Source organism: Triticum dicoccoides, chromosome 4B, assembly GCF_002162155.2.
Source record: "Triticum dicoccoides isolate Atlit2015 ecotype Zavitan chromosome 4B, WEW_v2.0, whole genome shotgun sequence".
Classification (NCBI taxonomy): domain Eukaryota; kingdom Viridiplantae; phylum Streptophyta; class Magnoliopsida; order Poales; family Poaceae; genus Triticum; species Triticum dicoccoides.
This window is the reverse complement of record NC_041387.1, coordinates 40,052,627-40,196,805: the sequence shown is the minus strand read 5'-3', so window position 1 is coordinate 40,196,805 and position 144,179 is coordinate 40,052,627.

The window sequence follows — 144,179 nt, the reverse complement described above, 5'->3', positions numbered from 1 at the left end:
CTTGGGGATGCTGATACGTCTCCAACGTATCTATAATTTATGAAGCATTCATGCTATTTTATTATCTGTTTTGAATGATTACGGGCTTTATTATACACTTTTATATTACTTTTGGGACTAACCTATTAACCGGAGGCCCAGCCCATATTGCTGTTTTATTGCCTGTTTCAGTATTTCAAAGAAAAGGAATATCAAACGGAGTCCAAACGGAATGAAACCTTCGGGAACGTGATTTTTAGGAAGAATATGATCCGGAAGACTTGGAGTTCACGTCAGAAGATCCTCGAGGAGGCCACAAGATAGGGGGGCGCACCCACCCCCCTAGGTGCGCCCTACCCTCTCGTGGGCCCCTCGAGGCTCCCCCGACTGACTTCTTTCGCCTATATAAGCCTACGTACCCTAAAAACATCGACGTAGAAGATAGATCTGGAATTCCGCCGCTGCAAGCCTCTGTAGCCACCAAAAACCTCTCAGGAGCCCGTTCCGGCACCCTGCCAGAGGGGGGATCCCTCACCGGTGGCCATCTTCATCATCCTGGCGCTCTCCATGACGAGGATGGAGTAGTTCACTGTCGGTGTCAAAACCGTCGGATCTCGGGTAGGGGGTCCCGAACTGTGCGTCTAGGCGGATGGTAACAGGAGACAAGGGACACGATGTTTTACCCAGGTTCGGGTCCTCTTGATGGAGGTAAAATCCTACGTCCTGCTTGATTAATATTGATGATGTGTGTTACAAGAGTGGATCTACCACGAGATCAAGGAGGCTAAACCCTAGATGCTAGCATATGGTACGATTGTTCTTCATCCTATGGACTAAAGCCATCCGGTTTATATAGACACCGGAGAGGGCTAGGGTTACACAGAGTCGGTTACAATGGTAGGAGATCTACATATCCGTATCGCTAAGCTTGCCTTCCACGCCAAGGAAAGTCCCATCCGGACACGGGACGAAGTCTTCAATCTTGTATCTTCATAGTCTTGGAGTCCGGCCGATGATGATAGTTTGGCTATCCGGACACCCCCTAGTCCGGAACTCCCTCAGTTACCCCTGAACCAAGCTTCAATGACGACGAGTCCGGCGCGCATGTTGTCTTCGGCATTGCAAGGCGGGTTCTTCCTCCGAATAATTTATAGAAGATTGTGAACACCAGGATAGTGTTCGGCTCTGCAAAAATAAATTCCACGTACCCCCGTAGAGAGAATAATTTTACACAAGTTCAATCTGCTGACGTGTTTTGCGGCGTAACATCACACCACTACCAAGCCCTCAAATTGTTTTTATTGTTCCACCTCGGCGCATTTAGCGAGGCGGTTTCCTTGGCACGTCTTGTCGAAGCAGAGATCGTGTTCCCCTTATTCCGGGATTCCCATCAATACAGACGTGGGTAACCCAACCACGCCATTGATTGTGACGCTTGGGAGATAAGCGAGTTTTACCAGGCCGGTGGGGACACATGTTTTCGTCCGCCCATATAAGGGGATAAAGATCCAACCCTTTTACCCGCGCCTTCTTCCTCCTTGGCTTATCCATCTCCGCGAACTCGAGCTCCAGCGCCCAAGTCCGCACATCTCACCTCAACCTTCTCCAAATATGTCCGGAGCGGGAGGCAAGTGGATGGCCTCCTCCGTCATGGAGGGGCATATCCAGAAGCTGCGCAGCGTCGGATACTTGTCCAGCGACATCGCGCATCGGCTCCCCGACGAGGGAGAGCTCATCCCCACCCCCAGGCCCCATGAGAGGGTAGTATTCCTTCCCCATTTCCTCCGCGGACTGGGCTTCCCACTTCATCCCTTTGTCCAGGGGCTCATGTTCTACTACGGCCTAGATTTCCATGATCTGGCCCCGAATTTTATCCTCAACATCTCGGCGTTTATCGTCGTGTGCGAGGCCTTCCTCTGCATCCAGCCCCACTTCGGCTTGTGGCTTAAGACCTTCAGTGTCAAGCCGAAGGTTGTGAAGGGCAGCCAAGCGGAGTGCGGAGGCGCCATGGTGGGCAGGATGTCCCATGTTACGTGGATGGAGGGCACCTTCGTGGAAACCATTAAGGGGTGGCAATCGGGGTGGTTCTACATCACCGAGCCGCGCGACCCTGATTGGGCAGCGGCCCCCGAATTTAGATCCGGCATCCCCACACGGCTCACCTCCTGGAAAGAGAGCGGCCGGATCTGGGGGGATTTGGAGGAGCTGACCGGACTCCAGGCCTGTATCCAGAAGCTGGTGGACAAGAAGCTCAAGCTTGTCAACGTAGTCCAGGTCATGCTCACCCGCCGGATCCTCCCGTGCCAACGACGGGGCTTCGACATGTGGGAGTTTGATCCGGCGTAGCACCAGACTTTGAGTGGGCTCTTCGACACTACGTATGAAGATGTCTGGAAGGTGATGTTCAAGGGCATCGAGGCTGCCGCATCCGCTACCGAAGATCGCGGATTCAGCTCGCAGTGTCCAGCTGATGAGGTAAGTGATTTTGTCCTTTACGGGACGCTTGTTATCCATAGTTTGACTCTATGCGGGATCTAAACTCCCTTTCCTTTGACAGGACTGGCTGGCGAAGGCCGAACAGACTATCTGTCCGGCCCCCTTGCCAGAGGACCCAGCGGACGCCCGTTTAACGGGGCTGCTGGCTCCGGCGCCCCATGTGGTGCCGGAGAAGAAGGCCAAGAAGAAGGCCACGGGGACTCGAAGGAGTTCCCATTTTCAGGTGCTATCGGATGATGAATCCGAGGCCGACTCCTCCCACCAAGGCGAGGAGGAGAAGAAGAAAGCCTCTCCCCCAGCGGGGGGAGGGAAGAAAAGGAAGGCCTCTCCTACAAGGGAGGCCGAAGGGTCCAAGAAGGGAAAAACTGACTGCTCCGCCAGCGCCAGTGACGACGACGAGGACTGGCCTCCAAGGGCCAAGCCTTAGGCGAGATCGTAAGTATCCGGACTCCCGAATAACTCCAAGGTTTATATTTTTCGCCACATAATGTCTTTCTAATGCCGCATACAACCCTGTAGTCCGCCTAAGGATGATCTTTCCGCTTCATCGAGCGGGTCCTTAGGGGCGTCAGATATGGATTCTCTTCCGACTGCCTCCACCCCCCGTGATGCGGACGAAGCCGAGGTGGGATCCCAGGAAGGGACCCACCAGGAGGAGAGGGCCCCGGAGGTGTTGTAGGACAACCTCCCAGACTTTGCACCGGACTCGGCCCCGGAACCCACAGTGGCTCCGGAGTCCGGCGGGCGACCCCTTCGCAAGAAGGGCAAGACCGTGACACCGGCTGCCTCCGTCCAACTGGAGGTGCCGGATAACTTGCTGGAGGCGCTCAACAGCGCCTCCATCAAAGAGGAACACCGTACTGTTATGAGTGCGGTGATTCAAAAGGTGCAGCTCGCCAAGAGCGGGCTGACCGAAGCCTGTAGCAGCCTTCTAACAGGCTTTGAGGTAAGAATTTCAATATGTATAAAATGGTACCGCATAGACAGTAGCCCCTGATGCTCGGTTCGGTGTTCGGAAAGAAAAGCCGGACTAAGGATCTAAAAAGATAAACGCACGAGCCATAATAAATATGTCAATATGGGATTGCAGGCTGCGCTGCTGACCTCTGCCGCACTGACTGCGGAGGTCAATACTTTGAAGGAGAACCTCGAGCGGTCCGAGAACGAGCTCGGCCGTGCCAAGAAGCAGCTCGAGGACAAGGAAGGTGAGTGATACCTTATTAAAATTTTACCTTACAGAAAAGGATTTTGGTTGCAAAAAAATGACAAGGATAACATGGGTATTGCAGGGGCCACTAACGAGGTGGCGACCTTGAAAGAGGCGGTGGCCGCGGCCGAATGCACTGCGGCCGTGGAGCACACCGAGCGAGAGAGGCAGGAGGCGCGGGTGGTGGAGGTACAGCAAGAGCTCCAGGATCTCGTGAAAAAACATGAGAGCCTGGAGCGTGACTCGAAGACTCGAGAGTCTGAGCTTGCAACGGCTCGTGAGAGTGCCAAAGCCGCTAAGGCCGAAGCCTACAAGGCCCTCCAGGAGATTGAGGCGGTGAAGAAAATAGCGGCGGGTAAGGCATTTTTCATGCAAAGTAAGCATGTGAGTGTTAATTACCTGTTGCTTACCCGTATTCGGAGCTCTCCAGGGGCGTTCGCGGATCTTCCTCGTAGCGTGTCCGACGCTGCCGCATTCTACCGGGCCGAGGAGGGGAGTTCGACGGAGAAGGTCTTTTGGTCTCAGTATGCTGAGGCCGAACATCTGGTGTCCCTTAGCGACCAGCTGAAGCAGCTGGTCGAGCTCCACAAGGCGGCCGAATAGGCCATGAAGGGCCTCATAGTTCGGCTGTGGCCTAAGGAGGCCATGCCTAGGAGCTACTTCGGCCTGGTGCGGCGGCTGGTGGATGCGTGCCTGTGGGTTGAAGTCATCAAGCACTCCGCCTGTATTGAGGGTGCCCGTCGGGCCCTTGCCCGCGCAAAGGTGCACTGGGGCAAGATGGTTGCCTAGAAGCTTGTGACAGACCCACCACCAGAGGGCAAGGAGCATCGCACGCCCGAGATGTATTATAAGAGTGTGCTGAAGGGCGCCCGCACTATTGCGGGGGAGTGCTCCAAGGATGTAATTTTTTAGTAGACTCGCATTTTGTTATCCTGTGCGCTGAAAACTTAGTTCATATGCGCTAAGCAACGCTTGCTAATTTAAAATATTACCTTCTGTGCGGCTGTTTATCAAATATGAGAGATGGCAAGTCGTCGGCTTCAGCCCCCATGCCACGAGTGCTGGGGTGTTCGGGATAAACTTGAGCACTCTTGTTCCCATTTTTGGGTCCATCTAGGGAGGCGCTCAACACAGCGAACAAGGAAACCAGACTTATAATGCTTGAACACTCTCACTTAGCCATAGAATTCTATAATTTTAAATTTTGGCAAAGCCCCTAGTCTTCGGAAGGCCGAATTTGGGGCGCTATCCACGCCTGGGCCGGACAGGATCCGACTCCTCGCTCTAAGCGGCATAAGTCTTTAAGGACTCGCAAAAAACCTCTCCGAACAGCGACCGACTCTCGCCTCATCATGACGGTCAGTTTTAGCTTTCTCCACTGAGGCGTTAACCCAGCTCAACTGGGGTGCAATCGCAGTGGTTCTCCCAGTGCTACCTTAGCCGATACAACGAAACGTAAGGTACCAAAACATGGGAGCCGGGCAAACCCAACTATTGACCCAAGACATGATTCGGAGCCGATGCATATAGTGCTATAAGTTCGGGGTGCCGCACTTGTGAAAGTGTTCGGACTTATCACACCATGATGCGGGAAGCATAAGCCCCTGGTGTATTGTAGCCGTACCAAAGTGTATGGATGCGACATGCCATAAATGAACATATGTATAAAAAGAAAATGCAATTATAAGCAAAAGGGTGCCGCATTGTTTTATTCAATAAGTGTTGCTATGAATGCAGAATGATACAAATAGTGCGATGAGCAAGGGATGGGACTGTTAAACATGTCCCCCTCCAGGGTTGGCCGCGGATTGGTGTATAAAAATGCTCGTAATGGAGATCACCTGTATTTTCGTTGTAGCTTTTATCCTTCCCTGGCTGTTGCATCGTGAGTTCGGCAGGTCTACTACTGGACAAGGCCTCTGACGAACGGAGTCCTATGGGTAAAAAAGAAAAGGTAAAAAAAAGAACGACACACTTGAGAGCCCCTGGTGTGGTTGAGCCGTAGTCTGGGCTTATCGTGGTCGTGCCCCTCTCCCCATGCCCATGGTATCTTCAGAGCGTAGTGATGTACGCGAAGGACTTGCTTTGACGTTTTGCAGGGGCTGGGGTTGGGGCCGCACTGCTACGCGTGCTCGGAACGTGCCAGGTGGTCTTGTTGTAGGTTACTCCGGGCGCGCTTAGCTGTGTCCGGCCGTTTAGCGGCCGGACTCGAGAATTGCCGTAAGAGGCTGCTTTGTACTTCTGCCGCGAGAGCCGCTGTATGTTCCTTCGTTCGGAGAGAACGTTCGGTGTTTCCATTGACCGTGATGACTCCTCGAGGGCCTGGCATATTGAGCTTGAGGTATGCGTAGTGCGGCACCGCGTTGAACTTTGCAAACGCGGTACGTCCGAGCAAAGCATGATAGCCGCTGCGAAACGGGACTATGTCGAAGATTAACTCCTCGCTTCGGAAGTTATCCGGGGATCCGAAGACCACTTCCAGTGTAACGGAGCCTGTACAATTGGCTTCTACACCTGGTATGACGCCTTTAAAGGTCGTCTTGGTAGGTTTGATCCTTGAGGGGTCTATGCCCATTTTGCGCACTGTATCCTGATAAAGCAGGTTCAGGCTGCTGCCGCCGTCCATCAGGACTCTGGTGAGGTGAAATCCATCGACGACTGGGTCTAAGACCAATGCGGCGAATCTGCCGTGGCGGATGCTGGTGGGGTGGTCCCTTCGGTCGAAAGTGATCGGGCAGGAGGACCATGGGTTGAACTTCGGGGCGACTGGCTCCCTCGCATATACATCCCTGAGTGCACGCTTCCGCTCCCTTTTGGGTATGTGTGTTGCGTATATCATGTTCACCGTCCGCACCTGTGGGGGGAAACCTTTCTGTCCTCTATTGTTCGGCGGTCGGGTCTCTTCCTCGTCGTCGCTATGCAGCCCCTTGTCATTGTTTTCGGCAATTAACTTGCCCGCCTGCTTGAATACCCAACAGTCCCTATTGGTGTGGTTAGCTGGCTTTTCGGGGGTGCCGTGTATCTGGCACAAGCGGTCGAGTATTCGGTCCAAATTGGACGGACCCGGAGTAGTTCTTTTGAATGCCTTTTTCCGCTGACCGGGTTTAGAGCCTATGAATCCGGCATTGACTGCCGTATCCTCAGTATTGTCGCCGTTGATGCGGCGCTTGTTTTTGTTACGACGCGACCTGCCATTTCGGTCCTTGAAATCCGGACTGCCAGAGTGTTTGCTGAGGTTGTTGCTGCGTGCTAGCCAGCTATCCTCACCCGCGCAAAAGCGGGTCATCAGAGATGTGAGGGCTGCCATGGATTTCGGCTTTTCCTGTTCCAGGTGCCGGGCAAGCCACTCATCGCGGATGTTATGCTTGAAGGCCGCGATGGCCTCCGCATCCGGACAGTCAACGATTTGGTTTTTCTTGATTAAGAACCGTGTCCAGAATTGTCTGGCCGATTCGTCTGGCTGCTGAATTATGTGGCTTAGGTCGTTAGCGTCTGGTGGTCGCACATACGTCCCTTGGAAGTTATCGAGGAATGCGGCTTCCAAGTCTTCCCAACTCCCAATTGACTCTGCTGGCAAGCTGTTAAGCCAATGCCGGGCTGGTCCTTTAAGGTTGAGGGGGATATATTTTATGGCATGAAGATCGTCACCGCTGGCCATGTGGATGTGAAGATAGTCTTCGATCCAAACCGCGAGGTCTGTTGTGCCATCGTAAGATTCGTTATTCACGGGTTTAAACCCTTCGGGGATTTGATGATCCATTACTTCATCTGTGAAGCATAGTGGGTGTGCGGCGCCTCTGTACTGGGCAATATCATGACGGAGCTCAGAAGAACTTTGCCTGTTTTGTTCGACCCAGCCGGACTTACTGTGTCCGGCGCGACGGCTGTCGTCACGTACCGTGGGGCGCCCACGCGATCCATAGATCGATCTTGATTGTCTTGCCTTATCCTCCAATATATCTCGCAAGTCCGGAGCGTTCCCCTGTGGCCTTGCGCTTTTCGAGCGATGCTGGGGTACGGGTCTGGTGAAGGGCCTAAAGGCCTCTCTGTCTCGACCACGGGGTGGTCAGTCAGCCGTATTGTCTCCTGGTGATGCGGGTTCATATGCTTCCTCCTCTAATCGGGGGAGCAACTTGCGCTTAGGGTAGCTTTTGGAGGGGCGTTCGAGCTCATGCTCTTCGGCCGCGAGGACTTCAGTCCATCTGTCGGCTAGCAGGTCTTGATCAGCTCTAAGCTGTTGCTGCTTTTTCTTGAGGCTGTCCGCCGTGGCCATAAGCCTGCATTTAAAATGCTCTTGTTCGACGGGATCCTCAGGCACGACAAATTCATCGTCGTCGAGGCTTGCCTCGTCTCCGGAGGGAGGCATATATTTCTCTACCTCCTCTTCTGCCGCTCTCTCATGAGGGCTGGCGTCTCCGTCCTCCTGCGCTGCATCTTGCTGGAGTGGGTTATCTTCGGCACTGTCCGGTGTATTATTATCTCCAGTGCCAGAGTCTTCATTCTTGCTGTGGCGAGATTTAGAGCAGCGCTGCTGACGCTGGTGCTTGGGCTGCTTCTTGGAGGGGTCATCCCCCGCTGTTTCTTCGCCGTTCCCATCCTTTGGGATATCCACCATGTATATGTCATATGATGAGGTGGCTTTCCAGTGCCCAGTAGGCGCTGGTTCTTGGTCGTCTCCGACATCTTCGTCCATACCGTCGATGTCTTCGGAGTCGTAGTCTATCATGTCGGTTAGATCGTCGACAGCGGCTAGGAGGTGGGTGGTGGGTGGGCTTTGAATTTCTTCGTCGTCCGCATCCCAACCGTCCTGACCGTAGTCCGGCCAGGGCTCTCCTGATAACGAGAGATACTTTAGCGAACTCAAGATGTCGCCAAAAGGTGAGTGTTGAAAGATGTCCGCTGCGGTGAACTCCATGATTGGCGCCCAATCGGATTCGACCGGAGGGGGTGCGGGAGGTTCGGAGTCCGGCAAGGAGTCCGGCACCTCGGAGTCACAAACTTCATGAGGGACAAGGTCACTGTTCGGCTCTATCGCCGTAGAGGTTGCGGTTCTCGAGGCGGTGTCTACCCATCCATCCTCAGCCTGCGCAGCCGGCCCCGAACTGAAGATCGGAGCGGGTTCGAGTGCGGCCTCCAGGGTACTGTCCGGCTGCAGAGCTAAATCATGCTCGCCGTGATAGTGTGGCACGCTCGGTTGTGGCTCCAATCCATTGAAGATCAAGTCCCCGCGGATGTCCGCCGTGAAGTTTAAACTTCCAAATCTAACCTGACGACCAGGGGCGTAGCTTTCGATCTGCTCCAGATGGCCAAGCGAATTGGCCCGCAGTGCAAAGCCGCCGAATACGAAGATCTGTCCGGGGAGAAAAGTCTCACCCTGGACTGCGTCGTTGATGACGATCGAAGAAGCCATCGAGCCTATCGGTAACGACACAGAGGAACTCTCAATGAAAGCACCAATGTCGGTGTCAAAACCGGCGGATCTCGGGTAGGGGGTCCCGAACTGTGCGTCTAGGCGGATGGTAACAGGAGACAAGGGACACGATGTTTTACCCGGTTCGGGCCCTCTTGATGGAGGTAAAACCCTACGTCCTGCTTGATTAATATTGATGATGTGTGTGACAAGAGTGGATCTACCACGAGATCAAGGAGGCTAAACCCTAGAAGCTAGCCTATGGTATGATTGTTCTTCGTCCTATGGACTAAAGCCATCCGGTTTATATAGACACCGGAGAGGGCTAGGGTTACACAGAGTCTGTTACAATGGTAGGAGATCTACATATCCGTATCGCCAAGCTTGCCTTCCACGCCAAGGAAAGTCCCATCCGGACACGGGACAAAGTCTTCAATCTTGTATCTTCATAGTCTTGGAGTCCGGCCGATGATGATAGTTCGGCTATCCGGACACCCCCTAGTCCGGAACTCCCCCATTCACCCTCGGGGCTGAGGGTATGTACCAGTAGCTATGTGTTTGATCTCTCTCTCTCTCTCTCTCTCGTGTTCTCTCTATGGCACGATCTTGATGTATCGTGAGCTTTGCTATTATAGTTGGATCTTATGATGTTTCTCCCCCTCTACTCTCTTGTAATGGATTGATTTTTCCCTTCGAAGTTATCTTATCGGATTGAGTCTTAAAGGATTTGAGAACACTTGATGTATGTCTTGCCGTGCTTATCTATGGTGACAATGGGATATCATGTGCCACTTGATGTATGTTTTGGTGACCAATTTGCGGGTTCCGCCCACGAACCTATGCATAGGGGTTGGCACACGTTTTCGTCTTGACTCTCCGGTAGAAACTTTGGGGCACTCTTTGAAATACTTTGTGTTGGTTGAATAGATGAATCTAAGATTGTGTGATGCATATCGTATAATCATGCCCACGGATACTTGAGGTGACAATGGAGTATCTAGGTGACATTAGGGTTTTGGTTGATTTGTGTCTTAAGGTGTTATTCTAGTATGAACTATATGATAGATTGAGCGAAAAGAATAGCTTTATATTATTTTACTACGAACTCTTGAATATATAGAACAGAAAGGATAACTTTGAGGTGGTTTCGTACCCTACAGTAGTCTCTTCGTTTGTTCTCTGCTATTAGTGGCTTTGGAGTGACTCTTTGTTGCATGTTGAGGGATTGTTATATGATCTATTTATGTTATTATTGTTGAGAGAACTTGCACTAGTGAAACTATGAACCTTAGGCCTTGTTTCCTATCATTGCAAAACCGTTTACGCTCAGTTTTATCACTAGTTACCTTGCTGTTTTTATAATTTCAGATTACAAATACCTTTATCTACCATCCATATTGCACTTGTATCACTATCTCTTCGCCGAACTAGTGCACCTATACAATTTACCATTGTATTGGGTGTGTTGGGGACACAAGAGACTTTTTGTTATTTGGTTGCTGGGTTGTTTGAGAGAGACCATCTTCATCCTACGCCTCCCACGGATTGATAAACGTTAGGTCATCCACTTGAGGGAAATTTGCTACTGTCCTACAAACCTGTGCACTTGCAGGCCCAACAACGTCTACAAGAAGAAGGTTGTGTAGTAGACATCAATACGCCTAGTTGATGTGAGACTATCTTCTCCTTTTTTGTCTTCTCCACAACCACCATTCTATTCCACATATAGTGCTATGTCCATGGCTCACGCTCATGTATTGCGTGAAAGTTGAAAAAGTTTGAGATTACTAAAGTATGAAACAATTGCTTGGCTTGTCATCGGGGTTGTGCATGATTAAATACTTTGTGTGATGAAGATAGAGCAACAGCCAGACTATATGATTTTGTAGGGATAACTTTCTTTAGCTATGTTATTTTGAGAATACATGATTGCTTGATTAGTATGAACTTTTATTCGGAATCATTTGGATCTGAACATTCATGACACAATAAAGAAAATTACATTGAGAATTATGCTAGGTAGCATTTCACATCAAAAAATCTGTTTTTATCATTTACCTACTCGAGGACGAGCAGGAATTAAGCTTGGGGATGCTTGATACGTCTCCAACGTATCTATAGTTTTTGATTGTTACATTGTCGGAGTAATTGGACACGGATACCCCGAAGACGGCAAGACGATATTCCAAGACATCGGGGCTAGCAAAGCCCCTCAGTCCGACTCCCCGGCCGCCCAGGCCGACTGCAGGCTATGGACTGCACCACCAGGCCGACTCCGGGCTGCCGACTGCACCACCAGGACGACTACTGGCTGCCGACTCCCTGGCGGCCCAGGCCGACTGCTGGCTGCCGACTCCCCGGCCGCCCAGGCCGACTGCTGGCTGCCGACTCCCCGGCCGCCTAGGCCGACTGCGGGCTGCCGACTGCACCACGAGGCCGACTGCTGGCTGCCGACTCCCCGGCCGCCCAGGCCGACTGCCGGCTGCCGACTCCCCGGCCGCCCAGGCCGACTCCAGGCTGCCGACTGCACCACCAGGCCGACTGTTGGCTGCCGACTGCTCCACCAAGCCGACTGCTGGTTGCGGACTACGCCAACCAGCCGACTGCCGACTGCAGCCCGACGCGACCCCGACGTGACGACCGTACCCGGCACTATTCATGGGACACCCCAGCCATCATGTATAGTGTCACTTGTCCCCTGGCACTATTTATGAAGTGACCCAGGGGACAAGGATGACACCCCACCATGCCTACCTAGCTTACTTCCTAAGCTACCCACATAGCTTACATATCCAGCTAGCCATGCCTATATAAGCTAGCTCCATCCATCCATCAGGAGGGGAACTCACGCATGAGCACCCACATGCATGCTCACGGCCATGAGCATGGCCAGCCACTAGCATGCCACATATGAGGCATATACGATGCCAGATGCCTATGGCACTAACCTCAGATACAGCTCCAGGAGCACTCTCTACCAGATATAGCAGATATACGCAGACATGCAGGAGTAGGGGTGTTATCTCTCCGGAGAGCCCCGAACCTGGGTAAACTAGCGCGTGCTACTCACATACCCGTCCCTGGATATTCCGGCAGCAGTCTTGCCCTCACACGAAGCCACCTTGTGGCATATGTCGTCTTGCACCCCCCCGTGAGAATACCACGACATTTGGCGCCCACCTTGGGGCATGCTTTGTTAAGGCTCGTATAATCAATGCACATCCGCCACTGCTTGTTCTTCTTCAGCACCAGTACCGGGTTTGCCAGCCACTCTGGGAAAAACACTTCCATGATGAAGCCGGCCGCCAGGAGCCGGGCTATTTCTTCTCCAACAACTCTTCTTTTTTTCTTCTGACAGGCGGCGCAAGGGCTACCTGACGGGCTTCATATCAGATCGGACATGTAACTTGTGCTCGGCGAATTCCATCGGGACACCAGGCATGTCCTTGGGGGACCATGCGAAGATGTCACGATTCTCACAGAGGAAATCGACGAGCTCGCCTTCCTATTTGCTGTCAAGGCCAGTGCCTATGACAGCGTACCTCTCTGGGTGCTCTGGGTCCAACGGTATCTTCTTTGTTTCCTTGGCTGGCTTGAATGATCCTTCTGCTTCCGACTCCTTGGTGTCGGGCGATAACTCGGTGCTGCTTGCCGGCCATCGCCACGACCCGATCAAGAAGCCGTTTCTCAGCTGCGATCACCAAGGACTTGGCCAGCCGACTACTTTCGGCCGCGCAAGCGGACGACTTCCTGTAGTCGCCGGACACGGTTAGGATTCCCTTGGAACTCGGCATCTTCATTTTGAGGTAGGCGTAGTGGGGTACCGCCATGAACTTGGCCAGAGCGGGTCAGCCAAGCAATGCGTGATATGGGCTTTCAAGGTCCACCACCTCAAACCAAATTGGCTCTCGGCGGAAATGATCCTTGTCTCCGAAGAGGACATCTATCAGGATCTTGCCAATTGGCGAGCAGGAACGGCCGGGGACGATTCCGTGAAACACAGTCCGGCTGCTTTGAAGCTGTCTTCGCTTGATTCCTAGTTTCTCCATCGTATCCTTGTACAGGATGTTGATGCTGCTGCCTCCGTCTATCAGTACTCGCGAGAAGCGAGCGGCCCGCCTATCTGTGGCAAGTGTGGCGCCTAAGACCAGGGCGTAGGAGCCTGGACTCGGCATCACCTCTGGGTGATCAGCTCTGCTCCAACTGATAGGCTTTTCGGACCAATGCATGAACTCTGGAGTGCTTGATGCAACTGCATTTACTTCTTGCTGCTGTTGGCGCCTGCTGCGCCGGTCATCCGCTACACTGGTGAACACCACATAGGCTCCGTGCTCGTCCGGGAACTCGTCTTGTATCGCGCCGACTGGCCTGACGGCCGGCTGCTAGGGCGGCTGCGGAGGAGGCGGCCCAGCAGGAGGGGGAGGGGGCAGGCCGCCCCCCTTGGCGATTCTGGTCAGCCAGTGACATTTCTTGGTGGTATGGTTGGACGGCTTCGCGCCGCTGTGGAACTTGCAGGGACCATCCAGAGTCTGCTCGTAGGAGAAAGCCAGCAACCAGTTGGACTTGCCGCCCTTCTGCCGCTTCGCCGGAGGCGGTCCCTCCAATTGCTGGTCCTCTGCCGTTGCCACTTGCCGACTGCTGGAAGTCGGTAGCGGGGCTTTGCGCTTCTGGTCATTCTGCTGCTGCCGCCGACTGGTGTCTCCAGCCGGAGTTCTTGGAGCCTAAGGGGCGACTTTGCCAGTTGCGCTGACCCGAATCTCCGCCTTCATGGAGGAGTCGGACGTGGCGTACTTGTCCGCCGTGATCAGCAGCTCGTCGAGGGTCTCCGGCTCGTCGCAGAGGAGCTTATGCTTGAGGAGGGTGCCTTCTCTGCACCCGGCAGTAAAGTACTCGATGGCCTGCACCTCATGCACGCCCTCGCAGGAGTTCCGGAGTTCGCCCCAGCGCGTGAGGTAGTCGCGAGTAGACTCGTCAGGGCCTTGCACGCACAAGGAGAGCTGGCGTGGCTTGGGAGGTCGCTTGTACGTGCTCGTGAAGTTGCGGATGAAAGCCTCAGTGAAGTCAACCCAACTTTTGATGCTGCGAGGCTTCAGACTGTTTAACCACGTCCGGGCCGAGCCCTGGAGGATGAGCGGGACGTATCTTACGGCAACACACTTGTTGCTGTTCGCTATGTTGACAGCCGTGGAGTAGTCGATCAGCCAATCTTCCGGCTTCACGGTGCCGGTATATTTGGGCGTGTCTCGGGGGAGCGTGAACCCTTTGGGAAAGGGCTCGTCTCGGATGCGGGGTCCAAAGTAGGGGGGACCCAACTCGTCTTCTTCTTCCAGCGCCAGGGATCGGCGGAGTCGGTCGATCCGGTGGCGGGCGTCATTCTCTCCGACTCCCTCTCGGCGGCCAAGGCGCTCGCCGAGAGTCGGATGTTCCACGGGTGGCGGGGAGACTCGCCTTTCTCCGCGAGGAGGGGGAGGCTGGTAGTCGTCCCGCCTTTCCACCGCTCTGGGGCGGCCGTCTTGGTCGCGCTCGATGGTGATGTGAGACCGGCTGTGGCTGACAGCCGGCTCCTTGTCCTTCTTCCCACGGGCCCCGCCAGTCGGCGTCCGAGATGTTGCACCATGGTCTCGGCGAGGCGGTGGGTCGTCATTTTGGCGCTGCGGCGCCTCGGTGCGGCAGCCGGCACCATTCTGGGCGGCGGCTGCGTCGAGGAGCTGCTGAACTCGCTCCGTCATTATGCGGCGCTCTTCGCCTTCGAAGTTGTCGAGCTCGTCTGCCGCCGCCTGGGCGGCACGGATATTCTCTGCGGGCGTGGCATACACAGGGCGATCAGCCCCGAAGAGGTTGGCGATTGCCGCGCCGCGCTGTCGGACCGCGCCTAGGCGGCTAGGCCCAGTTGGAGCCGGCGAACTGCCTATGGCGCGATCCATCTCTCGTTGGTAAGCTTCTGACAAGCGCCTCATGCTTGCCAGCTTCTTCGCGCCCTCGATGAGCTGGAGGCGGAGCGCCTCCAGCGTCCCGGCGTCGGCGTCTTCCGGAATCGGTGCTGCAAGGTCTCGTAGGGCCACGTCAAATGGGTCATGCGCTCCTTCGTCGGAGCGCTCACCGTGTTCGAGGACGAGGACCTCGGTGACGGTGCTTCCGCCGCTCCCCGCGTATGAGAGCGGCTCGTCGTAGACCACCACGTTGGTGGGGAACGCGTCGAGCGACGCGGTGTCGGAGTCGACCAGCATCGGGTCGGTGGATCCTATGGACTCCAGGTCCGCGGCAGGCTTGCTGGCGATGTGGAGTTGGTCGAGGAGGCCCGCGAGGAGGCTCTCAGGGGCACTCGTGCCTGCGTCGGATGCAGGCTCATCGGAGAGGCGAACCTCACCGATAAGATCGGCGAGGCAGTTGGCCGCACAGGCGATCTCCGCGCCGTGCAGTGCGTCAGCACAGACGCCATCCAGCGTGCCGGGCTGGCTGCGCTCGCCGGGAAGGAACAGGGTTCCCGTCCAGAGCAGATCTCCGGACGACGGTGCACCTCGCCCCATGGTGGGCGCCAAATGTCGTGGTATTCTCACGGGGGGGGGGGGGTGCAAGACGACATATGCCACAAGGTGGCTTCGTGTGAGGGCAAGACTGCTGCCGGAATATCCAGGGACGGGTATGCGAGTAGCACGCGCTAGTTTACCCAGGTTCGGGGCTCTCCGGAGAGATAACACCCCTACTCCTGCATGTCTGAGTATATCTACTATATCTGGTACAGAGTGCTCTTGGAGCTGTATCTGAGGTCAGTGCCATAGGCATCTGGCATCGTATATGCCTCATATGTGGCATGCTAGTGGCTGGCCATGCTCATGGCCGTGAGCATGCATGTGGGTGCTCATGCATGAGTTCCCCTCCTGATGGATGGATGGAGCTAGCTTATATAGGCATGGCTAGCTTGATATGTAAGCTATGTGGGTAGCTTAGGAAGTAAGCTAGGTAGGCATGGTGGGGTGTCATCCTTGTCCCCTGGGTCACTTCATAAATAGTGCCAGGGGACAAGTGACACTGTACATGATGGCTGGGGTGTCCCATGAACAGTGCCGGGTACGGTCGTCACGTCGGGGTCGCGTCGGGCTGCAGTCGGCAGTCGGCTGGTTGGCGTAGTCGACAGCCAGCAGTCGGCCTGGTGGAGCAGTCGGCAGCCAACAGTCGGCCTGATGGTGCAGTCGGCAGCCCGGAGTCGGCCTGGGTGGCCGGGGAGTCGGCAGCCAGCAGTCGGCCTGGGCGGCCGGGGAGTCGGCAGCCAGCAGTCGGCCTGGGCGGCCGGGGAGTCGGCAGCCAGCAGTTGGCCTGGTGGTGCAGTCGGCAGCCCGCAGTCGGCCTGGGCGGTCGGGGAGTCGGCAGCCAGCAGTCGGCCTGGGCGGCCGGGGAGTCGGCAGCCAGCAGTCGGCCTGGGCGGCCGGGGAGTCGGTAGCCAGCAGTCGGCCTGGTGGTGCAGTCGGCAGCCCGGAGTCGGCCTGGTGGTGCAGTCCGCAGCCTGCAGTCGGCCTGGGCGGCCGGGGAGTCGGACTGAGGGGCTTTGCTAGCCCCGATGTCTTGGAATATCTTCTTGCCGTCTTCGGGGTATCCGTGTCCAATTACTCCGACATACATGCTATTATATTACCCGTTTTGGATGTTTATGGGCTTTACTTTACACATTTATATCGTTTTTGGGACTAACCTACTAACCGGAGGCCCGGCTCGTATTACTGTTTTTTTTTGCCTATTTCAGTATTTCGAAGAAAAGGAATATCAAACACAGTCCAAATGCAATGAAACCTTCGGGAGCGTGATTTTTGGAATGAACATGATCTAGAGGACTCGGAGTGCAAGTCAAGAAGCAGCTGAGGTGGCCACGAGGGTGGAGGGCGCGCCCACCCCTATAGGGCGCGCCCCTATCTTGTGGGCCCCTCGGGCAGACACCGACCTACTTCTTCCTCCTATATATACCCACGTACCCTGAGAACATCAGAACAAGCCACGAAAACCTAGTTCCACCGCCGTAACCTTCTGTATCCACGAGATCCCATCTTGGAGCCTTCGCTGACGCTCCGCCGGAGGGGGAATCGACCATGGAGGGCTTCTACATCAACACCATAGCCCCTCCGATGAGTTGTGAGTAGTTTACCACAGACCTTCGGGTCCATAGTTATTAGCTAGATGGCTTCTTATCTCTTTTTGGATCTCAATACCATGTTCTCCTCGATCTTCTTGGAGATCTATTCGATGTAACTCTTTTTGCGGCGTGTTTGTCGAGATCCGATGAATTGTGGGTGAGGGAGTCCTGTACTAGGGGGTGTCCAGATAGCCGGACTATCATCATCGGCCGGACTCCAAGACTATGAAGATACAAGATTGAAGACTTCGTCCCGTGTCCGGATGGGACTTTCCTTGGCATGGAAGGCAAGCTTGGTGATATGGATATGTAGATCTCCTACCATTGTAACCGAGTCTATGTAACCCTAGCCCTCTCCGGTGTCTATATAAACCGGATGGCTTTAGTCCGTAGGACGAACAACAATCATACCATAGGCTAGCTTCTAGGGTTTAGCCTCCGTGATCTCGTGGTAGATCTACTCTTGTAACACACATCATCAATATTAATCAAGCAGGACGTAGGGTTTTACCTCCATCAAGAGGGCCCGAACCTGGGTAAAACATCGTGTCCCTTGTCTCCTGTTACCATCCGCCTAGACGCACAGTTCGGGACCCCCTACCCGAGATCCGCCGGTTTTGACACCGACATTGGTGCTTTCATTGAGAGTTCCTCTGTGCCGTCACAATCAGGAAGGATGCCTTTTCCGTCTTTAAAGACGGCGCCGTCATCAAGGGAGCTTTGGCCGCCGGCCAAACTATCCAGCTAGGTGGTTTTCTTATGACCGCCTATTCGACCACCGCTCCGACGATGACGTCTGAGGTCATCAAAAGCGATCTTCACGTCATCTCGGAATTCGCCGAGCAGCTAGATCGGATTGAGATCTCCTCCATAAACGAGCTCTTGGATCACATCGCCGCCCTGGGAGTCGCTACAGACTATGACCAGATTGGTCTTAAAATCGATCTGAGAGAAATTAACTCTCCCCAAGCTACCCACCACGTTGTTGTGGTAGAGGAACAATGCGGCGACTCTTCTTCTATGTTAAAAACCAACTATGTCCGGATTCCCGATCCCTCCATGCCGGATTTCCGTGGAGGGACGGACGTCAATCAAATACTGAACCTAAAGTCAGGCATCGGACCAGATTTGTTGGAAGGCATCCAACAAACCAAGCTTCCAAATCCGGAAACTTCTTGGCCTTTGAGCCTCAGATCGGGCGGGGTTCCGAACTTAATTCCACTTGCCCACCCAAACATAAGCGATCTATCTCAAATACGGCAAGAGCCCGATGAAACAATACATCATTACTGGGCCAGATTCCTCCTGGTTATGAATAGGATAAAGGACTGCCGTGAAGAAAGCGCGATTTCAATTTTTTGCAACAATTACACGGACAAGGGAATCATAAACGCCATAAGTCGTCGCGAAGTTACACGCCTTGCCGACCTAGCGACCATTGTACAAAAATACTATGCGATGGAGAGTGCCTAGAAAACCGAAACTAGGTTTTGGGACATTCCGGCCCTGAATACAACCCCAGTCCAAAATAAAAGGGTGCGTCATACTCAAGCACCTGGATTAAAAACCAAAAAGCAAAAACCCCCTAAAGGGCATGGAACCGTACTGGAGGGATGGCTCAACGGACCCTGCAAAATCCACAGCACGAAGGGCGCCACTCCAACACATAACCTTCGAGCATGTTGGATACTACGGCAGGTGGCCAAAAGTGGCGAAGGCTTTCTAGCCCCGGACAACCAGCCCAACAGTACCAGTACGGTATTAACAGTCTTCGAGACTTTCGCATCAAATAACATGCGGAAGCGAACAATCCGCAGCCTCGCCGAAGTCTACCAAGTAGCAACAACGAATCCATGGAGCGACACAGCTATCACCTTCAACGCCAGCGATGAACCTAAATTCCGAACAGCTCGAGCACCAGCCGCATTGGTCCTCAGTCCGATAGTGGACGGCTTTCGTCTTACCAAGGTACTCATGGATGGCGGCAGCGGATTAAACCTCATTTATGAGGAAACTCTTCAAAAAATGGAAATTGACTGGAGCCGCATTAAGCGAAGCAGCACAACCTTCAGGGGAATAATCCCTAGTCGAGAAGTACGTTGCACAGGAAAAATCACACTAGACGTAGTGTTCGGCTCGCCGAACAATTACAGGTCCGAAGAGGTCACGTTCCAAGTGGCCCCATTCGGCAGCGGATACCACGCCTTGTTAGGGCGAGAGGCATTCACAATCTTCCAAGCTATACCCCATTACGGGTACATGAAGCTCAAAATGCCCGGGCCCAATGGAATAATCACTCTCGTCAGTGATCCAGATATAGCACTCCGCGCTGAAAATAAGACAGCCGCACTGGCCCTAGAGGCATTATCCGAAGCCCTAGCGGCAGAGGAACTCATTGCGCTGCACTCCATGGTGGATAGGGACGATGTGATACTCGATAAGAGGTCTAAGTCCACCTCTTTTAAACCAGCAGACGAAATAGTCAAATTCCAGGTCCATCCAACGGACCCCACATTCCCACAAAGACGGCTTCCATTGGGGCACAATTAAATCCTGATGTAGAAGCCGCACTACGAGAATTCCTTCGGGAAAATTGGGACATTTTCGCCTGGCACCCTTCAGACATGCCAGGAATCCCACGCAGGCTGGCAGAGCACAGCCTAAATATCCTAAAAGGATTCAAGCCAGTCAAACAGGCTCTTCAACAATTTTCCGAATCCAAAAGACAGGCAATGGGAGAGGAACTAGCCAAACTCTTAGAAGCCGGATTCATCAGGGATATCAAACATCCGGACTGGCTAGCCAACCTGGTAATGGTACCAAAAAAGGACAAATCCTGGCGCCTTTTTGTTGATTTCAAAGACCTTAACAAGGCCTATCCAAAGGACCCTTTCCCTCTCCCTCGCATCGACCAAATCATCGATGCTACCGCAAGGCATGATTCATTGTGCTTCCTCGACGCATACTCCGGATACCATCAAATCAAGATGGCGGAAAAAGACCAGGCCGCAACGGCATTTATTACTCCATACGGACCATTCTGCTTCAACACAATGCCCTTCGGACTCAAAAACGCCGGCGCAACATATCAGCGCATGATTCAGACATGCATGGCCACCCAGATAGGCAAAACAGTAGAGGCATATGTAGACGATGTGGTCGTCAAGACCAAACACGTCGAAACTCTAGTAGACGACTTGCGGGTGACATTCGACAACCTCCGAGCATATGACATTAAGCTCAACCCGGAAAAATGTGTTTTCGGCGTACCAGCCGGAAAGCTCTTGGGCTTCATTGTATCCGGTAGAGGAATTGAAGCAAACCCAGCCAAGATCCGAGCTCTGTCACAATTGGATATCCCAAAAGACCTCAAGCAAATATAAAAACTAAGTGGATGCGTGGTGGCTCTTAGCCGCTTCATCTCCCATTTGGGAGAGAAGGCACTGCCCCTCTATCGCCTCCTCCAGCGCACCGAACATTTCGAATGGACGGATGCTGCCATGGCCGGACTCGAAGAAATTAAGGCCGTATTGGCAACAAATCTAGTCCTGGCCGCGCCCAACCTGGGCGAACCGATGTTGTTATATATCGCAGCAACACATCAAATTGTCAGCGCGGTACTCGTCGTCGAACGAGAAACAGAAGGGCACAAATTCCCTCTTCAAAAACCAGTGTACTACGTATCCACTGTCTTAACTCCATGCAAGTCCCGGTACCCACACTATCAAAAGATAGCGTATGCGGTGTTCATGGCATCCCGGAAGCTGTGACACTACTTTCAAGAGTGTTCCATAACGGTCGCCTCCGAAGTACCTCTCAACGACATTATAAACAATCGCGAGACGGGCAGGATTGCAAAATGGGCCATTGAGCTCTTACCATTTGATATAACCTACAAACCACGGCGAGCTATCAAGTCGCAAGTTCTGGCTGACTTCATCGCTGAATGGACCGAAGCCGAACTCCCTAAAGAGTACGGCACATACTCCAATTGGATCATGCATTTCGACGGCTCCAAAATGTTGGCTGGCTTGGGGGCTGGCGTCGTCTTGACGTCGCCAACCAGAGACACAGTCCAATACGTGCTTCAAATAATGTACACGGACTCCAACAATGCAGCCGAATACGAGGCCCTTCTACATGGCCTCCGAATGGCAATCTCCATGGGTATTCAACGCCTAGAGGTGCGTGGGGATTCAAACCTCGCAATATCCCAAGTAAATGGAGACTTCAACGCCAAGGATCTGAAAATGGCAGCCTACCGTAAGGCTGTCCTAAAAATGTCAGCCCGGTTCGAAGGACTCGAATTCCACCATGTAGCCCAGGATAATAACCAGGCAGCAGACGTGTTGGCACGCATCGGCGCAAAATGCGACGCCGTCCCTCCAAACATCTTCCTGGAGCGGCTCTTTAAGCCATCCGTATTATGGGAAGAGGAGTCCGGAAATAACAATCCGGAATCAACTGCATCACCTAACGCAGAACATTCTGACACAATCGGTGGCTCAGCCAATGAAATAACAGATTCAGCCCACGAAATACTAGCAGTAATTGCCCCGTGGACGGAACCATTCCTAGCTTACTTAATCAGGCAGGAACTTCCCAAAGACCAAAATGAGGCCCGCTGCATAGTTCGGCGATCTAAAGCCTACAAGGTCCATGAGGGAGAACTTTATAAGAAAAGCACAACCGGAGTCCTTCAAAGGTGTATCTCCGAAGAGGAAGGGTGAAATCTCCTGGCTGAAATTCACGCCGGACTCGGCGGGCACCACGCCGCCGCCCGGGCCCTTGTAGGTAAGGCATTCCGTACAGGATTTTATTGGCCGACCGCCTGGGCAGATGCTCAGGACTTAGTCCAACGATGCGTCGGTTGCCAGCTCTTTGCTAATCAGAGCCACATGCCACCCACCGCCCTCAAAACTATACCCATTACTTGGCCGTTCGCGGTCTGGGGGCTTGACATGGTCGGCCCCTCAAAGGGGGAACCCACAAGCACAAATACTTATTGGTCATGGTGGACAAATTCACCAAATGGATAGAGGCCAAGCCGGTTAAAACCACAGAATCCGGACCTGTGATAAACTTCATATCCGGGGTAGTACATCGTTTTGGCGTCCCCCACAGCATCATCACTGATAACGACACGAATTTCACGGCCGACGAGGTTAAACTCTGGTGCAAAAACATGGGCATTAAGCTCGACTACGCTTCAGTCTACCACCCTCAAACTAATGGTCAAGTGGAACGAGCAAATGGTCTAATCATGAGCGGCATCAAACCCAGATTAGTGCGGTCCCTCACGGAATCTAACACGCACTGGGTAGAGGAGCTCGACTCCGTACTCTGGGGGCTGCGGACCACGCCAAACCGCACAACCGAATTCACACCAATTTTATGGTATACGGCGCCGAGGCAGTTTTGCCTTGCGATATAATTCATGACTCACCTCGCGTGCGCATGTACGAGAAAAGAGAAGCCGAGTTGGATCGGCAGGACAGTTTGGACGCTTTAGAGGAGGAGCGCGACGTGGCAAAATCCCGTTCCGCATTCTATCAACAGCAGGCTCGAAGATATCAAAGCAGAGAAGTACGGGCCAAAACTTACAATATTGGCGAGCTAGTTCTACGCCTGCCGGACAAGAAAAAGGACAAACTTAAGCCCAAATGGGAAGGTCCCTTCATCATCGACCAAGTCCTTACCGGCGGTGCATACCGTCTACGCAACGCATCTGACAACTGACTCGAGCCAAACCCATGGAACGCAGCCCGTCTCCGAAGATTTTACGCCTAGCGCCGGACTCAGGGTTCGTCTCCTTCCTCCGTCCACCTTTCATGTTTTTCGCTGTCATTGTTTTCCCTCCTTTTTCCTCCCTCTTTCAGTACAAACCTCTTGAGGGCTAATCTGCGCTTTGTTCGCACTCACTCGACGTGCTACTCGCACTCGTTATACCTGGGGGCTTCTTTAACAGAAGCTTATTTATATGGGCTTCATGCCCACCACATGTGTCACACTTCCGCATGTACCTTTTGATCACCATTATATGCATCAATATGACTTAAGTTTTGGCCAAGCCGGGTTGCCTGGCTCCTGTGCTTACCCCTACGTTCCCGATTGTTCGGCTAGGAGTGAGGGAGTTCCGGACTAGGGGGTGTCCGGATAGCCGAACTATCATCATCAGCCGGACTCCAAGATTATGAAGATACAAGATTGAAGACTTCGTCCCGTGTCCGGATGGGACTTTCCTTGGAGTGGAAGGCAAGCTTGGCGATACGATATGAAGATCTCCTCCCATTGTAACCGACTCTGTGTAACCCTAGCCCTCTCCGGTGTCTATATAAACCGGAGAGTTTTAGTCCATAGGACGAACAACAATCATACCATAGGCTAGCTTCTAGGTTTAGCCTCTCTGATCTCGTGGTAGATCCACTCTTGTACTACCCATGCCATCGATATTAATCAAGCAGGAGTTGGGTTTTACCTCCATTAAGAGGGCCCGAACCTGGGTAAAAACATCGTGTCCCTTGTCTCCTGTTACCATCCGCCTAGACGCATAGTTCGGGACCCCCTACCCGATATCCGCCGGTTTTGACACCGACATTGGTGCTTTCATTGAGAGTTCCTCTGTGTCGTCACCTTTAGGCCCGATGGCTTCTTCGATCGTCAACCACGACGCGGTCCAGGGTGAGACTTTTCTCCCCGGACAGACCTTCATATTCGGCGGCTTTGCACTGCGGGCCAATTCGCTTGGCCAACTAGAGCAGATCGAAAGCTACGCCCCTGGCCGTCAGGTCAGATTTGGAAGTTTGAACTTCACGGCTGACATCCACGAGGACTTGATCCTCGATGGGTTCGAGCCACAGCCGAGCGTGCCGCACTGTCGCGGCGAGCATGATTTAGCTCCGCGGCCGAACAGTACCTTGTAGGCCGCACTCAAAACCGCTCCGATCTTCAATTCGGAGCCAGCTCCGCAGATCGAGGATGGATGCCTAGACACCGCCTCGGGGGCTGCAACCTCTACGGCGATAGAGCCGAACACTGACTTTGTCCCTCATAAAGCTCGCGACTCCGAGGTGCCGGACTCCTCGCCGGACTCCGAACCTCCCGCGCCCGCCCTGATCGAATCCGATTGGGCGCCGATCATGGAGTTCACCGCAGCGGACGTCTTTCAACACTCACCTTTCGGCGACATCTTGAGTTCGCTAAAATATCTCTCATTATCAGGAGAGCCCTGGCCGGACTGCGGCCAGGATGGTTGGGATGCGGATGACGAAGAAATTCAAACCCCACCCACCGCCCACTTGATAGCCACTGTCGATGATCTAACCGACATGCTAGACTACGACTCCGAAGACATCGACGGTATGGACGACGATGCCAGAGATGACCAAGAACCAGCGCCTACTGGGCACTGGAAAGCCACCCCAACTCACGATGTATACATTGTGGATACACCAAAAGGAAGCGATAATGAGGAAAAATGGGACGTGGCGAAGGACAACTTCCCCAACAAACAAACAAAACAGCGACGCAAGCGCCGCCCGAGGACCGGCCTCGATAAAAACGGCACCCATACGGACCCGGCCTTAGAGCAGGGCGAAGCAGTGGACGACGCACATGCCACCAAGCAGCCATCCAAACATGATGAACCGAACAGGCAACCCATCCCTGGCGAAGATGATCTCACATCACCAGAGCATATGAATCTTCATAAAAGGCTCGTCGCCACGACAAGGAGTTTGAAGAAGCAAAAGCGGAGGCTCAGAACAGCGGAGGACGCACTCAGAATGAGATGGAGCAAAGTACTCAACATCGCAGATAAACATGGCGCCAGTCACCAGACAAAGAGCTACCCGAAGTGCAAGCTGTTGCCCGAATTTGACGAGGAGGACTTAGAGCCCCCGCTGCCAAAAGAGAAAGAAGCCGCCTGGCCGGATAGACGACCAGATGACAGGCCAAGAGCAACAAGGGGCGCCGCACACAAACCGACACACGATCAGCATAAAGATCCTCGGAAGAAGGACGATCCAGTCAGATCTATTTATGGGCCAAAAAAGAAGAGTCCAGGAAGTAACACAACCAGCCGAGCATTTGAAGACAACGGCACACCCAAATACAGGGGCGCCGCACACCCACTATGTTTTTCCGACGAGGTACTGGATCATGGATTTCCAGCGGGATTTAAACCCATAAACATAGAGGCATACGACGGAACAACAGACCCCGGTGTCTGGATTGAGGATTATATCCTACACATACACATGGCGAGAGGAGACGATCTCCATGCCATAAAATACCTACCCCTCAAGCTCAAAGGGCCGGCTCGGCATTGGCTTAAAAGCCTCCCAGAAAATACGATTGGAAGTTGGGAAGAGCTTGAGGATGCGTTTCGAGCAAATTTCCAGGGGACTTATGTCCGGCCTCCGGATGCAGATGATTTAAGTCACATAACTCAACAGCCCGGAGAATCAGCACGCAAATTCTGGAACAGGTTCCTCACTAAAAAGAACCAAATAGTCGACTGTCCGGACGCTGAAGCCTTAGCAGCCTTTAAGCACAACGTCCGAGACGAATGGCTCGCCAGACACCTCGGCCAGGAAAAACCAAGAACAATGGCCGCACTAACAAGTCTCATGACCCGCTTTTGTGCGGGGGAAGACAGCTGGTTGGCTAGATGCAGCACCAGCGACCCGAGTACATCCGAAATCAGGGATGGAAATGGGAAATCATGACGCAAAAAAGATCAGCGCCGGAATAAGGAAAATGGCCCAAATAGTACGACGGTCAATGCCGGATTCAAAAGTTCTCGGCCGAACAACAAAACACTGCCCCTAAAGGATAACAGTGACGAGCTACCCAACCTAAACAAGATTCTAGATAGACTGTGTCAAATACACGGTACCTCCGGGAAGCCTGCAAACCATACCCACAGAGATTGTTGGGTCTTCAAGCAGTCCGACCGACTTAACGCCGAACACAAAGGGCTTGACACACCAAGTGAAAGTGACGAAACCCAAAAGCAGTGCTCCGGAAACCAAAAGACTTTCCCATTAGAAGTCAAAACGGTGAACTCACTTCACGTGATAACACGCAGCGCGGCCCCTGCTATACCAGGACACCGTCCGCAGACTAGGGATAGAAGCCACCAAAATTCGCTATAGCAGCACTTCCTTCAAAGGAGTGACACCAGGCCTTCTTAGCCAATTTTACAGGCTCTGTACCACTAGAGGTCGTGTTCGGTTCATTCGACAACCTCCGTCGCGAAAAGCTCACTTTCCATCGCCCCATTTAGCAGTAGCCCTTAAGCACTACTGGGGCGTGCAGCTTTCGCCCGCTTTAATGCAATACCACATTACGCGTCTCTTACGCTTAAAAATGCCCGGTCCATGTGGCATATTCTTAAAACTCCAGGTGTCTCTCGACCACGGAGAATGTGCAGCTGCCTCGACAGCCACACATTATTCCGACCTTGCAGGTCAAAGCCCCTAAAAATAGACCTCGGACATGGTTAGACGAGTCCGGCGTAACTTAACAAGGGGCTTCCCAGCCGCATACCCCTTTTTTTAGGGGGCCGCGCGCATAAATGATGACAGCCAATAAAGCTCAACTTTCTTTATCTTCCAAATTATACTTTATTTTGATACACTTTTTGCACGATATTTCTTAGAAACTAAGTCCTTCTCTTTTACAGATGAAGCACGTGCTACACCCGTCCAGGATACAGCACAACGGAGACACAGGCGCAGACGTGCAGTAGGGACCCGTTGCAAGGATTCTTTTCAGATTAAGACCCTGCGTAAACCTTTCTCACTGTCTCTTGTTGATACACATCCCCCAGTTTCCTACCAGAGCCGAGGAGGAGGCTGGCGTTTTGGCATCGGCCGCGTCAGAAGTTCCCGCCTGTACCTGGACACTAGGGGCTTAAGGCTTTATTCTGCCCGATATCATAAAGACCGAACACCTCAGGGAGTGTTCGGCGTCTCGAGTTAGGCCTTATATGCATCAGCTCCGAATCATGTCTTTGGTCAAATGTTGGGTTTGCCCGGCTCCTGTGTTTTGCTGCCTTATGTTCCGTATCATCGGCTAACGCGGCACCAGGAGAACTACTGCGATTGTGCCCCGGTTCGGCCGGGAGAGCACCTCAGTAGAGAAAGCCGAAAATTGACTGTCATGATATAGCGAGAGACTGGTCAACCACTCGATCGACCATTGGAATGTTTAGAATTCCTCCGCTTTGACGAAGGACCGCTTCCCGGTCAGGCACATACGCGCCTCGAGTTCGGAGAAGCGCGGTGCCATCAGGGGCTATATAGTAGCCGCACATTCGAGCTCCTATGGCTAAGTGAAAGTGATAAAGCATTATAGTCCGCTTGCCTAGTTTGCTATGCTATCACCTCCTTAAAAGGACCAAGACGTTGGATTAAGTATGAAAAAGCGTTTTTCTTTTTGCAAACACCCCCGCACCATGTGCGTGGGGGCTGAAGCCAAAGACTGCCATCTTTCAGATTATACATACATGTACGGCCGCACAGGAGATAGTTCAATACTTGAACACACAAGTATAAAAAGTCATTGCATTATAAACATGATCTTAGAAATCATACATGTCATTCAAACATAACATCTTTCGAGCATTGCGACTCTATTATACGAGCGCCCTGCAGGACTTCCTCAAAGTAATGCTCGGTGGGGAATCGACTTTTGTCCGAACCCCGGGATGCAACAGCGGTGGCATGCATCTCCGCCCAGTATGGTTTACCACGGGCGAGAGCCATCCGCACCTTCTATGCATGCCGACTGCTTCATCGCCTTAATATGCGGCACTGCCCCAAGGAATTGCTGCAACAAGCGAAAATAACTCTTCGGCTTGGGCCTTTTCGGCTACAGATGAGTGACCACATCCGTCATGGCCAGTCCGGACAATCTATTTAGCTCATCCCACTCAACCAGCCGATCACTCAATGGAAGTGGACGCTCCGGACTATGGAATTGAGACCAGAAAAGCTCTTCCATTTCATGATCCTCCTGGCTTCGAAAGTGCACGACAGCGTCAGCCGCACTCGCCGCCAAGTCCAGATAAGGATCCTCCGCACCGTACAATCAGCCCAGCTGAGCATACATCGGATCCGTGAACTTCCTACGCAGCATAAAGGGCTTTCCAGCCACAATGTCTCCGACCTGACGCAGTTCCTCCTTCATAGCCCGCATCGCACTACGGGCATCCTTGGCCTCGGCATCGGCCTTCTTCAGGTCCTCTTGCTCCGCTCGGCGTTCTCCTTCAAGAACCTCCAGGCGGTCGGTAGCAACTCTTAATTTCATGGCCATTCCAGCCATCTCCTCCCTGCTTCGGCAGTGAGCAGCCTTCTCGGCTTCTAGCCCTTCCGCTGCCTTCAAGACAGCCGCCTCGCTTTTTCTGGCTTGCTCCTTGGCCCGAGCAAGTTCTGCTCGAAGGTCTTCCACAGCAGCAACACCATCTGCATCTAAGCATACAATTTGTAAGGAATGGGCGTCAACTACCTTACTAACCAACCGCGGGGCAACCACATGTTGGAAATATGCCCTAGAGGCAATAATAAATTGATTATTATTATATTTCCTTGTTCATGATAATCGTTTATTATCCATGCTAGAATTGTATTGATAGGAAACTCAGATACATGTGTGGATACATAGACAACACCATGTCCCTAGTAAGCCTCTAGTTGACTAGCTCGTTAATCAATAGATGGTTACGGTTTCCTGACCATGGACATTGGATGTCGTTGATAACGGGATCACATCATTAGGAGAATGATGTGATGGACAAGACCCAATCCTAAGCCTAGCACAAGATCATGTAGTTCGTATGCTAAAGCTTTTCTTATGTCAAGTATCATTTCCTTAGACCATGAGATTGTGCAACTCCCGGATACCGTAGGAGTGCTTTGGGTGTGCCAAACGTCACAACGTAACTGGGTGGCTATAAAGGTACACTACGGGTATCTCTGAAAGTGTCTGTTGGGTTGGCACGAATCGAGATTGGGATTTTGTCACTCCGTGTAAACGGAGAGGTATCTCTGGGCCCACTCGGTAGGACATCATCATAATGTGCACAATGTGACCAAGGGGTTGATCACGGGATGATGTGTTATGGAACGAGTAAAGAGACTTGCCGGTAACGAGATTGAACAAGGTATCGGTATACCGACGATCGAATCTCGGGCAAGTACCATACCGCTAGACAAAGGGAATTGTATACGGGATTGATTGAGTCCTTGACATCGTGGTTCATCCAATGAGATCATCGTGGAACATGTGGGATCCAACATGGGTATCCAGATCCCGCTGTTGGTTATTGACCGGAGAACATCTCGGTCATGACTACATGTCTCTCGAACCCGTAGGGTCTACACACTTAAGGTTCGATGACGCTAGGGTTATAAAGGAAGTTTGTATGTGGTTACCGAATGTTGTTCGGAGTCCCGGATGAGATCCCGGACGTCACGAGGAGTTCCGGAATGGTTCGGAGGTAAAGATTTATATATAGGAAGTCCTGTTTCGGCCATCGGGACAAGTTTCGGGGTCATCGGTATTGTACCGGGACCACCGGAAGGGTCCCGGGGGGCCACCGGGTGGGGCCACCTGCCCCGAGGGGCCACATGGGCTGTAGGGGGTGCGCCTTGGCCTACATGGGCCAAGGGCACCAGCCCCAAGAGGCCCATGCGCCTAGGGAACCCTAGAGGGAAGAGTCCTCAAAGGGGAAGGCACCTCCGAGGTGCCTTGGGGAGGATGGACTCCTCCCCCCCTCTTAGCCGCACCCCTTCCTTGGAGGAAGGGGCAAGGCTGCGCCTCCCCCCTCTTCCCTGCCCCTATATATAGTGGAGGGGAGGGAGGGCATCCATACCTGAGCCCTTGGCGCCTCCCTCCCTCCCGTGACACCTCCTCCTCTCCCGTAGGTGCTTGGCGAAGCCCTGCAGGATTGCCACGCTCCTCCATCACCACCACACCGTTGTGCTGCTGCTGGATGGAGTCTTCCTCAACCTCTCCCTCTCTCCTTGCTGGATCAAGGCGTGGGAGACATCGTCGAGCTGTACGTGTGTTGAACGCGGAGGTGCCGTCCGTTCGGCACTAGGATCATCGGTGATCTGAATCACGACGAGTACGACTCCATCAACCCCGTTCACTTGAACGCTTCCGCTTAGCGATCTACAAGGGTATGTAGATGCACTCTCCTTTCTACTCGTTGCTGGTCTCTCCATAGATAGATCTTGGTGATACGTAGGAATTTTTTTTGAATTTCTGCTACGTTCCCCAACAGTGGCATCATGAGCTTGGTCTATTGCGTAGATTCTTTGCACGAGTAGAACACAAAGTAGTTGTGGGCGTCAATATTGTTCAATATGCTTGCCGTTACTAGTCTTATCTTGATTCGGTGGCATCATGGGATGAAGCGGCCCGGACCAACCTTACACGTACGCTTACGTGAGACCGGTTCCACTGACAAACATGCACTAGTTGCATAAGGTGGCTGGCGGGTGTCTGTCTCTCCCACTTTAGTCGGATCGGATTCGATGAAAAGGGTCCTTATGAAGGGTAAATAGCAATTGGCATATCACGTTGTGGTTCATGCGTAGGTAAGAAACGTTCTTGCTAGAAACCCATAGCAGCCACGTAAAACATGCAAACAACAATTAGAGGACGTCTAACTTGTTTTTGCAGGGTATGCTATGTGATGTGATATGGCCAAAAAGGATGTGATGAATGATATATGTGATGTATGAGATTGATCATGTTCTTGTAATAGGAATCACGACTTGCATGTCGATGAGTATGACAACCGGCAGGAGCCATAGGAGTTGTCTTTATTTATTTGTGACCTGCGTGTCAACTTAAACGTCATGTAATTACTTTACTTTATTGCTAGCCGTTAGCCATAGTAGTAGAAGTAATAGTTGGCGAGGCAACTTCATGAAGACACGATGATGGAGATCATGATGATGGAGATCATGGTGTCATGCCGGTGACGATGATGATCATGGAGCCCCGAAGATGGAGATCAAAAGGAGCAAAGTGATGATGGCCATATCATGTCACTATTTGATTGCATGTGATGTTTATCATGTTTATACATCTTATTTGCTTAGAACGACGGTAGTAAATAAGATGATCCCTTACAACAATTTCAAGAAGTGTTCTCCCCTAACTGTGCACCGTTGCGACAGTTCGTGTTTCGAAGCACCACGTGATGATCGGGTGTTAGATTCTAACGTTCACATACAACGGGTGTAAGACAGATTTACACACGCGAAACACTTAGGGTTAACTTGACGAGCCTAGCATGTACAGACATGGCCTCGGAACACGGAGACCGAAAGGTCGAGCATGAGTCGTATAGAAGATACGATCAACATGAAGATGTTCACCGATGATGACTAGTCCGTCTCACGTGATGATCGGACACGGCCTAGTTTGACTCGGATCATGTAATCACTTAGATGACTAGAGGGGTGTCTATCTGAGTGGGAGTTCATAAGATGAACTTAATTATCCTGAACATAGTCAAAAGGATTTTGCAAATTATGTCGTAGCTCACGCTATAGTTCTACTGTTTAGATATGATCCTAGAGAAAAATTAGTTGAAAGTTGATAGTAGCAATTATGCGGACAGTAGAAAGCTTATGTCCTTAATGCACTGCTCAGTGTGCTGAACCCCAAACGTCGTTTGTGGATGTTTCGAACATCGAACATACACGTTTTGATAACTACGTGATAGTTCAGTTAAATGGTTTAAGTAGAGGCACCAAAGACGTTTTCGAAACGTCGCGAAACATATGAGATGTTTTGAGGGGTGAAATTGGGATTTCAGGCTCGTGCCCATGTCAAGAGGTATAAGACCTCCGATGACTTTCTTAACCTGCAAACTAAGGAGAAAAGCTCAATTGTTGAGCTTGTGCTCAGATTGTCTGAGTACAAACAATCATTTGAATCGAGTGGGAGTTGATCTTCCAGATAAGACAGTGATGGTTCTCCAAAGTCATTGCCACCAAGCTGTTAGAGCTTCGTGATGAACTATAACATATCAGGGATAGATATGATGATCCTTGAGGTATTCGCGATGTTTGACACCGCGAAAGTAGAAATCAAGAAGGAGCATCAATTGTTGATGGTTGGTGAAACCACTAGTTTCAAGAAGGGCAAGGGCAAGAAGGGATACTTCATGAAATGGAAAATCAGCTGCTGCTCTAGTGAAGAAACCCAAGGTAAAACCCAAACCCGAGACTAAGTGCTTCTGTAATAAGGGGAACAACCACTAGAGCAGAATTACCCTAGATACTTGGTAGATAAGAAGGCTGGCAAGGTCGATAGAAGTATATTGGATATACATTGTGTTAATGTGTACTTTGCTAGTACTCCTAGTAGCACCAGGGTATTGGATACCGGTTCGGTTGCTAAGTGTTAGTAACTCGAAATAAAAGCTACGGAATAAACGGAGACTAGCTAAAGGTGAGCTGAAGATATGTGTTGGAAGTTTTTCCAAGCTTGATATGATCAAGCATCGCACGCTCCCTCTACCAAAGAGATTGGTGTTAAACCTAAATAATTGTTATTTGGTGTTTGCGTTGAGCATAGACATGATTGGATTACGTCTATCGCAATACGGTTATTCATTTAAGGAGAATAATGGTTACTCTGTTTATTTGAATAATACCTTCAATGGTCTTACACCTAAAATGAATGGTTTATTAAATCTCGATCGTAGTGATACACATGTTCATGCCAAAAGATAGTAATGATAGTACCACCTACTTGTGGCACTGCCACGTAAGTCATATCGGTATAAAACGCATGAAGAAGCTCCATATTGATGGATCTTTGGGCTCACTCGTTTTTGAAAAGTTTGAGACATGCGAACCATGTCTATTGGTGCATATGCATGAAGAAACTCCATGCAAATGGAGCGTTTGGACTCACTTGATTTTGAATCACTTGAGACATGCAAATCATACCACATGGGCAAGATGACTGAAAGCCTTGTTTTCAGTAAAATGGAACTAGAAAGCAACTTGCTGGAAGTAATACATTTTGATGTGTGCAGTCCAATGTGTGCTGAGGCATGTAGTGGATATCGTTATGTTCTTACTTCACAGATAATTTGAGTGGATGTTGAGTACATTTGCTTGATGAATCATGAGTCTGAATTATTGAAAGGTTCAAGTAATTTCAGGGTGAAGTTGAAAGATCGTCATGACAAGAGGATAAAATATCTATGATATGATCATAGAGATGAATATCTGAATTACGAGTTTGGCACAGAATTAAGACATTGTGGAAATAGTTTCACAACTAATACATCCTGGAACACCATAGTGTGATGGTGTATCCGAACATCATAACTGCACCCTATTGGATATGATGCATACCATGATGTCTCTTATCGAATTACCACAATAGTTTATGGGTTAGGCATTAGAGACAACCACATTCACTTGAAATAGGGCACCACATAATTTCGTTGAGACGACACCGTATGAATTATGGTTTAGAGAAACCTAAGCTGTCATTTCTTAGAAGTTTGGGGCTGCGATGCTTATGTGGAAAAGTTTCAGGCTGATAAGCTCGAACCCAAAGCGAATAAAATGCATCTTCATAGGACACCCAAAAAAAATTGGGTATACCTCCTAATTCAGATCTGAAAGCAATAGGGATTGTTTGTTGAATCGGGTCCTTTTTCGAGGAAAGGTTTCTCTCGAAAAGTTGAGTGGGAGGATGGTGGAGACTTGATGAGGTTATTGAACCGTCACTTCAACAAGTGTGTAGCAGGGCACAGGAAGTTGTTCCTGTGGCACGTACACCAACTGAAGTGGAAGCTTATGATAGTGATCATGAAACTTCGGATCAAGTCACTACCAAACCTCGTGGGATGACAAGGATGCGTACTACTTCAGAGTGGTACGTAATCCTGTCTTGGAAGTCATGTTGCTAGACAACAATGAACCTACGAGCTATGGAGAAGCGATGGTGGGCCCAAATTCCGACAAATGGTTAGAAGCCATAAAATCCGAGATAGGATCCATGTATGAAAACAAAGTGTAGACTTTGGAAGAACTACTTGATGGTCGTAAGGCTATTAGGTATATATGGATTTTGAAAGGAAGACAGACAATGATGGTAAGTGTCACCATTGAGAAAGCTCGACTTGTCGTTAAGATGTTTTCGACAAGTTCAAGGAGTTGACTACGATGAGACTTTCTCACTCGTAGCGATGCTAAGAGTCTGTTGGAATTATATTAGCAATTACTGCATTATTTATGAAATCTTGCAGATAGGATGTCAAAACATTGTTTCCTCGACGATTCTTGAGGAAAGGTTGTATGTGATACAACCGGAAGGTTTTGTCTATCCTGAAATATGCTAATAAGTATGCAAAGCTCCAGCAATCCTTCTGAGGACTGGAGTGAGCATCTCGGAGTTGGAATGTATGCTTTGATGATGATCAAAGATTTTGGGTGTATACAAAGTTTATGAGAAACTTGTATTTCCAAAGAAGTGAGTGGGAGCACTATAGAATTTCTGATGAGTATATGTTGTTGACATATTAATGATCCGAAATGACATAGAATTTCTGGAAATCATATAGGGTTATTTGGAAAGTGTTTTCAATGGAAAACCTGGATTAAGCTACTTGAACATTGAGCATCAAGATCTATAAGGATAGATCAAAACGCTTAATAGTACTTTCAAATGAGCACATGCCTTGACGTGATCTTGAAGGTGTTCAAGATGGATCAGTCAAAGAAGGAGTTCTTGCCTGAGTTGTAAGGTATGAAGTTAAGACTTAAAGCTCGACCATGGCAGAATAGAGAGAAAGGAACGAAGGTCGTCCCCTATGCTTAAGACATAGGCTCTACAGTATGCTATGCTGTGTACTGCACCTGAAGTGTGCTTTACCATGAGTCAGTCAAGGGGTACAAGAGTGATCCAAGAATGGATCATAGGACAGCGGTCAAAGTTATCCTTAGTAACTAGTGGACTAAGGAATTTTCTCAATTATGGAGGTGGTAAAAGAGTTCGTCGTAAAGGGTTACGTTGATGCAAGCTTAACACCTATCCGGATAGCTCTGAGTAGAGATACCGGATACGTATAATGGAGCAACAATTTAGAATAGCTCCAAGTAGAACAGTTATTTGGAATAGCTCCAAATAGAACGTGGTAGATGCATCTAGGAGATGACATAGAGATTTGTAAAGCACACACGGATCTGAAAGGTTCATACCCGTTGACTAAAACCTCTCTCACTAGCAACATGATCAAACCTAAAACTCTTGGGTATTAGTCACATGGCGATGTGACCTGTGAGTGTTAATCACATATCGATGTGAACTAGATTATTGACTCTAGTGCAAGTGGGAGACTGTTGGAAATATGCCCTAGAGGCAATAATAAATTGATTATTATTATATTTCCTTGTTCATGATAATCGTTTATTATCCATGCTAGAATTGTATTGATAGGAAACTCAGATACATGTGTGGATACATAGACAACACCATGTCCCTAGTAAGCCTCTAGTTGACTAGCTCGTTAATCAATAGATGGTTATGGTTTCCTGACCATGGACATTGGATGTCGTTGATAACGGGATCACATCATTAGGAGAATGATGTGATGGACAAGACCCAATCCTAAGCCTAGCACAAGATCATGTAGTTCGTATGCTAAAGCTTTTCTTATGTCAAGTATCATTTCCTTAGACCATGAGATTATGCAACTCCTGGATACCGTAGGAGTGCTTTGGGTGTGCCAAACGTCACAATGTAACTGGGTGGATATAAAGGTACACTACGGGTATCTCTGAAAGTGTCTGTTGGGTTGGCACGAATCGAGATTGGGATTTTGTCACTCCGTGTAAACGGAGAGGTATCTCTGGGCCCACTCGGTAGGACATCATCATAATGTGCACAATGTGACCAAGGGGTTGATCACGGGATGATGTGTTACGGAACGAGTAAAGAGACTTGCCGGTAACGAGATTGAACAAGGTATCGGTATACCGACGATCGAATCTCGGGCAAGTACCATACCGCTAGACAAAGGGAATTGTATACGGGATTGATTGAGTCCTTGACATCGTGGTTCATCCAATGAGATCATCGTGGAACATGTGGGAGCCAACATGGGTATCCAGATCCCGCTGTTGGTTATTGACCGGAGAACATCTCGGTCATGACTACATGTCTCTCGAACCCGTAGGGTCTACACACTTAAGGTTCGATGACGCTAGGGTTATAAAGGAAGTTTGTATGTGGTTACCGAATGTTGTTCGGAGTCCCGGATGAGATCCCGGACGTCACGAGGAGTTCCGGAATGGTCCGGAGGTAAAGATTTATATATAGGAAGTCCTGTTTCGGCCATCGGGACAAGTTTCGGGGTCATCGGTATTGTACCGGGACCACCGGAAGGGTCCCGGGGGCCCACCGGGTGGGGCCACCTGCCCCGGGGGGCCACATGGGCTGTAGGCGGTGCGCCTTGGCCTACATGGGCCAAGGGCACCAGCCCCAAGAGGCCCATGCGCCTAGGGAACCCTAGAGGGAAGAGTCCTCAAAGGGGAACGCACCTCCGAGGTGCCTTGGGGAGGATGGACTCCTCCCCCCCTCTTAGCCGCACCCCTTCCTTGGAGGAAGGGGCAAGGCTGCGCCTCCCCCCTCTTCCCTGCCCCTATATATAGTGGAGGGGAGGGAGGGCATCCATACCTGAGCCCTTGGCGCCTCCCTCCCTCCCGTGACACCTCCTCCTCTCCCGTAGGTGCTTGGCGAAGCCCTGCAGGATTGCCACGCTCCTCCATCACCACCACGCCGTTGTGCTGCTGCTGGATGGAGTCTTCCTCAACCTCTCCCTCTCTCCTTGCTGGATCAAGGCGTGGGAGACATCGTCGAGCTGTACGTGTGTTGAACGCGAAGGTGCCGTCCGTTCGGCACTAGGATCATCGGTGATCTGAATCACGACGAGTACGACTCCATCAACCCCGTTCACTTGAACGCTTCCGCTTAGCGATCTACAAGGGTATGTAGATGCACTCTCCTTTCTACTCGTTGCTGGTCTCTCCATAGATAGATCTTGGTGATACGTAGGAATTTTTTTTGAATTTCTGCTACGTTCCCCAACACCACATACCTTGTGACTCATCAAGTCGTCTATTGACCAGCGAGATGTCCGCATCCGCAGTGTCGAGTTGCTTCTTCAGCTCGGCAAATTCATCAGTCCGGCTGGCCACCGAACGTCCTGCCACCTGCATGGGAAAGGCGACAGTTAATAACTGAGATTATGATCCTAGGCACGCTGTCGTTTTCGACAGCATACCAAGTCTCAGGGGCTACTATCTATACAGGGCGCACTTCATGTGCAAAACTATCAACAGGTATGTCATTTTTTGCGGACCTCAAATCCCGTCAGTAAACTTCCGACGGCCTCATACAACCCGGTTTTGGCGGACGAGATCCTCTCAATCACATCACCCATTAATGTGCGGTGATCTTCTGAGATGGACGCCCTCTTAAGCAAATCCTGCAGCTCCACCGGCCGTACTCCAATGGGCGCCTAACTCTCCGGTCTCGCCGGACTCGGGGAGACCCTCCGCGACGACACCTCAGGGTCGTCCGCCCCGCACGATGGGGCGGCAGATGAGGGCATTTCGCTTTCCATCATCTCCGGACGAAGGTCTCCCAAAGATGAGCTGTGCTGAGATGGGCTGAGATCCAAACTACAAGGTAAAAACTTCGTTACCTTTAGACATTAAGCAGGGGTGTCTGATAATTATAAAATCCCCCTTTTTCACTTATGGCTCGTTAGAGGGCTGATTCCTCCGAGGAGACAGTACGGCCGGGGCGCTTTCTGGCGCAGGACCTTCCGGTACAGATTTCCTTCCCCGCTTTGAGGCCTTGGCCTCCGGGTCTTCGGAAGCGTTCCTCTTCTCCCCCTGGAAGGAGGGATTCTCGATTCCTTCCTTACTAAACGCCTCCTTGGCAGAGGTGACAGTGTCCCCGTGCCCCCCTTCGCCCTCATTCGAAGGTGCGACCTCCAACATTTTGATTAACACGGGATCCTGCGTGGTCTCAGGGAGGGGGGCCGGACACCGTATCAGTTTTGCTTGCGCTATCCACTCCTGTCCAGGGATAGCTGGTTAAAAGGCAAGCTCACGATAAATAAATGGACGATGTGTCCGGACACAGGGCTACTTACTTGAGTATCCGGGCGATTGCAGCTTAGGCCAGCATCCTCGGTCAATTCCGGATGCGTCTCTTGCGATCCGAAGAACAGTTTATACATCTCCATGGGAGTCAAACCCATGAAGTGTTGAAGAGCTCGTGGCCCCTCCGGATTAAATTCCCACAAGCGGAGGGGGTGACGTTTGCAGGGCAGTAGGCGCCGGATCAACATGACCTGCACCACTGCGACCAAATTGATCTCCCTTTCTTGGAGGTCTCGAATCCGGTCCTGCAGCAGGGGGACGTCTTTGGGCGGCCCCCAGTCACGCCCCTTGTTGACCCATGACGTCAGCTACTGTGGAGGGCTCGAGCGAAAGACGGGCGGCGACTTCTGCCTGCTGCCCCGGGGAGCGGTGATATAAAACCACTCCTGTTGCCACAAGCCGAGCTCCTCCTGGAAAGAGCCCTTGGGCCATGGAGCTTCGGCCCGCTTGCTTATAACCTCCCCACCGCACTCTGCCTGACACCCCTCAACCATCTTCGGCTCCACGTTGAAGGTTTTGAGCCACAAGCCGAAGTGAGGGGTAGTGCGGAGGAAGGCTTCGCAAACGACAATGAATGATGAGATGTGGAGGATGGACTCCGGAGCCAGGTCATGGAATTCCAGCCCATAGTAAAACATGAGCCCCTCATGAAGGGATCCGTCGGGAAGCCTAAACCCCGACAGAAGTGAGACACGAACACGATGCTCTCGCCAGGCTCGGGAGTTGGGATAACTTGCTCTCGGGCAGGCAGCCTATGCGAAATTTTGTAGGTTAAGTACCTGGCATCTCTCAGCTTTAGCACGTCCTCCTCCGTGACGGAGGAGGGCATCCACCAGCCTCGTAGGTCAGGACCGGACATTGTCAAAGATCGAAGGTACCTGAATTTGGAGCCCTGGGTGTTGGAACTCGGGGAGAGGGGCGGATTTGATAGAGGATTGAATAAAAAGAACGGGCCTTGGTATCATTTTAAAGAGGAAGAATACCAAGAGCCGTCCCCGTGACCGTTTGGAACCCGCCTTCGATGGAGGGGGCGTGGCAGCGGGCGCGGTTGGGTTACCCACGTCCGTATTGATGGGAATCCCGGAATAAGGGGAACATGATCTCTGCTTCCACAAGACGTGCCAAGGAAACCGCCTCGCTAAACGCACTGAGGTGGAACAATAAAAACAATTCGAGTAAAGGCTTGGAAGTGGTGTGACATCACGCCACAGAATACGTCAGCAGATTGATCTTGTGTAATATTATTTTCTCTACGGTGGTATGTGGAATTTATTTTTGCAGAGCCAGACACTATCCTGGTGTTCACAATCTTCTATAAATTATTTGGAGGAGGAACCCGCCTTGCAATGCCGAAGACAATATGCGCGCCGGACTCGTCATCATTGAAGCCTGGTTCAGGGGCTACTGAGGGAGTTCCGGACTAGGGGGTGTCCGGATAGCCGAACTATCATCATCAGCCGGACTCCAAGATTATGAAGATACAAGATTGAAGACTTCGTCCCGTGTCCGGATGGGACTTTCCTTGGCGTGGAAGGCAAGCTTGGCGATACGGATATGTAGATCCCCTACCATTGTAACCGACTCTGTGTAACCCTATCCCTCTCCGGTGTCTATATAAACTGGATGGCCGTAGTCCATAGGACGAACAACAATCATACCATAGGCTAGCTTCTAGGGTTTAGCCTCCTTGATCTCATGGTAGATCCACTCTTGTAATCCACATCATCAATATTAATCAAGCAGGACGTAGGGTTTTACCTCCATCAAGAGGGCCCGAACCTGGGTAAAAACATCGTGTCCCTCGTCTCCTGTTACCATCCGCCTAGACGCACAGTTCAGGACCCCCTACCCGAGATCTGCCGGTTTTGACACCGACAAGGAGGTAAAGGGAGCACCTCTACGATTGTTACTGCTGGGTCAGCCGGATGTGTACCTCAGACTAGGTGAAGCCGAAGGCTAGCGTTCTTAAGGGAATATTCGGTCGGTGCCCTGAAAGATGATTTATTACTTACTTATTTATCTACCTCCAGATGCTTTTTCTGCTATTTTCGCAGTCCGGACATGCACTTTAGGGCATGCCTCCCAGGGAAAGGAACCCTTAACGGAACTATTCTCCCTGGAAGATGTTTCTTACTAACCATGTAATATAACATAGCTAGTTGGGCACTTGTCTGATAAAGAAATTATGACCCCTACGCCTTGTCTCCATGCATGCCCCGGTTCTTTTATAACCGTAAGGGTATTCGGACACACTCCGGACTGTTGGGTCCCGAGGTTGAAGCGAAAAGGTCCGCAAAGGCAAACGATCTACAATCCGGCTAGAAGGCATTTTACATGTCATTTTAAAATTACATCGTCAAATAGACTGATTGTACTCCTCTTCAATCCCATCTAACAGGCTGTCTAATTTACAGTCCTGTTGGGAATATTTCGCGGCCAACTCTACTTGGTCGTACATCAAGCTCACAGGGATCTCCATCCCATCAGGCCCCACAGGTCCGACCTCGGCCATGTGGTTTGGGTCAGCCTTCGGGGTACCGCGTCTTCACCATGGCCCAGGACTCCCTGGCGCCTTGACGGCAGGCCGACATCTTCCACAGACGGAGACGTCGCCGTACTCCCTGAAGCTTCTCAGCAAGCCCTCCAAGGCCCTCAGGAAGGGAGACGGAAGGCCATAAGGCCTGAACGACGCGGCTCATCGCCTGCCAGACACGTTCGTGCAGTTGCAGCAGCTCAGGAAGAGGGTCTCCCGTGGAACTAGGCATCTCCTCCGCCGGACGACCCGTGAGCACACCTACAGACACATTTTTGTCAATCGACTTCCTCACCGAACTCTTCTTTTCAAAAGAGTTTGCTAAAGAACTTACTATAAATGCCGCGACGAAGCCGCCGATTCTCCTTTACGGAGTTAGACAGCTGGACCCGAACATCTTTTAGTTCTTCGCCCAGCTGGGTGTTGGCATCTTGGAGTTTGTTCCTCTCCTACTGCACCCTCATAAGCACCCTCTCACCGGCCTTCAACTGGCGCAGCACCTGTTGTTTGTCCGGATCTAGTCCGGCACCCTCTGCAATATTATTGTCAGACTATACACACACGCCGCACTTCATAAACTACTTCTTTTTTCAAAATATGAATTACCAGAGGGGGTCTCCGTGGCTCCCCCGGCAGCGGTTAGTGCGGCCTCAAGTTGGGCCTTGCATTCTTGAAGCTCCTGAGACAGGTGGGTATTCTTCTCAGTAAGATCCTGCATAACAAATGATCCTTAAATCAGTTAGTTTAACTATTTTAAGTCTCGGGGGCTACTGGCATATATAACTATTAAAATTACTTACCCGTATGTCCTTTACATACTGCTCCGTGGCTCTGGTTAAACCATCTTGAGCAGCACAGAGGTGCGCGTCTCCCGCATTAAAGGCATTTAACGCCTTAGGGGAGAAACACGCGTCACGAAGAACTGTCCGACGGCGCCTGTGATTCATGGCGCTCTCCACCTCAGACCTGGTGGCGGACAACCTGTCGGCATCCTCCGTTGGAGGAGCATCTGGCTCACGCCTTGCGCTCGCCTCCCCCTCCGGACCAGGCGTTCGAGCCTGGCCGGCGGAGGCTTGGTGGGCACCCTCTCCGGACTCAGTCCGGCGAGTGCTCTTTCTCCTGGAAGAATCATGAGCATTAATATGCCTCCCAGGAGTCTTTCCCTTAAAAGACAATGGTGCACCATACCTTTGCGGCGACGTTTCGATTCGCGCCGCACTCCTCTTCCGCCTGCTAGGCCGCACTGACCTCGTTTGATCAGTCACCGTAGGCTCGGCTTCCCGCCGTAAAGGCACCTCCTGCCAAGCACCATTGGTACACGGTGGTCAGAAATAAGCATTAAAAAAGTAACGGTGTCAGGACTTCGGTCGTACTCACCTGGGAAGCCGGACATAAACCGGGGTAGTCAGCCGTAATGGCGACTAAAGCATTGTCTCTGCTGAGCTGGTGGAACACCCCGTCAATCAAATCCACCTTCATGTCCGGATCCTCTTCGGAGGCCGGATCAAGGGATCTTCCCGGATCCTTGGGTTGTGGAGTTGGGCTTTCTATGCCCGCCACATCCCGGCATATTTCCTGCGTCGAAATCATAAAGTAAGACACTTACCTTTGAAAGCACGGATCAGATATATAAGCGTCCGCTTACCCAGCTCCGAGGGTTATTCATGGAGAATCCATTCAATGGATTCGTGCGGAGGAAGTCCTCCTTCTCCCCCTTGTACAAGCCGGACAGGATCTTCACCATATCGGCGGCCAATCCCGGCCCCGTGCAGCCATGACGGATGGCGTCATTCTCCCCGTTAAAATCCCACATAGGGTGGCCCTTATATTGGAGCGGCTGCACCCCTCGCATAATGCATGTGGCCATGATTCCAATCATGGTTAATCCGGAATGGGCTAGTAGCCGTATCCGACCCATCAGATAGTGGACGCTCCTATCATCTTCTCGTTGAGGGCTCTGCGGGCGCCAACTCAGGCGTTTCTTCAGAGGAGCGTTGCTAAACTCCGGGAGGACGATCCGAACTAGATCGGCAGCGGGGCGTCTTCCATATAGAATCACTCCGAAGGCCAGTCTTCGGACGCCTTCTTCGGGGTTCCGGATAGATATGCGGTCCCGGCGATGCGCCATATTTCGGCTCCGCCCACTTGATATATCGACCCCCCGTGAGAACGGGGTACGAGGCAAAACAGCCTCTTCCACAGCGCAAAATGGGGCTCGATGCCCAAGAACAGCTCGCAAAGAGCTATGAAGCCCGCGATGTGCAAAATGGAGGCAGGCGTGAGGTGGTGAAGTTGGAGTCCATAGAACTCCAGGAGCCCCCGGAGAAACGGATGTATAGGAAATCCGAGTCCCCTTATTAAGAAGGGGACGAAGCATACCCGCTCTCCTTTGGAGGGATTGGGGACGCTCTCCGCCTGCTTCCCACCCTTGTAGGTGGCCAGTTTGTCTCGAACCGGAACCATGAAGGCCGGGGGAAGGTATCCCTCTGTTTGGAGCGTCACTAACTCGCTATGCGGGACTGAGCATCTCCCCCAATCTCCTGGCTGAGGACTGGGAGCGCGAGAAGAGGAGCCGCGTCGATTGTCCATGTTGGAATGGTTTTTTTGTCAGATGCGCCTCGATGAGTACTTGCGGAAGGAGGATGGTGTGATTTGGATCTGGATCCTCGCCTCTCTTATAGGCAGCTTATTCGGGCGGCTAGGGGGTAAAACGTAAGAATACCCTGGCTCTTCGCATTCGTACGACACGTGGAAGAAGGCCATTATTGGATGTAGAAGCCAAGGAGCGCAACATTTATGAAGCAACCGGACACTATCCGGCAAACACCTGGAGCGTGAAGGAGAACCCGCCTTGCAAACGCCGAAGACAACATACGCGCCGGACTCGTCGTCATTGAAGCCTGGTTCGGGGGCTACTGAGGGAGTCCTGGACTAGGGGGTCCCCAGATAGCCGGACTATCATCATCGGCCAGACTCCAAGACTATGAAGATACAAGATTGAAGACTTCGTCCCGTGTCCGGATGGGACTTTCCTTGGCGTGGAAGGCAAGCTTGGCGATACGGATATGTAGATCTCCTACCATTGTAACCGACTCTGTGTAACCCTAGCCCTCTCCGGTGTCTATATAAACCGGATGGCTTTAGTCCGTAGGACGAACAACAATCATACCATAGGCTAGCTTCTAGGGTTTAGCCTCCTTGATCTCGTGGTAGATCTACTCTTGTAACACACATCATCAATATTAATCAAGCAGGACGTAGGGTTTTACCTCCATCAAGAGGGCCCAAACCTGGGTAAAACATCGTGTCCCTTGTCTCCTGTTACCATCCGCCTAGACACACAGTTCGGGACCCCCTACCCGAGATCCGCCGGTTTTGACACCGATAGTGGGTTTATGATCAAGTTTATCTATGAGAAATATTTGAATCTCCTCTGAATTCTTTTATGTATGATTGAGTTATATTTGCAAGTCTCTTCGAATTATCAGTTGGGTTTGGCCTGCTAGATTGATCTTTCTTGCGATGGGAGAAGTGCTTAGCTTTGGGTTCAATCTTGCGGTGTCCTTTCCCAGTGACAGCAGGGGCAGCAAGGCACGTATTGTATTGTTGCCATCGAGGATAAAAAGATGGGGTTTATATCATATTGCATGAGTTTATCCCTCTACATCATGTCATCTTTCTTAATGCGTTACTCTGTTCTTATGAACTTAATACTCTAGATGCATGCTGGATAGCGGTCGATGTGTGGAGTAATAGTAGTAGATGTAGGCAGGAGTTGGTCTACTTGTCGCGGACGTGATGCCTATATACATGATCATACCTAGATAATCTCATAATTATCCACTTTTCTATCAATTGCTCGACAGTAATTTGTTCACCCAACGTAATACTTACATTGTCTTGAGAGAAGCCACTAGTGAAACCTATGGCCCCCAGGTCTATCTTTTATCATATAAGCTTTCAATCTACTTTATTTGCATCTTTGCTTTTCCAATCTATATTATAAAATACGAAAAATATATTTATCTTATCATACTATCTCTATCAGATCTCACTTTCGCAAGTGGCCGTGAAGGGATTGACAACCCCTTTATTGCGTTGGTTGCGAGTTCTTTGTTTGTTTGTGTAGGTGCGTGGGACTTTTGAGGAGCCTCCTACTGGATTGATACCTTGGTTCTCAAAAACCGAGGGAAATACTTACGCTACTATTGCTGCATCGCCCTTTCCTCTTCAAGGAAAACCAACGCAAGCTCAAGACGTAGCAATACTCTACCCTCGAAAACTGTTGCGATCCTCTATACTTGTGGGTTATCAAGGCTATTTTCTGGCACCATTGCTGGGGAGCATAGCTCTATTCTTTGAGTCACTTGGGATTTATATCTGCTGATCACTATGAGGAACTTGAAAGACGAAAAAACCAAGATCTATCCCTCAACTACGAGGGGAGGTAAGGAACTGCCATCTAGCTCTTCACTTGATTCACCATCTATTTTCAGTAAACTTGCGACACCTAAACCTGCTTCTGCTATTAATTCTGATATGTTGCATGTTATTGATGATGCCACTTCTGCTATGCATGATACTTATGATGAAACTACTTCTATGTTTGATACTACTGTGCCATTAGGTGAATTTCTTGATGAACAACTTGCTAGGGCTAGAGAGAATGAAATTCTTGAAACTGATAATATTGATGAAAGTGACGATGAAGATTCTCCACCTAGATACGAATTACCTATTGTGCGTGAGGGTTATGTTATGGATGAAGAAACTGCTAGGGATTTCCTTGCTTGCAATGATAGATCTGATCTTAAGAAATTATTAGCTAAGCTTAAAGAAAAGTCTCTGAATGCTAGAATGGAATATGACCCTGCTTTTGCTACTTCACCTATCTGTGTTACTGATAAGGATTATGATTTCTCTGTCGATCCTGAGATAATTACTTTGGTTGAATCTGATCCTTTTTATGGCTATGAATCTGAAACTGTTGTGGCACATCTTACTAAGTTAAATGATATAGCCACCCTATTCACTAATGATGAGAAAACTCGTTACTACTATATCCTTAAATTATTCCTGTTCTCATTAAAGGGTGATGCTAAAATATGGTTTAACTCTCTTGATCCTGGTTGTGTGCGTAGTCCCCAGGATATGATTTATTACTTCTCTGCTAAATATTTCCCCACTCATAAGAAACAAGCTACTTTAAGGGAAATATATAATTTTGTGCAAAATGAAGAAGAGAGTCTCCCACAAGCTTGGGGGAGGCTTCTACATTTACTTAATGCTTTGCCTGATCATCCTCTCAAGAAAAATGAAATACTTGATATCTTTTATAATGGACTAACCGATGCTTCCAGAGACCACCTGGATAGTTGTGCTGGTTGTGTTTTCAGGTAAAGAACTGTTGATCAAGCTGAATTGTTATTGAATAATATGTTGAGTAATGAAAACAATTGGACACTTCCTGAACCAACTCCCAAGTCAACTCCGAAGAAAAGGGGTGTTCTATTTCTCAGTCCTGAAGATATGCAAGAGGCAAAGAAATATATGAAAGAAAAAGGTATTAAAGCTGAAGATGTTAAGAATTTACCTCCAGTTGAAGAAATACATGGTCTTGATAACCTGGCACAGGTAGTAAAGGTAAATTCTCTCTATAGATATGATAAAGTTGAAATCCCGTCTACTAAGTTTGCTAGCCAATGCTTGGATGAGTTTGATGACTTTATGGCCAAACAGGAAAACTTCAATGCTTATGTTGGTAGACAACTGAAATGCAATCCTTATATGATTGAACACTTGAGTAATTATATGTCTAGAGTTAAAGGTGAACTTAAACTTATTAGTAAACATGCTTCTATGGTTACCACTCAAGTAGAACAAGTACTTAATGCTCAAAATGATTTGCTCAATGAATTAAATGGTAAGAAAAATGATAATGCTGTTAGAGTTATGACTAGAGGGGATAAAATGACTCAGGAACCTTTGTATCCTGAGGGCCACCCTCAGAGGATTGAGCAAGATTCTCAGAGAAATAATGTAGATGCACCTAGTCCTTCTAAAAAGAAGAAAAAGAAAAATGATAGGAATTTGCATGCTTCTAGTGAACCTATTGTAGACACACCTGAGAATCCCAATGATATTTCTATTTCTGATGCTGAAACACAATCTGGTAATGAACATGAACCCAGTGATGATGTTAACAATGATGTTCATGTTGATGCTCAACCTAGCAATAATAATGATGTAGAGGTTGAACCTGTTGTTGATCTTTATAACCCATAATCAAAGAATCAACGTTATGATAAGAAAGACTTCATTGCTAGGAAGCACGGTAAATAAAGAGAACCATGGGTTCAGAAACCCATGCCTTTTCCTCCTAAACCATCCAAGAAAAGGATGATGAGGATTTTGAGTGCTTTTCTGAAATGATTAGTCCTATCTTTTTGCGTATGCATTTGATTGATATGCTTAAAATGAATCCTTATGCTAAGTACATGAAAGATATTGTTACAAATAAAAGAAAGATACCGGAAGTTGAAATTTCCACCATGCTTGCTAACTGTACTTTTAAGGGTGGAATACCTAAGGAACTAGGTGATCCAGGAGTACCAACTATACCATGCTCCATTAAAAGAAACTATGTTAGAACTGCTTTATGTGATTTTGGAGCCGATGTTAGTGTTATGCCTCTCTCTTTATACTGTAGACTTGAATTGAATAAGTTAACACCTACTGAAATATCTTTGCAAATGGCCGATAAATCAACGGCTATACCTGTCAGTATTTCTGAGGATGTGCCTGTTGTGGTTGCAAACGTTACTATCTTAACGAACTTTGTCATTCTTGATATTCCCGAGGACGATAGTATGTCGATTATCCTTGATAGACCCTTTTTGAACACTGCAGGGGTTATTATTGATTGCAACAAAGGCAATGTCACTTTTCATGTTAATGGTAATGAGCATACGGTACACTTTCCGAGGAAACAACCTCAAGTTCACAATATCAATTCTATTGGAAAAATTCCAACTATTACTATTGGAGGTTTTGAATTCCCTCTCCCTAATGTCAAGAAGAAATATGATATTCTTATTATTGGGGTACATCTCCCCGTTGAGGTAACCTAGTGCTATTCAAAAATTCTCCAGTTTCATGCGATTCGGAATGAGTTTGTTAACAAGACTTGATCAACCTTGTTAGTGGATTCCTTTTGATGAGATGAGATGGATGAAGTTAGAAAACACAGCTCTCTATACCCTCCTTTTACTTACTGTTATTTAGATTAAGGAAAGCAAAAATAGTATTTTTCTGTCTGTTTTCTGATTTATCCATGCAATAAAAAATACACCAAAAATAAAAGTTCTCCAAATGCCCTGAAAATAAAATATGATTTTTTCTAGAATATTCAAGAATTATTGGCACTGAGAACACATCAGGGGGAACCAGCACCTGGCCACGAGGGTCTAGGGCGCGCCCACCCCCCTGGGGCGCGCCCCCCTGTCTCGTGGGCCCTTGATGGCCCCCTCCACTTATTCCTGCACCCACACACTTCTTCTTCCTCCCAAAAAAATCACCAACCAGCTCAAGCACGAGTTCTAGCTCATCTTGCTGCCATTTTCGATCTCCTTGCTCACAGCTCCATTCACAAAACTGCTTTGGGGGATTGTTCTTCGGTATGTGACTCCTCCAATGGTGCAATTAGTTTTTGTTCTAGTGCTTTATTCATTGCAATTTTTTACTGCCTAGGTGGCCCTTTTCTTGAGCTTGCATGTCAAATTGGTCCCAAGTAGTTGTAATGCATGATATAGTCTAGGCACTTGTGGGAGTAGTTGCTATCAATTTTGTTGAGTTTGGTTCACTTTTATTTTGAGTCACTAAAAATTTCAGAAATTTTCTGAGGAAGAAAATGTCGAGGAGAATGTTGAGGGGCACTTCGAGCCGAAGCTCAAAGGATAAGCAGAGTGAAGAAAATAAAAAGCCCAAATACAATCTTCCTCGCACCGTGGAGGTTCGGCCGTGTGAATGGCCTTGTGATGAGTTCTTGAGAGCAGCCGGGATTCATGATGATTTTTATTATTTGGTTGGGAATGCAGGCCTCACCAACTTCCTCCATGACCAGCTCGATCAGTACCTCCTACTCACTAATATTTTCATGCAAATTTTTTACTTCCATGCTAGGAAATCACCACCTTCAGTGGAGTTTCATTTATATGATGAGGTTAAAGAGATGTCACTATATGATTTTTGTGGGGTTTGCAAGAATACCCTTTGAGGGCAGAATAGAGGAACCATATCGTAGTGATGTGGAAGGGTTTATTGATATGATCACTGTAGGGGAGACAAGGAAGGTTTCCGATGCAAGAATTACTAGCATACACTTTCTTGTTCTACGTTACTTTGCAATATTTGCTAGTAGATGCTTAATTGGTCGCGGGAACTGTGGAAACTTTAGTGCCCCTGATATTATTATTTTGTGCCATGGTTTGTTCCGCGATAACACTTTTAGTTTAGGCGCTATTATTGCTAAATGATTAAGCCTGAACCGTACAAAGGGCCCCATCTTTGGAGGCATCTTTGCTTCACGCCTTGTTAAACACTTTAAGATACCTATTAGGCATTATGAGAAAGAGGAAAAGTTGCCCCCCCCATTTTTCTAGATTATAAGAGTATGTTAGCACATGCATTTATTGTTGAAAATAATGAGATGATGCTTAAGTATAATTTGAGATTTAATAAAACTCACCGTGAGACTATTATTTTGCATGCACCCTCTTTGTTTAACATATTTTCAGGCATGTACCTCATCTTGTCGGAGGCCTTTTACGCATACCGGAGCCTGACACCAGCTCCAGAGCCTGAGCCGGAACCACCACTTGACCCTTATCGACAGTCATTTTATTAGTGGGATCCAGAGGAGATCGCCAACCAGTGGCACTCAGATGACACTCCTCAGTACACCGGAGAGAGTAGATCTAATCCATGGACATAGACCAACTTAGGCCAAAAGCCTAAGCTTGGGGGAGTACGTATTTCTCATTGACATTACATTCATGTTCACACACTCATTCTAGTTGTCGGTGCTCATACTTTTTCATTGTACTATCCATGCTAGTCTATTTTCTTTTTCTCGCTTTCTTCTTGTGTGTTTGAATAACCTTAAGAAAAACCAAAAAATTTAGTTATAGTTTTTAGCTAGTTTACTTTCCATGCCTGTAGTAGTAGTAATTAAAAGAAAACTCAAAAAGATTTCTCGTTCTTCTTTTGCTTGTTGGGAGCTTTCCCGTGTAAATAGCTTTATTTCTTTTCTTTGGGGGTCGAAAGGAGAAGACCATGATGAAAGTGTTGAGTGGCTCTCATATGCATTATTGTTGATTTAACTAAGAGCCCATATTACCTTGTCTTCTCCCTTGAATTGAATGTTTGCAGATTCCAACTTAGTCCAATGCACGTGCACTATTATTATTATCCACACCGTTCGGTCGTGCAAGTGAAGGGAATAATGACGATATATGATGGACTGATTGAGATGAGAGAAGCTTGTATGAACTCGACCTATCTTGTTTTTGTAAATATGATTAGTTCATCATTCCTGATTCAGCTTATTACGAATGAAACATGTTCGTAATGACTTAGAGATTATAGTTGCTCATGCCATGCTTAATTAGCTAGGAGTTTATAATGGTTTACCTTGCGTGCCAACATGCTATTAAAATGGTTGTGATGTGGTATGATAGGGTGGTATCCCCTCCTTTGAATGATTCAAGTGACTTGACTTGGCACATGTTCATGCATGTAGTTGAAACAAAATCAACATAGCCTCCACGATATTTATGTTCATGGTGGATTATATCCTACTCATGCTTGCACTCAGTGTTGATTAATGTTAATGCATGTTCATGAGTGTTGTCGCTCTGTAGTTGGTCGCTTCCAAGTCTCTTTCTATCCTTCACTTGTACTAAGCAGGAATACTGCTTGTGCATCCACTTCCATAAACCCCAAAGTTATTCCATATGAGGCCACCATACCTTCCTATATGCGGTATCTACCTGCCGTTCCAAGTAAATTTGTATGTGCCAAACTCTAAACCTTCAAATGAAATTATGTTTTGTATGCTCGAACAACTCATGTATCAACTAGGGCTGTCTATATCTTCCATGCTAGGTGGGTTATTGTCACGAGGAGTGGACTCCACTCCTCACTCACGTGAAAATGTCCGGTCACCGGGATGCCCAGTCCCATGCTGTAAACTCAATCAAATTCATAACTGTCTCAATAGAATCTTTTCCTTCTTTTTTTGTCTAAATATGTAAAGAGTTCAAATGCGAAGACGGTATAATAATCCGCTATGATGACAATGCTGCGGTTATAATTGATCAAAAAGGCAATCCAAAAGGAACTCGAGTTTTTGGTGTGATTGCCGAAAGCAAATCAAAATAATTGCAAACAAAACTCCCCCAGGATTGTTGTTAGTTGGAGGCACCCGTTGTTTCAGGCAAGCCATGGATTGATGATTGTTGGTGGTGGGGGAGTATAGACTTTACCATTCTGTTTGGGAACCGCCTATAATGTGTGTAGCATGGAAGATATCGAGATCTCTTGGTTGTTATGTTGACAATGAAAGTATGCCACCCAAAATTATTTATCTCTGTTTCAAAAATCGAGCTCTGGTACCTCTACAAATCCCTGCTTCCCTCTGCGAAGGGCCTATCTATTTACTTTTATGTTGAGTCATCATCCTCTTATTAAAAAGCACCAGTTGGAGAGCACCACTGTCATTTGCATGCATTACTATTAATTTATATTGAGTATGACTATGACTGGACCTCTTTTACCATGAATTGCAATGTTTAGTCAGTCCTTGATGTTCAGAGGTGCTCTGCATTTATGTTTGCGGTCTCAGAAAGGGCTAGCGAGATACCATCTTGTTATATCATATTATGATTGTTTTGAGAAAGTGTTGGCATCCGAGATTTATTATTATTGCTCGCTAGTTGATTATGCCATTGATATGAGTAAACATGAGACCTGAATGTTATTGTGAACATGGTTAGTTCATAATCTTTGCTGAAAACTTAAATGCTGGCTTTACATATTTGCAACAACAAGAGCAAACAGGGTTTGTAAAAGTTTTTCTTTATCACTTTCAGTTCATCAACTGAATTGCTTGAGGACAAGCAAATGTTTAAGCTTAGGGGAGTTGATACGTCTCCATCATATCTACTTTTCCAAACACTTTTCCCCTTGTTTTGGACTCTAACTTGCACGATTTGAATGGAACTAACCCGGACTGACGCTGTTTTCAACAGAACTGCCATGGTGTTATTTTTGTGCAGAAATAAAAGTTCTTGAAATGACCTGAAACTTCACGGAGAATATTTTTGGAATTAATAAAAAATACTAACGAAAGAATCAAGGCCAGGGTGCCCACACCCTATCCGGGAGGGTTGGGGCGCACCTACCCCCCTGGGCACGCCCCCTGCCTCGTGGCCCCCCTGGAGCTCCACCGACCTCAACTCCAACTCTACATATTCACGTTCGGGGAGAAAAAAATCAGAGAGAAGGATTCATCGCGTTTTACAATACAAAGCCGCCGCCAAGCCCTAATCGAGGGCTGATCTGGAGTCTGTTCGGGGCTCCAGAGAGGGGAATCCGTCACCGTCGTCATCATCAACCATACTCCATCACCAATTTCATGATGCTCACCGCCGTGTGTGAGTAATTCCATCGTAGGCTTGCTGGACGGTGATGGGTTGGATGATATTTATCATGTAATTGAGTTAGTTTTGTTAGGGTTTGATCCCTAGTATCCATTATGTTCTAAGATTGATGTTGCTATGACTTTGCTATGCTTAATGCTTGTCACTAGGGCCCGAGTGCCATGATTTCAGATCTGAACCTATTATGTTTTCATGAATATATGTGAGTTCTTGATCCTATCTTGCAAGTCAATAGTCACCTACTATGTGTTATGATCCGGCAACCCTGAAGTGACAACAATCAGGACCACTCTCGGTGATGACCGTAGTTTGAGGAGTTCATGTATTCACTAAGTGTTAATGATTTGGTCCGGTACTCTATTAAGAGGAGGCCTTAATATCCCTTAGTTTCCAATAGGACCCCTCTACCACGGGAGGGTAGGACAAAAGATGTCATGCAAGTTCTTTTCCATAAGCACATATGACTATATTCGGAATACATGCGTACATTACATTGATGAACTGGAGCTAGTTCCGTGTCACCCTATGTTATAACTATTGCATGAGGAATCGCATCCGACATAATTATCCATCACTGATCCAATGCCTACGAGCTTTTCACATATTGCTCCTTGCTTAGTTACTTTACCGTTGCCACTGTTACAATTACTACAAAACTGCTACTGTTACTTTTGCCACTGTTACCGTTACTTCCATACTACTTTGGTACTAAATACTTTGTTGCAGATATTAAGTTATCCAGGTGTGGTTGAATTGACAACTCAACTGCTAATACTTGAGAATATTCTTTGGCTCCCCTTGTGTCGAATCAATAAATTTGGGTTGAATACTCTACCCTCAAAAACTGTTGCGATCCCCTATACTTATGGGTTATCAGACATCACTTAGCTTGAATCTCTTGAGCATTTCTTGAGTGTATTTGGCTTGGTTGATGAAGGTTCCTTCTCTTCTTTGTTTGATTTCGAACCCGAGAAAGAACTTCAACTCTCCCATCATGGACATCTTGAACTTCGAGGTCATGAGAGCGGCAAATTCCTCATTGAAAGCTTTGTTAGGAGAACCAACGATAATATCATCAACATATAGTTGGCATACAAACAACTCCCCTTTGACCTTCTTAGTAAAAAGAGTGGGGTCGATTTTCCCAATTTCAAACCCATGACCTTGCAATAACTCGGTAAGGTGCTCATACCACACACGTAGGGCTTGTTTAAGGCCATAGAGTGCCTTATCAAGTTGGTACACATGATTGGGGAACTTGGGATCCTCAAACCCCGAGGGTTGTTTGACATACACCAACTCATTAATAGGACCATTAAGAAAATCACTCTTCACATCCATTTGTTGCAACTTGAAGTTATGATGAGAAGCATAAGTAATCAACAAATGAATAGATTCAAGGCGAGCAACGAGAGCAAAGGTTTCACCGTAGTCGATACCCTCGACTTGGGAGTAGCCTTGTGCTACCAAATGAGCCTTGTTGCAAATGATAATCCCATGAGCATCTTGCTTGTTCTTGAATATCCACTTGGTTCCAATGACATTATGGTTCCCTGTTGGCCTTGGCACCAATCTCCACACCTTGTTGTGCTCGAAGTTATTGAGTTCTTCATGCATGGCATTGAGCCAATCCGGATCCTCGAGCGCCTCATAGACCTTTTGGGGTTCAACACAAGAAACAAACGCGTGATGTTCACAATATTTTGCTAATTGTCTATGAGTGCTTACCCCCTTCCTTAAACTCCCAAGCACATTCTTCATGATATGATCTTTGGTAGTGAGCTTGGATGCAATCTTGGCGGCACGACGCTCCAATTCCTCCTCAAGAGAGAGTTGAGGAGCGGTAACTTGATCATCTTGAGCGTCGTCTTGAGCTTATTCTTGATCTTGAACTTGCTCGGGAGGGAGAACTTGACCTTGGGCATCACTTGGTAGTTCACCACCATCTTGAGATTGATCTTGCCCTTGATCTTGTTCACTTGGTTGAGGGCCTTCACTTTGTTCTTCGGAAGCATGTGGGTCTTGGGTTGGTGATGGTTCCACCTGAGTGGAACATTGTCCTTCTCCTTCGGCTACAAGGGGTTCCTCAATGGGTAGGATATGCCCAACACCCATTCTTCTTATGGCTTGGGGAGGAATTTCATCACCTACATCACAAGTACCACTTTGCTCCACTTGGAGCCATTATTCTTGTCAAACTCCACGTTACACGTCTCCTCAATGAGTCCCGTGGACTTGTTGAGCACACAGTAAGCATGAGAGTTTGTAGCATAACCAACAAATATGCCTCATGATCTCTAGCCTCAAATTTAGACAAACAAGCACCTTTCTTGAGAATGAAACACTTACAACCGAACACCCAGAAGTACTTGAGGTTGGGCTTGTTACCGGTGAGTATCTCATATGGAGTCTTGTTCAAGCCTTTGCGGAGATAGAGCCGATCAGATGCATGACAAGCGGTGTTCATGGCTTCAGCCCAAAAGTTGTAGGGAGACTTGAACTCCGCCATCATGGTCCTTGCCGCGTCCATCAACATCCGGTTCTTCCTCTCCACTACACCATTTTGTTGAGGGGTGTAAGGTGCAGAATATTGATGCTTGATCGCCTCATCACTAAGGAACTCATCCAAGGTGTAGTTCTTGAACTCGGTGTCGTTTTCACTTCTTATTGTCAAGATCTTTGCATTGTGTTGACGTTGAGCTTCATTTGCAAAGTCAATGACGGTTTGTTGAGTCCCACTCTTCCTCTTGAATAAATATACCCAAGTGTATCTTTAATAATCATCCACAATCACCAAGCAATACTTTCTACCCCCAAGACTATCAAAGGATGGAGGCCAAAGAGATCCAAGTGAAGGACCTCCAAGGGCTTCTTGGAGTAGTTGATAGTCATGGGAGGGTGAGCCTTATCATGTAGCTTTCCTTCGATACAAGCACTGCAAGCACGATCTTTGACAAAACTAACATTTGTTAGTCCATAGACATGGTTCCCTTGAGAAGACTTTTCAAAGATCTCATATTGACGTGGGCTAAACAACGATGCCAAAGCCATCCCATGTCAACTTTAGCCATTAGGCATGTCGCGGTCTTAGTGGGTATCGCTCCAAAAAGTTAATCACATAAAGACCGTTCTTGACATGCCCAACAAAGGCTACTTTAAGAGTCTTGCTCCATAAGAGGGCCACGGTATCAATATCAAAGGAAGTGGCAAAGCCCATGAGTGCAAGTTGACGAATGGAAAGTAAGTTGTATGCAGGGGACTCAACAAGCATGACTTTCTCGATCATGAGAGCATGAGAAATGACAACCTTGCCAAGCCCCAATACCTTAGAAGATGAAGCATCACCCCATTCGACATTGGTGGGCATAGATGAAACTTTATGCACGTACGCCACCAAGTCCTTGCTTCCGGTCATATGATTTGTGGCTCCACTATCGAGCAACCATGATCCCCCACCAGAAGCAAACACCTACAAGAGATCAATGCTTGGTTTTAGGTACCCATTTTGTAATGGGTCCTTTGATGTTAGCAACCAGGGTCGTAGGTACCCAAATAGACCATTCAATGTACTCATAAGAAGAATCAACAAATTTGGCATAAACATGCCAATCACTAGCACGACATAACACATAAGAAGGGTTAAAATCATCGGTTTTATTGGAAGGAGTGGCATTGCCCTTCTTGACACCGCCACCCTTCGTGTTCTTCTTCTTCTCCTTAGGAGTACCCTCTCCCTCCTTCACAAAGGTTTGCTTGAGAGGAGGAGGTTGTGTGGTCTTGTCATTCTTCTTATTCTTCTTGGACTTGGGTGCAAACCCAATCCCCTCCTTGGCCACAACTTCCTTTTGATTGCTGAAATGGTCATTGAGGTTCTTCTCTCATGTTTCTCCTTTAACTTGGCATTCACCTCCACAAGATGCACATGCTTACAACACGGATTATTAGCATTTACATTATCAATTAAAACCATATGAGGAAATGTGGCTCCTTGGTTAGCTTCACTTGGAGTTGATCATGAGACTCTTTGAGGCTTGCATGATCACTCTTCAAGACCTTGTGAGCCTTGTCAAGTATGTCAAACTCCTCCTTGAGTCTAGCATGGTCAACCCCAAGTTTAGCCTTCTCGGAATTGAGCACACGAGATACAACAAGGGCATGATCAAGATCTTTCTTTAATTTAGCATGATCATCGTTGTGTGACTCCTCAAGAGCCAAACGATGACCACGCTCTTCCTCAAGCACATTAGAGAGATCCGATATCTCATCGGCATAGTCACGTCTATGCTCTTCCATCTTAGAGATGGTTTCTTCATGAGCCTCGATCATGTCATTGGCTTCACCAAGTTGTTCCAACAGAGCAACAAAGTGCTTCTTGGATTTACCCTTGAGCTTACTCATAAAAGACTCAAATTCATTTTCTTCCTCCTTCGACCCCTCACTTGCATCAATGCAATCTATCAAGGAAGGATTAGTAGTGATGGTGGTTTTAATGTTGGGGGGTACCTTGTTGGTGGCTTTAGCCATGAGGCACTTGGTTGTGAAGTTCTCGTTGGGTGAGTCGAAGAGGGACACCCGTGGAGTTGTTGCAATGGCAACAAAGGCCATGGCAACCGTCTCACAGTCTTCATCATCATCATCATCCTCATTGTACTCTCCTTGTGCCACCAACCCCTTGGGAGGAGTCTTCTTGGTGAAGTTGTTCTTGTTGGGGAAGGACTTGGCCTTGTCTTTTTGGATAAGCTTGCCTCCATTGTCTTCCCTCTTCTCGTACGGGCATTCCTCAACAAAGTGGCTCACATTGTCACAATTATAGCATGTCCTCACATGTTGCTTGCCCTTGGTGCCACTTGAGTTGTTCTTGTTGAAGTTGGGCCTTGTGTTCTTCTTGCTCCAAAATTGTCGTGACACGAGAGCCATGTGCTCATGATAAGCATACTTGGTATCTTCGGGGCAACATTCCTCTTCTTCCTCTTCACTCTCTTCTTCCACACTAGCCTTGGCCTTCAAAGCAAGGTTGGGCTTCTTTGATCGTTGAGAATGCAACACTGCATTGTCGGCGGTCTTGTCCAAGATCCTCATGCAACAAACTCATCCAACACTTCACTTGAGGACAAGGCGTGAAAGTCCAGCCTTTGACGGATGACGGATGACATGGCCTTGTGGTAAGGCATCATGGCCTTGAGAAACTTGCGCTTGATCCAATTTTCATATGTATCCTTGCTCCCATGATCTCGGAGTGAGACCGCGAGAGTGGTTAATCTTTGGTAAAGCTCATGAGGTTCTTCATCTTCATTCATAGCAAACTCATCGGCTTCATCTTGTACCACTTCAAAGTTGGATTGTTGAATGCTATCACTTCCCTTGTAAATGGAAACAACATGTTGCCATACTTCCTTGGCCACGATGAAAGGTCGGAGGTGTGCAATATCTTCGGGAGGAATTGCTTCTTGGAGAATGAAAAGAGCGGACTCGTTGAATTGATGGTCCGCGGCTTCTCTAGGAGTGGAGTTGCTTGGGTCGTGCGGGTAGAAACCTTGCTTAATAATTCTCTAAAGATTAGTAGAACTATGATTTAAATGACGTTTAAAGCAATACACCCAAGAAGCAAAATCCTCATTTTTCACAACCTTAGGAGGAGGACCAACATGATTCATATGAGTGCCGGGAACCGGTCCTCCATAAGTAAGTGGAGGTTCAACATGGCCAAAGATGCCACTCCCACTTCTACCACTAGGCATAGGAGCATGCTCACTACTAGCTTCCCCCTTTTTGGAGTTAGCATCCGTCACCTTGTTAGCGGGATCAACCACTTCCAATATGGTTCGGTGGATAATTTAACCCATCAAGAAATTCCTTAAACATGCCTTTAACCTCGCCCGCCATGGAGGTTTTCAATGTGTCCATAGCCACATTGAACTCCTCACGAGAGACCCAGGATCCCGCATCGGCCGTGGACAAAGTGGGATTCGCACTGGGGTGATCCTCCACCTCGTCCCTGGTGTCAACCATACTCTTCAGACAGCAAAGTCCTTAATAAATAGCCGAGGCTCTGATACCAATTGAAAGGATCGATATGGTTGACTAGAGGGGGTGGGGGGTTGAATAGGCAACTAACAATTTTTAGATTTTCTTGACCAAATTAAACTTAGCATCAAAGTAGGCTGTCTAGATGTGCAACTAGGTGAACAACCTATATGATGCAACAACAACAAGCACACAAGCAAGCAAAGGATACAACACAATATATGCTTGCACCAGTAAAGGTGAGAGATAACCAAGAGTGGAGTCGGTGGAGACGAGGATTTGTTACCAAAGTTCATTCCCTTTGAGAGGAAGTATGTCTCTGTTGGAGCGGTGTGGAGGCACAATGCTCCCCAAGAAGCCACTAGGGCCACCGTATTCTCCTCACGCCCTCACACAATGTGAGATGCCATGATTCCATTATTGGTGCCCTTGAAGGCAGTGACCAAACCTTTATAAACAAGGTTGGGGCTACCTCCACAACTTAATTGGAGGCTCCCAACGACACCACGAAGCTTCACCACAATGGAATATGGCTCCGCGGTGACCTCAACCGTCTAGGGTGCTCAAACACCCAAGAGTAACAAGATCTGCATGGGATTAGTGGGGGGAATCAAATTTCTCTTGGTGGAAGTGTAGATCGGGCCTTCTCAACCAATCCCTAGAAAATCAACAAGTTTGATTGGCTAGGGAGAGAGATCGGGAGAAGATGAAGCTTTGAGCAACAATGGAGCTTGGGGAGGGAAGAGTTGGTCAACTTGGGGAAGAAGACCCCCTTTATATAGTGGGGGCAAGATCCAACCATTACCCTTCAGCCCGCGACAGGCGGTACTACCGCACAGACTTGCAGTACTACCGCTAGACCATGCAGTACTACTGCTCGCGAGGCAGAGACTAGACGAGGTCCTATTGCGTATAGCAACGAGCGGTCGAACCGCCAAAGCGGTACTACCGCGCGCCCTTGCGGTACTACCGCAAGGCAGGGTTCAACTGGGCTGGGAAGGCGCGAACTAATAAAATTACATCCGTGGCCACTTCCGCTGAGTTTTGGTCTGTGCGAAAATCCGGCACCATACTACCGTTCCCAGGGAGCGGTACTACCTTGTAGGGCGCGGAAGTAAAATTTTACTTCCTCTTCTACTTCCGTGCACGCCAGTGTTCTGGGCTAGAGTCCACGGTACTACCGCTCGGGGGGAGCGGTACTACCGCACAACGCGGTACTACCGCTTGCCTTGGCGGTACTACCATGGACAACTACGGTACTACTGCTCCCTTGAGCAGTACTACCGCATGCCACAGAAATTGTAGCACTTTGGAGGCCTTCATCTTTGCATAGACAAGGGTAAACGACCGGTGCTCCAATGAAGCAAATGAAAGGTGGTGCAAAGGAACAGATGTGTACGTGTTGATTCCACCCTAACCTTTCTGTTGGGGATATAACTATTGGGTATGACCCGCCCAGGAGGGGTCAGGTCATACCGCTGGCGGTTCATAACAATAAGGCCCATGAGGATGTTGAAGATGGCGGTTCATGAAGCAAGCTTACTGAAGGCCCAAGACCCAAAGGCGACTTGAGTCCCACGGGCGTAAACAACCATATGTTAACTTCTATGTTAAGGAAAGTGTAGTTCTGTCACTGAGTCAGACACGTTGTGTATGAGCCGACCGGGACTCTGTAAGCCGTCGGGCATCAGCCTGTGTATATAAAGCGGTGACCCGATGGCGGTTTAAGGCAGGAAACTATTGGAAATATGCCCTAGAGGCAATAATAAAATGGTTATTATTACATTTCCTTGTTCATGATAATTGTCTATTGTTCATGCTATAATTGTATTAACCGGAAATCGTAATACATGTGTGAATATGTAGACCACAACATGTCCCTAGTGAGGCTCTAGTTGACTAGCTCACTGATCAATAGATGGTTATGGTTTCCTGACCATGGATATTGGATGTCATTGATAACAGGATCACATCATTAGGAGAATGATGTGATGGACAAGACCCAATCCTAAGCATAGCACAAGATCATGTAGTTCGTTTGCTAAGAGCTTTTCTAATTTCAAGTATCATTTCCTTAGACCATGAGATTGTGCAACTCCCGGATACTGTAGGAATGCTTTGGGTGTACCAAACGTCACAACGTAACTGGGTGGCTATAAAGGTGCACTACAGGTATCTCCAAAAGTGTTTGTTGGGTTGGCACGAATCGAGACTGGGATTTGTCACTCCGTATGATGGAGAGGTATCTCTGGGCCCACTGGATAATGCATCATCATAATGAGCTCAATGTGACTAAGCAGTTAGTCACGGGATCATGCATTACAGAACGAGTAAAGAGACTTGCCGGTAACGAGATTGAATGAGGTATTGGGATACCGACGATCGAATCTCGGGCAAGTAACATACCGATTGACAAAGGGAATTGTATACAGGATTGATCGAATCCCCGACATTGTGGTTCATCCGACGAGATCATCGTGGAACATGTGTGAACCAACATGGGTATCCAGATCCCACTGTTGGTTATTGTCTAGAGAGATGTCTCGGTCATGTCTGCATGATTCCCGAACCCGTAGGGTCTACACACTTGAGGTTCGGTGACGCTAGAGTTGTTATGGGAATTAGTATGTGGTTACTGAATGTTGTTCGGAGTCCCGGATGAGACCCCGGACGACACGAGGAGTTCCGGAATGGTCCGGAGATAAAGATTTATATATGGCACTACTAGAAAAAAGGCTGTTAGTGGCGCACCTATTTTTGCTATTAATGGTGCACTATAGGTGCGCCACTATTAACACGCCACTAGTAACAAATAGTAATGGCGCACCTCTGGTGCGCCACTAGTATCCCAGATAATAATGGCGCACCACATAGTGCGCCATTACTATGTCCAACAGTGCGCCATTACTATGCCTCCTAGGGGGCCATATTTACCTTCACCTATGCCCCCAAGTGCGCCATTACTAGGCCCCCTAATGCGCCACTGGTATTTAGCCAGGGTGTGCCACTAATTCTCAATATGGTGTGCCACTACTATGAATATTAGGAATTATTATTTTTTGCTTTTCTGGTATTTGCATAGGTTACAAAATACGTTACAGCACAGAACGTAAAGATCACACAATAGAACTTTCATCATATTAGTCTCCAAATTCGAAATAGCAAACAAAGTTCAAACATTATCCAAGTTTAGGTCTCGAGACATTAGCAAATTTCATCATATTAGCCGAGTTTGTCATCACATTACAAAGTCGATATCGATCATCTAAACTACCATCACATAGAAGAGAGTTGCGGTCAGGATGAGCATCATCTCAATGAAACTGGTCTTCATCCGGTTCCTCCAGCGCTCCCTCCTCTCTCCCGCTAGATAGCGCGCGTATCTAGCTTCCGCCTCCGCCCTAGTGGTGTACCCTTTGTGACTGTTACCGCTGAAACGGTGAACCTGTCTCCAACACTCCTCCCAGTCGTCGTAGACTCCGGGAACCTTACCCTTGTACACGACATACGACGTCATCTCTATGCACTAGACAAACAAAACGTTAGTAGTAATTTACAGATAGTATATAAGTATGCAACAAAAGGATCAGAAGAGAAAAGCAACACATTAATAGCACAATTCATGGTCCTACTAATAAATAGTATTGATTACATATAAGTTGAACGATTGTCCAAACTAAAGAGACATACAAGTTCATTAAAGTTTAATTACAACATGAGCTAATCGATATTTCAGAACTACATAGCATCAATACTTTCGACTCGACTCAGGGACCGGAGCATGGATGAAGCCGCCGTCTATCGTGATGGTCATGAATGTGCGGTCGTTGTCAGCCTGCATTTGTAGTGTTGTATCTATTTCACTGTTGGACGGTTGATATTTGAGGTAGAACTGCCCGGAGGTACGAATGACATCTTGATAGATGATTTCTGCAAACTCTAATTGGATGCAAAAGGATTCTTGTCTGATGTCCGCGTCCTGGATTGCCGACAAGCGTGCGACCCAATCTTTGAGATTAGTTGGTAGCAGAAGGTGATTATGGTCCCGTACGATCGACCGCATGTGATGGAGGGTGTAGTAGGCGTCCTTCTGACCGCCAGGCGGCTGCTTGACGCAGGGGAACGTCGTTACGTGGGTGAACACATGCTTGTCGTACCTACAAATTGGCCTCCTGAAGGTGCCTCCAGATTTGGCGTAGCCGGGGAGAGCATCATCAAGAACTTTCTTGATATTTGTGTAGTCTTTCTTCGACTGACGGTCCGAGTCGAAATACGTGGCCATGGAATATTTCAGGCTTAAGAGGATGAGTGTGCAATGTGTGTCACTACACAAAACACAGAATGTTAGAAAAAAAGAACGATCGAAATCTAAGAAATCATATGTTACAGGGCGGTGAGGGGATGACTTAATCGGGAAAGTAAGGCCCGAGGAAGTTATCCTTATCTGGGTTCGCCAGAATGACGCCTTCGAGGTATGAACTCGCGACTTGCCGGTCCCCAGCACTGCCCAAGATCTTGGCACACATGTAGAAGGAGTCGAGTATCACGATGTCTGGGGTCTTGTCTGTAATGATCTGCATCTCCATACTGAGCGAAAATAGCCGAATGAAGGTGTAGTGCAGCGGATGAAGGTTAAACATAGCGAAGATGTCATCAAACCATAGGACGGTCATACCCCCGATGGTGCTATCGACAAAGCCCTTGCCCTCTGGCACCTTGTCCACGAAAACCGGGTATGCCACATCATTATCAGAGAGATGCCGCTTCTCCACAGAAAGAACACTGTCGTGCAGACTCCGCATAACACCGGTTGCAGCATTGAGTAGATTAGTCGGTAGCATCGGCCTACCCGCCACATGCACCCTCCTTGAGATATCCTTAGGTGAAGGTGGACCGTCCTGAGCACGGATCGTACTCGATGCCGGCTGGCTCGCACCCTTGTTATTTTTTTTTCTTTTCCTTCCCTTCTGCTTCTTCTGCTGTAATGGGATCAAGTTCTTCTCAGAGACCGCCTTCTTGAGTGTGTTGGGGCTGATAATATTTCGCACCTCGGCTATTTGAGTCTCGGGGAAGGCGACAGCTGGAGGTGTCTCCTAAGAACTGAATGCCAGATGACGCCTGTTGCAATTGGGTTTCTCCGTGGTACCAGCTAGATCGCGATCGTCTTTTGCAGGGTTGGGTTCTTGAGAAGGAGGCCCCAAGAATTCGTCACCGTACCCATGTTCGTCCAAGTACTTATCGACGTTGGAAAATGTACCGTCGTCGTCGTCCGGATCCTGTGCCATATGCATGTCCGGATCAGCTGACGACGGTAGCGTTGCGGCGGTCTTGCCATGGCTTGGCGCCGACACGACTAGCAGTGTTGTCTGTGGGGTGGTGTCCCCCGCCCCCAAACAAATCTGGCTCTTCGGCCAAAGTAGGGGCCATCTTAAGCAAGCGCTGAGGGTCATCACATCATCTTCGTCAGCCCCAAGGGGTCGAAACGGAGGTAACAAGTCATCGCAGCCCCGCAGCACCCGAACTAGTTGAACCCTATACACGGTGGGTGGCATCGGGTTACTGTGGAACACGCGGTTGCCCGATTGAACGATTCTGGCCTTGGCGACATCGATCAACCCACCATCCACAAAGTGCAGGAGAGTGCATGGATTGTCGGCGGCGCCCTGCAAAAACATGTAGGGCGTCAGGGATGCCCAGTCAAAGGCAAGGAGATGAAGTCATCGGCCGAGGCTTAGTTACCATCATGGCGTCGGGCTCGGCTTATGTCGAGGCACCGCCAACGGCGGGCGTGCAAGTGACGGAGGGGCCACTTGCTGCCGAGGTGCCGGCCGGTGTATTCTTCCCACACCCGGGTGCATTAAGCTCCAATGCCAGCGCCGGCACCGGAGACACCAATGCCGCCTCCGCCGGAGACACCAATGGCGCCGACGCGTTGTGTGAGTTGCTGCCCGTGAAGCTGGGAATCGGGGGTGGCCCCTATTGGCCGCCTGCAATCCACGTCTACAGCCCCTCAACCAAGGTAGGCATAATGGCGGTGATCGTCGCTCCCAGTTGGTCTCGCACTTGTTCTTCGACTATCTCCAGAATCCGCGCCACTTGTGCCTTGAGTTCTTGAACCTCGCGCTCCTGGCTTTCCGAGCTGGTCTTTCTCTCCTTTCGCCCAGCATTATAGTATTTCGACCATTTTGTGGACAAGCCTTTGCCGGCCACACGACCAGCTGACGACGGCTTACTGAACTTATCCTTGTGTTTCATTACGTTCAACGCTGTATTTAAAGTGGTGTCCCAAGGGGAGCTCTGAGACGACCCCGCGCTACTGCTTTCAGTGTCCTGCGGAAGGAACCTGAGATATTTAGAAATTTGGCTTCATTAATTAGAATGCAACCATATGGAGCTAATTACGCGGGGGTGTATTCCTTACTAGAACAAGCTCAAGCGCCTTGGTCTTAGGATCCGTGGTAAGATCCTTTATTACCGGGTCCACCTTGTACCGGCCCCTGACATAGTTCCTGGTCTGCTTGTCACGGTATTTATCGAAGAGGGGTGGTAGGCCTTGCTCGGCATGCTCCGCGTCCTCCTTGTCCCATATAGGTTCCTCCACTATGTAACCACCGGGACCGAGTTTGTGGACCCCTAAGTTCAAGTACCACATATCTTTCCCCCACTGACTTGATTCCGCGGATGCGTTGCTCTTGCAATGATCTTGAACTCCTGGTAATCAGCTTCGCTGATCAAAGGATTTGTCTCCTTGATCTTCTCATAACTATCACCTCTTAGAATCCTTCTCTTCACCGCGGCTCTCCAAGTAGCCAGGGACGTGCTCATCTTCATGAGGGCGGCACTGTTCACTTTATTCCCTGAGAGGCGTGTGTTTGCGAAGTCACCGGGGAACTTGTATCGTTCGTGCAGCTTCGTGAAGAGGAGGTTGCGCAAATTCCCTCGGTCATGATGCCTTAGGTTCTCGGTGTTGATCGAGACGGTGCTTGGGAGAATGCACCCGAGTTGTCCCGCGCACCCACTGACTAATTCTTTGGGCGCCATTGGATGCCCACTAGAGGACACTTCAGTAAATTCCTCCTTGACGGTGCCGAGCACGTTCAGGCGCCGGTCCTTCCGTTGCCTCTTCGGTTGGCTGCCATCTATGTGTGCGCTGCCATCATCAGTGGTGGCATCCTCGGCGGCACCATCAGTGGTGTCATCCCCGACGCCACTAGGGGTTGTGTAGTCGGGATCTATGTCTTCCGCGGCGTCCTCATAGCGGTGAGGTTCTTCCTCCATCTCCTGGGATAGCTCCCAGAATTGCTTGCCCGAACCACCGGCCTCATCGTTGTCGGCCATGTTTGCTCTAAATAGGAAAAAAGGCTACTAGAGTTATTTCTTAAATGCAGTCTAGGAAAAAAACCTACTGAACTTGACTGTGGAGACCTTCACTTGTCCACTTGCAAAATCAAGAAGGTACACTTGTGATTGTTATTTTCTTGCATTTATATAGATGCTTGCATCAAAATCTATCTATCTGAACTTGGTATTCTTAAAAAAACAATCTAAAATTTCTCCTTAATTTACTACTCCTATATTAAAGCGCATACTGTAAACAGCTATGTCTTTGGCATTGCGCAACTTCTCCCTGTAACCTAACCCAGTCTTATATTTTTGGTGTACTAGGTTGGTATTGTAGGTCCCCTTATTAATTCTAATGATGGGAGTTTTGTTAGGATTAACTTTTATGATAATACCGATAAAACCCCTTTCCTGCCAAGGAGTAAAATTGTTGATGTCTTAAAAGGGATTGATCTTCCATCGCAAAGCTATTCTCTTTTCTGGTTATGTCTCCATGGTAACTTAGTTATGCCATCTATGTTATGTCTCCATGATCTTCCATCTACTCCTATAGGTATTCTTCTACTTATTCTTTTTCAGGGACAACTGTTTCTGCTTGTGGCATCTACTTATTAAACAAACAGTTAAACTATGAGCTTACATCGTGAATCTGAACAACAGGAGTAACTAGACTGCATTTAACAGGAGTACACTACTAGAGTTAACAAATTGGGCATCTTCTAGGTCATACTATAAATGTTGATTAATTTTTGTTTCGGTTGAGAATCGGGCACCTTCTTGGTCAAGAAAATTGGGCATGACCTTTGCTAATTTTCTTGACCTAGGAGTGCCCATTCTCAACCGAAGCGGAAATTAATCAACATTTCAGGAGAAAGGGGTCATTTCAGAAGATCACAAGTTCAGAAGATCTACAGTAGTAGCAGCATCACAAGTTGACAAAATTCAGTGAATATAATGATCAACTCTACAGCAGCAGCAACAGCATCACAAGTAGTACAACAGCAACATCATCACAAGTAGTACAGCAGCAGCATCATCCATCAGGGAGCTCGGTCCAGGAGGTTACTCAGTTAACTTGCTCACTGACCAACGTCAGCATTATTTTACAACTAGGCCCTTATAAGAGCCCAGCGTCTGAATAACCAGAAGTTTCTTTTGAGTTGTAAAAATAAGCAGAAGTTAAGTACTCCAGCAATTATGCACGGCGTTCTGATAAGGAAAGCATTAGGATCACAAAATTTTAACAACATGATGTAGTAGCAAGCAAAAAGCTTTATGTCCAACCTCAAAATGGTTGAAGACTTCAAAAGGTAGGTTTCAAAATCAATAAATCATTTTTTTGCGAGAACAAAATCACCCAATCCGGTTGAGCATACATAGTTAATTTCACTTGGTCAGGATCATTTCAATTATCTTCACCAAAACACTGTTTCTACCCTTTAGTTTTCTCTGTTTCTTAACTTACAAGTGGGCTTCTCTTTTGGGGTTTGTGTCGTCGTGAAATTTCTTCTAATAAAATACCAAGTGTGTTCTCGAAAAAAACAAGGCTAAGGCCAACATACCACCGCAATAAGAAGGCCAAAAAGGCTGAGCATGTAACTGTTAACCCAGCAACCCATAATGAATTCGAAACAAAATATCAGTATTGACATAACCAAGCTGTCCTATATAACAAGTAAAGAGTAATTAACTAGGTTATCCTAATTGTGAATTCCAAACCAAGCTTTTCTAAACAAGGCCTGTATGGTAATAAAATTGTAAATACTGGCCTCTACTATGTGGACAAAAATAGGCTAGATTCTAGATCAAAGCATGTATATGAAATTAAGAACAGTTTCTTTCATACACAAATAAGCAGCCTCAGAGAGCAAACTAGTGAATCAACACATAGATTATGCCACTACCAATTTTACTTCTTCTAATATAATAGCCTCATCAAATGGGGCTCAAAATGGACTTCACAATACGAGGGCATTGATGACCCACAAGTGTAGGGGATCTATCATAGTCCTTTCGATAAGTAAGAGTGTCGAACCCAACGAGGAGCAGAAGGAAATGATAAGCGGTTTTCAGTAAGGTTTTCTCTACAAGCACTGAAATTGTAGGTAATAGATAGTTTTGTGATAAGATAAATAGTAATGAGCAACAAGTAAATAAAGTAAATAAAGTGCAGCAAGGTGGCCCAATGTCACGCCCAATATGCGATACTATCCTAGAGAGACTCGAAGGTCCCACCAAGGATAGAACCGCATATTGATACACTTTTGCAAGGTGGATATCATTACATCAACATTACATAATAGATGGGGATACATACGAAAGGCATACAATGCCACACGAATACAACATCATCATACATAAGAGAAACATCTGACTACGAATGAAACACAAACAGAAGCTCAAACGACATCCACCCTGCTAGCCCAAGCTGCCGACCTGGAACCTATCCCCTGATCAAAGAAGAAGCAGAAGAAGAACTCCAAAACAAGCAAACATCACTCTCGCATCACGATCATCGCATAACTTGTACCTGCAACTGTTGTTGTAGTAATCTGTGAGCCACGAGGACTCAGCAATCCCATTACCATGGGTATCAAGACTAGCAAAGCTTAATGCGAAAAGAAGTGATAAAGTGGTGAGGTTGCAGCAGCGACTAAGCATGATATGGTGGCTAACATACGCAAATAAGAGCGAGAAGAGAAGCAACGGAACGGTCGTCAACTAGCAATGATCAAGAAGTGATCCTGAACTCCTACTTACGTCAAACATAACCCAAAACCGTATTCACTTCTTGGACTCCGTCGAAAAGAGACCATCGCGGCTACACACGCGGTTGATGCGTTTTAATTCGAATCTGGTGTCAAGTTATCTACAATCGGACATTAACAAATTCCCATCTGCCACATAACCGCGGGCACGGCTCTCGAAAGTTTATACCCTGCAGGGGTGTCCCAACTTAGCCCATCACAAGCTCTCATGGTCATCAAAGGATATTCCTTCTCCCAGGAAGACCCGATCAGTCTCGGAATCCCGGTTTACAAGACATTTCGACAATGGTAAAACAAGACCAGCAAAGCCGCCCGATGTGCCGACAATCCCAATAGGAGCTGCACATATCTCGTTCTCAGGGAAACACCAGATGAGACATCCTACGAGTAAAACCAGCCCTCAAGTTTCCCCGAGGTGGCCCCACAGTCTACTCAGTTCGGACCAGCAATTAGAGAAGCACTGGCCCAGGGGGGCTAAAATAAAGATGACCCTCAGGTTGGCCGACCCAAGGGAAGGGTATAGGTAGTGGTGAGGCAAATTGTAAAACCAAGGTTGGGCCTTGCTAGAGGAGTTTTATTCAAAGCGAACTGTCAAGGGGGTCCCATAAATCACCCAATCGCGTAAGGAACGCAAAATCAAGGAACATAACACCGGTATGATGGAAACTAGGGCGGCAAGAGTGGAACAAAACACCAGGCATAAGGCCGAGTCTTCCACCCTTTACCAAGTATATAGATGCATTAATTAAATAAGAGATATTGTGATATCCCAACATAATCATGTCCACCATGGAGTAATCTTCAACTTCACCTGCAACTAACAACGCTATAAGAGGGGCTGAGCAAAGTGGTAACATAGCCAAACAACGGTTTGCTAGGAAGGGTGAAAAAGGTTAGAGACTGACATGGCAATTTGGGAGGCTTGATCAACAAGAGATAGGTAGCGCGACAAAGCGATAGAACGAAGCAACTAGCATAGCAATGATAGTAGTGAGATCCAGGGTAAAGGTCATCTTGCTTGAAATCCCGCTAGGAAGAAGAACAAGTCCATGAAGAAGATGAAGCCATGAAGACGAACCAAGCATAGACGAACGAATCCTCACGATCGCAACAAAACAGGAACTATCGAGAAGAAGCACAACCAGAAAGAAGCAAACAACATGGTAAACACACAACACATAAACAAGACATGATGGTCAACCAAGTATGATGCATGTCCGGTTTAAATAGGCATGGCATGGCAAAGTGCACAAACAATACTACAAATTAAGTGGAGCTCAATATGCGACGAGTTGCATATTGATGAAACACCACAACAATTATTTAGTTCACTCTTGGTTAGGTACTCATTAATATTACATTTTGTTAAATATGGCAAGAGGTGAAACATAAGTAAACTAACTATTTAGGCAAGTTTAAATGAGGCCGGAACAACAAACAACAATTCTGGAAAATCCCCATGTGCATATTTTAGATTTGGTACTGTTCTGCCCTAAAACATATTTTAATGTTGTTAAACATCAAAATAAAGTGCACCATGTTAAACTAGGCATTTTTCCACCCCATTTACATATAAAGTTTATTAAATTTGGAGCTACGGTTATTTAGTTATGAAATAAACCATTTTAGCATGTTATCTGAGCAAATTTAAACAAACAACATTTTAAACATTTTAAACATGGATGAAAGTGGCATATTATTATTGTCCCTTCGGGGACATCCAATGAAAGTGGCATATTATTAATCTACACAAAATTCTAAGCATTTTACATGTATAAAACATTTCAAACCGATGCATGGTTCACGAGATATGATATGCATGAACATGGAGGGGGTAATATGTAAAATAGGCGCTCTCTGGATAAATACTAAATTCGTAGAAGAAAAAAAGTAGGAGCTGGGCCAAATCTGGCTGGCTCGTAAGTGCACAGGAGAGAGGGGGCGGGGCTTCTCACCCTGGGCCAAGGCCCGGTTCGGTGGTGGGGTAGGCCGGCTAAGGAGGCGCTGGGCCTTGCGCGGCTGGCAGCCTATGCAGCTGACCAGCATGGTCAACACGCGGCTGGACCGGGCGATGAGCGAGGCAGTGAGTGCTGCTCGACCTGAAGCAGGGGTGGTGCTGGTCATGAAGCAGGGGATGCAGGGGCGAAACTGCGATGGTGCTGGTGGATCTTGCTACCGGCAAAGCACGACGAGGGAAAGCAGAGAAGGCCACGGGCTCCTGGAAGAAGATGGCGACGACTTGAGGAGTTCCCATCATAGATCGAGGGAGTCAGGCGGTGCTCCGGTTCCTGTGGAGAAGAGGCACGGCGATGCGCTGAGAGAGAAAGTGATCCGGAGGGAAACAACACGAGAAGGAGGGGGCATGGGGCGGAGATGGCGCCTAGTCGCCGGAGACGCGCGAGATGCTTTTGCTTGCGGGGACGGACGAGCTCGGGCTGCAGCCATCCATAGCGACGTCATGGGCTCCTGCTTGAACAACAGAGAGACAGAGGAGCGAGAGAGTTCAAAGAGGAGAGACAGGGAGAAAAAGCAGAACATGAGAAGAGGAAGCAGGCACGACGACATGACCTGCGGGTGCTGCCATCGGAGGAACTCCGGCGGGGCTCGCTGGAGTCGAGGATGAAGGGGTCCAGCGGCGGCTCCTCCAGATCAGGCGGCACGAGAAGCACGACGACAATGGCTTGGGATGAAGGGCCCGATCGAGGCAGGGGACGAACGCGCGAGAAGGAGCTCGGGCTCCTGTCCTGGTGGATGAGGGCGCTAGCGGCGGCATGCTCCGGCGAGGGACTTGGCCGGCGAGGAGGGAGGCTAGACGCAGGCTCGCTGTGGCTCAGGTAGGGGAGGCAGAGAGGCTGAGGATTGGGCGTCGGCGAAAAACAAGCAAGGTGGTTGGGGAGATTGGATTGGGAGGAGATCCTAAGGAGATGCTAGAGAGTTACGGCGGCGGCTGCGGGAATGGAATGGATGGGACGGCTAGGTTCTAGGGTTAGCTAGGCTGATTATATAGTAGGCGAATTTTTGTTAGGTGCATCTGGTCCCTCCGATCTTAATTGGACGGTTGCGAATAAATAGCTAGGGAGTCCAAATAAGAAAACAGAGATGTTTTAGAGATGTTTGGGGATGATCCGGACTCATCGGTCACGACCGCCCGGTTCGGGTTCGGAGCGGTTTTCGGACACGCCAAGAGGGGGGGGGGTGGCGAGCTGGCAAGAGAGGTTAGGTGGTTAGGGTCAATAGGGAAGCAAAAACCCGATTGGTCTCGGAACAGTCAATGAAAGCAAGGGGTGACGCGACAACTACGAGCGGATATGGGTTTTATGAAAACATATGGATGCGATGCACATGATGCTATGAGATGAGATGCACACCATGAACAAAATGCAAAATGAAAAACAAAACCCAACCATGGCGGAAATAACATATCACATCTCCGGAAAAGGCAAGAGTTGGAGTTACGAATATGGAAAGTTGTATCCGGGGCGTTACACCCAATCCTTTATGTAGCAAAGGATAAGCCTGGACAAGTTCTAATAATGAGAAAGGAGCTGCCGAGGACACATTGGGAATTATCGTCAAGCTAGTTTTCATCACGTTCATAAGATTTGCATTCGGTACTTTGATAATTTGATATGTGGGTGGACCAGTACTTGGGTACTGCCCTAACTTGGACAAGCATCCCACTTATGATTAACCCCTATTGCAAGCATCCGCAACTACAAAAAGGAGTATTAAGGTAAACCTAACCACAACATTAAGCGTATGGATCCATATCAACCCCTAACGAAGCAACGCATAAACTAGGGTTTAAGCTTCTGTCACTCTAGCAACCCATCATCTACTTACTACTTCCCCATGCCTTCCTCTAGGCCCAAATAATGGTGAAGTGTCATGTACTTGACGTTCACATAACACCACTAGAGGAAAAGACAACATACATCTCATCAAAATATCGAACGAATACCAAATTCACATGACTACTAATAGCAAGACTTCACCCATGTCCTCAGGAACAAACGTAACTAATCACAAAGCATATTCATGTTCATAATCAGAGGAGTAATAATATGCATAAAGGATCTGAACATATGATCTTCCACCAAGTAAACCAATTAGCATCAACTACAAGGAGTAATCAACACTACTAGCAACCCAGAAATACCAATTTGTGGTTTTGATACAAGATTGGGTACAAGAGATGAACTAGGGTTTTGAGAGGAGATGGTGCTGGTGAAGATGTTAATGGAGATTGACCCCCTCCCGATGAGAGGATCGTTGGTGATGATTTCCCCCTCCCGGAGGGAAGTTTCCTCGGCAGAACAGCTCCGCCAGAGCCCTAGATTGATTCCGCCAAGGTTCCGCCTCGTGGCGGCGGAGTTTCATCCCGTAAGCTTGCCGCCGATTTTTTCCAGGGTAAAAGTGATGATATAGCAGAAGATGGACGCCGGAGGCCCACCAGGGGGGCCAGGAGATAGGGGGCGCGCCCTATAGGGGGGAGAGCGCCCCCTGTCTCTTGGACAGGGTGTGGGCCCCCTAGCCTATTTCTTTCGCTCATAAATTCTTATTAAATCCAAAAAGTTGTTTCGTGGAGTCTCAGGAATTTTGGAGCTTTTCATAATAGGTTTCCAACGTTTGCTCCTTTTCCAGCCAGAATTCCAGCTGCCGGCATTCCCCTCTTCATGGTAAACCTTGTAAAATAAGAGAGAATAGCCATAAGTATTGAGATATAATGTATTATAACTGCCCATAATGCAATAAATATTTATATAAAAGCATGATACAAAATGGACGTATCAACTCCCCCAAGCTTAGACCTCGCTTGTCCTCAAGTGGAAGCCGAAATCGAAAAATATGTCCACATGTTTAGAGATAGAGGTGTCGATAAAAATAAAATACGGACATGAGGGCATCATGATCATTCTAATAATAGCAACATAAATAGATTTTGTCATATGATTTCTGATGCTCAAGTGACAAGCAATTCACAATGTCAAGTATGGTTCAAAAACTTCATTGAGAACTAACAAACTATAATCTCAGTCATTGAAGCAATTGCAATTTATCATAATATCAAAAAGAGTCAATAATAGAGCCTTTCAGCAAACTCACATACTCAACTATCTCGTAGTCTCCTATAATTGCTAACACTCACGCAGTACTTGTGGTTATAGAGTTTCAGCCGAACACTGAGAAAGATAGGGGCTTATTGTGTTGCCTCCCAACGTATTCACCTTTAGGTGATGTCAACAATAATATCCCATGCTAACTTACATCCAATTGGATATATATATCATGATCTTTCAAACACGAGGAGCTTGCCAAAGGATAAAATGAAAAAGGGAAAGGTGAGGATCACCTTGACTCAAGCATAAAGTAAAAACGTAATGTAAAAGATAGGCCCTTCGCAGAGAGAAGCAGAGGTTGTCATGCGCGTTTAGGGTTGATGCACGAAATCTTAATGCAAAAGAACGTCACTTTATATTGCCCCTTGTATGTGGACCTTTATTATGCAGTCCGTCGCTTTTATTACTTCCACAACAAGTTCGTACAAAGCTTATTTTCTCCGCACTAATAAGTCAAACATAATTAGAGAGCAATTTTTATTGCTTGCACCGATGACAACTTACTTGAAGGATCTTACTCAATCCATAGGTAGGTATGGTGGACTCTCATGGCAAAACTGGGTTTAAGGATATTTGGAAGCACAAGTAGTATCTCTACTTGGTGCAAGGAATTTGGCTAGCATGAGGGGGAAAGGCAAGCTCAACATGTTTGGAAGGTCAATGGCAATATACTTTAACTGAAATGTCGGAAAACATAAACCATTACGTTGTCTTCCTTGTCCAACATCAAATCTTTTAGCATGCCATACCTAATGAGTGCTTCACAATCATAAAAGATGTCCAAGATAATATATTTATATGTGAACCCCTCTTTCCTTATCACTGCCTATTAATTGCAACGATGACCAAGACTACGTTCATCAACTCTCAACAATTTTTATGCCTCATACTTTCTATGTGTGAAGTTATCACTATCCATAAGATCAATATGCACTCTTTTATTCTTTCTACTTTCTCAAGATCATAGCAAAAAGGCAAAGCCCTTGACTCAACACTAATCTTTATTATAGATAGCACACTGACTCAATTACATAAAGAGATCACAAAGCAAAACTCAAAACTACTTGATATCAAAACTTCAAACTACTAGATCAAGATACTACTAAAAGGATCGAACTAAATAAAGCGGTAAAGATAGGAGTGTGATGGTGATATGATACCAGGGCACCTCCCCCCAAGCTTGGCAGTTGCCAAGGGAGTGCCCATACCCATGTGATTATTTCCTCGACGGTGGTGAAGTGGCAGTTGTTGCATTTTTCTTCTCTAGCTTGCGTCTGAGGCTAAAATTTTCCTTCCTCAGATCCTCATTCTCGAGCTCAAGTTTCATTATCTTTTTGCATAATGCCGCCTTGCTGTCCTGCAGAAAACATGGTGGGATAGATTGAACCTTAGGGAGGCTTGACTTCTTGAACTCCACATGCATATCGCCAGGTTGAGGTAGTGGATTGTCCTCTTCATCGGAGCTTGTCTCCTCCTTCCCCTTTGGATCATAGTCTTCTTCTTCCTCCATGGTCCAGCCATAACGCTCCACATCCCCATAAACTTTTGGGTTTGCTATATAATCAGCTATGTAGCTCTCCCCCTCAGAATCTTGGGACGACATCTTGTTCCAAATCTGCAACAGGAACAACTCGAAATGAAAACAGAAGATATTTGCGTGATATGGTGGTCAAAACCTTTGGGAGTATATATAATGAATTTTTACCGACCAAAATACGTAAAATACAAGAAAACGGAGTCCGGGAGGCACACGAGGTGCCCACGAGACAGGGGGCGCACCGTACAGGGGGGCGCCCTCCACTCTCATGGGGGCCTCGTGTCCCTTTCGGACTACTTCTTTCTTCCTAAAAAATCTTAAATAATCTAAAACTGATTTTTTTGCCATAAGATTTGTTTTGGAGTCGGTTTACTTACCGTACCACGTACCTATGCCTTTTCGGAGTCTGGAACATTCTGGAAAGTGTCCCTTATGTATTCCTTGGGGGTTATGGTTTCAATAATATTAGTTTCAACATTGATAGGATTACCTGAAATATAATGTTTAATTCTTTGACCGTTTGCCACCCTCGTGTTTGTGCCTTCAAAGTTGTTGATTTTTATAGCACCAGAACGATAGACCTCCTTGATAACGTAGGGACCTTCCCATTTTGAGAGAAGTTTTCCTGCAAAAAACCTTAAACAAGAGTTGAACAATAACACATAATCTCCTACGTTAAACTCACGCTTTTGTATCCTCTTATCATGCCAGCGTTTGACTTTCTCCTTGAAAAGCTTGGCATTCTCATAGGCTTGGGTTCTCCATTCATCAAGTGAGCTAATATCAAATAACCTTTTCTCACCGGCAAGTTTGAAGTCATAATTGAGCTCTTTAATAGCCCAATATGCCCTATGTTCAAGTTCAAGAGGTAAATGACATGCTTTTCCATAAACCATCTTATAAGGAGACATACCCATAGGATTTTTGTATGCAGTTCTATAGGCCCATAATGCATCATCAAGTTTTTTGGACCAATTCTTTCTAGATCTATTCACAGTCTTTTGCAAAATTAATTTGAGCTCTCTATTGCTCAACTCTACTTGACCACTGGACTGCGGGTGACAAGGAGATGCGATTCTATGATTGACATCATACTTAGCAAGCATCTTACGGAAAGAACCATGAATAAAATGTGAACCACCATCAGTCATAAGATATCTAGGGACTCCAAACCTCGGAAAAATAACTTCTTTAAGCATTTTAATAGAAGTGTTATGATCAACACTACTAGTTGGAATAGCTTCTACCCACTTAGTAATGTAATCAACAGCAACTAAAATATGTGTATAACCATTGGAGGCAGGAAAAAGTCCCATATAATCAAAGCCCCAAACATCAAATGGTTCGATAACAAGAGAATAATTCATAGGCATTTCTTGACGTCTACTAATTACCTATTCTTTGATATTCATCACAAGACAAGACAAATTTAGGAGCATCTTTAAAGAGAGTAGGCCAATAAAAACAAGATTGTAGTACCTTGTGTGCAGTTCTATCTCCAGCGTGGTGTCCTCCATAAGACTCAGAGTGACACTTACGTAGAATCTGTTCCTATTCATGCTCAGGCACACAATGTCTAATAACACCATCTACTCCTTCTTTATAAAGGTGTGGATCATCCCAGAAGTAATGTCTTAAATCATAAAATAACTTTTTCTTTTGCTGGTATGTGAAACTAGGCGGTATATATTTAGCAACAATGTAATTAGCATAGTCAGCATACCAAGGAGCAGTATGAGAAGCATTGGCGACCGCTAATTGTACATCAGGAAAGCTATCATTAATAGGCAGTGGGTCATCAAGAACATTCTCTAACCTAGACAGGTTGTCTGCAACGGGGTTCTCAGCTCCCTTTCTATCAATAATATGCAAGTCAAATTCTTGGAGCAAGAGAACCCATCTAATGAGTCTAGGCTTAGCATCTTTCTTTTCCATAAGATATTTAATAGCAGCATGATCAGTGTGAATAGTACCTTTGGAATCAACAATATAAGGTCTAAACTTATCACATGCAAACACAACTGCTAAGAACTCCTTTTCAGTAGTAGCATAATTTCTCTGGGCAGTATCAAGAGTCTTACTAGCATACTGGATAACATTCAATTTCTTATCAACTCTTTGCCCAAGAACATCACCTACAACATAATCACTAGCATCGCACATAATTTCAAAAGGTAAATTCCAATCAGGTGGCTGAACAATAGGTGCAGTGATCAAAGCTTTCTTAAGTGTTTCAAATACTTCTACACAATCATCATCAAAGACAAAAGGAGTATCTTTTTGCAATAAATTAGTTAGAGGCCTAGAGATTTTAGAAAAGTCCTTAATGAACCTCCTATAAAAACCAGTGTGACCAAGGAAACTTCTTATACCTTTTATGCCCTTGGGACATGGCATCTTTTTAATAGCATCAACTTTGGCTTTATCAAATTCAATACCTCTCTCGGAGATCTTGTGCCCCAAGACAATGCCTTCATTAACCATAAAGTGACACTTTTCCCAATTCAGGACGAGACTAGTGTCTTCGCATCTCTGCAAAACTCGATCAAGGTTGCTCAAACAATCATCAAAAGAGGATCCATAGACGGAGAATTCATCCATGAATACCTCACAAATCTTTTCACAAAAATCATAGAAAATAGCCATCATGCATCTTTGAAAGGTAGCAGGTGCATTACATAAACCAAAAGGCATACGTCTATAAGAAAAAGTACCAAAAGGGCAAGTAAAAGTAGTTTTAGATTGATTCTTCGCTAACACAGGTATCTGAGAGAAACCAGAATAACCATCTAGAAAGCAGAAATGAGTGTGTTTGGATAGCCTTTCTAGCATTTGATCAATAAAAGGTAAAGGGTAATGATCTTTCTTAGTAGCTTTATTTAACTTACGGAAATCAATTACCATCCTATAACCTGTAATAATTCTTTGCGGGATCAATTCATCTTTATCATTAGGAATAACGGTAATACCTCCCTTTTTAAGGACACAATGAATAGGGCTTACCCATTCACTATCAGCAACGGGATAAATAATACCTGCCTCAAGGAGCTTTAGTATCTCCTTCCTTACCACTTCCTTCATCTTGGGATTTAATCGTCTTTGAGGATCTCTAATTGGTTTGGCATCTTTCTCTACTGAAATTTTGTGTTGACATAACGTGGGACTAATGCCCTTAAGATCGTCCAGAGTATATCCAATAGCGGCTCGGTGCTTCTTCAGAGTTTTCAATAATCTTCCTTCTTCTTTATATGTAAGGTTAGCACTAATAATAACATGATATATTTCTTTTTCATCAAGATAAGCATACTTAAGATTATCATGTAATGGTTTGAGTTCAAACACGGGATCACCCTTGGGTGGAGGGGGATCCCCAAGAATTTCAACGGGAAGATTATGTTTCAGCATAGGTTCCTGTTTAAGGAACACTTCATCTATTTCTTCCCTTTCCTTCATAAACATATCGTTTTCATGGTCTAGCAAATATTGTTCTAATGGATCAGTTGGAGGAACAACAATGGAAGCAAGACCAATAATTTCATACTTACTAGATGGTTCCCTTTCACGAGGTTGTCTACTAAACTTAGCAAAATTAAACTCATGAGACATACCATCTATGCCAACAGTGACAATATTCCTTTCACAATTAATCTTAGGACTAGCTGTATTCAAGAAGGGTCTACCAAAAATAATGTGACAAACATCATCTTGTGGGGAAGCAAGAACAAGAAAATTGGCAGGGTATTTAACCTTCCCACACAAAACTTCAACATCTCTAACAATCCCAATAGGTTTGATGGTATCCCTATTAGCAAGCTTAATAGTAACATCAATGTCTTCTAATTCAACAGGTGCAATGTCGTGCATAATTTCTTGATATAAAGTATAAGTTATTGCACTGGCACTAGCACCCATATCACATAAGCCATGATAACAATGATCTCCTACTTTAACAGAAATAACAGGCATGCCTACAACAGGTCTACGTGTCTTAGTATCAGGTCTAGCAGTATTAGCAGTCTCACCCAAGAAAGAAATAGCATGCCCATCTAAGTCCTCATCCAAGAGATCTTTAACCATAGCAATACTAGGTTCAACATAGAAAAATTCTGGATGGAGTCTTCCTCAACCTCTCCCTCTCTCCTTGCTGGATCAAGGCATGGGAGACGTCACCAGGCTGCACGTGTGTTGAACACGGAGGTGCCGTCCGTTCGGCACTAGGATCTCTGGTGATTTGGATCACGACGAGTACGACTCCTTCAACCCCGTTCTCTTGAATGCTTCCGCTTAGCAATCTACAAGGGTATGTAGATGCACTCTCCTCTCTCTCATTGCTAGTCTCTCCATAGATAGATCTTGGTGACTCGTAGGAATTTTTTTGAATTTCTGCTACGTTCCCCAACAGTGGTATCAGAGCCAGGTTTATCGCGTAGATTCTATGCACGAATAGAACACAAAGTAGTTGTGGACGTTGATTTTGTTCAATATGCTTACCGTTACTAGTCCAATCTTGATTCGGCGGCATTGTGGGATGAAGCGGCCCGGACCGACCTTACACGTACTCTTACGTGAGACAGGTTCCACCGACTGACATGCACTTGTTGCATAAGGTGGCTAGCGGGTGCCAGTCTCTCCCACTTTAGTCGGATTGGATTCGATGAAAAGGGTCCTTATGAAGGGTAAATAGTAATTGACATATCACGTTGTGGCTTTTGCGTAGGTAAGAAACGTTCTTGCTAGAAACCCATAGCAGCCACGTAAAACATGCAAACAACAATTAGAGGACGTCTATCTTGTTTTTGCAGGGTATGCTATGTGATGTGATATGGCCAAAAAGGAATGTGATGAATGATATGTGATGTATGAGATTGATCATGTTCTTGTAATAGGAATCACGACTTGCATGCCAATGAATATGACAACCGGCAGGAGGCATAGGAGTTGTCTTAATTTATTGTATGACCTGCGTGTCATTGAACAATGCCATGTAATTACTTTACTTTATTGCTAAATCGTTAGCCATAGTAGTAGAAATAATAGTTGGCGAGACAACTTCATGAAGACACGATGATGGACATCATGATGATGGAGATCATGGTGTCATGCCGGTGACGATGATGATCATGGAGCCCCGAAGATGGAGATCAAAAGGAGCAATATGATATTGGCCATATCATGTCACTATTTGATTGCATGTGATGTTTATCATGTTTATACATCTTATTTGCTTAGAACGACGGTAGTAAATAAGATGATCCCTCATTAAAATTTCAAGAAAGTGTTCCCCCTAACTGTGCACCATTGCGAAAGTTCGTCGTTTCGAAGCACCACGTGATGATCGGGTGTGATAGATTCTAATGTTCACATACAACGGGTGTAAGCCAGATTTACACACGTGAAACACTTAGGTTGACTTGACGAGCCTAGCATGTACAGACATGGCCTCGGAACACAAGAGACCGAAAGGTCGAGCATGAGTCGTATAGTAGATACGATCAACATGAAGATGTTCACCGATGATGACTAGTCCGCTCACGTGATGATTGGACATGGCCTAGTTGACTCGGATCATGTAATCACTTAGATGACTAGAGGGATGTCTATCTGAGTGGGAGTTCATAAGATGAACTTAATTATCCTGAACATAGTCAAAAAGGTTTTCACAAATTATGTTGTTGCATACGCTTTAGTTCTACTATTTAGATATGTTCCTAGAGAAAATTTAGTTGAAATTTGATAGTAGCAATTATGCGGACTGGGTCTGTAAACTGAGGATTATCCTCGTTGCTTCGTAGAAGGCTTATGTCCTTAATGCACTGCTCGGTGTGCTGAACCTCGAACGTCGTCTGTGGATGTTGCGAACATTTGACATACACGATTTGATAACTACGTGATAGTTAAGTTAAACGGTCTAGAGTTGAGGCACCAAAGACGATTTCGAAACGTCACGGAACATATGAGATGTTTCGAGGGCCAAAATTGGGATTTCAGGCTCGTGCCCACGTCAAGAGGTATAAGACCTCCGACGATTTTCTTAGCCTACAAACTAATGGAGAAAAGCTCAATCATTGAGCTTGTGCTCAGATTGTCTGAGTACAACAATCACTTGAATCGAGTGGAAGTTGATCTTCCAGATGAGATAGTGATGTTCTCCAAAGTCATTGCCACGAAGCTACTAGAGCTTCATGATGAACTATAACATATCAGGGATAGATATGATGATCCTTGAAGTATTCGCGATGTTTGACACCACGAAAGTAGAAGTCAAGTAGGAGCATCAATTGTTGATGGTTAGTAAAACCACTAGTTTCAAGAAGGGCAAGGGCAAGAAGGGATACTTCATGAAATAGCAAATCAGCTGCTGCTCTAGTGAAGAAACCCAAGGTTGAACCCAAACCCGAGACTAAGTGCTTCTGTAATAAGGGGAACAACCACTGGAACAGAATTACCCTAGATACTTGGTAGATAAGAAGGCAGGCAAGGTCGACGGAAGTGTATTGGATATACATTATGTTAATGTGTACTTTACTAGTACTCCTAGTAGCACCAGGGTATTAGATAGTGGTTCGGTTGCTAAGTGTTAGTAACTCGAAATAAAAGCTGCGGAATAAAATGAGACTAGCTAAAGGTGAGCTGACGATATGTGTTGGAATTGTTTCCAAGGTTGATATGATCAAGCATCGCACGCTCCCTCTACCATCGAGATTGGTGTTAAACCTAAATAATTGTTATTTGGTGTTTGCGTTCAGCATATACATGATTGGATTATGTCTATCGCAATACGGTTATTCATTTAAGGAGAATAATGGTTACTCTGTTTATTTGAATAATACCTTCAATGGTCTTGCACCTAAAATGAATGGTTTATTGAATCTCGATCGTAGTGATACACATTTTCATGCCAAAAGATACAAGATAGAAATGATAGTACCACTTACTTGTGGCACTGCCATGTAAGTCATATTGGTGTAAAACGCATGAAGAAGCTCCATGTTGATGGATCTTTGGACTCACTCATTTTTGAAAAGTTTGAGACATGCGAACCATGTCTATTGGTGTATATGCATGACGAAACTCCATGCAAATGGACCGTTTGGACTCACTTGATTTTGAATCACTTGAGACATGCAAATCATACCACATGGGCAAGATGACTGAAAGCCTCGTTTTCAGTAAAATGGAACACGAAAGCAACTTGTTGGAAGTAATACATTTTGATGTGTGCAGTCCAATGAGTGCTGAGGCATGCAGTGAATATCGTTATGTTCTTACTTCACATATGATTTGAGTAGATGTTGAGTATATTTACTTGATGAAACAAAAGTCTGAATTATTGAATGGTTCAAGTAATTTCAGAGTGAAGTTGAAGATCATCGTGACAAGAGGATAAAATGTCTACGATATGATCATAGAGATGAGGATCTGAGTTACGAGCTTTGGCACGTAATTAAGACATTGTGGAAATTGTTTCACAATTAATACCGCCTGGAACACCATAGTGTGATGGTGTGTCCGAACATCATAGTTGCACCCTATTGGATATGGTGCGTACCATGATGTCTCTTATCGAATTACCACTATCGTTCATGGGTTAGGCATTAGAGACAACCGCACTCACTTTAATAGGGCACCACGTAATTCTGTTGAGACGACACCGTTTGAACTATGGTTTGGATCAACCTAAGTTGTCGTTTCTTAAAAGTTTGGGGTTGTGACGCTTATGTGAAAAGTTTCAGGTTGATAAGCTCGAACCCAAAGCGGATAAAATGCATCTTCATAGGACACCCAAAACAGTTGGGTATTCCTCCTAATTCAGATCCAAAAGCAATAGGGATTGTTTCTTGAATCGGGTCCTTTCTCGAGGAAAAGTTTCTCTCGAAAGAATTGAGTGGGAGGATGGTGGAGACTTGATGAGGTTGTTGAACCATCACTTCAACTAGTGTGTAGCAGGGCACATGAAGTTGTTCCTGTGGCACTGTCGGTGTAAAAACCGGTGGATCCCGGGTAGGGGGTCCCGAACTGTGCGTCTAGGCGGATGGTAACAGGAGACAAGGGACACGATGTTTTTACCCAGGTTCGGGCCCTCTCGATGGAGGTAAAACCCTACTCCTACTTGATTAATATTGATGATATGGGTAGTATAAGAGTTGATCTACCACGAGATCAGAGAGGCTAAACCCTAGAAGCTAGCCTATGGTATGATTGTTGTTCGTCCTACGGACTAAAACTCTCTAGTTTATATAGACACCGGAGAGGGCTAGGGTTACATAGAGTCGGTTACAATGGGGGGAGATCTTCATATCGAAACGCCAAGCTTGCCTTCCACGCCAAGGAAAGTCCTATCTGGACACGAGACGAAGTCTTCAATCTTGTATCTTCATAGTCCGGGAGTCCGGCCAAAGGTCATAGTCCGGCCATCCGGACACCCCCTAATCCAGGACTCCCTCAGTAGCCCCTGAACCAGGCTTCAATGACGACGAGTCCGGCGTGCAAATTGTCTTCGGCATTGCAAGGCGGGTTCCTCCTCCGAATACTTCATAGAAGATGTTGAACACAAGGATAGTGTCCGGCTCTGCAAAATAAGTTCCACATACCACCGTAGAGAGAATAATATCTGCACAAATCTAATCTGGTGACGTATTCCGCAGTGGGACATCACACCATGGCCAAGCCTTTACGAATTGTTTTACTGTTCCACCTCAGCGCGTTTAGCGAGGCGGTTTCCTTGGCACGTCTTGTCAAAGCAGAGATCATGTCCCCTTATTCCGGGATTCTCACCAATACGGGCGTGGGTAACCCAACCGCGCCATTAACCACGGTGCTTGGGAGATAAGCGAGTTTTATTAGGCTGGTGGAGGCTTATAGTTTTGGCCGCCCATATAAGGAGATAAGGATCCACCCTTTCCATTTACGCCTTCTTCCTCCTTTGCTTATCCATCCCTGCGCACTCGAGCTCCAGCGCCCAAGTCCGCACTTCCCACCTCAACCTTTCTCCAATCATGTCCGAAGCGGGAGGTAGATGGATGGCCTCCTCCGTCACAGAGGGGCAAATCAAAAAGTTGAGGAAGGCCGGATACTTGTCTGACAACATCACGCACCTGCTTCCAGATGAGGGGCAACTCATCCCCACCCCTGGGCACCATGAGAGGGTCGTATTTCTCCCCCATTTCCTCCGCGAACTGGGCTTTCCCCTTCACCCGTTCGTCCGGGGGCTCATGTTCTACTACGGCCTGGACTTCCACGATCTGGCCCCGAACTTCATTTTCAACATCTCGGCATTTATCATTGTGTGTGAGGCCTTCCTCCGCATCCAGCCTCACTTTGGCCTATGGCTGAAGATCTTCAGCGTCAAGCCGAAGGTTGTGGGCGGCCGCCAAGCGGAGTGCGGAGGCGCCATGGTGGGCAAGATAGCCACCGTTACATGGCTCGAGGGCGCCTTCGTAGAGACCATCAAAGGGTGGCAATTGGGGTGGTTCTATATCACCGAGCCGCGTGACCCTGAATGGGCAGCGGACCCTGAATTCTGATCTGGCATCCCCACATGGCTCACATCTTGGAAAGAGACGAGCCTGTTGTGGGGGAGTCCGGAAGAGGTGACCGGACTCCAAACCTGCGTCCGAGACCTGGTGAACAAGAAGGTTAAGCTTGTCAACGTAGTCCAGGTCATGCTCTTCCGCCGGATCCTGCCGTGTCAACGACGAGCCTTCAACTTGTGGGAGTTCGACCCGGCCCAGCACCAGACTCTGTCCCGACTTTTTTGACACAAAGCACGAGGGCGCCTGGAAGGTGCTATTCAAGAGCTCCGAGGTCTCCCCTCCCGTCACCGAGGATCGCTGATTCTGCACCAAGCGCCAAGCCACCGAAGTAAGCTTGCTTTTAGTCCTCCACGGGACACTTGATTTTCATAGTTTGACTCCATGTAGGATCTAAACTCCTGCTCCTTTGACAGGACTGGAAGAGGACGTCCGGACAGTTTGACTGTCCGGCCCCTTTGCCCGAAGGCCCAGCAGACGCACGCTTGACGAAGCTACTGGTTCCGGCACCTCACGTGGTGCCAGAGAAGAAGGCCAAGAAGAAGGCCATGGGGACTCGAAAGATTTCCCGGCGCCTGGTGGTGTCGGATTCATCGCCTGACAACCCCGAAGCACCCTCCGCCTCTGAGGACGAGGAGGAGGAAGAAGAAGAAGCCTCACCCCCTCCAGCGGGGGGAGGAAAGAAAAGGAAGGCCGCCCCAACTGGGGAGGCCGGAGGGTCCAAGAAGGGGAGGACCCTTCTGCCATACTACGCCTCCGATGCCGCAGACGGCGGGGAGGAATGGCCATCCAGGGTCAAGCCCCTGGCAAAATCGTAAGTATCCGGATACCAGAATAACTCATGGCGCTCCTCTAATGTATGGTACCTTCTGACGCCGAATTCAATCACGTAGTCTGCCCAAGGCTCAGCTCGGCGATTCGTCGAGCGGCTCCCTGGATTCGTCGGACATGAATAGCACTTCACTTTCGACGGCCTCCTCCCCTCTCCCTACGGACGACGCTGAGGTGGAGTCCCAAAAGGGACTAAACCAGGAGGAGGTGGTCCTGGAGGCGCCGCAAGGCGACCTCCCGGACTCCAGGCCCAAAGGGGGTAAAGCCCCAGCGGGATCTAAGTCCGGCCCTGGCCCGGACACCGCTCTGGAACCACCAACGGTTCCAGATTTCGGTAGGCGGCGCCTTCGCAAGAAGGGCACGCCTACGACGCCGGCGGCCTCCGTCCAACCGGAGACGCCGAGCAATTTGCTGGATGTGCTTAACGGCGCCTCCATCAACGAGGAGCACCGCACTGTTATGAGTGTGGTGATTCGGAAGGTTCAGTCCGCCAAGAGCGGGCTGACAGAAGCCTGTACCAGCCTGCTAACAAGCTTGAGGTATGTATTCAAAACATATAAAAATGTTACCACATAGACAGTAGCCCCTGTTGCTCAGTTTGGTGTTCCAAAAGAAAAGCCAGACTGAGGATCTAAAAATATATACGCAGGAGTCTAATATAAATATGTCAATATGCGAATGCAGGCTGCGTTGCTGACCTCTGCCGCACTGACTGCGGAGGTCGACGCATTGAAGCAGAACCTCGAGCGGTCCGAGAATGAGCTCGGCCGTGCCAAGAAGCAGCTCGAGGACAAGGAGGGTATGTAATACCGTATGTAAATATATATATAAATACCTGGTTGCAAATAATGACATGACCAACGTGAATGTTGCAGGGGCCACAACTCAGGTGGCAACCCTGAAGGAAGCGCTTTCCAAGGCCGAAGACAATGCGGCCATGGAGCGCTCAGAGCGAGAGAAGCAAGAGGCGCAGGCGGCGGAGGTGCGGCAAGAGCTCGATGCTCTTGTGAAAAAACATGAGAGGTTAGAGCTTGACTCGAAGACTCAGGAGTCCGAGCTTGCCTCGGCACTTGAAAGCGCGAAATCTGCCAAGGCCGAAGCCCAAAAAGCCCTCCATGAGATTGAGGCGATGAAAAAGATTGCGGCGGGTAAGGCATTATTTATGCAAAGCAAGCATGTGAAAGTAAATTAACTGTTACTTACCCGAATCCGGAGCTCTCTAGGAGCATTCGCAGACCTGCCCCGCAGTGTATCCGATGCCGCCGCATTCTACCGGGCCGAGGAAGGAAGCTTGACGGAGAAAGTGTTCTGGTCCCAGTATGCTGAGGCCCGACACCCAGTGCCCTTGAGCGACCAGCTGAAGCAGCTGGTCGAGCTTCATAAGGCAGCCGAATAGGCCATGAAGGGCCTGATAGGCCGGCTGTGGCCTGATGAGGTCTTGCCTTTGAGCTACTTTGGGCTGGTGCGGCGGCTGGTGGATGCCTGTCCACGGCTTGAAGTCATCAAGCGTTGCGTGTGTATCGAGGGCGCCCGTAGGGCTTTTGCCCGTGCTAAGGTGCACTGGGGAAAGCTGGATGCTGGGAAGTTGGTGAAGGATGGGCCACCAGAGGGGAAGGAGCATCGCAAGCCCGAGATGTATTATGAGGTCGTCCTGAAGGGTGCCCGTCTTGTGGCGGAGGAATGTACCATGGATGTAATTTTTGAGTAAAGTCGCTCGTATTTATCCTGTGTGCTGAAAACTTGTTCATATGCGCTAAGCAACGCTTTTTGAATTTAAAATATTACCTTATGTGCGGCCGTTTATGAAATCTGAGAGATGCAAGTCGTCGGCTTCTACCCCCATGCCAGGAGTGCTGGGGTGTTCGGGATAAACCTGAGCGCTCTTGTTCCCATTCTTGGGTCCATCTAGGGAGGCGCTCAGCACAACGAACAAGGCCATCAGACTTATAATGCTTTATCACTCTCACTTAGCCATAGAATTCTATAATTTTAAATTTCGGCGAAGCCCCTAGTATTCGGAAGACCGAGTTCGGGGCGCTATCCACGCCTAGGCCAGATAAATCCGGCTCCTCGCTCTAAGCGGCATAAGTCTTTAGGGACTCGAAGAACCTCGCGAACAGCGACCGGTCTCTCGCACTATCATGACGGTCAGTTTTAGCTTTCTCTACTGAGGTGTTAACCCAGCTCAACTGGGGCACAATCGTAGTAGTTCTCCCAGCGCTACCTTAGCCAACATTGCGGAATGTAAGGTACCAAAACATGGGAGCCGGGCAAACCCAACTATTGACCCAAGACATGATTCGGAGCCGATGCATATAGTGCTATAAGTTCGGGGTGCCGCACTCATGAGAGTGTTCGGTCTTCTCACACCGTATTATGGGGTGCTTACGCCCCTGGTGTATTGGCCGTACCAAAGTGTACGGTTGCATAATGTCATGACTGAACATATTTGTATAAAAATAAATGAGTACAATAATAGATAAGAGCTATGTATTGTTTATTAAAAAGGGCTGCTATGAAAGCAGAACGATACAAATAGTGCGATAAGCAAGAGATGGGGTTATTTGACATGTCCCCCCCAGGGGCAAGCTGCGAGATTTTAAGTAAAACAGGTATTTAGCTCGTTATAGAGACCACCTGGACATTTGACGTGGCTTGTTGTCTCCCTGGCTGTTGCATCATGTGTTCGGCGAGTGTATTGCCATACAGGCCTTCCGGATAATTGGGTCCTGAAAGTATATATAAAAAAGGAAACGGCTTAATAGGGAGCCCCTAGTGCGGTTGAGCCGCATTCTGGGCGTGCCGTGGTTGTGCCCCTCCCCTTGTGTCCATGGTAATTCCAGAGCGTAATTATGTACGCATGGTACTGCTATCGCCATTTGGCGAGGGCTGGGGTTGGGGCCGCACTACTATGCTTGCTCGGAATGTGCCAGCCGGTTTTGTTGTAGGTTACTTCGGGCACGGTTGACGTTGTCCGGATGTTTAACACCCGGATTGGAGAATTGCCTTGAGAGGCTACTTTGTACTTCCGCCACCAGGGCCGCCGTGTGCTCCTCCGTTCGGAGAGAGCGTTCGGTGTTTCCATTGACCGTAATGACTCCGCGAGGGCCTGACATCTTGAGCTTGAGATATGCATAGTGCGGCACCGCATTGAATTTTGCGAATGCGGTTCGTCCGAGCAGGGCGTGATAGCCACTGCGGAATGGGACTATGTCAAAGATTAATTCTTCGCTTCGGAAATTATCCGGCGATCCGAAGACCACTTCGAGTGTAACCGAGCCTATACAGCTGGCTTCTACACCTGGTATGACACCTTTAAAGGTTGTCTTTGTGGGTTTAATCCTTGAGGGATCTATACCCATTTTTTGCACTGTATCCTGATAAAGCAGGTTCAGGCTGCTGCCACCGTCCATGAGGACTCTAGTGAGGTGAAATCCGTCAATGATTGGGTCTAGGACCAATGCGGCGAATCCGCCGTGACGAATGCTAGTGGGGTGGTCCCTTCGATCAAAAGTGATCGGGCAGGAGAACCATGAGTTGAACTTTGGGGCGACTGGCTCCAACGCATAGACGTCCTTGAGAGCACGCTTCCGCTCCCTTTTGGGGATATGGGTTGCGTATATCATGTTCACCGTCTGCACTTGCGAGGGGAAGCCCTTCTGTCCTCTGTTGTTCAGCGGCCGGGGCTCCTCCTCATCATCGCTATGCAACCCCTTGTCTCTGGTTTCGGCACTTAACTTGCCTGCCTGCTTGAACACCCAACAATCCCTGTTGGTGTGGTTGGCTGGTTGTTCGGGGGTGCCGTGTATCTGGCACGAGCGATCGAGTATCCGGTCTAAACTGGATGGGCCCGGAGGGTTTCTTTTGAATGGCTTCTTCCGCTGACCGGGTTTAGAGCCTCTGAATCCGGCATTAACTGCCGTATCCTTAGTATTGTCGCCGTTAATGCGGCGCTTGTGCTTGTTGCGACGTGACCTGCCATTGTTGTCCTTGGTATCCGAATTGCCAGGGCTCTTGGTTATGTTATTGCTACGAGCTAGCCAGCTGTCTTCTCCCGCGCAAAAGCGGGTCATGAGTGTCGTGAGGGCTGCCATAGATTTCGGCTTTTCCTGTCCTAGGTGCCGGGCAAGCCATTCATCTAGGATTTTGTGCCTAAAGGCTGCAAGGGCATCTGCGTCCGGACAGTCGACTATTTGATTTTTCTTGGTTAGGAACCATGTCCAGAATTGTTTGGCCGATTCCTCTGGCTACTGGATTATGTGGCTTAGGTCATCGGCGTCTGGTGGTCGCACATAAGTGCCCTGGAAGTTGTCAAGGAATGCGAATTCCAGGTCCTCCCAGCAACTAATTGACTCTGCTGGCAGGCTGTTAAGCCAATGCCGAGCTGGTCCTTTAAGCTTGAGCGGGAGGTATTTGATGGCGTGTAGATCATCACCACGGGCCATGTGGATATGAAGGAGATAATCCTCGATCCATACCGCGGGATCTGTTGTGCCATCGTATGATTCGATGTTTACGGGTTTAAAACCCTCGGGGATTTGATGATCCATTACTTCGTCTGTGAAGCATAGTGGGTGTGCAGCGCCGCTGTACTGGGCTATATCGCGGCGTAGCTCGGATGAGCTTTGTCTGTTGTGTTCGTCCTGGCCGTATTTATCATATCCGGCTTGACGGTTATCGTCACGTGACATGGGGCGCCCATGCGATCCGTAGATCGATCTTGTTTGCCTTGCCTTATCCTCCAATATGTCTTGCAGGTCAGTTGTGTTTCCCCGTGCTCTGGTATTTTGGAGCGGCGCTGGGGTGCGGCTTGAGTTGAGGGCCGAAAGGTCTCTCTATCGCGACCACGGGGTGGCCGATCGGGCGCATCGTATGCTGGTGATGTAGGTTTAGTTGCTTCCTCCTCTAGTTGGGGAAGCAACCTGCGCTTTGGGTAGCTCTTGGAGGGGCGTTCGAGTTTATACTCTTCGGCCGCCAGGACTTCAGTCCATCTGTCGGCTAGCAAGTCTTGGTCAGCTCTAAGCTGCTGCTGTTTTTTCTTGAGGCTGCTTGTCGTGGCCATAAGCCTGCGTTTGAAACGCTCTTGTTCGACGGGATCCTCTGGCACGACGAATTCATCATCGTCGAGGCTTGCCTCGTCTTCGGAGGGAGGCATATAACTGTCGTCCTCGACCTCCCTGTCTGCCGCTCTCTCATGAGGGCTGGCTCCTCCGTCCTCCTATGCTGAATCCTGCTTGAGGGGGTTGTCTTCGGCACTGTCTGGGGTGTTGTTGTCTCCAGTGCCGGACTCGCGGTTTTTGCTTTGGCGGGATTTAGAGCGGCGCCGCTGACATTGGCGCTTGGGTTGCTTCTTGGAGGGGTCGTCCTCCATTTTTTCATCGCCATCCCCTGCTTTAGGGGTGTCCACCATGTATATGTCATATGACGAGGTGGCTTTCCAGTGCCCTATAGGTGCTGGTTCTTGGTCGTCTCCTTCATCGGCGTCCATACCGTCGATGTCTTCGGAGTCAAAGTCGAGCATGTCGGTTAGATCGTCGACAGTGGCTACAAAGTGGGTGGTGGGTGGGTTTCGAATTTCTTCATCGTCCGCATCCCAACCTTGCTGACCATAGTCCAGCCAGGTCTCTCCTGACAAAGAGAGAGACTTTAGTGAATTCAGGATATCGCCAAAGGACGAGTGCTGAAAGACGTCCGCGGCGGTGAACTCCATGATCGGAGCCCAATTGGGTCCGATCGGAAGGGGTGCGGAAGATTCGGAGTCCGGAAAGGAGTCCGGCAGCTTGGAGTCACAGGCCTCACAAAGGACTAAGCCGGTATCCGGCTCGATCGCCGTAGAAATTGCGGCTCCCGGGGCGGCGTCCAACCGTCCGTCCCCGACTGGCATGGTCGGCTCCGAGCTAGGGGTCGGAGCGGACACCTGAGCGGCGCTCTGGGCACTGTCCGTCGGCAGAGCTAGATCATGCCCATCGTGACAGTGCAGCGCGCTCGGCCATGGCTCGAATCCGTCGAAGATCAAGTCCCCGCGGATGTCGGCCGTGTAGTTTAAGCTTCCAAATCTAACCTGATGGCCAGGGGTGTAGCTTTTGATCTGCTCCAGATGGCCAAGCGAGTTGGCCCGCAGTGCGAAGCCGCCGAATACGAAGATCTGTTCGGGGAGAAAAGTCTCACCCTGGACCGCGTCATGGTTGATGATCGAAGAAGCCATCGGGCCTAAAGGTGACGACACAGAGGAACTCTCAATGAAAGCACCAATGTCGGTGTCAAAACTGGCGGATCTCGGGTAGGGGGTCCCGAACTGTGCGTCTAGGCGGATGGTAACAGGAGACAAGGGACACGATGTTTTTACCCAGGTTCGGGCCCTCTCGATGGAGGTAAAACCCTACTCCTGCTTGATTAATATTGATGATATGGGTAGTACAAGAATTGATCTACCACGAGATCAGAGAGGCTAAACCCTAGAAGCTAGCCTATGGTATGATTGTTGTTCGTCCTATGGACTAAAACTCTCCGGTTTATATAGACACCGGAGAGGGCTAGGGTTACACAGACTCGGTCCACGCCAACGAATTGCCAAGCTTTCCTTCCACGCCAAGGAAAGTCCTATCCAGACACGGGACGAAGTCTTCAATCCTGTATCTTCATAGTCCTGGAGTCCGGCCAAAGGTCATAGTCCGGCCATCCGGACACCCCCTAATCCAGGACTCCCTCAGGCACCTACACCAATTGAAGTAGAAGCTTATTATAGTGATCATGAAACTTCGGATCAAGTCACTACCAAACCTCATAGGTCGACGAGGATGCATACTGCTTCAGAGTAGTACGTAATCCTGTCTTGGAGGTCATGTTTCTAGACAACAATGAACCTACGAACTATGGAGAAGTGATGGTGGGCCCGGATTCCGACGAATGGCTCGAGGCCATAAAATCTGAGAGAGGATCCATGACTTTGGAATAAATACTTGATGGTTGTAAGGCCATTGGGTAAAGATGGATTTTAAAAGGAAGACAGACAATGATGGTAAGTATCACCATTAAGAAAGCTCGACTTGTCGTTAAAGATGTTTTCCGACAATTTCAAGGAGTTGACTACGGTGAGGCTTTCTCACTCTTAGCGATGCTAAGAGTCTATTGGAATTGGATTAGCAGTTACTGCATTATTTATGAAATCTTGCAGATAGGATGTCAAAACATTGTTTCCTCGACGATATCCTTGAGGAAAGGTTGCATGTGATACAACCAGAAGGTTTTGTCAATCCTGAAAGATGCTAACAAGTATGCAAAGCTCCAGCAATCCTTCTAAGGACTGGAGTAAGCATCTCGGAGTTGGAATGTACGCTTTGATGAGATGATCAAAGATTTTGGGTTTATACAAAGTTTATGAGAAATTTGTATTTCCAAAGAAGTGAGTGGGAGCACTATAGAATTTCTGATGAGTATATGTTGTTGACATATTGTTGATCAGAAATAATGTAGAATTTCTGGAAAGCATATAGGGTTATTTGAAAAGGTGTTTTTCAATAGAAAACCTGGATTAAGCTGCTTGAACATTGAGCATCAAGATTTATGAGGATAGATCAAAGACCGCTAAATGGTACTTTAAAATGAGCACATACCTTGACATGATCTTGAAGGTGTTCAAGATGGATCAGTCAAAGATGGAGTTCTTGCCTGAGTTGTAAGGTATGAAGTTAAGAGTTAAAGCTCGACCATGGCAGAAGAGAGAGAAATGACGAAGGTCGTCCCCTATGCTTCAGACGTAGGCTCTATAGTATGCTATGCTGTGTACCATACCGGAAGTGTGCCTTGCCATGAGTCAGTCAAGGGGTACAAGAATGATCCAGGAATGGGGATCATTGGACAACGGTCAAAATTGTCCTTGGAGTAATAAGGACATGTTTCTCGATTATGGAGGTGATAAAGAGTTTGGCGTAAAGGGTTACGTCGATGCAAGCTTTAACACCTATCTGAATAACTCTGAGTAGCAAACCGGATACGTATAGTGGAGCAACCATTTGGAATAGCTCCAAGTGGAGCGTGGAAGCAGCATTTACAATATGACATAGAGAATTGCGAAATACATATGGATCTGAATGTTGCAGACCCGTTGACTAAAACCTCTCTCACAAGAAAAACATGATCAAACCCCAGAACTCATTGAGTCTTAATCACATGGTGATGTGAACTAGTTTAGTGACACTAGTGAACTCTTTGGATGTTGGTCACATGGCGATGTGACCTATCAGTGTTAATCACATGGCGATGTGAACTAGATTATTGACTCTAGTGCAAGTGGGAGACTGTTGGAAATATGCCCTAGAGGCAATAATAAATTAGTTATTATTATTATATTTCCTTGTTCATGATAATCGTTTATTATCCATGCTATAATTGTATTGATAGGAAACTCAGATACATGTGTGGGTACATAGACAACACCATGTCCCTAGTAAGCCTCTAGTTGACTAGCTCGTTGATCAATAGATGGTTACGGTTTCCTAACCATGGACATTGGATGTCGTTGATAATGGGATCACATCATTAGGAGAATGATGTGATGGACAAGACCCAATCCTAAGCCTAGCACAAAGATCGTGTAGTTCGTATGCTAAAGCTTTTCTAATGTCAAGTATCATTTCCTTAGACCATGAGATTGTGCAACTCCCGGATACCGTAGGAATGCTTTGGGTGTACCAAACGTCACAACGTAACTGGGTGGCTATAAAGGTGCACTACGGGTATCTCCGAAAGTGTCTGTTGGGTTGGCACGAATCGAGACTGGGATTTGTCACTCCGGTTGACGAAGAGGTATCTCTGGGCCCACTCGGTAGGACATCATCATAATGTGCACAATGTGACCAAGGGGTTGATCACGGGATGATGTGTTATGGAACGAGTAAAGAGACTTGCTGGTAACGAGATTGAACAAGGTATCGGCATACCGACGATCGAATCTCGGGCAAGTATAATACCGCTGGACAAAGGGAATTGTATACGGGATTGATTGAGTCCTTGACATCATGGTTCATCCGATGAGATCATCATGGAACATGTGGGAGCCAACATGGGTATCCAGATCCCGCTGTTGGTTATTGACCAGAGAACGTCTCAGTCATGTCTGCATGGTTCCTGAACCCGTAGGGTCTACACACTTAAGGTTCGATGACGCTAGGGTTATAGGGAATAGATATACATGGTTACCGAATGTTGTTCGGAGTCCCGGATGAGATCCCGGAGGTCACGAGGAGTTCCGAAATGGTCCGGAGGTAAAGATTTATATATGGGAAGTCCTGTTTTGGTCACCGGAAAAGTATCGGGTGCTATCGAAAATGTATCGGGACCACCGGGAGGGTCCCGGGGGTCCACCAAGTGGGGCCACCAGCCCCAGAGGGCTGCATGGGCCAAGTATGGGAGGGGACCAGCCCCAGGTGGGCTGGTGCGCCCTTCACAAGGGCCCAAGGCGCCTAGGGTTTGGGAAGGGGGTGCCCCACCTTGCTTGGGGGGCAAGTTTCCTCCTCTCCCCCCTTGGCCGCCACCCTAGATGGGTTTGGGGCTGCCGCACCCCGTGGGGTTGGGAACCCTAGAGGGGGCGCAGCCCCCTCCCTCTCCCCCGATATATACTTGAGGTTTTGGGGCTGCCATAAACAAGAGTTTCTACCTCTCCCTGGCGCAGCCCTACCTCTCTTTCTCCTTGTCTCCTGCGGTGCTTGGCGAAGCCCTGCTGGATTACCACGCTCCTCCATCACCACCACGCCATTGTGCTGCTGCTGGATGGAGTCTTCCTCAACCCCTCCCTCTCTCCTTGCTGGATCAAGGCATGGGAGACGTCATCGGGCTGCACGTGTATTGAACACGGAGGTGCCATCCATTCGGCACTAGGATCTCCGGTGATTTGGATCACGACGAGTACGACTCCTTCAACCCCGTTCTCTTGAACGCTTCCGCTTAGCGATCTACAAGGGTATGTAGATGCACTATCCTCTCTCTCGTTGCTAGTCTCTCCATAGATAGATCTTGGTGACTCATAGGAATTTTTTTGAATTTCTTCTACGTTCCCCAATAGAAGATACCCCAAACAAGCCCCTCAAAGGATTAGTTTCCATGGTGACAAGTAACAGAAAATTTCAGCACACTATATAAATGTTTCCTTACCAAGTTCCACTCACCAAAAGCGCTACACTCCCTGGCAATGGCACCAGAAAAGAGTCTTGATGACCCACAAGTGTAGGGGATCTATCATAGTCCTTTTGATAAGTAAGAGTGTCGAACCCAACGAGGAGCAGAAGGAAATGATAAGCAGTTTTCAGTAAGGTTTTCTCTGCAAGCACTGAAATTGTAGGTAATAGATAGTTTTGTGATAAGATAAATAGTAACGAGCAACAAGTAAATAAAGTAAATAAAATGCAGCAAGGTGGCCCAATCCTTTATGTAGCAAAAGATAAGCCTGGACGAGTTCTAATAATGAGAAAGGAGCTCCCGAGGACACATTGGGAATTATCGTCAAGCTAGTTTTCATCACGTTCATAAGATTCGCGTTCGATACTTTGATAATTTGATATGTGGGTGGACCGGTACTTGGGTACTTCCCTAACTTGGACAAGCATCCCACTTATGATTAACCCCTATTGCAAGCATCCACAACTACAAAAAGGAGTATTAAGGTAAACCTAACCACAACATTAAGCGTATGGATCCATATCAGCCCCTAACGAAGCAACGCATAAACTAGGCTTTAAGCTTCTATCACTCTAGCAACCCATCATCTACTTATTACTTCCCCATGCCTTCCTCTAGGCCCAAATAATGGTGAAGTGTCATGTTGTCGACGTTCACATAACACCACTAGAGGAAAAGACAACATACATCTCATCAAAATATCGAACGAATACCAAATTCACATGACTACTAATAGCAAGACTTCACCCATGTCCTCAGGAACAAACGTGACTACTCACAAAGCATATTCATGTTCATAATCAGAGGAGTAATAATATGCATAAAGGATTTGAACATATGATCTTCCACCAAGTAAACCAATTAGCATCAACTACAAGGAGTAATCAACACTACTAGCAACCCACAGGTACCAATTTGTGGTTTTGATACAAGATTGGATACAAGAGATGAACTAGGGTTTTGAGAGGAGATGGTGCTGGTGAAGATGTTGATGGAGATTGACCCCCTCCCGATGAGAGGATCGTTGGTGATGATTTCCCCCTCCCGGAGGGAAGTTTCCCCGGCAGAACAGCTCCGCCAGAGCCCTAGATTGATTCCGCCAAGGTTCCGCCTCGTGGCGGCGGAGTTTCGTTCCGTAAGCTTGCCCCCGATTTTTTCCAGGGTAAAAGTGATGATATAGAAGAAGATGGACGCCGGAAGCCCACCAGGGGGCCCAGGAGATAGGGGGGCGCGCCCTATAGGGGGGGGGGGGCGCCCCCTGTCTCCTGGACAGGGTGTGGGCCCCCTGGCCTATTTCCTTCACTCATAAATTCTTATTAAATCCAAAAAATTGTTTCGTGAAGTGTCAGGACTTTTGGAGCTATTCAGAATAGGTTTCCAACGTTTGCTCCTTTTCCAGCCAGAATTCCAGCTGCCGGCATTCCCCCTCTTCATGGTAAACCTTGTAAAATAAGAGAGAATAGCCATAAGTATTCAGATATAATGTATAATAACAGCCCATAATGCAATAAATATTGATATAAAAGCATGATGCACAATGGACATATCAGGCATTCACAAAAAAAATTGCATAAAAAATTTAGTAAACCATATATATATCATAATCTCGTTATCATATAACTGGAAGAACAATAAACTTAACTGGGGAATTGAGGCGAAGAGGAGGCGGAGCTCACCTGGGAGGCGCAAGGAAGCCCTGCGAGAGCTTAGTAGCAGCAGAGGTGGCCGGAGTTGAGAAAGACGACGGCGACCCGAGGAAGAAGATGAGGTGGATCCGGTGCTGTGCGGATCCTCGGGTTCGCGCTCCTGCAGGGACGAGGGAGGGGCGTGAGCACCGGGCAAGAGGGAGGAAGAGCGCGGCCTGGGAGAGGAGGAGAGGGGAGGACGATCGGCTCATGCACGCACCTCGCAATGCCGATGGCGGTGGAGCGGGCGCGGGCGGACAGCAGCGTGCTCCCGCGGGGGTCGTCGGGTTAGGTGGGGCGCGCGCACCTCGCAATGCCGGCGGTGGTGGAGCGGGCGCGGGCGGACGACGGCGTGCTCAATCCCGCGGGGGTCGTCAGGTTAGGTGGGGAACGCGTCGACGTAGGGCGCGTGGATCTGGCGAGGGAGGGAGAGAGGCCGGAGGGAGAGGGGAGCAAGTGGGAGTGGGGGGAGGGTTAGCAATGGCGCACCTTTTAGGGGTGCGCCATAAACATATGTATACCAATGGTGCACTGATACGTCTCCGTCGTATCTATAATTTTTGATTGTTCCATGCCAATATTCTTCAACTTTCATATACTTTTGGCAACTTTTTATACTAACATATTGATCCAGTGCCCAGTGACAGTTCCTGTCTGTTGCATGTTTTATCTTTCACAGAAAACCAATATCAAAATGAGTCCAAACGGAATAAAAATGGACGGAGAATTATTTTGGAATATTTGGGATTTTCCGGAGGAAGAATCAACGTGAAACGGTGTCTGGGGTGGCCACGAGATAGGGGGGCGCGCCCACCCCCCCTGGGCGCTCCCTGGACTCTCGTGGACCACCCGTAAGGCGGTTGATGCCCTTCTTTTGCCGAAAGAAAGCTAATTTTACGATAAAAATCTGGGTGAAAGATTCACCCCAATCGGAGTTACGGATCTCCAGATATAAAGGAAACGGTGAAGGGGCAGAATCAGAGAACGGAGAAACAGAGAGATAGATCCAATCTCGGAGGGGCTCTCGCCCCTCCCAAGCCATGGGAGCCAAGGACCAGAGGGGAAACCCTTCTCCCATCTAGGGAGGAGGTCAAGGAAGAAGAAGAAGAAGGGGGGCCTCTCTCCCCCTTGCTTCTGGTGGCGCCGGAGCGCTGCCGGGGGCCATCATCATCACCTCGATCTTCACCAACACCGCCGTCATCTTCACCAACATCTCCATCACCTTCCCCCTTCTATATCCAGCGGTCCACTCTCCCGCATCCCGCTGTACCCTCTACTTGAACATGGTGCTTTATGCTTCATATTATTTTCCAATGATGTGTTGCCATCCTATGATGTCTGAGTAGATTTTTGTTGTCCAATCGGTGATTGATGAATTGCTATGATTGGTTTGAGTTTCATGTTTTATTATTGGTGCTGTCCTATGGTGCCCTCTGTGTCGTGCAAGTGTGAGGGATTCCCACTGTAGGGTGTTGCAATGCGTTCATGATTCGCTTATAGTGGGTTGCGTGAGTGACTGAAACACAAACCCGAGTAAGGGGATTGTTGCGTATGTGATAAAGGGGACTTGATGCTTTAATGCTATGGTTGGGTTTTACCTTAATGAATCTTTAGTAGTTGCGGATGCTTGCTAGAGTTCCAATCATAAGTGCATATGATCCAAGAAGAGAAATTATGTTAGCTTATGCCTCTCCCTCAAATAGAATTGCAATAGTGATTACCGGTCTAGTAACATAGTCAATTGCTTAGGGACAATTTCACAACTCCTACCACCACTTTTCCACACTCGCTATATTTACTTTATTCCTTCTTTATCTAAACATCCCCTAGCTTTTATTTATGTGCTCTTTATTATCTTGCAAACCTATCCAACAACACCTACAAAGTACTTCTAGTTTCATACTTGTTCTAGGTAAAGCGAACACTAAGCGTGCGTAGAGTCGTATCAGTGGCACATAGGACTTGAGAGGATATTTGTTCTACCTTTAGCTCCTCGTTGGGTTCGACACTCTTACTTATCGAAAGAGGCTACAACTATCGCGTATACTTGCGGGTCATCAAGACCTTTTTCTGGCGCCGTTTCCGGGGAGCGTGGGGTGAATATTCTCGTGTGTGCTTGTTTGCTTTATCACTATGTAATTTTTATTTGCTGTTCTTAGTTGTTCTCTATCTTTAGTTATGGATATGGAACACAAAATACCAAAAAAATTAGAGGTACTTGCTACTCATGTACATGGGGTAACTCCTAAAACCCCCGATTCTCATTATGTGAAAGATATATGTACTACTTTGATAATCCTGAGAAAACCCCATCCAACTTTATAATGGGAGACACATTGGATCAACGTGAATACTTTAGGGATTATCGCTCGACACAAAAAGGGAAACTATTATGGGATCAATTTATTATGTTGTGTTGGTATGCCCGGGATCTATGCTTGAGATATGATATTACTTGTTGCACTAGGATGAAGGCTCCACACCTTCCCTTTTCATGCAAATTTAATGATAATGAAACCTTAGCTTCTTATGCTAATGCCATATATGATTACTATGATGTGGAACAAATAGAAGAATTTGTTGCTTTTAAGGCTGCTTATGAAATTGAATCTTTGTTTGAAAAGTATGAAGCTTTAGATGATGATGTTTATAGGCCTGAAAATCTTTCTATACTTAGATATTGCTATGAAAATTATGAATACAATTACTATATTAATGCTTTTATGAAGAAAGTCTCCACTGTCCAAGAAGAGATTAATATTTTGCAGGAAGCTATGGATGAAGAAATTGATGAAGCTGTGAGCTCATTGGATGGAAAAGATGATGAGGAGAGCGAATAAAAAAAGGAGAAAGAGCGGATTGATCACCCGTGCCCACCTTCTAATGAGAGTAACTCTTCAACTCATACATTGTTTAATTCCCCTTCGTGCTTACCGAAGGATGATTGCTATGATGATTGCTATGATCCCGTTGATTCTCTTGAAATATCCCTTTTTGATGATGCTTGCTATGCTTGTGGCCAAGATGCCAATATGAATTATGCTTATGGAGATGAACTTGCTATAGTTCCTTATGTTAAACATGAAATTTTTTCTATTACACCCATGCATGATAGTCCTATTATCTTTTTGAATTCTCCCAACTACACTATATCGGAGAAGTTTGTGCTTATTAAGGATTATATTGATGGGTTGCCTTTTATCGTTGCACATGATGATTTTGATGGATATAATATGCATGTGCTTGCTGCTCCTACTTGCAATTATTATGAGAGAGGAACTTTATCTCCGCCTCTTTATGTTTCCAATATCATAGAATTGCAAGAATCTGCTTATACTATGCATTGGCCTTTACTTGGTGTGCATGAATTGTTCTTTTATGACATGTTGATGCATAGGAAGAGAGTTAGACTTTGTTGTTTCATAATATATGTTACTTTGTGCTCACTACTAAATTACAACTCATTGTTAATTAAAATTGGCTTTGATATACCTTGGGATCCGGGTGGATTCATTACTTGAGCACTATATGCCTAGCTTAATGGCTTCAAAGAAAGCGCTGCCAGGGAGACAACCCGGAACTTTTAGGGAGTCATTTATTTCTGTTGAGTGCTTTTATATAGTTTAAAAACAAAAAAATAAAGAGGGGAACCTAAATTTTTTTCAAAAAGGAAAGTGAATGTGAGAGAGACAAGCATTGTTGAAGTGGGAGCTAGCCTTGAACTTTGTTCATGCTCACAGAAACTTTGTGAATCTTAATTACAGAAAATTTTCATCAAAAATAATTACCCCCTTGTACAATTCCATTGTTTTATAAAAATAATGTGCCAAGGTTTGCCTTTAGGATGTTTACAATGCTTGTTGGTTTGTATGGTGCAGGACAGAAACTTTGGCTGTAGTGTGCGATTTTACATTTTTAACTGGGAAGTCAAAAAAGATTCTGACTCTTCTTGCATTGTATTGCAGTACAACTTGTTTATTTTTCCTAATTTTTGTAGAATTTTTGGGGTACCATAAGTATGGTGGATGCTCAGATTGCTACAGACTGTTCTGTTTTTGACAGATTCTGTTTTTGATGCATAGTTTGCTTGTTTTGATGAATCTATCAATTTGTATCAGTGGATTAAGCCATGGAAAAGCTATATTACAGTATACACAATGCAAAAACAAAATATTAATTGGTTTGCAACAGTACTTAGAGTGGTGATTTGCTTTATTATACTAACAGATCTTACCGAGTTTTCTGTTGAAGTTTTGTGTGGATGAAGTGTCTAAACGAGGAGGTCTCGATATGAGGAAAAGGAAGAGAGGCAAGAGCTTAAGCTTGGGGATGCCCGAGGCACCCCAAGTAAATATTCAAGGAGACTCAAGCGTCTAAGCTTGGGGATGCCCCGGAAGGCATCCCCTCTTTCTTCGACAAGTATTAGTATGTTTTCGAATTCGTTTCGTTCATGCGATATGTGCAAGTCTTGGAGCGTCTTTTGGATTTAGTTTTCCTTTTTCTTTCATGCACCATGCTGGTATGATATAGTCCTTGGTTGATTTATAGAATGCTCATTGCACTTCACGTATGTCTTTTGAGTATGGCTTTATAGAATGCTTCACATGCTTCACTTATATCATTTGAAGTTCGGATTGCCTGTTTCTCTTCACATAGAAAACCACCATTTGCAGAATGCTCTTTTGCTTCACTTATATTTGTTAGAGAGCGGGCATATCTTTTGTAGAAAGAATTAAACTCTCTTGCTTAACTTACATCTATTTAGAGAGATGACAGGAATTGGTCGTTCACATGGTTAGTCATAAAATCCTACATAAACTTGTAGATCACTGAATATGATATGTTTGATTCCTTGCAATAGTTTTGCGATATAAAGGTGGTGATATTAGAGTCGTGCTAGTTGAGTAATTGTGAAATTGAGAAATACTTGTGTTGAGGTTTGCACGTCCCGTAGCATGCCCGTATGGTGAACCGTTATGTAATGAAGTTGGAGCATGAGGTGCTTTTTGATTGTCTTCCTTATGAGTGGTAGTCGGGGACGAGCGATGGTCTTTTCCTACCAGTCTATCCCCCTAGGGGCATGCGTAGTAGTACTTTGCTTCGAGGGCTAAGTAGACTTTTGCAATAAGTATATGAGTTCTTTATGACTAATGTGAGTCCATGGATATACGCACACTCACCGTTCCACTTTGCTAGCCTCTATTGTGCCGCGCAAATTTCACCGGTATCATGAACCCATTATTTACCTTCCTCAAAATAGCCACCATACCTACCTATTATGGCATTTCCATAGCCATTCCGAGATATATTGCCATGCAACTTTCCACCGCTCTATTATTATGACACGTTCCGTCATTGTCATATTGCTTTGCATGATCGTAAGATAGCTAGCATGATGTTTTCATGGCTTGTCTGTTTTTTGATGTCATTGCTATGCTAGATCATTGCACATACCGGTACACCGCCGGAAGCATTCCTATAGAGTCATATCTTTGTTCGAGATATCGAGTTGTAATATTGAGTTGTAAGTAAATAAAAGTGTGTTGATCATCATTATTAGAGCATTGCCCCAGTGAGGAAAGGATGAAGGAGGCTATGATTCCCCCACAAGTCGGGATGAGACTCCGGACTTTATGAAAAATAAAAGAGGCCAAAGAAGCCCAAATAAAAAAAGAGGACAAAGCAGCCCACCAAAAAAATAAAAATAATAATAATAATAATAATAATAATAAAAATAAAAATAAAAAGAAAATAAAAAATGAGAGAAAAAGATAGAAGGGGCAACGTTACTATCCTTTTACCACACTTGTGCTTTAGAGTAGCACCATGTTCTTCATAGAGAGAGTCTCCTATGCTTTCACTTTCATATACTAGTAGGAATTTTTCATTATAGAACTTGGCTTGTATATTCCAATGATGGGATTCCTCAAAATGCCGTAGGTCTTCGTGAGCAAGCAAGTTGGATGCACACCCACTTAGTTCCTTTTATTGAGCTTTCATATATTTATAGCTCTAGTGCATCTGTTGCATGGCAATCCCTACTCACTCACATTGATATCTATTGATGGGCATCTCCATAGGCCGTTGATACGCCTAGTTGATGTGAGACTATCTTCTCCTTTTTTGTCCTCACAACCACCACCCTATACCACCATAGTGCTATGTCCATGGCTTGCGCTCATGTATTGCATAAGAGTTGAAAAAGCTGAAGCGCGTTAAAAAGTATGAACCAATTGCTCGGCTCGTCATCGGGGTTGTGCATGATGGGAGCATTTTGTGTGACGAAGATGGAGCATAGCCAGACTATATGATTTTGTAGGGATGAGCTTCCTTTGGCTATGTTATTTCGATAAGACATAATTGCTTGGTTGGTATGATTGAAGTATTACTGTTTTTATGTCAAACAATAGACTATTGCTTTGAATCACTCGTATCTTAATATTCATGCCATGATTAGACACATGATCAAGATTATGCTAGGTAGCATTCCACATCAAAAATTATCTTTTTTATCATTTACCTACTCGAGGACGAGCAGGAATTAATCTTGGGGCTGCTGATACGTCTCCATCATATCTATAATTTTTGATTGTTCGATGCGAATATTCTTCAACTTTCATATACTTTTGCAACTTTTTATACTATTTTTGGGAGTAACATATTGATCCAGTGCCCAGTGCTAGTTCCTGTCTGTTGCATGTTTTATGTTTCGCAGAAAACCAATATCAAACGGAGTCCAAACGGAATAAAAACGGACGAAGAATTATTTTGGAATATTTGGGATTTTTCGGAGGAAGAATCAACACGAAACGGTGTCCGGGGTGGCCACGAGACAGGAGGGCGCGCCCACCCCCCTGGGCTGGACTCTCGTGGACCACCCGTAAGGAGGTTGATGCCCTTCTTTTGCCGCAAGAAAGCTAATTTGACGAGAAAAATCTGGGCGAAAGATTCACCCCAATCGGAGTTACAGATCTCCAGATATAAAGGAAACAATGAAGGGGCAGAATCAGAGAACGCAGAAACAGAGAGATAGATCCAATCTCGGAGGGGATCTCGCCCCTCCCAAGCCATGGGAGCCAAGGACCAGAGGGGAAACCCTTCTCCCATCTAGGGAGGAGGTCAAGGAAGAAGAAGAAGAAGGGGGGCCTCTCTCCCCCTTGCTTCCGGTGGCGCCGGAGCGCTGCCGGGGGCCATCATCATCACCGCGATCTTCACCAACACCGTCGTCATCTTCACCAACGTCTCCATCATCTTCCCCCTTCTATATCCAGCGGTCCACTCTCTCGCATCCCGCTGTGCCCTCTACTTGAACATGGTGCTTTATGCTTCATATTATTTTCCACTGATGTGTTGCCATCCTATGATGTCTGAGTAGAATTTCGTTGTCCTATCGGTGATTGATGAATTGCTATGATTGGTTTGAGTTGCATGTTTTATTATTGGTGCTGTCCTATGGTGCCCTCCGTGTCACGCAAGCGTGAGCGATTCCCGATGTAGGGTGTTGCAATGCGTTCATGATTCACTTATAGTGGGTTGCGTGAGTGACTGAAACACAAACCCGAGTAAGGGGATTGTTGCGTATGGGATAAAGGGGACTTGATGCTTTAATGCTATGGTTGGGTTTTACCTCAATGAATCTTTAGTAGTTGCGGATGCTCGCTAGAGTTCCAATCATAAGTGCATATGATCCAAGAAGAGAAAGCATGTTAGCTTATGCCTCTCCCTCAAATAGAATTGCAATAGTGATTACCGGTCTAGTAACATAGTCAATTGCTTAGGGTCAATTTCACAACTCCTACCACCACTTTTCCACACTCGCTATATTTACTTTATTGCTTCTTTATCTAAACAACCCCTAGCTTTTATTTACGTGCTCTTTATTATCTTGCAAACCTATCCAGCAACACCTACAAAGTACTTCTAGTTTCATACTTGTTCTAGGTAAAGCGAACACTAAGCGTGCGTAGAGTCGTATCAGTGGAAGATAGGACTTGAGAGGATATTTGTTCTACCTTTAGCTCCTCGTTGGGTTTGACAGTCTTACTTACCGAAAGAGGCTACAACTATCCCGTATACTTGCAGGTCATCACGCACCATCTAGTGGTGCGCTATAAACACCGTGATAGCAATGGCGCACCTTCTCCTGGTGCGCCATTACTATTTTTTTGGATTTTTAGTTGCATGTAATAATTTTTTAGAAAATGACCATAAATTTTAAAATGTTACAATATAAGTAGTTATTACTAATTTTCAAATACTTGCGTTGCAAAACATTTGTGAATTGGTAAAACATTTATGAATATGAAAAAATATCATCAAATTTGAAAAAATATTCATGAATTCGAAAAGTGCCCATGAAATTTAAAAATATTCATGAGTTCAAAAAATATTAACAAATTAAATACTTTTTGTGAGTTAGAAAAATGTTCACATTTTCAAAAAATGTTTGCAAATTTAAGCAGGAAAAGGAACACTGAAAAATAAAATACAAGAATAAACATAAATAAAAATTGGTATATTAATGGCGCACCTCCTAGGGGTGCGCCATAAATACCGTGATAGCAATGGCGCACCTTCTCCTGGTGCGCCATTAATAACTTTTTTTACCAGATTGAACATAATAAAAACAATTAAAATACTAGAAGAAAACACATAGAAGCCCAAGGTGCGTGTAAATGACAATTTGCAACAAAACAAGAGGGAGAAGAACAAAAATTCCAACTCCAAGAAGAAAGTGGTCGATACTTCAACTTGGTGATGGAGAAGTTACAAAATATTAAAGGAAGGTAAGTACAGACAACATTAATCCTCCGTGATGCCCATTGATTGCAAGTCTGCCCTTGCTTTCGGCCCATCTTTGGTCCTCTCTGGCATGTTGAGCAGGGTACCAAGAAGACTCTCGCACACGTTCTTCGTGATATGCATGACATCAAGGCTGTGAGGCACACGGAGGATCTTCGAGTACGGCAAGTCCCAGAAAACAGACCTTATTTTCCATACCTTCAGCAGCGGCTCTGGCGCCTTTCGCTTCTTTCCCGGCGGTGGGCACACTTTCCAATTTTTCAACAGCTCGTCTATTTCCTCGCCGCTCCTCGTACGCGGGCGTCTTCGGGGTTCGGTTTCACCATCGAACAGATCCTTGCGTTTTCTCCATGCGTCAGCGCCGTGAAGCCACCTTTGATGTCCCATGAACATGGTTTTCAAAGACCCGGGATCTCTATCTAGCTGGAGATACGTCGTGTCATCCATGCACCTGACGCATGCACAAAATCCGTGGACCACCTACCCCGCGACATATCCATAACCAAGATAGTCGTGCACCGTCGTGAGCAGTGCGGCTCTCATATATAAATATTCTTTCGCTGCAGCGTCCCACGTATTGGCTGGCATTTTCCACAGCGTGTCTAGCTCCTCTTTCAGCAGCCCCAGATACAGATTAATGTCGTTCCCTAGTTGTTTCGGCCCTTCAATTAGCATACTCATGTGAATGTACTTCCTCTTCATGCACAACCAGGGGGGAAGGTTTTACATCCACACAAACACATGCTAGGTGCTATGTGTGCTTCTCTGGCTGCCAAACGGATTGACTCCATTGGTGCTCGCGCCCAGCACGATGTTCCTTGGATCGTCCCCAAATTCTGGGTGTCCGAAGTTCAACGCTTGCCACTGGCTCGCATCCTTAGGCTGACTCAGCATCTTGTCTTTTTTATTTATCTCCAGATCATTTCCGTCATCTTCTCGCTTCTTCACCTCCCTATCCGCGCGCCAACGCAAGAGATTTGCTAGCTTAGGGCCTGCAAAATACCACTGTAGACGAGGAGTGATCGGAAAGTACCACACCACTTTTCGAGGAGCTTTCTTCCTCTTCTTGTATCGAGTGACGCCGCACACCGGACATATGGTAGACTCCGCGTGCTCATCCCGATAAATGATGCAATCGTTCATGCACACATGGTATTTCATGTGCGGTAAATCCTGAGGACACACGATTTTCTTTGCCTCCTCAAAACTGGTCAAGCACTTGTTCCCCTTGGGAAGACGTTCGTGCCAGAATGACATGTTCTCGTCGAAGCATGCATCGGTCATTCTGTGTTTTACCTTCATCTCCAGAGCCATGAGTGTTACTTTCAGGCGGGTATCCTCGGGCCTGCATCCTTCATAAAATGGAGTAACCGCGTCTATCTCCAGTTGATCCATCTTGGCTTTCTCTCGGGCGGCAGCTCTTGTGTTACCCGTCTGCTTGAGAAGCAGCTCTTGAATATGAGGGTCCTGCACCCAGCCCATTGATGGTCCATCGTCATCTGCTCCGGCATCCTCATCTTCATGATCACGCCCTTCGTCTTGATCTTCCTCATCACCATGTCCGGCATCTTCTACATGATGACTGTGTCCTGCATATACTTCATGATCATGTCCTGGAGATTCTTTGTCTTCTCGCCCGCCCTCGCCGCTATTGTCTTGCTGCCCTTCCTTATTTCTTGCCCGGGCCCCATGGACGACTTCATAATCATCTTCATCACCTTGCCACCGATAGCCATCCATAAAACCACGCACGAGCAGGTGGTCCCGCACCTGTCTGGAATCCGGGTCCATAAGGCTCCTCAGCTTGCATCTTCAACACGGACATCTTATCTCCGTCTCGTTCTTTTGAAGCATCTCGGCCTTCATAGAGCTCAAAAACCTATTCACGATGCCTTCAGTCATTGTGCGGACCATGGTCGCCTGCGAGGTAGAGCAAAACCATATTTTAGAACCAAAATTTTTTTGGCATGACTTTGCCTAAAAATAGGACCAAAAAGAATGCATAGTGCCAAATTCTCGCCGAAACAGAAATGAATCAACATTCCGGCAAAATATTGGCAACTATTGCATTTCAAATACCAGTACCTCCGAACACAAACATATGTAACACCACAAACATACGTAGATGTAGGCCATAAAAAGTGTGCACGTTGTTGGAGGGAGAAAAAAAGTAGATCTAGAACATAAAGAAAGCTTTCCCCTTACTTACCTATCAAAAAAAGGAAATTTAACCACTTAATTTGGGTGAATCTATGGTGCAAATGAGGTGAGGAGGAGGCAGCCGAGACCAAGCTTGGAGGAGGAGGTGGAGAGAATGAAGTGGGGAAAGTGAGTGTGGTAGGTGGCTATCCAAAAGATCTAGCTGCTCTCAGGTTACCAATGGCGCACCTCCTAAGAATGCGCCATTAGTAACCCTAGTTACTAATGGCGCACCTGGTGTGTGGTGCGCCATTACTAGTTTTGAAAAAAATAAAAAAATTGTTAGTAGTGGTGCACAGAGGGAGTGGTGCGCCATTACTAGTTTTGAAAAAAAAGTAAAAAAAAGTTAGTAGTGGCGCACAGAGGGTGTGGTGCGCCATTATTAGTTAAAACTAGTAATGGCGCACTATCCCCTGATGCGCCATTACTAGTTTTGAAAAAATAAAAAAAATTGTTAGTAGTGGCGCATCGTGGGTGTGGTGCGCCATTAGTGATATGGACACGAATGGCGTACCTATATATGGTGCGCCACTGCTATATAGCAGTGGCGCACCATATACGTGGTGCGCCATTAATGTCCATATTAGCTACAACCTTTTTTCTAGTAGTATGGGAAGTCCTTATTTGGTCGCCGGAAGTGTTCAGGGGTTTATTGGTATTGTACCGGGACCACCAAAAGGGTTCCGGGGGTCCACCCGCCCCGGAGGGCCCTATGGGCTGAATATGGAGGGGAACCAGCCCCTAGGTGGGCTAGGCGCAACTCCCCCTAAGGCCCATGCGCCTAGGGTTGGGGGGAAACCCTAAAGGGGGTGCCCCCTTGGCTTGGGGGGCAAGCCTCCCCCCTTGGATGCTGCCCCCCTCTAGATCCATATGGAGGTGGGAGGGCTGCCGCACCCTTCCCCTGGCGCAGCCCTCCCCCTCTCCAACACCTCCTCCTCCGTAGTGCTTGACGAAGCCCTGCCGGAGAACTGCAAGCTCCACCACCACGCCGTCGTGCTACCGGAACTCTCCCTCAACTTATCCTCTCCCCTTGCTGGATCAAGAAGGAGGAGACGTCCCCGGGCTATACGTGTGTTGAACGCGGAGGCGCCATTGATGTCTACTACGCAACCTTCTCCTTGTAGACGTTGTTGGGCCTCCAAGTGCAGAGGTTTGTAGGACACTAGCAAATTTCCCTCAAGTGGATGCGCTAAGGTTTATCAATCCGTGGGAGGTGTAGCATGAAGATGGTCTCTCTCAAACAACCCTGCAACTAGATAACAAAGAGTCTCTTGGGTCCCCAAGACACCAAATACAATGGTAAATTGTATAGGTGCACTAGTTCGGCGAAGAGATGGTGATACAAGTGCAATATGGATGGTAGATATAGGTTTTTGTAATCTGAAATTATAAAAACAGCAAGTTAGCTAATGATAAAAGGGAGCACAAATGGTATTGCAATGCTAGGAAACAAGGCCTAAGGTTCATACTTTCACTAGTGCAAGTTCTCTCAACAATAATAACATAATTGGATCATATAACTATCCCTTAACATGCAACAAAGAGTCACTCCAAAGTCACTAATAGCGGAGAACAAATGAGGAGATTATTGTAGGGTACGAAATCACCTCAAAGTTATCCTTTGTGATCGATCTATTCAAGAGTCCGTAGTAAAATAACATGAAGCTATTCTTTCCGTTCGACCTATCGTAGAGTTCGTACTAGAATAACACCTTAAGACACAAATCAACCAAAACCCTAATGTCACCTAGATACTCTAATGTCACCTCAAGTATCCGTGGGTATGATTATACAATATGCATTACACAATCTCAAATTCATCTATTCAACCAACACATAGAACTTCAAAGAGTGCCCCAAAGTTTCTACCGAAGAGTCAAGACGAAAACGTGTGCCAACCCCTATGCATAGATTCCCAAGGTCACGGAACCCGCAAGTTGATCACCAAAACATACATCAAGTGGATCAATAGAATACCCCATTGTCACAACGGGTATCCCACGCAAGACATACATCAAGTGTTCTCAATTCCTTAAATACTCAATCCGATAAGATAACTTCAAAGGGAAAACTCAATCCATTACAAGAGAGTAGAGGGCAAGAAACATCATAAGATCCAACTATAATAGCAAAGCTCGTGATAAATCAAGATCGTGCCAAATCAAGAACACGAAAGAGAGAGATCAAACACATAGCTACTGGTGTTGGAAATATGCCCTAGAGGCAATAATAAAAGTATTATTATTATATTTCCTTGTTCATGATAATTGTCTTTTATTCATGCTATAACTGTATTATCCGGAAATCGTAATACACGTGTGAATACATAGACCACAATATGTCCCTAGTGAGCCTCTAGTTGACTAGCTCGTTGTGATCAACAGATAGTCATGGTTTCCTGACTATGGACATTGGATGTCGTTGATAACGGGATCACATCATTAGGAGAATGATGTGATGGACAAGACCCAATCCTAAGACTAGCACAAAAGATCGAGTAGTTCATTTGCTAGAGCTTTGCGAATGTCAAGTATCTCTTCCTTTGACCATGAGATCGTATAACTCCTGGATACCGTAGGAGTGCCTTGGGTGTATCAAACGTCACAACGTAACTGGGTGACTATAAAGGTACACTACAGGTATCTCCGAAAGTATCTATTGTTTTATGCGGATCGAGACTGGGATTTGTCACTCCGTGTAAACGGAGAGGTATCTCTGGGCCCACTCGGTAGGACATCATCATATGCGCAATGTGACCAAGGATTTGATCACGGGATGATGTGTTACGGAACGAGTAAAGTGACTTGCCGATAACGAGATTGAACAAGGTATTGGATACCGACGATCGAATCTCGGGCAAGTAAAATACCGCTAGACAAAGGGAATTGTATACGGGATTGATTAAGTCCTTGACATCGTGGTTCATCCGATGAGATCATCGTGGAACATGTGGGAGCCAACATGGGTATCCAGATCCCGCTGTTGGTTATTGACTGGAGAACATCTTGGTCATGTCTGCATGTCTCCCGAACCCGTAGGGTCTACACACTTAAGGTTCGATGACGCTAGGGTTATAAAGGAAGCTTGTATGTGGTTACCGAATGTTGTTCGGAGTCCCGGATGAGATCCCGGACGTCACGAGGAGTTCCGGAATGGTCCGGAGGTAAAGATTTATATATGGGAAGTCCTGTTTTGGTCACCGGAAAAGTTTCGGACGATATTGGTAATGTACCGGGACCACCGGGAGGGTCCCGGGGGTCCACCAAGTGGGGCCACATGCTCCAGAGGCATACATGGGCCAAGTATGAGAGAGCACCAGCCCCTAGGTGGGCTAGGGCGCCTCCCACCATGGCCCATGCGGCTAGAGGGGGAGAAGGGGCAAACCCTAAGGGGATATGGGCCTTAGGGCCCATATTGGTGCACCTCCCTCTCCCCTCCCCTCTTGGCCGCACCCCAAAACCCATCTAGGGTTGGCCGCCGCCCCTTGGGGGTGGGAAACCCTAGAGGGGGGCGCAGCCCCCTCTCCCCTATAAATAGTGAGGCATAGGGCTGCCCATAACACGCGATTTGATCTCTCGTTGGTGCAGCCCTGCCCCTCTCCCTCCTCCTCTTCTCCCATGGTGCTTGGCGAAGCCCTGCGGGATTGCCACGCTCCTCCACCACCACCACGCCATTGTGCTGCTGTTGGATGGATTCTTCCTCAACCTCTCCCTCTCTCCTTGCTGGATCAAGGCGTGGGAGACGTCACCGGGCTATACGTGTGTTGAACGCGGAGGTGCCGTCCGTTCGGCACTAGGATCATCGGTGATCTGAATCACGACGAGTACGACTCCATCAACCCCGTTCACTTGAACGCTTCCGCTTAGCGATCTACAAGGGTATGTAGATGCACTCTCTTTCTACTCGTTGCTGGTCTCTCCATAGATAGATCTTGGTGACACGTAGGAAAATTTTGAATTTCTGCTACGTTCCCCAACAGTGGCATCATGAGCTAGGTCTATTGCGTAGATTCTATGCACGAGTAGAACACAAAGTAGTTGTGGGCGTTGATTTTGTTCAATATGCTTGCCGCTACTAGTCTTATCTTGATTCGGCGGCATCGTGGGATGAAGCGGCCCGGACCGACCTTACACGTACTCTTACGTGAGACAGGTTCCACCGATTGACATGCACTTGGTGCATAAGGTGGCTAGCGGGTGCCAGTCTCTCCCACTTTAGTCGGAACGGATTCGATGAAAAGGGTCCTTATGAAGGGTAAATAGCAATTGGCATATCACGTTGTGGTTTTGCGTAGGTAAGAAACGTTCTTGCTAGAAACCCATAGCAGCCACGTAAAACATGCAAACAACAATTAGAGGACGTCTAACTTGTTTTTGCAGGGTATGCTATGTGATGTGATATGGCCAAAAGGATGTGATGAATGATATATGTAATGTATGAGATTGATCATGTTCTTGTAATAGGATTCACGACTTGCATGTCGATGAGTATGACAACCGGCAGGAGCCATAGGAGTTGTCTTTATTTTTTGTATGACCTGCGTGTCATTGAAGAACGCCATGTAAATTACTTTACTTTATTGCTAAATGCGTTAGCCATAGAAGTAGAAGTAGTCGTTGGCGTGACAACTTCATGAAGACACGATGATGGAGATCATGATGATGGAGATCATGGTGTCATGCCGGTGACAAGATGATCATGGAGCCCCGAAGATGAAGATCAAAGGAGCTATATGATATTGGCCATATCATGTCACTACTCTTATTTGATTGCATGTGATGTTTATCATGTTTATACATCTTATTTGCTTAGAACGACGGTAGTAAATAAGATGATCCCTCATTAAAATTTCAAGAAGTGTTCTCCCCTAACTGTGCACCGTTGCTACAGTTCGTCGTTTCGAAGCACCACGTGATGATCGGGTGTGATAGATTCTTACGTTCACATACAACGGGTGTAAGACAGTTTTACACAGCAAAAACACTTAGGGTTAACTTGACGAGCCTAGCATGTACAGACATGGCCTCGGAACACGGAGACCGAAAGGTCGAGCATGAGTCGTATAGAAGATACGATCAACATGAAGATGTTCACCGATGATGACTAGTCCGTCTCACGTGATGATCGGACACGGCCTAGTTTGACTCGGATCATGTAATCACTTAGATGACTAGAGGGATGTCTATCTGAGTGGGAGTTCATAAGATGAACTTAATTATCCTGAACATAGTCAAAAGACCTTTTGCAAATTATGTCGTAGCTCGCGCTATAGTTCTACTGTTTAGATATGTTCCTAGAGAAAATATAGTTGAAAGTTGATAGTAGCGATTATGCGATCAGTAGAAAGCTTATGTCCTTAATGCACTGCTCAGTGTGCTGAACCCCAAACGTCGTTTGTGGATGTTTCGAACATCGAACATACACGTTTTGATAACTACGTGATAGTTCAATTAAATGGTTTAAGTAGAGGCACCAAAGACGTTTTCGAAACGTCGCGGAACATATGAGATGTTTTGAGGGCTGAAATTGGGATTTCAGGCTCGTGCCCACGTCAAGAGGTATAAGACCTCCGACGATTTTCTTAGCCTGCAAACTAAGGGAGAAAAGCTCAATCGTTGAGCTTGTGCTCAGATTGTCTGAGCACAACAATCACTTGAATCGAGTGGGAGTTGATCCTCCAGATGAGATAGTGATGTTTCTCCAAAGTCATTGCCACCAAGCTGCTAGAGCTTCGTGATTAACTATAACATATCAGGGATAGATATGATGATCCTTGAAATATTCATGATGTTTGACACCGCGAAAGTAGAAATCAAGAAGGAGCATCAATTGTTGATGGTTGGTGAAACCACTAGTTTCAAGAAGGGCAAGGGAACAAAGGGATACTTCATGAAACGGTAATTCAGCTGCTGCTCTAGTGAAGAAACCCAAGGTTGAACCCAAACCCGAGACTAAGTGCTTCTGTAATAAGGGGAACAACCACTGGAGCAGCATTACCCTAGATACTTGGTAGATGAGAAGGCTGGCAAGGTCGATAGAAGTATATTGGATATACATTATGTTAATGTGTACTTTACTAGTACTCCTAGTAGCACCAGGGTATTGGATACCGGTTCGGTTGCTAAGTGTTAGTAACTCGAAATAAAAGCTACGGAATAAACGGAGACTAGCTAAATGTGAGCTGACGATATATGTTGGAAGTGTTTCCAAGGTTGATATGATCAAGCATCGCACGCTCCCTCTACCACCGAGATTGGTGTTTGCGTTGAGCATAGACATGATTGGATTATGTCTATCGCAATACGGTTATTCATTTAAGGAGAATAATGGTTACTCTATTTTTGAATAATACCTTCAATGGTCTTGCACCTAAAGGAATGGTTTATTGAATCTCGGTCGTAGTGATACACATTTTCATGCCAAAAGATATAAGATAGTAATGATAGTACCACTTACTTGTGGCACTGCCATGTAAGTCATAATGGTATAAAACGCATGAAGAAGCTCCATGTTGATGGATCTTTGGACTCACTCGTTTTTGAAAAGTTTGAGACATGCGAACCATGTCTATTGGTGTATATGCATGAAGAAACTCCATGGAAATGGATCGTTCAGACTTACTTGATTTTGAATCACTTGAGATATGCAAATCATACCACATGGGCAAGATGACTGAAAAGCCTCGGTTTCAGTAAAGATGGAACAAGATAGCAACTTGTTGGAAGTAACACATTTTGATGTGTGTAGTCCAATGAGTGCTGAGGCATGCAGTGAATATCATTATGTTCTTACTTCACAGATGATTCGAGTAGATGTTGTATATATTTACTTGATGAAACACAAGTCTGAATTATTGAATGGTTCAAGTAATTTCAGAGTGAAGTAGAAGATCATTGTGACAAGAGGATAAAATGTCTATGATATGATCATAGAGATGAATATCTGAGTTACGAGTTTTGGCACACAATTAAGACATTGTGGAAATTGTTTCGCAATTAATACCGCCCGGAACACCATAGTGTAATGGTGTGTCCGAACATCATAGTTGCACCCTATTGGATATGGTGCATGCCATGATGTCTCTTATCGAATTACCGCAATTGTTCATGGGTTAGGCATTAGAGACGACCACATTCACTTTAAATAGGGCACCGCGTAATTCCGATGAGATGACACCGTATGAATTATGGTTTAGAGAAACCTAAGTTGTTGTTTCTTAAAAGTTTGGGGCTGCGACGCTTATATGAAAAAGTTTCAGGTTGATAAGCTCGAACCCAAAGCGGATAAAATGCATCTTCATAGGAAACCCAAAACAGTTGGGTATACCTCCTAATTCAGATCCGAAAGCAATATGGATTGTTTCTAGAATCGGGTCCTTTCTCGAGGAAAAGTTTCTCTCGAAAGAATTGAGTGGGAGGATGGTGGAAACTTGATGAGGTTATTGAACTGTCTCTTCAACTAGTGTGTGGCAGGGCACAGGAAGTTGTTCCTGTGGCACCTACACCAATTGAAGTGGAAGCTTATGATATTGATCATGAAACTTCGGATCAAGTCACTACCAAACCTCGTAGGATGACAAGGACACGTACTACTTCGGAGTGGTACGGTGATCCTGTCTTAAAAGTCATGTTGCTAGACAACAATGAACCTACGAGCTATGGAGAAGCGATGGTGGGCCCAAATTCTGACAAATGGTTAGAAGCCATGAAATCCGAGATAGTATCCATATATCAGAACAAAGCATGGACTTTGATGGACTTGCCCGATGATTGGCAATCCATTGAGATAAATGGATCTTTAAGAAGAAGACGGACGTGGATGGTAATGTCACCGTCCATGAAGCTCGACTTGTGGCGAAAAGTTTTTCACAAGTTCAAGGAGTTGACTACGATGAGATTTTCTCATCCGTACCGATGCTTAAAGTCCGTCGGATTCATGTTAGCATTAGCTGTATTTATGAAATCTGGCAGATGGATATCAAAACGAGTTTCCTTACCAGTTTTCGTGAGGAAAGGTTGTATATAATACAATCAGAAAGTTTTTGTCGATCCTAAGGATGCTAAAAGGTATGCTAGCTCCAGCGATCCTTCTAAGGACTGGAGTGAGCATCTCGGAGTTGGAATGTATGCTTTGATGATGATCAAAGATTTTGGGTTTGTACAAAGTTTATGAGAAACTTGTATTTCCAAAGAAGTGAGTGGGAGCACTATAGAATTTCTGATGAGTATATGTTGTTGACATATTGATGATCAGAAATGATGTAGAATTTCTAGAAAGCATATAGGGTTATTTGAAAGGTGTTTTTCAATAGAAAACCTGGATTAAGCTACTTGAGCATTAAGCATCAAGATCTATAAGGATAGATCAAAACACTTAATGGTACTTTCAAATGAGCACATACCTTGACATGATCTTGAAGGTGTTCAAGATGAACCAGTCAAAGAAGGAGTTCTTGCCTGAGTTGTAAGGTACGAAGTTAAGACCTAAAGCTCGACCACGGCAGAATAGAGAGAAAGGACGAAGGTCGTCCCCTATGCTTTAGACGTAGGCTCTACAGTATGCTATGTTGTGTACCGCACCGAAAGTGTGCCTTGCCATGAGTCAGTCAAGGGGTACAAGAGTGATCCATGAATGGATCATAGGACAGCGGTCAAAGTTATCCTTAGTAACTAGTGGACTAAGGAATTTTCTCGATTATGGAGGTGGTAAAAGAGTTCGTCGTAAAGGTTACGACGATGCAAGCTTAACACCTATCCGGATAGCTCTGAGTAGAGAGACCGGATACATATAATGGAGCAATAATTTAGAATAGCTCCAAGTAGAACAGTTGTTTGGAATAGCTCCAAATAGAGCGTGGTAGCTGCATCTAGGAGATGACATAGAGATTTGTAAAGCACACACGGATCTGAAAGGTTCAGACCCGTTGACTAAAACCTCTCTCACAAGCAACATGATGAAACATAAAACTCATTGAGTGTCAATCACATAGTGATGTGAACTAGACTACTGACTCTAGTAAACTCTTGGGTATTAGTCACATGGCGATGTGACCTGTGAGTGTTAATCACATGGCGATGTGAACTAGATTATTGACTCTAGTGCAAGTGGGAGACTGTTGGAAATATGCCCTAGAGGCAATAATAAAAGTATTATTATTATATTTCCTTGTTCATGATAATTGTCTTTTATTCATGCTATAACTGTATTATCCGGAAATCGTAATACACGTGTGAATACATAGACCACAATATATCCCTAGTGAGCCTCTAGTTGACTAGCTCGTTGTGATCAACAGATAGTCATGGTTTCCTGACTATGGACATTGGATGTCGTTGATAACGGGATCACATCATTAGGAGAATGATGTGATGGACAAGACCCAATCCTAAGACTAGCACAAAAGATCGAGTAGTTCATTTGCTAGAGCTTTGCGAATGTCAAGTATCTCTTCCTTTGACCATGAGATCGTATAACTCCTGGATACCGTAGGAGTGCCTTGGGTGTATCAAACGTCACAACGTAACTGGGTGACTATAAAGGTACACTACAGGTATCTCCGAAAGTATCTATTGTTTTATGCGGATCGAGACTGGGATTTGTCACTCCGTGTAAACGGAGAGGTATCTCTGGGCCCACTCGGTAGGACATCATCATATGCGCAATGTGACCAAGGATTTGATCACGGGATGATGTGTTACGGAACGAGTAAAGTGACTTGCCGATAACGAGATTGAACAAGGTATTGGATACCGACGATCGAATCTCGGGCAAGTAAAATACCGCTAGACAAAGGGAATTGTATACGGGATTGATTAAGTCCTTGACATCGTGGTTCATCCGATGAGATCATCGTGGAACATGTGGGAGCCAACATGGGTATCCAGATCCCGCTGTTGGTTATTGACTGGAGAACGTCTTGGTCATGTCTGCATGTCTCCCGAACCCGTAGGGTCTACACACTTAAGGTTCGATGACGCTAGGGTTATAAAGGAAGCTTGTATGTGGTTACCGAATGTTGTTCGGAGTCCCGGATGAGATCCCGGACGTCACGAGGAGTTCCGGAATGGTCCGGAGGTAAAGATTTATATATGGGAAGTCCTGTTTTGGTCACCGGAAAAGTTTCGGGCGATATTGGTAATGTACCGGGACCACCGGGAGGGTCCCGGGGGTCCACCAAGTGGGGCCACATGCTCCAGAGGCATACATGGGCCAAGTATGAGAGACCACCAGCCCCTAGGTGGGCTAGGGCGCCTCCCACCATGGCCCATGCGGCTAGAGGGGGAGAAGGGGCAAACCCTAAGGGGATATGGGCCTTAGGGCCCATATTGGTGCACCTCCCTCTCCCCTCCCCTCTTGGCCGCACCCCAAAACCCATCTAGGGTTGGCCGCCGCCCCTTGGGGGTGGGAAACCCTAGAGGGGGGCGCAGCCCCCTCTCCCCCTATAAATAGTGAGGCATAGGGTTGCCCATAACACGCGATTTGATCTCTCGTTGGTGCAGCCCTGCCCCTCTCCCTCCTCCTCTTCTCCCATGGTGCTTGGCGAAGCCCTGCGGGATTGCCACGCTCCTCCACCACCACCACGCCGTTGTGCTGCTGTTGGATGGAGTCTTCCTCAACCTCTCCCTCTCTCCTTGCTGGATCAAGGCGTGGGAGACGTCACCGGGCTGTACGTGTGTTGAACGCGGAGGTGCCGTCCGTTCGGCACTAGGATCATCGGTGATCTGAATCACGACGAGTACGACTCCATCAACCCCGTTCACTTGAACGCTTCCGCTTAGCGATCTACAAGGGTATGTAGATGCACTCTCTTTCTACTCGTTGCTGGTCTCTCCATAGATAGATCTTGGTGACACGTAGGAAAATTTTGAATTTCTGCTACGTTCCCCAACAACTGGTACATACCCTCAGCCCCGAGGGTGAACTACTCCCTCCTTGTCATGGAGAGCGCCGGGATGATGAATATGGCCACCGATGAGGGATCCCCTGTCGATGTCAAAACCGGCGGATCTCGGGTAGGGGGTCCCGAACTGTGCGTCTAAGGCTAATGGTAACAGGAGGCGAAGGAGACAATGTTTACCCAAGTTCGGGCCCTCTCTATGGAGGTAATACCCTACTTCCTGCTTGATTTATCTTGATGAATATGAGTATTCCAAGAGTTGATCTACCACGAGATCATAATGGCTAAACCCTAGAAGTCTAGCCTATGAGGTTATGATTGTTGTGGCTAAACCCTAAAAGTCTAAACCCTCCGGTTTATATAGACATTGGGGGGGGGGACTAGCGTTGTACAAAGTCGGTTACAGAGAAAGGTATCTACATATCCGAATCGCCAAGCTTGCCTTCCACGCAAAGTAGAGTCCCATCCGGACATGGGACCAAGTCTTCTATCTTGTATCTTCATAGTCCAACAGTCCGGACCAAGTATACAGTCCGGCTGTCCGAGGATCCCTTAGTCCAGGACTCCCTCATCCCCTCTCCGGCAGGGTGCCGGAATAGGGTCTCGATTGGTTTTTGGTGGCTACAGAGGCTTACGGCGGCGGAACTCCCGATCTATGGTGCTCCTGGATGTTTTCGGGGTATATGGGTATATATAGGAGGAAGAAGTAGGTCGGTGGAGCTGCGAGGGGACCACGAGGGTGGGGGCGCGCCCAGGGGGGCTGGCACGCCTCCCTGCCTCGTGGCCTCCTCGCTTCTTTCTTGACTTCCACTCCAAGTCCTCTGGATCACGTTTGTTCCAAAAATCACTCTCCCGAAGGTTTCATTCCGTTTGGACTCCGTTTGATATTCCTTTTCTGCGACACACTGAAATAGGCAAAAAAACAACAATTTGGACTGGGCCTCCAATTAATAGGTTAGTCCCAAAAATAATGTAAAAGTGTATAATAAAGCCCATCAAACATCCAAAACAGATAATATAATAGCATGGAACAATCAAAAATTATAGATACATTGGAGACGTATCAAGCATCCCCAAGCTTAATTCCTGCTCGTCCTCGAGTAGGTAAATGATAAAAACAGAATGGAATGCTACCTTGCATAATTCTCAATGTAATTCTCTTTATTGTGGCATGAATGTTCAGATCCAAAAGATTCAAGATAAAAGTTTAATATTGACATAAAAATAGTAATGCTTCAAGCATGCTAACCAAGCAGTTTATGTCTTATCAAATAACATAGCCAAAGAAAGCTTATCCCTACAAAATCATATAGTTTGGCCATGCTTTATTTTCCTCACACAAAATGCTCCCATCATGTAGAACCCCAGTTTCAGACAAGCAATTGGTTCATCACTTTTTAACGCGCTTCAGCCTTTTCAAGCCTCACGCAATACATGAGCGTAAGCCATGGACATAGCACTATGGGTGGAGTAGAGTATGATGATAGGGATTATGTGAGAAAACAAAAAAGGAGAAAGTCTCACATTGACGCGGCTAATCAACGGGCTATGGATATGCCCATAAATTGATGTCAATACGAGGAGTAGGGATTGCCATGCAACAGATGCACTAGAGCTATAAATGTATGAAAGCTCATAAAAAAGAAAATAAGTGGGTGTGCATCCAACTTGCCTGCTCACGAAGACCTAGGGCATTTTTAGGAAGCCCATCATTGGAATATACAAGCCAAGTTCTACAATGAAAAATTTCCACTAGTATATGAAAGTGACAAAATAAGAAACTCTCTATCATGAAGATCATAGTGCTATTTTGACGCACAAGTGTGGATAAAGGATAGTAACATTGCCCCTTCTCTCTTTTTCTCTCATTTTTTTGGTGGGCTTCTTTGGCCTCTTTTTTTATTTGGGCTTCTTTGGCCTCTTTTATTTTTCATAAAGTCCGGAGACTCATCCCAACTTGTGAGGGAATCATTGCTTCCATCATCCTTTCCTCACATGGGACAATGCTCTAATAATGATGATCATCACACTTCATTTACTTACAACTCAATATTACAACTCGATATGTAGAATAAAGATATGACTCTATATGAATGCCTCCGGTGGTGTACCCGGATGTGCAATGATCTAGCATAGCAAAGATATCAAAAAATGGACAAGCCATGAAAACATCATGCTAGCTATCTTACGATCATGCAAAGCAATATGACAATGAATGCTCAAGTCATGTATATGATGATGATGAAAGTTCCATGGCAATATATCTCGGAATGGCTATGGGAATGCCGTAATAGGTAGGTATGGTGGCTGTTTTGAGGAAGATATAAGGAGGTTTATGTGTGATAGAGCGTATCGTATCATGCGGTTTGGATGCACCAGCGAAGTTTGCACCAACTCTCAAGGTGAGAAAGGGCAATGCACGATACCGTAGAGGCTAGCAAACTGCAGAAGGGTAAGAGTGTGTATAATCCATGGACTCACATTAGTCATAAAGAACTCATATACTTATTGCAACAGTTTATTAGCCCTCGAAGCAAAGTACTACTACGCATGCTCCTAGGGTGAGGGTTGGTAGGAGTTAACCATCGTGCGATCCCGACCTCCACTCATAAGGAAGGCAATCAAAGAACACCCCATGCTTCAAATTTGTCACACAACGTTCACCATACGTTCATGCTACGGGACTTGCCAACTTTAACACAAGTATTTCTCAATTTCATTATTACCCAACTAGCATGACTCTAACATTACCACCTTTATATCTCAAAACAATTATCAAGTATCAAATTTATCATAGTATTCAATGCACTTTATATGAAAGTTTTTATTATACCCAACTTGGATGCCCATCATATTAGGATGAATTTTATAACCCAAGCAGAATTACCATGCTGTTCTAAAAGACTCTCAAAATAATATAAGTGAAGCATGATAGATCAATAATTTCTATAAAATAAAACCATCGCTGTGCTCTAAAAATATATAAGTGAAGCACTAGAGCAAACGAAAAACTACTCTGAAAGATATAAGTGAAGATCAATGAGTACTTGAATAATTATGCAACTATGTGAAGACTCTCTAACATTTAAGAATTTCAGATCTTGGGATATTATTCAAACAGCAAGCAAAACAAAATAAAACAAAATGACGCACCAAGCAGAACACATATCATGTGGTGAATAAAAATATAGCTCCAAGTAAACTTACCGATGAATGAAGACGAAAGAGGGGATGCCTTCCGGGGCATCCCCAAGCTTAGGCTCTTGGTTGTCCTTGAATATTACCTTGGGGTGCCTTGGGCATCCCCAAGCTTAGGCTCTTGCCACTTCTTATTCCATAGTCCATCGAATCTTTACCCAAAACTTGAAAACTTCACAACACAAAACTTTACAGAAAACTCGTAAGCTCCCTTAGTATAAGAAAATAAAACCACCACTTAGGTACTGTTGTGAACTCATTCTAAATTCATATTGGTGTTAAACCTACTTTATTCTAACTTCTCTATGGTTCATACCCTCCGATACTACTCATAGATCTATCAAAATAAGCAAACAACACAAAGAAAACATAATCTGTCAAAAACAGAACAGTCTGTAGTAATCTGTAACTATCGAATACTTCTGTAACTCTACAAATTCTACCAAATTAAGAAAACCTGAGAAATTTGTTTACCAATCCATAAAAAAAGAATCATATCAAAAGCACGTTTCTGTTAATTACCAAAACTAATTTACTGGGTGAAAAAGTTTCTGATTTTTAGCAGGATCAACACAACTATCACCGTAAGCAATCCTAAAGGTCTTACTTGGCACTTTATTGAAACAAAATCTATAAAACATGATTACTACAGTAGCATAATCATGTGGACACATAAAAACAGTAAGGGTAAATATTGGGTTGTCTCCCAACAAGCGCTTTTCTTTAATGCCTTTCTAGCTAGGCATGATGATGACAATGATGCTCACATAAAAGATAAGAATTGAAACATAACGGGAGCATCATGAAGCATATGACTAGCACATTTAATCCTAACCCACTTCCTATGCATAGGGATTTTGTGATCAAACAACTTATGGGAACAAGAAACGACTAGCATAGGAAGGTAAAACAAGCATAGCTTCAAGATTTTCAGCACACAGAGAGGAAACTTGATATTATTGCAATTCCTACAAGCATATATTCCTCCCTCATAATAATTTTCAGTAGCATCATGAATGAATTCAACCATATAACCAGCACATAAAGCATCCTTTTCATGATCTACTTGCATAGAAATTTTACTACTCTCCACATAAGCAAATTTCTTCTCATTCAGAATAGTGGGAGTATCATAAGAGACTCGAATACTATAGATTGTTTCCATATTAAAAGAGTAATGTTCAGAAAAAGGAAATCATAATCATGACAAGTTTTATAAATATAATCATCACTACTTTTTATAGCATAAGTTTCATCACAATAATCATCATAAGTAGCAACTTTGTTCTCATCATAATCAATTGAAACCTCTTCCAAAATAGTGGATTCATCACTAAATAAAGTCATGACCTCTCCAAATCCACTTTCATAAATATTATAAGATTCAACACCCTCCAAAATAGTGGGATCATTACTTCCTAAAGTTGACACTCTTCCAAACCCACTTTCATCAATATAACCATCATAAATAGGAGGCATGCTATCATCATAATAAATTTTCACATCAAAACTTGGGAGGCTAAAAATATCATCTTCATTAAACATAGCATCCCCAAGCTTGGGCCTTTCCCTATCATAAGCATAATCACTCTCATCATTAATAGTATGGATAGCACCAACAGTATAGCAATTATCATCATCGCAATGAGTAATAGGAGCAACATCATTTGGGAGGGATACCTTTCTACCCTTGCTTCTCCGTCTTTTCTTTTTCTTCTTCACATCATGTGTGGATTTAACCCACTTTTTTGAGCTCCTTATTAATGAGATTGGTTGAATAGAAAGCTCCTCCTTGTTACCTGATTCATCATAAGAAACAATAGGAGGATATTGGGAAGTCTTTTCCCTTTCATTAGTATCCTATTCATCTTCTATTTGCTTTATTTCCTTTATGTAATTGGCAATATAAGGATTTTCAATGCAATTCACCGCACAATACATAAAAATTTCTTCTAGATCAAAATCAACAACTTTATCAAGGACAAATTCTGGCATATCTTTAGTTATACATTTTATTTCTTCATAACCCAAAAGCAAACTAAGTTCATTATGATGTGCAAGGGAAATCAAGTCATCACAATTTTTGGACACGATACGATCATGAAACAATTTGCATTGGGGATTTAAATGATCACGTTCATTGCAAAGTTCACAAGGATGGCAATGCAATTTTAAATTTTCAGCACAAGCATCTAGCCTTTCTTGCAACCATTTAGTTTCTAAATACTTATGCCTCTTGCAAAATCTATCTTCTCTATTTGGTGTGTATTTGCAAACTCTATGCACTCCACAAAAATTGACATGCTTATAGAGACCTTTTCATCATAACTAGTGCAATTTAGAAACATTAAAACTATGAAACTTTCCTCCCCTCTCAGGCCAGTAGCGTTCCTGGCCGTTGGATAGTCACTTGCAAGAATTTTAGGCCATCGGATCAGGTGTGAATCCTGCGTAAGCTGGCTTTGTTCTGTATTAACGATCGCCAACGGTGTTGGGCCGCTGCTCCGGCCACTTTTTTCGTAGTCACAGATTAAATTGGGCCTAATGGGCCAATAACAGCCAACGGTAAAAGCAACCAGAAGGGGATTATCTCGACCGTCGTTTCGTTCGCAAGGTCAGACCTTTTCGACCTACCTAGGGTGGTGGCGTGGTGCGCCACCGCTATCTTCGTCACTAGAGAGAGAGAGAGAGAGAGAGATCGGGTCGCCACGCACAACACCACGGAGTTGAGCTGCCCAGATCACTGATGTTCGGCACCTCCCATGGATAATTGACCTTGGTACCGAGTGGTCCTGGAATGAGGACTCCCATGCCGACCGCGATAGCGCCTTACCAGATAACGACATGGAGTCGGCTCGATTGCCTCGATCTGTTCGGTTGCACGATGTGGCGGGATGATGTGTGGCGGCAGACAGTCGTGCGTCCATTTATAACTTCTACCACCATTCACCAATGAAGATTTATTGAGAGGTTAATCGGCCTCAATTACCTACATATATTCCGTGTCCCATTACCCGGGTTCGTCCTCCTTCCTCCAGCAGCACGTTGTACCATCAAGCAGCTATGCTTCTCCAATAGATCACCCATTCATCTTCAACTTGCTGTAGATTTCCCATTCCCACTAGAATCCCTTCACACTCTGAGCGGGCTCCTACTGACGGCCAAGTGCTCGGGACTGGTTTTGGCTTAATGGTTCAACAAATTTCTGTAGGTTGTTTCTAGGTTTTATTTTTGTTTTTTTGTTCCTGAATTCTGAAACCAAGGATCCCAATGGCTGCTGGCAGGTTAGTTAAGTGCAATGTCAGAGCATCTCCACCCAGGCCCCCAAGAAGCCCCCCAGGCGCCTTTTTGGACGTCGGCGTGCAAAAAATGCCCCACTCGAGGCCCCAGGAACCTGTTTTGCGCCGGATTTGGCAAAAGTTATGGCCGGCACGCCCACCCCGAACCCAGCCCTCCGGGAGCAGCTGTGAACACCAGCATTACTTTTTCGCATGCATCCGTCCACTTGCCAATCCCTCTCCCTCCCCTCTCTCTCATCTCTCCTCTCCTTTCTCTCTTTTCTTTCTCCTCTCTCCTCTCCTTTTCCTTCCACCACAGCACCACATACCAACACAGCCAGAGCGGGGCTTGTGCGGCCGTAGCAGCGCATGCATGGTCGGGCGCGGGGCTCGTGCTGGCGCGGCCGGAGTAGAGCATGGCCGGGGAGGGGCTCACGGAGTGGAGCAGAGCGCGCATGCCCAGGGAGGGGAGGGGCTCGTCTTCTTCGCCTTGTAGTGGCCGTCTCCGCCATCTCCGCGATGGCAAGGACCGGGGCCGGCTCCAGTCCAGGGGCGCACCGAGGCCGTTGTTGGGAACTGTGTCCAGGTCCACTCGCCGCCCCGTGCTGCTCCACCTGCGCGCGCTCCCCGCGTGCTTGCCGTCATGCTGTTTCGCCCCCGGCCGGGTCCGCTCGCCGCCCCGCCCGGCTCCACCCGCGCACCTTCATCCCTCACCGCGCGTGCCTCCCACCCTCGCAGCAGCCGGGCGAGAGCCCAGCGACGCGGCGGGGCCATCCACGCGGAGACGATGGCGGGGCCATCCACGCGGCCCAACAGCTCGCCGGTGAGCAGCACCAGTGTCGCCTCCAGGTAGTAGGGCTGCATGGGGGGCACCTCGAGTGCGCCGCCAGCACCGTAGTGTGCCATGGGCGGGAAGGAAGCGCGCGCCACGAGGAATTCTCCCATCAGCGCCGGCCCGGCCTTGCCCCAGAACGGGAGGAGGCGGTCGCCGAACACCATGCGGAAGGCGAGCAGCACCCAGACGATGAGCGTCTTTCCCCATCGAGTTGACGACCCACTTCTTCTTCACGATGCTGCCGTAGAGCACCACCAGATCCGGCATGGACTGGGGCGGACGGGGAGGGGGAAGGGGATGAGGGCCAGCAGGAGGAGGAGCGGGCCTCGAGCTCGCGGCGCCGCGGGCGGTCGGCGGTTGCGAGCATGAGAGCCAGCACGCGCGCTTGGGCGGTTGGGGGGGCAACGAGTGGATAGTATTCGATTCCCAGGCTAAAAATTTCGCCGGTAGCCCCCCAAGGGGTGAAATAAATGCCTCCTGGGGGGCTCAACGGCTGGAGATGCTCTCATATTTTATTCCATTTATATCCGGTGCGTTCATATGATTGCTTAATTACATTCCATGCTTATCTATTCTTAATTATCCATGACAAGCTACTACCGGCTATATATGCATCAGATTGTTTAGGACAATAGTCCCATATGCGCAAATAATAGTTTTTTCTTACGCACTCTTAATTTCTTCATATATCTTATAAAATGACATATCTAATGTTTTTACAGTTCATGCCAAGAAGAAAGAATTATGGAATGTTTGATGCTTCCAGTGTGTGAACATTTTTTTTAAGCCTGGTGTATGCCTAATTGTGGGCCCTTTGAGCAAGTTCAATAATTTGTAGCAAATCTAAATTAAATATGATGATGTGAACTTTATTCGCACATCAGTGTTGATATATATGAGGTACAGAAACTAAATTTAGGCAACACTCGCAGGTGAGTGGTGAGCATATCATTTCTTCTGTATTGGATAATGTCCTATATTTATGCAAAACCTTCTCCACTATTGAAAATTATCTTGAGCCATCGCATCATGGACATTACTTATGTTGCATACCAAGAAAAAGTATGAGAAATCACACAATTAAGCTTTTAATATACAAGCTACCTTTTTTATTACGCTTTGTATATACATTTTTACTTGACACTCAAATGCAAAAGTGGTCACAATGTAGAGATGATAAGGGTGTTTTGTTCCAAGTTAATATTTGTTGAGAAATTCAATCTTGGACGTTTTTCTTGGGTCTTCTTCTTTTACTGCAGAGCTTTCATCCAAATCAGTACTCACGGAGGTGGCACAGATTTGTCTTTCTCCATATTAATTTTATCCTACTTCGGCCCCATTGAGTTATGGGGAAGAGCAAGCCATGAGAAGTCAGCGCAAAAGGTAATACAACTAATTCGTTAATTACACTACGTGACATGAGGTTATAGAATACAACTGATAAAATAATGTTTGTTGTTTCTAATTTCTCACAACTATGAGGCTCCTTGGGTTAGAGATAACTTTAGATGATAACATTGCTTGATAATGTGAGGTTTGAGTCGAAGTTAATCAATTATTTCATTTATGTGCTAGAAAGGACTTCAACATTCATTTCGTCTGATAACATATTTTATCACTGAAAGTTCCTTTTATGCTTTTTCAATGAGTGACTATCCAGATTTGCTCTAGCTTTTCCAATGGGTGACTGTCCAAATTTGAAGTACCAACTGTTTTTGATAGATCCTTTCCAATGTCGAAAGCTTAAAAACAAAAAAACTTGTTTTATTTAATTGAGCCGAAGCAATGACAGAGATTATGAAACTAATGCATTCTATTTATTATGCATCCATGATCAGATCTTATAGTATCATGATCAGATCTTGTATTCTATTTATTATGTAACTAATGTATTCTATTTATTATGCATCCATGAACAGATGTTATAGTATCATGAAAAGTTGTATTTTGTGTTAGATGGACATTTGTTTGCACAACAGATAAATATATTACTTATAACCCATGGTAGATTTAAAGATGGTGGCAGTGGGTTGTTGTTTGTTTTCTTAATGCTCTTGCTGTGTAGCTTTGGTTCAGGACTTCAGGTTACTCGCTTCAGACTTGTGCTATAAGAGAGTTAATTAATGTTGACAATTCATGTGCACATTCTACTTGCATGTGTATTTGTGTAGTTGTTTTTGTCTCTTGGGTATATGAGTGAATTCTAGTGGTCGTACTGTAATATACTCTCGGTCATAATGTCCATTCAACAAATCATCTAATGGGGTCTAGCACAAGAGGGTGTCCTCGTATGAGCATCATATTTATGGTCCTATAGATCTCAAAATGTTGTTCATTTTACAAATACCCTCATGGGCCTAGCACAAGAGAGAGTCCTCGTACGAGCGTCATATTTCTGCTCCTATAGATGTCCCTAGAATTTCTTTTTGTATGTGTTTTTAGGTTGTGGGACAATGTGCAATTAGCTAGAGTGGCAATAAAATCTTTCTCCGTTGCCATGTTGGTCTACTTTGGGTCTGACATCTCATACTCTGCCAATCTTAAAAAAATCATTTCCTATCTTTGGTTCTAATTTAAAATATTTGTTTGCATGCCATTTATTGTTATATGAGCAACAATGATGTTGTTAATAATGGCATTTTCTGTGATCTTATATGAAACACAAAATTCTTTAAATGATCACAACTTCTGAAATACTAAAACCTTTGTTACACATAGCAAAATATCCATATTCTAAAATTGCAAGAAAGACATACATTATTCATTATACGATTGAGAGACCTAACCTGTGGGACGGAGGGAGTAGCATATATGTTGCAGAAAATGCACCATTTTGAAGGATAATATTCAACTTCCATATGTGCTAGCAGTATAAATGTCCTTTATTGTAATTAGTATTTGTAATTGTGATTTTTCTTCTTTTACTTCAACACTTTTTGAGAATGATGTAAAACAAGTTCACCCAGTCATTTATATCAAGGCATTGGCATTCGAATTGTTTTACAATTTTCTTTTAAGTCTTAACCTACCATATTATTCAGCGGGTGCCATTTCAAGGCTGAGAATGGCCAAATGCTCCTTCTATATGTTTTCACCTCATTTTTCTCCCAATGCAACATGAGCCACCGTATCTACTTTTCATGCAAATTTAACTTCCATATTTTGTTGTATATATATGATGAAAAATTAGATCATTCTATTGTAATATTGGACGGGCACGGCAGCGCACGCCAATCATGCTCTAGTCATCATTAGTACTATGGATATTCAAAGAGTTCATACTAACAACATTGCGATCATGCTCATTATTCAAATATTTAGTGCCAAACATTCTAATGAATTCTTCCTTTAGCAATTGAGCACAATTATCGGAATCCTTATTTTCATGAAAGATATTAAAAAGATGAAGCATATGAGGCACCCTCAATTACATTTTTTGTAGTTTTCTTTTATAGAATAAATAGTGATAAAACAAGAAACTAAAAGAGTTGATTGCAAGATCTAAAGATATACCTTCAAGCACTCACCTCCCCGGTAACGGCGCCAGAAAAGAGCTTGACGTCTACTACGCAACCTTCTCCTTGTAGACATTGTTGGGCCTCCAAGTGCAGAGGTTTGTAGGATAGTAGCAAATTTCCCTCAAGTGGATGACCTAAGGTTTATCAATCCGTGGGAGGTATATGATGAAGATGGTCTCTCTCAAACAACCCTGCAACCAAATAACAAAGAGTCTCTTGTGTCCCCAACACACCCAATACAATGGTAAATTGTATATGTGCACTAGTTCGGTGAAGAGATGGTGATACAAGTGCAATATGGATGGTAGATATAGGTTTTTGTAATATGAAATTATAAAAACAGCAAGGTAACTAATGATAAAAGTGAACAAATACGGTATTGCAATGCCAGGAAACAAGGCCTAAGGTTCATAATTTCATTAGTGCAAGTTCTCTCAACAATAATAACATAATTGGATCATATAACTATCCCTCAACATGCAACAAAGAGTCACTCCGAAGTCACTAATAGCGGAGAACAAACGAAGAGATTATTGTAGGGTACGACACCACCTCAAAGTTATCCTTTTTGACCGATCTATTCAAGAGTCCATAGTAAAATAACATGAAGCTATTCTTTCCGTTCGATCTATCCTAGAGTTTGTACTAGAATAACACCTTAAGACACAAATCAACCAAAACCCTAATGTCACCTAGATACTCCAATGTCACCTCAAGTATCCATGGGTATGATTATACGATATGCATCACACAATCTCAGATTCAACTATTCAACCAACACATAGAACTTCAAACAGTGCCCCAAAGTTTCTACCGGAGAGTCAATACGAAAACGTGTGCCAACTCCTATGCATAGATTCCCAAGGTCACGGAACCCGCAAGTTGATCACCAAAACATACATCAAGTGGATCAATAGAATACCCCATTGTCACCACGGGTATCCCACGCAAGACATACATCAAGTGTTCTCAAATCCTTAAAGACTCAATCCGATAAGATAACTTCAAAGGGAAAACTCAATCCATTACAAGAGACTAGAGGGGGAGAAACATCATAAGATCCAACTATAATAGCAAAGCTCGCGATACATCAAGATCGTGCCAAATCAAGAACACGAGAGAGGGAGATCAAACACATAGCTACTGGTACATACCCTCAGCCCCAAGGGTGAACTACTCCCTCCTTGTCATGGAGAGCGTCAGGATGATGAAGATGGCCACCGGTGAGGGATCCCCCTCTGGAAGGGTGCCGGAACAGGGTCCCGATTGGTTTTTGGTGGCTACAGAGGCTTACGGCAGCGGAACTCCCGATCTATGGTGCTCCTAGATGTTTTCGGAGTATATGGGTATATATAGGAGGAAGAAGTAGGTCGGTGGAGCTGCGGGGGGCCCATGAGGGTGGGAGGTGCCCCGGGGGGGGGGGGCAGGCGCGCCTCCCTGCCTCGTGGCCTCCTCGCTTCTTTCTTGACGTCCACTCCAAGTCCTCTGGATCACGTTTGTTCCAAAAATCACTCCCCCAAAGGTTTCTGTCCGTTTGGACTCCGTTTGATATTCCTTTTCTGCGAAACACTGAAATAGGCAAAAAAAATAGCAATTTGGACTGGGCCTCCAGTTAATAGGTTAGTCCCAAAAATAATATAAAAGTGTATAATAAAGCCCATTAAACATCCAAAATAGATAATATAATAGCATGGAACAATCAAAAATTATAGATACGTTGGAGACGTATCAGCCTTCCGTTCGGTGTTAGATCGGATCTTTCACGATTTGAATCGCCGCGAGTACGACTCCATGATCCGCATTCTAGTAACGCTTCTGCTTAGCGATCTTCAAAGGTATGAAGATGCACATCTTATCTCTCTATTGTTGCTAGAATCTCCTAGATTGATCTTGGTGATACATAGGAAAATTTTGAATTATTGCTACGTTCCCCAACAGTGGCAGCATGAGCTAGGTCTATGCGTAGATTCTATGCACGAGTAGAACACAAGTAGTTGTGGGCGTTGGCTTGTTCAATTTGCTTACCGTTACAAGTCCTATCTTGTTTCTGCGGTATTGTGGGACGAAGCGGCCCGAACCGACCTTACACGCACGCTTACGTGAGGCAGGTTCCACCAACTGACATGCACTTTTTCCATAAGGTGGCTAGCGGGTGTCTGTCTCTTCCACTTTAGTCGGATTGGATTTGATGAAAAGGGTCCTTATGAAGGATAATAGCAATTGGCATATCACCGTTGTGGCTTTTGCGTAGGTAAGAAACGTTCTTGCTAGAAACCCATAGCAGCCACGTAAAACATGCAACAACAATTAGAGGACGTCTAACTTGTTTTGCAGGGTATGCTATGTGATGTGATATGGCCAAAAGAATGTGATGAATGATATATGTGATGTATGAGATTGATCATGTTCTTGTAATAGGAATCATGACTTGCATGTTGATGAGTATGGCAACCGGCAGGAGCCATAGGAGTTGTCTTAACTTATTGTATGACCTGCGTGTCAGTGAAAAATGCCATGTAATTACTTTACTTTATTGCTAACCGTTAGCCATAGTATAGAAGTAATAGTTGGCGAGACAACTTCATGAAGACACGATCATGGAGATCATGATGATGGAGATCATGGTGTCATGCCGGTGATAAAGGTGATCATGCCGCGCCTCAAAGATGGAGATCAAAGGTGCAAGATGATATTGGCCATATCATGTCACTTTATGATTTGCATGTGATGTTTGTCATGTTTACATCTTATTTGCTTAGAACGACGGTAGCATAAATAAGATGATCCCTCATAAAATTTCAAGGAAGTGTTCCCCCTAACTGTGCACTGTTGTGAAAGTTCGTTGTTTCGAAGCACCACATGATGATCGGGTGTGATAGATTCTAACGTTCGCATACAATAGGTGTAAGCCATATTTACACATGCAAAACACTTAGGTTAACTTGAGGATCCTAGCATGTACAAACATGGCCTCGGAACACAAGAGACCGAAAGGTCGAACATGAGTCGTATAGTAGATACGATCAACATGAAGATGTTCACCGATGATGACTAGTCCGTATCACGTGATGATCGGACACGGCCTAGTTGACTCGAATCATGTATCACTTAGATGACTAGAGGGATGTCTATCTGAGTGGGAGTTCATTAAATAATTTGATTAGATGAAATTAATTATCATGAACATAGTCTAAAATATCTTTGCAATATGTCTTGTAGATCAAATGGCCCATGCTAATGTTGCCCTCAACTTCAACGCGTTCCTAGAGAAAACCAAGCTGAAAGACGATGGTAGCAACTATACGGACTAGGTCCGGAACTTGAGGATCATCCTCATAGCTGCCAAGAAAGCATATGTGCTTGAAGCACCGCTAGGTGACGCACCCATTTTCCCAGCAACTCAAGACATTATGAACGCCTAGCAGTCGCGTAGTGATGATTACTCCCTGGTTCAGTGCGGCATGCTTTACAACTTATAACCGGGGCTCCAAAAGCGTTTTGAGCAGCACGGAGCATATGAGATGTTCCAAGAGCTGAAAATGGTTTTCCAAGCTCATGCATGAGTCGAGAGATATCAAGTCTCCGACAAGTTCTATAGTTGTAAAATGGAGGAAAACAGTTCTGTCAGTGAGCATATACTCACTATGTCGGGTTGCACAACCGTTTGTCTCAGCTGGGAGTTAATCTTCCAAATGACTCGGTCATTGACAGGATCCTCCAGTCGCTCCCACCTAGCTACAAGAGCTTTGTGATGAACTACAATATGCAAGGGATGGATAAGTCCATTCCTAAGTTATATTCAATGCTAAAATCAGCGGAGGTGGAAATTAAAAAGGAGCATCAAGTGTTGATGGTGAATAAGACCACTAGTTTCAAGAAAGGCAAGGGTAAAAAGAACTTCAAGAAGGACAGCAAGGGAATTGCCGCGCCCGGTAAATCGGTTGCCGGGAAGAAGCCAAACAATGGACCCAAGCCTGAGACTCAGTGCTTTTATTGCAAGGTAAATGGTCACTCGAAGCGGAACTGCCCCAAGTACTTAGCGGACAAGAAGGCCGACAACACCAAAGGTATATGTGATATACATGTTATTGATGTGTACCTTACCAGTACTCGTAGTAGCTCCTGGGTATTTGATACCGGTGCGGTTGCTCATATTAGTAACTCAAAATAGGAGCTGCGGAATAAGCAGAGACCGGCGAAGGACGAGGTGACGACGCGTGTCGGGAATGGTTCCAAGGTCGATGTGATCGCCGTTGGCATGCTACCTCTACATTTACCTACGAGATTAGTTTTAAACCTCAATAATTGTTATTTAGTACCAGCTTTGAGCATGAACATTGTATCTAGATGTCGTTTAATGCTAGATGGCTACTCATTTAAATCCGAGAATAATGGTTGTCCTATTTATATGAGAGATATGTTTTATGGTCATGCCCCGCTGGTCAATGGTTTATTCTTATTGAATCTCGAACGTGATGTTACGCATATTCATAGTGTGAATACCAAAAGATATAAGGTTAATAATGATATGTTGGAAATATGCCCTAGAGGCAATAATAAAATGGTTATTATTATATTTCCTTTGTTCATGATAATTGTCTATTGTTCACGCTATAATTGTGTTATCCGGAAATCGTAATACATGTGTGAATACATAGACCACAGCATGTCCCTAGTGAGCCTCTAGTTGACTAGCTCGTTTATCAATGGATGGTTACAGTTTCCTGACCATGGACATTGGATGTCATTAATAACAGGATCACATCATTGGGAGAATGATGTGATGGACAAGACCCAATCCTGAGCATAGCACAAGATCGTGTAGTTCGTTTGCTAGAGATTTTCTAATGTCAAGTATCATTTCCTAAGACCATGAGATCGTGTAACTCCCGGATACCATAAGAGTGCTTTGGGTGTACCAAACGTCACAACATAACTGGGTGGCTATAAAGGTATACTACAGGTATCTCCGAAAGTGTCTGTTGGATTGACACGAACAGAAACTAGGATTTGTCACTCCGTACGACGGAGAGGTATCTCTGGGCCCACTCGGTAATGCATCATCATAATGAGCTCAATGTGACCAAGTGGTTGGTAACGGGATCATGCATTACGGTACGAGTAAAGTGACTTTCCGGTAACGAGATTGAACAAGGTATTGGGATACCAACGATCGAATCTCGGGCAAGTAACATACCGATTGACAAAGGGAATTGTATACGGGATTACTTGAATCCTCAACATCGTCGTTCATTCGATGAGATCATCGTGGAACATGTGGGAGCTAACATGGGTATCCAGATCCCGCTGTTGGTTATTGGCCGGAGAGCTATTTTGGTCATGTCTGCGTGATTCCTGAACCCGTAGGGTCTACACACTTAAGGTTCGGTGACGCTAGGGTTGTAGAGATATTAGTATGCGGTAACCCAAAAGTTGTTCGGAGTCCCGGATGAGATCCCGGACGTCACGAGGAGTTCCGGAATGGTCCGAAGGTGAAGATTTTTATATAGGAAGTCCAGTTTCAGCCACCGGGAAAGTTTCTGGGGTCACGGATATTGTACGGGACCACCGGAAGGGTCCCGGGGGTCCACCGGGTGGGGCCACCTATCTCGAGGGCCCCATGGGCTAAAGTGGGAAGGGAACCAGCCCCTGGTGGGCTGGTGCACCCCCCTTGGGCCTCCCCCTGCGCCTAGGGTTGGAAACCCTGGGGGTGGGGGGCGCCCCACCTGACCTGGGGGGCAAGTTCCCCCCTTGGCCGCCCCCCCTTGAGATTGGATCTCTAAGGGGCCGGCGCCCCCAGGGCCCCTATATAAAGAGGGGGGAAGGGGGGGCTGTGCACCCAAGCCCCTGGCGACTCCCTCTTCCCCCGTAACACCTCTCCCTCTCGCTGAGCTTGGCGAAGCCCTACCGAGATCGCCGATGCTTCCACCACCACGCCGTCGTGCTGCTGGATCTCCATCAACCTCTCCTTCCCCCTTGTTGGATCAAGAAGGAGGAGATATCTTCCCCAACCGTACGTGTGTTGAAGCGGAGGTGCCGTCCGTTCGGCGCTAGGATCATCGGTGATTTGGATCACGACGAGTATGACTCCATCAACCCCGTTCTCTTGAACGCTTCTGCTCGCGATCTACAAGGGTATGTAGATGCACTCCTCTCTCTCGTTGCTAGATGACTCCATAGATTGATCTTGGTGATGCATAGAATTTTTTTATTTTCTGTAACGATCCCCTACATGATAGTCCTACATACTTGTGGCACTGCCGCCTTGGTCACATTGGTGTCAAACACATGAAGAAACTCCATGCAGATGGACTTTTGGAGTCTCTTGATTATGAAGCATTTGATATGTGTGAACCATGCCTCATGGGCAAGATGACCAAGACTCCGTTCTCCGGAACAATGGAGCTAGCAACCAACTTGTTGGACATAATACATACTGATGTGTGCGGTCCAATGAGCGTTGAAGCTCGCGATGGCTATCATTATGTTCTCACCCTCACTGATGACTTAAGTAGCTATGGGTATGTCTACTTGATGAAACACAAGTCTGAGACCTTTGAAAAGTTCAAGGAATTTCAGAGTGAGGTGGAGAATCAACATGACAGGAAAATAAAGTTCTTACGATCAGATCATGGAGGAGAATATTTAAGTCACGAGTTAGGTACACACTTAAGGAAATGAGGAATTGTTTCACAACTTATGCCGCCTGGAACACCTCAGCGAAATGGTGTGTCCGAATGTCGTAATCGCACTCTATTGGATATGGTGCGATCTATGATGTCTCTTACTAATTTACCGCTATCATTTTGGGGTTATGCTTTAGAGACAACCACATTCACTTTAAATAGGGCACCGTCTAAATCCGTTGAGACGACACCGTATGAATTATGGTTTGGGAAGAAACCTAAGTTGTCGTTTCTAAAAGTTTGGGGATGCGATGCTTATGTCAAGAAATTTCAACCTGAAAATCTCGAACCCAAGTCAGAAAAATGCGCCTTCATAGGATACCCTAAGGAAACCATTGGTTATACCTTCTACCTCAGATCTGAAGGCAAGACCTTTGTTGCCAAGAACAGATCCTTTCTGGAGAAAGAGTTTCTCTCGAAAGAAGTAAGTGGGAGGAAAGTAGAACTTGATGAAGTACTGCCTCTTGAACCGGAAAGTAGCGCAGCTCAGGAAGATGTTTCTGTGGCGCCTGCACCGACTAGAGAGGAAGTTAATGATGATGACCAAGGAACTTCAAATCAAGGAGCTACTGAACTTCATAGGTCCACAAGGGCACATTCCGCACCAGAGTGGTACGACAATCCTTTCCTGGAAATCATGTTGTTAGACAACGGTGAACCTTCGAACTATAAAGAAGCGATGGCGGGCCCAGATTCCAACAAATGGCTTGAAGCCATGAAATCCGAGATAGGATCCATGTATGAAAACAAAGTATGGACTTTGACAGACTCGCCCAATGATCGGAGAGCCATAGAAAATAAGTGGATCTTTAAGAAGAAGACTGACGCGGATGGTAATGTGACCATCTATAAAGCTTGGCTTGTCGCTAAGGGTTATCGACAAGTTCAAGGGGTTGACTACGATGAGACCTTCTCACCCATAGTGAAGCTGAAGTCCGTCCGAATCATGTTAGCAGTTGCCGCATTATATGATTATGAGATATGGCAAATGGACGTCAAAACGACATTCCTTAACGGTTTCCTTAAGGAAGAAGTGTATATGATGCAGCCGGAAGGTTTTGTCGATCCTAAGAATGCTGACAAGGTATGCAAGCTCCAGCGCTCCATCTATGGGCTGGTGAAAGCATCTCGGAGTTGGAACATTTGCTTTGATGAAATGATCAAAGCGTTTGGGTTTATGCGGCTTATGGAGAAGCCTGTGTTTACAAGAAAGTGAGTGGGAGCTCTGTAGCATTTCTCATATTATATATGGATGACATACTATTGATGGGAAATGATATAGAAATTTTGGAAATCATAAAGGCCTACTTGAATAAGTTTTTTTCAATGAAGGACCTTGGAGAAGCTGCTTACATATTAGGCATCAAGGTCTATAGAGATAGATCGAGACGCCTCATCGTCTTTCTCAAAGCACATACCTTGATAAGATATTGAAGAAGTTCAATATGGATCAGTCCAAGAAGGGGTTCTTGCTGATGACCCACAAGTTTAGGGGATCTATCATAGTCCTTTCGATAAGTAAGAGTGTCGAAACCAACGAGGAGCAGAAGGAAATGACAAGCGGTTTTCAGTAAGGTATTCTTTGCAAGCACTGAAATTATCGGTAACAAATAGTTTTGTGATAAGGTAATTCATAACGGGTAACAAGTAATATAAGTAAACATGGTGCAGCTTTTGGAAATATGCCCTAGAGGCAATAATAAAATGGTTATTATTATATTTCCTTGTTCTTGATAGTTGTCTATTGTTCATGCTATAATTGTATTGATCGGAAACCGTAATACATGTGTGAACACATAGACCACACCATGTCCCTAGTGAGCCTCTAGTTGACTAGCAAGTTGATCAACAAATGGTCATGGTTTCCTGACTATGGACATTGGATGTTATTGATAACGGGATCATATCATTAGGATAATGATGTGATGGACAAGACCCAATCCTAAGCATAGCACAAGATCGTGTAGTTCGTTTGCTAGAGCTTTTCTAAATGTCAAGTATAATTTCCTTAGACCATGAGATCGTGCAACTCCCGGATACCGTAGGAATGCTTTGGGTGTACCAAACATCACAACGTAACTGGGTGGCTATAAAGGTGCACTACAGGTATCTCCGAAAGTGTCTGTTGGGTTGGCATGAATCGAGACTGGGATTTGTCACTTCGTATGACGGAGAGGTGTCTCTGGGCCCACTCGGTAATGCATCATCATAATGAGCTCAATGTGACCAAGTGGTTGGTCACGGGATCATGTATTACGGAATGAGTAAAGTGACTTGCCGATAACGAGATTGAACAAGGTATTGGGATACCGACGATCGAATCTCGGGCAAGTAACGTACCGATTAGCAAAGGGAATTGTATACCGGATTGCTTGAATCCTCGACATCGTGGTTCATCCGATGAGATCATCGTGGAACATGTGGGAGCCAACATGGGTATCCAGATCCCGCTATTGGTTATTGGCCGGAGAGCTGTCTCGGTCATGTCTGCATGATTCCCGAACCCGTAGGGTCTACACACTTAAGGTTCGGTGACGCTAGGGTTATTAGGAAGATTTGTATGTGATTACCGAATGTTGTTAGGAGTCTAGGATGAGATTCCAGACGTCATGAGGAGTTCCGGAATGGTACGGAGGTGAAGATTTATATATGGGAAGTTGTCATACGGTCACCGGAAATATTCGAGGGCATACCGGTATTGTACCGGGGCCACCGGAGGGGTTCCGGGGGTCCACCGGGAGGGGCCACCTGTCCTGGAGGGCCTCATGGGCTATAGAGGGAAGGGAACTAGCCCCTTAGAGGGCTGGGCGCCACCCCCCCTTGGGCCCATGTGCCTAGGGTTGGGGGGGAACTCTAAAGGGGGCGCCCCCTTGCTTGGGGGGCAAGCCCCCTTCCCTTGGCTGCCGCCCCCCTCTAGATCTCATCTAGAGGGGGCCGGCCTCCTTTCCACTTCTCCATATAAATAGAGGGGCAAGGGGAGGGCTGCAACACCACATCCAAGGTGCATCCCCTCCCCTCCCCAACGCCTCTCCTCCTCCGCAAGAGCTTGGAGAAGCCCTGCCGGAGAACTGCTGCTCCATCACCACCATGTCGTCGTGCTGCTGCTGGAGCCCTCTTCCTCAACCTCTCCCTCCTCCTTGCTGGATCAAGGCGCAACAGACGTCACCGAGCTGCACATGTGTTGAATGCGGAGGTGCCGTTGTTCGGCGCTAAGATCGCAATCCACCGTGATCTGAATCGCTACGAGTACGACTCCTTCATCTGCGTTCTTGTAACGCTTCCGTCTCGCGATCTTCAAGGGTACGAAGGTGCACTCCCCTCTCTCTCATTGGTAGTTACTCCATAGATAGATCTTGGTGATGCGTAGAATTTTTTTAATTTCTACAACGATCCCCAACAGTGGCATCATGAGCTAGGTCTATGAGTAGTTTCTATGCACGAGTAGAACACAAGTTTGTTGTGGGCGTCGATTTTGTCAATTTACTTGCCACTACTAGTCTTATCTTGTTTCGGCGGCATCGTGGGATGAAGCGGCCCGGACCAACCTTACACGTACGCTTACGTGAGACAGGTTCCACCGACTAACATGCACTAGTTGCATAAGGTGGCTAGTGGGTGTCTGTCTCTCCCACTTTAGTCGGATCGGATTCGATGAAAAGGGTCCTTATGAAGGGTAAATAGCAATTGGCATATCACGTTGTGGTTTTGGCGTAGGTAAGAAACGTTCTTGCTAGAAACCTATAGCAGCCACGTAAAAACATGCAACAACAATTAGAGGACGTCTAACTTGTTTTTGCAGCATATCCCGTGTGATGTGATATGGCCAAAAGGATGTGATGAATGATATATATGTGATGTATGAGATTGATCATGTTCTTGTAATAGGAATCACGACTTGCATGTCGATGAGTATGACAACTGGCAGGAGCCATAGGAGTTGTCTTAATTTATTGTATGACCTGCGTCTCAATGAATAACGCCATGTAATTACTTTACTTTATTGCTAAACCGTTAGTCATAGTAGTAGAAGTAATCATTGGCGAGACAACTTCATGAAGACACGATGATGGAGATCATGATGATGGAGATCATGGTGTCATGCCGGTGACGATGATGATCATGGCGCCCCGAAGATGGAGATCAAAAGGAGCAACATGATATTGGCCATATCATGTCACTATTTGATTGCTTGTGATGTTTGTCACGTTTTACATCTTATTTGCTTAAACGACGGTAGCATAAATAAGATGATCCCTCATAAAATTTCAAGAAAGTGTCCCCCTAACTGTGCACCGTTGCGAAGGATCATTGTTTCGAAGCACCACGTGATGATCGGGTGTGATAGATTCTAACGTTCGAATACAACGGGTGAAAGCTAGATTTACACATGCAAAAACACTTAGGTTGACTTGATGAGCCTAGCATGTACAGACATGGCCTCGAAACACAAGAGACCGAAAGGTCGAACATGAGTCGTATAGAAGATACGATCAACATGAAGATGTTCACCGATGATGACTAGTCCGTCTCACATGATGATCGGACACGGCCTGGTTGACTCGGATCATGTATCACTTAGATGACTAGAGGGATGTCTATCTGAGTGGGAGTTCATTATATAATTTGATTAGATGAACTTAATTATCATGAACTTAGTCTAAAATCTTTGCAATATGTCTTGTAGATCAAATGGCCCACGCTAATGTTGCCCTCAACTTCAACGTGTTCCTAGAGAAAACCAAGCTGAAAGACGATGGTAGCAACTATACGGACTGGGTCTGGAACTTGAGGATCATCCTCATAGCTGCCAAGAAAGCATATGTCCTAGATGCACTGCTAGGTGAAGCACCCGGTTTCCCAGCAACTCAAAACGTTATGAATGCCTGGCAGTCGCGTAGTGGTGATTACTCCCTGGTTCAGTATGGCATGCTTTACAGCTTAGAACCAGGGTTCCAAAAGCGTTTTGAGCAGCACGGAGCATCTGAGATGTTCCAAGAGCTGAAAATGGTTTTCCAAGCTCATGCCCGGGTCGAGAGATATGAAGTCTCCGACAAGTTCTACAGTTGTAAGATGGAGGAGAATGGTTCTGTCAGTGAGCACATACTCAAAATGTATGGGTTGCACAACCGCTTATCTCAGCTAGGAGTTAATCTCCCGGATAACGCGGTCATTGACAGAATCCTCCAGTCGTGCCCACCTAGCTACAAGAGCTTTGTGATGAACTACAATATGCAGGGGATGGTGAAAACCATTCTGAGGTATTTTCAATGCTGAAATCAGTGGAGGTGGAGATCAAAAAGGAACATGAAGTGTTGATGGTCAATAAAACCACTAGTTTCAAGAAAGGCAAGGGTAAGAAGAAAAGAAGGACGGCAATGGAGTTGTCGCGCCCGGTAAGCCAGTTGCCGGGAAGAAGCCAAAGCATGGACCCAAACCTGAGACTGAGTGCTTTTATTGCAAGGGAAACATACACTGGAAGCGGAACTGCCCCAAGTACTTAGCAGACAAGAAGGCCGGCAACACCAAAGGTATATGTGATATACATGTTATTGATGTGTACCTTACCAGTACTCGTAGTAGCTCCTGGGTATTTGATACCGGTGCCGTTGCTCATATTTGTAACTCAAAACAAGAGCTGCGGAATAAGCGGAGACTGGCGAAGGACGAGGTGACGATGTGCGTCGAGAATGGTTCCAAGGTCGATGTGATCGCCGTCGGCACGCTACCTCTTTTATCTACGGGATTAGTTTTAAACCTCAATAATTGTTATTTAGTGCGAGCTTTGAGCATGAACATTGTATTTGTATCTCGTTTAATACAAGATGGCTACACATTTAAATCAGAGAATAATGGTTGTTCTATTTATATGAGAGATATGTTTTATGGTCATGCCCCGCTGGTCAATGGTTTATTCTTAATGAATCTCGAACATGATGTTACACATATTCATAGTGTGAATACCAAAAGATGTAAGGTTGATAACGATAGTCCCACGTACTTGTGGCACTGCCGCCTTGGTCACATTGGTGTCAAACGCATGAAGAAGCTCCATGCAGATGGACTTTTGGAGTCTCTTGATTACGAATCATTTCATACATGCGAACCATGCCTCATGGGCAAAATGACCAAGACTCCGTTCTCCGGAACAATGGAGCGAGCAACCAACTTATTGGAAATCATACATACTGATGGGTGCGGTCCAATGAGCGTTGAGGCTCGCGGTGGCTATTGTTATGTTCTCACCCTCACTGCTGACTTAAGTAGATATGGGTATGTCTACTTGATGAAACACAAGTTTGAGACCTTTGAAAAGTTCAAGGAATTTCAGAATGAGGTAGAGAATCAACGTGACAGAAAAATAAATTTCTTTGGATCAGATCATGGAGGGGAATATTTGTGTCACGAATATGGCACACACTTAAGGAAATGTGGAATCATTTCACAACTCACGCCGCCTCGAACACCTCAGCGTAATCGTGTGTCCGAACGTCGAAATCACACTCTATTGGATATGGTGCAATCTATGATGTCACTTACCGATTTACCGTTATCATTTTGGGGATTCACTCTAGAGACAGCTACATTCACTTTAAATAGGGCACCATCAAAATCCATTGAGACAACACCGTATGAATTATAGTTTGGGAAGAAACCTAAGCTGTCGTTTCTAAAAGTTTGGGGATGCGATGCTTATGTCAAGAAACTTCAACCTGAAAAGCTCGAACCCAAGTCAGAAAAATGCGTCTTCATAGGATACCCTAAGGAAACCATTGGGTATACCTTCTACCTCAGATCCGAAGGCAAGATCTTAGTTGCCAAGAACGGGTCCTTTCTGGAGAAAGAGTTTCTCTCAAAAGAAGTAAGTGGGAGGAAAGTAGAACTCGATGAAGTACTGCCTCTTGAACCGGAAAGTAGCACATCTCAGGAAGATGTTCCTGTGGTGCCTGCACCGACTAGAGAGGAAGTTAATGATGATGATAAAGGTACTTCGGATCAAGTTGCTACTGAACTTTGTAGGTCCACAAGGACACGTTCCACACCAGAATGGTATGGCAACCCTATCCAG